The 125,319-nt window shown below is 37.9% G+C and overlaps 1 protein-coding gene and 2 pseudogenes across 1 annotated transcript; 2 read left to right on the top strand and 1 right to left on the bottom strand.

Moving 5' to 3' along the window:
- Positions 1 to 7,899: 7,899 nt before the first annotated feature.
- On the bottom strand, positions 7,900 to 90,412 carry LIN7A (lin-7 cell polarity scaffold A). The gene is made up of 5 exons (XM_077770182.1): positions 90,355 to 90,412; positions 47,163 to 47,234; positions 44,641 to 44,850; positions 16,680 to 16,898; positions 7,900 to 8,221 (listed from the first exon to the last, which is right to left on the bottom strand). Exons 2-4 carry the CDS (start codon positions 47,220 to 47,222, stop codon positions 16,680 to 16,682), a joined length of 489 nt encoding a protein of 162 aa, XP_077626308.1. The 5' UTR covers positions 47,223 to 47,234; positions 90,355 to 90,412; the 3' UTR covers positions 7,900 to 8,221.
- LOC144236561 (small ribosomal subunit protein eS6 pseudogene) lies at positions 10,335 to 11,081 on the top strand (annotated as a pseudogene).
- Positions 11,140 to 11,697, top strand: LOC144236592 (small ribosomal subunit protein eS6 pseudogene; annotated as a pseudogene).
- Positions 90,413 to 125,319: the final 34,907 nt, after the last annotated feature.

The raw sequence follows: 125,319 nt of genomic DNA, 5'->3' as shown, positions 1-125,319 counted from the left end.
ATCAGGTATGGACGCTCTATGGGTCTCCTTCCATGGTTGCCAGTCAGTCTCCATGATTGTAACCTGTTTAGGTACAGTGTGGTTATGGGAAAAAAGCCCATTGGAAATTTATTAGACAGGTAGCAACTGAACTCTTTGAAACTATCTTGTGTTAATGTAAAGTATTTCTTGGAGTTCTGTTTGTAATCATTCTAACTTAAAGAATAAAAAAAAAAATAGGGCAATGGGGCACCTGGGTGGCTTAGTCGGTTAAGCTTCCGACTTTCGCTTAGGTCATGATCTCGCGGTTCGTGGGTTCGAGCCCCGCGTCGGGCTCTGTGCTAACTGTCGGCTCAGAGCCTGGAGCCTGTTTCAATCTGTGACTCCCTCTCTCTCTGACTCTCCCCTGCTCACGCTGTCTCTCTCTCTCCTAGAAATAAATAAAACATTAAAAAAAAATATATATATTAAAAAAAAAGGGCAAATCTTAATCTATGTGTGGGAATTTTCCCTTAAGATACTGTGTTTCTGCTCTATGGGGAGAAATAAATTAGTATCATGTCCAAATTAGGTGTTAAATATGTTTGTTATATAAATGTCACACTCAGATAAAACTTTGTGTTGGCCATTACAAAAGAACACACTGGGTGACTAGGGCTGGAAAAATGCTTTGATTTCTATTAACTTGTATTTTCCTATATGAGCTAAAGCAGTGAAACAATATATTTAGTGTCCCAATCTCCCCTTGGTGGTGTAGTGGCCTGGGGACTTGGGGAGGGAGAGGATAAATAACGAGTAGATAGGCTTATATTCTAATGAATAGCAGAGATAGGCAGGACCATCACTATAGGACTGGAGTGTAGAAGTAGTATTATGGTGCCCATCTTGTTTGTTTGGTTCCTGACCAAAATGTAATTTTACCCATTACCATTTTTTCCCATGAATATGTAACCAAATATACATGTGGGAATAAATCAGTGGTAAAGCCATTGTATATATGCATGTGTGTAGGAGGGGTGGTGGTGATATCTAAAATATTTACCTCAACTTTCACATTCATCCCAAGAGCAAAAGTCAGATCAGAAAAACCTAGGAAATAAGTGATAAGAATTAACACTATTTTTTTACCTTTTCTTTTCTTCTTAATAAAAATGCTCAGTAATTAGCATATTTTTTTTCTTTTTTTAAAAGTGTCTGGGGTTGATTTCTCAATTCAGATGAATTTCATGGGTGAGCTACAGAATACTGAGACCCCAAAATAATGCAGAAGCCATTCTGTGAAGTTGACAAGTGAAAGGTAATTTCTTTTAAGAAATATTAACACCCACTCCATACATAATTACTAACTGTGGGGCAAATTAGGGTGATAAAGACACAAATAGGTATACTATAAGAGAAGCTAAGAAAAGAGCTAAAGAATGGTGCAAATCACAATGTAGTTTGATGATGGGGTAGGTAACATCTGGGTAGAAAAATAAGAAAAAGCTTCTTGGAAGAGGGGCCATTTAAATGAGCCTTAAAATTGAGCAATTGTTTTCAGGCACAGATGCAGGAAAGACAGAAACATTTCAGAAATAACCAAAAGCTCAGGAGAAAGTAAGTTTGGGACAGTTTCCAAGAATAGGTAGTGGTCAACTTGGACTACAAGATAGAGCAAGATGGCTAAAAATGCAGTGCCATCTAGTAGGGAAATACACTCATCCCATACAGTATGGAAATATATCTCAAACTATACCTCTCCCTTCCCTTTAACATGGTGGTCTATCCATCCACATACACACATACATACACCTCAAGCAAATACTTTGGAATTTGTGGGTCATCATTTGATGGAATCTTGATATCTTCACTATACAACACTGCTAGTCTTTCTTTGCATTTAATTTCACCTTGAAAAAGAACTTGCAATTTTTTCAGTGTCATGAAACCCCATGACTTCTATTTCCAAGTCCATACACCAGATTTCAATATCATCATGTGTCATATTCTACGTTTTGCACTTGTGGATGGGGGAGCACTATAATGTTATCCTTTCCCAACACCATACTAGTGTTCTGGCTCAGACTAAGAATCTGATTTTGTGTATATGTGTGATAGAGTACCCATCAGAGGATTTTGAACAGAGTAATAGAGAGGGTAATCTAGCATCGGTACATAGGGAAATTTGGGGAGACATATTAACTGTGACAACAGTTAAAAGCTCACAAAAGTCCTGGTTAAAAAAAAAAAAAACCCACTAAGGTTCTACAGTCAGAATGGGTAAGAGAAGAGAGTTTCAAGAAACTTTGCCAAGGTGAAACCTAAAGAGTCTAAGAATTGATGTAATTGGTAAGTGAGGAAGAGGACAATATTTGTACCATGAATGGAAATATCAGTGAAAATAAAGGTGACCAAAGGCAAGTAGAGAGTTGTTAACAAGTATGATTTTGGAAAGAAGGTATTTGAATTTCCCCACTGGCATATGATGTGCAAAGCTAAACTTTGTAAAATGTTAATTATTTTGAAGGGGCTAATTACTTGGTACTAGGGAAGAATAATGATATAACTTGTTTCCTCTTAAGAAGGCTCCTCGCTACCACCAATAGGAATCGGCACTAAAGATGTATAATGTTCCCATTTGACTGGGAGGGACAAGGAGAGAACAGATGTAAATCGTGTGTGGGATCCCTCTTTGTGAGTGAATCAGATGGTAGCAGGTATTCACTATCTCCACAGAAGGTGTCGGTTCCTGTTAGCCTCTGGAAATGTGGTCACATCCATCTGATTGTGGTTCTAACATTTGGCCAATCTCAATCTCTGCCTTTCATTTTGGCTTTAGAACCTACCCCCTCGATAGTATGACTCCCACTGCACGGTTTGGAATGAAGGACAAGGAATTTGGCATCCAAATATTCAGGCGCTGTCAGCATCTAAACATCTTTCAATATCCATGTTTTAAATGAACTTAAAAGTCATTTGATAATGAAGACAATACTTCCAGTCTGGTGTCTAATACTTTTACTTCCCAGCAGCATAATACCACTTTGGTCAGGTTGAACCACTGCACAATTTTGCAGCTCTTTTAGGAAAATGAAGAAAACAATTGGAAAGACGCGATCACATGCAATGGTGAGAAAACAGTACTACTGCCCGCTCTTTTCCCATTAATGTGAAACATCCGTGGTTCAGCTCCACACTGTGTATTTATTATAAGCCCTTATAGCAAGGGATTTTGTTTGTTTCTTGTAGCACCAAATAGACACAGTGGCTAACAAATAATTCTGAAAAGTCATTGACATATTTATCACATGTCAGAAATTTCCTGGCTCTGTACTTTATTCGTGTCCCTGGCTTGACGTGTTCTTCATGAGAGTAAGCTGTAACATAAGACTGAGTTCTTAGTCTGCTTCTGCCACTGATGTGGTCTGCTGACCTTAATAACTTCACTACTATGTTTTGTATACTACTTTACAACTTCAAAGCACTTTTATATACAGTGACTCACTTATATTAATGACTCATATATTTAATGCAATGGTGTCCCCCAAACCCCAGATACTGAATGGTTTGACACATGAACTCTTGTGTTATACTGCATGGGTTCAAATACCCATTTCATCTGCTAGCTGTGTGACCTTGGGCAAGTCACATAACTGTGCTTCGGTTTTCTTGTCTATACAATGAAACCTACTAGAGTTGTTGAAGGGATTCAATGATATAGTCTATGGAAAGTGTCAAGCACAGTAGAATCTAGTGAGAGCTCAGTAAGTGTTAGTTATGAATAAATAATGACTTACCTACCTTGCTGGGGTCTAACTATAGTGTATGGACAAACTGAGCAGTAGCTTTGAGTGATGTGTTTGAAAAGCAAGGTCACATAAGTGTGTGCAGGGCTTTCTTGCATGATTTCCATGGAGTTAGGGATTTTATTTCTTCTGTCGGCTGTGAAGAGGGACCGGAGGGAGAATAAACTCTGCCAGAGTAAGTGTTGAGGAGTTCCTCACAGTAAGCTCCAGGAGGGTACTAGATCCGTCTTGTTTGCCATTACATTTCTAGAACCTAGCATGTACTAGATGCATAATAAATATTTGTTAAATGAATAAACACGTGGAAAAGTCTTAATAGTTACACGCGATTGACCTTTAACTCAGGTACATTTAGAAATCAAATAGGAAAGAAGTGATCTTTTGAAAGCAGAAGATTTAGAGATGTGTCCCCAGTTACTAGGAACTCCTTAGAGAAGTGTTATTAGTAAATATTGAAAGAGATATTAATAATGTGCTTGTTGACATGACTTCTCTTCCTTTTTAAAAATTAAAACATAATATTTTATGAAATTCATAAGTGGGGTTTTATGTTTTAATCACCATTTCAAATAACTCAGGGAGCTTTCATAAAGAACCAGAAAGGTTGGGCTTTATTCATTGTTAAAATAGCTTACTCCCCAGACACTATCCCTTATCTAAATGCCCTCAAGTCCTTGAAGCTATTGAAGTAATTGATTCCAAATTCATATATCTGAAAAGCATTTATTTATGAAAAGAGTCAATCTGGTTCTGACTATGAAATTCAGAAATTACAGTGCCAATCACTGTAAATTGGTGAACATTTTCTGATTATTTGAAGGCAACATTCATTTGTCTATCAACCTATCCAACTTTTCATTCATTCAACAAACACCAGCTGAGCACCTATGGTGTGTCAAGCGTCATACCAGATGCCAGAGATAAGACAGTTCACAAAGCAGTCACAGACCTTTCTCTCCAGGAATTTATGATCCAGAGAGGGACGAGATGGGGAGGACTGTCCCATTTTTTGGGAGATATTGTCTAATGTTGGCTTCCCTGCATCTTCAGGACATTGATTTCTACTTCACAATGCTCTCTAAAGCTGGCCTTCATAACAGGCTGTCTGTATAATAAACACAAACTAGCTAAAAGATGAGAAACTCAGGCATTATTCACACATTCACAAATACCTATAGATGTTTAAGATAATGTAGACAAAATATCCCAACGTTTTGGACTCCTATAGGCACAGCTGAGTAAAATGAACTGAGATCACATCAGTTTGATTTGTCACGGTTGAGAACAGCATTTGTAAATTGATGTAATCCATCTCTAGCCAAGTTCTTCAGAGACAGCCTTGAATTCTTAAAAAGCCCCTGAAAGCTAGATTTTGCATTTAGATCTTAGCATTGTCTTAAAAGATAGTGGTAGTTCACATAATAAGAGAATTCCCTATTGATTACATGTTTGAGGAAGCACAAAAGTCGGTTATTCTTTCCAAAGTCAATTGTAATTTAAGCTCATTATCTCCATGCCGATGTTCTATTTCAAATGACAACAGAATCAAAATACAAATGCTCCAAATGAAAAGGTTTATGTACTTTTTTTTTAAACTAAAGTATGCCCTGCATACTGGCCTTCAAAATCACAGCAGCAAAGAGTTTAGAAAAATCTGGCCACCAATCTGACCAGGGGAAAGAACTAAAATTTACCAGAATCACGGAGGAATAGTTATACCAGATTTCCCCCCTACCTTTGAATATCTATTTTATTTATTATATTGAAGATTGAGCTTCATGTAACAGCAACCTGGTAGGTCTTTAATATGACTTTGATCATTAATAGTAAAGAACACTAGTACAAGTTGTGGTGATTTTCTTTCCCTTTCCCTCTGGCTTCAGTGAACCTTAAGAGAACCTCAAAAGGGCCTCTCTCAGTCTTAGGGAGACCACTTTTGATTAAAACTTTAAGGGAAGGTTTGTATTTTCAATAACCAGATCTTACTGGAAAAAAAAAATACCGGCCATTTTATCATTTGTGTGTAGGACCACTGTGACATGTAATCTGTCTTTAGATGCTTTAGTTGTGATGGATTTCCCCTTCACTTTGACAAAGGACTTGGCATATATTTATTAGCATTTAACATTATGCAAATGAAGCTAACATACAAAGACATCTAGAAAAGACAAAGATAAGGTATCTGCTCTTTTGATAGCTGCTTCTGTAACACCATGATGATATTTATATTGATGTGAAAACACATGGTAACTTAATATCAACCATACACTTATGGCTAAATGAAAACATATCTTAAGCTCCAAATTTATACAAGGCATTGAAATGTGTTGAAATGACCATTTTCTCATTACAAGGGTGCAAAGACTTCCCTTTATGAGAATCTGTGGCATTGCCTGAATAGCTTTAATATTTCTTTGTTAAATGATAACTAAAATATATGTTTTATTAAATTTTTCTTATAAAAATGAGAACTACCTCTTTCAAACTGAATACTCACATAGCCTCCATTCACTCCCTTTAGTCATGCTTATCTCTTTTGTAAACCTATTTTACATAACATTCAGGGTTCTCCNTTCCCCTTCCCCTACCCGCCCCCCGCCCCCCCATTTCTCTCTAGTAAAAAATGATATGTTTTCAGGATGGTTGTTGAAACTGGCGTACCTCCTAGCTTCCTTGCTCTTTGTTCTCTGTTGGGCGATGTACTGCGAAGAGTAGGCAGAACTTGGCCTTGATAATAATACCCTTTGACAGGGCAAAATAAAATGTTCTGGGTAGTTCTGATTGGTTTTGTTTTGTTTTCAGGAAATAGCTCGTGAAGTGAGATTCATAGATTTCTAATTTGGGGGACTATCTGAAATGTAAAATTTATTTATGTTGGGGATTCAAATTCTGTATTTGAGATAAAGAAACATTCAAACATTTGCCTCAGTTTTAATCATCTATCTAGAATGTTTCAACTGAACATTTATTCTTTCCTCAGGTACATTTTTGTGCCTAAGGTATTTAAGTGCCCACATAATTATTGCTTTCTATTCATTCCAATGAGTAGAATTGGAACTCATTCCAATGAGTAGAATAGAACACAAATCAGACTTATGTGCTAGAATTTACCATAAGTCAAAAGTGATGATCAATTAGGAGATCATTTTCCAGCACATACTTTCTGAGAGATGATGTCTCATTGTCTACTTTCCTATATGAATGTGTGTAATGAATTAGGTATCTTTTTCCTCTAGAAGGAGCGGCATCTTTCATTCACAAAATCAATATTCTCATTTACATATGCCTAATTTTAAAAGGAATACTACTTTTGATCTTAGATTGCCAAAAACATCCACTTTGTCTTTGGGGAAACTGATCTAAACTTTGTGTGACACATATATTTGTATATGTATGAACATATATCATAATTGAGTTTTGTAAAGCCTTATGCTTTAATATATTTAAAAAATTAAATAAATTTCTATGACAACATATCAGTGTAGATAGAAAGAGTTGAGATTTCCTCAGAGGTTATCAATCAAAAAATATAAACCTTAACCAAAGAAATATTGAGAGCAGGGTTATATGTAAATATCTTAGGAGGATCAGTTCATGAAGCTAGGTCTTTTGCTAGTATTCTCTTACCAGATTCACAACATTTGGTAAGAAAAGACCTCAGTTTGTAACAAATACATTCTGATAATATATATTTTGTGGAATAAATACATGTTATATTCTGTTAGAATTAATAATCATAGATACAAGTGGTACTTAAATTAAAAAAATATACAGTACTAGAGTTCTCTATCCTTGCCTCTAGCAAACCAAAAGTTGAGCTAAAATCGTCCCTCTCCATTAATGCATAATAAAATTCATGGAAACAGAAAATAAAAAGCCAATTGCTTCTAGAACCTGAATAGAGTATAAATATAGCATAAGGGGAATAAAGGTTGAAGTTGCAATTAACTGGAATTCTAATTCAGACAACTCAGCAATATGGATGTGGAAGAGGTCAGGGTACAGGGCAATGAGTAGGTTTCTTTTAAGTGATGACAACCTTGAACTGATGCAGTTTAAACTATAGCCTAATGAGGGATTTGTTAATCTCTGGAAAAGCTATAGAACAAAGATTCACTTAATCTTGGCCCGGTGATTTATCTGAAAGTCATGGACTTTATTCTTCTTGTACTATTTCAGTCTGCAGACTGGAAAACCGCTCCCTTTACACACTGAGAATTCCCACTGCAGTGCATGGAAGGTCTGTGTGTGTAAAGAGCACGTGAGCAGTGGGAATTCAGGCCCAAAGAAGGTGTCGAGTCGCCTTGGTAAAGAATTTATATACCACGTGGTCACAGCTTCTTGACAGGTGTAATTATCAGTGTTGTCTTTTCCTTTTACTATGTGCTGGGATTGTGAAGCACGGTTTCAAATTTGTGACTATCGGATGTTTGATCAAGTAGCTTCTCCTTAAGGACCTGAAAGGAGGGAAAAGAGTGAAGGGAAATCAGTGATTAGTATTCATTTGTCAACAACATATGCTAAAAATATCAAAAGAGCATGATGTGCTATGTGAGAACAGCAAAGATTATTTTAGGCCCTATCACTCATGCACAATCTTCCACATGTGAAAAAAAAAAAAAAGACTGTTTGATGTTTGCAAAGGAAGTAATTATCAAATGAGGATGGAAAAGACACAGTTATCCCCTAAAATGAAAGACAGAACACCAGTTTGGAAACACTTCAAATGTAAAACATTTCTTCTTCTTCAAGATTCCAGATGACTCTACTTTTCTTCGTGAAGGCCAAGGATAGATAACCTTCACAGTGTGGTTCTTGGGGTGATTAGTAGTGCTCTTGGTGCGCTGTTGAGATGCAGCCAGCAAAGCCTCACTCTGATAGGCTGGGGGTACCAGCATCCCTTCTCTGAAACGGGTATCAGACCATTTCTTATGCCGCAACGTCAGCCAGGCAGAAAACAGTAGGCAGCTGCCCATATGGTCAGACCTGGAGGGGAAGCCTCCCTGAGCACTCCCCCAAGACTTGTCCCTCTTTCCGCCATTATGGAATCATTCTTTCCAGAGAGAACAGTGGTTTCCAATCTTTGTTTTTCAAGGTTGCAGATATTTTTATTTCAATGAATGCGAAGCATCATATACAAAACAGAGTTTTACAAGTTGCGGCAGGCCTTGCAGTCTGCCTGCTTTGCATCAACACCCTCCAGCTGGCATGCCTTCTAGAGATGGGCCTAAAAGCCACTGAGGCCTACAGAGTGGCTTGAAAGCCATGCACAAGGCCGTTGTGCTTCTGCAGGGGTCACTAACAAGATATTACACACAAGCATTATCTGTTATTGGCATTTTACTGCTATAATTCTACTACTAACCTACGACTATTGGCCCACACATTGCCACATATTTTATTATGAGTTCTACATACCTTTTTATTACTTAACAGACCATTTTACTGAGTCCTATATTGAATAACTTTCTACAGCCCCCCTAATTACCAAGTGAAGTTTCATGAATTAATGTATTATATAGTTACACCTCCGAAGGGAATGGGACTCACAACAGGTGAATTTTAGTAAGAGACTTGGATCTTTTTATTTATCCAGGGGAGGGGGCAGGACTGAGGGTTGTGCCAGCAGTTGAGAGGTGATTGGGCTTCCAAAATGTGGGACACTGAAATACCCACTGGGAAGAACCATCTGCACCAAATGTTCTCGTTATTTCTCTTATTCCCTTGATTTGTAATTCAACAGATTAGTAATTCTTTTTATATTTGTAAATAAAAGCTTTTTTTCCCCAAATTAGTGTAAATTTTATTGACCAAATTGCTTTGCTAGTTTTATTTAATGTTTATTTATTTATTTAGAGCCAGAGTGAGAGAGAGAGAGAGAGAGAGAGAGAGAGAGAGACAGTGCATGTGAGTGACAGGGAGAGGGGCAGAGAGAGGGAGACAGAGAGTTCCAACCAGGCTCTGCAGGGCTCATTCCCACAAAATATGAGATCATGACCTGAGCCGAAATCAAGAGTCGAATGTTTAAGTGACTGTGCCACCCAGGTGCCCCTGCTTTATTAACTTTTAAATGAGTCATTGCTGTAGGCAGAATAATGGATCTCAAATATAGCCACATCCTAATACCTAGTAGATTCCATGCTAAAGGGAAATTAAGGGTGTAGACGGAATTAAGGTTGCTAAACAGCTGATGTTAAAATATGGATATTATCCTGGATTATCCAGGTAGGATCCATAATTAATATAGAGAAGATAGAGGAGGGGAAAGGATCCAGGGAAGTGGGTGTGATAAGGAAGCAGAAGTCAGAGCAATGCCGTGTGAGGACTTAACTACCTTTGCTGGTTTTGAAGAAGGAGAAGGGTCCATGAGTCAAGGAATGTGGAAAGCCTCTAGAAGCAGGTAGAGACAAGGAAATGAATTTTCCCCTGGAGCCTCCTAAAGCCCAGTTAGGCTGCGCTAGACTTTGGTCCAGTAGAATTATAAGACAATAAATTTATGTTCTTTTAAGCCACCAAACTTGTGGTAATTTTTTAGGGCAGCAGTAAGAAATTAATAAAATCGGAGGCAGCCTCAAGATGAAGCTGAACATCTCTTTCCCAGCTACTGGCTGCCAGAAACTCATTGAAGTGGATGGTGAACGCAAACTTCGTACCTTTTATGAGAAGTGAATGGCCACAGAAGTTGTGCTGATGCTTTAGGGGAAGAATGGAAGGGTTACGTGGTCCGAATCACTGATGGTGATGAGAGACAAGGCTTCCCCATGAAGCAGGGTGTCTTGACCCATGGCCGTATCCTCCTACTGCTGAGTAAGGGGCATTCCTGCTACCGACCACGGAGGACTGGAGAAAGAAAGTGCAGATCTGTCTGGCGTTGTGGATGCCAATCTCAGTATTCTCAGCTTGGTCATCATGAAAAAAGGGGAGAAGGATATTCCTGGACTCACTGATGCTACGGTGCCTTGTTGCCTGGCCCAAAAGAGGTGGCAGAATCTGCAAGCTTTTCAATCTCTCAAAGGAAGATGATGTCCGCCGGTATGTTTGGAGAAAGCCCCTAAACAAAGAAGGTAAGAAACCTCGAACCAAAGCCGCCCAAGATTCAGCATCTTGTCATTCCACGTGTCATTCCACAAATGTCCGCGCATTGCTTTGAAGAAGCAGCACACAAAGAAAAACAAGGAAGAGGCTGCAGAATATGCTAAGCTTTTGGCCAAGAGAATGAAGGAGGCCACAGAAAAACGCCAAGAACAGAGTGCCAAGAGACGGAGGCTGTCTTCTCTGAGAGCTTCTACCTCAGAGTCTGAGTCCAGTCAAAAATGAGATTGTTGTAAGAGGAACAAATAAATAAGATCAGACATAGAAAGAAAGAAAAGAAAGAAAGAANCAGGGTGTCTTGACCCATGGCCGTATCCTCCTACTGCTGAGTAAGGGGCATTCCTGCTACCGACCACGGAGGACTGGAGAAAGAAAGTGCAGATCTGTCTGGCGTTGTGGATGCCAATCTCAGTATTCTCAGCTTGGTCATCATGAAAAAAGGGGAGAAGGATATTCCTGGACTCACTGATGCTACAGTGCCTTGTTGCCTGGGGCCCAAAAGAGGTGGCAGAATCTGCAAGCTTTTCAATCTCTCAAAGGAAGATGATGTCCGCCGGTATGTTTGGAGAAAGCCCCTAAACAAAGAAGGTAAGAAACCTCGAACCAAAGCCGCCCAAGATTCAGCATCTTGTCATTCCACGTGTCATTCCACAAATGTCCGCGCATTGCTTTGAAGAAGCAGCACACAAAGAAAAACAAGGAAGAGGCTGCAGAATATGCTAAGCTTTTGGCCAAGAGAATGAAGGAGGCCACAGAAAAACGCCAAGAACAGAGTGCCAAGAGACGGAGGCTGTCTTCTCTGAGAGCTTCTACCTCAGAGTCTGAGTCCAGTCAAAAATGAGATTGTTGTAAGAGGAACAAATAAATAAGATCAGACATAGAAAGAAAAGAAAGAAAGAAAGAAAGAAAGAAAGAAAGAAAGAAAGAAAGAAAGAAAGAAAGAAAGAAATAGAAAAAAGAAAAGAAATTAATAAAACCAAAGTGAAGAAGTACTTTGAGGTATGGGATAAGTGGTAAAGGTGAATTGGATAACTCCAACTCTAAGTAGGGTGAAAATGAATCCCTGGAAAGCTTATGGGGACATGTCTGTGAGGAGGGATAGATGTTAGTGGAAGTGCCATTGAAGAAAGAGGCAGAGTTGCACAGTGGTTAAGAGAAAGAGGCTATGTTTCTGGGTTTGAATCATAGCCCTATCACTTACTTACTAGCTCTGAAATGTGGTATAAGTTTAAAAAAAATCCTACCTGGCCTCAGTTTCTTTCTTTCTTTTTTTTTTCTTTCTTTAAAATGAGCTTTAAAATACTACCTAATACCTACTGGGTTGTTGTGAAGATTAAGTAATTTCACATATGGGAAGCACTTGGAAGAGTTCTTGGCACACCCTAATTGCTTACTAAACGTTATCCAGCACTATGATTGTTATTTTTATTCTTCCAGTTTTCTACTTGGTCACTCTGGGTTCCTTGGATTCCGTTTTATCGAAGGTGTCCTTTGAGGCTGGTCTTCTCACTTCTGCAGTGGTTCCCTGGATCGGATCATCAAGATGGCAGTTGTGGCAGTGGTGGCGGAGGATATAGAGCAGTCGGTAGTGGACAAAGTAAGGGAAGCGGGGGCCTGACAGTTCGTGAGGCCACTGGCAAACTCCAACTACTTTGTAAATATGTTAAGATCCAGCCTGATTTCAGATGCCATGAATTCTCCACCCTCAATCAAGCACCAAGAGGACAGAGGAATTTGACGATCTTTTAAGTTTCTATTTCCTCAGAGTTTTTTCTGAGACAACTCAAGAAGGATTACTCTTCTCTCCCCCTTTTATTCTTTGAGAGTCTGGGTGAAAAATTGATGTATACAAATTCGTGTTTAAAAAATGAGATGCTTCAAGCTGAATACATGTAACACTCTTTGTCAAGAAAGTGGGTATAGCATAAAAATACCTATATGCCTATTCTCTGTTTCGGTTTCTATAATACAGTTGTAGAGAGATTATATCTATTACCTTTTAGAAAAGGTAATCTACTCTTCCTGATTATCAAATGTAAAAGTTAGGGGGAAAAAAACAACTGAGTTTTATTTCAGGTGAGTTTAAAATTAAAAATGGGCATAACAGACATTCTCCACATAGCACTTGCATTCAACCTATTTTCCATTTGTATGCACCACTTACCATGACTAGTTATTTTGTAACATACACCATTTTAGATTTAAACAATTCCTAATTTAGAGAATAGAAATTGTATTTCACGTGATAAACAATAAGACAACATCTGACAAGTATGTTGCTTTACCTGGTCTTTGCTTGACTTGTCAAACTTAAAAAAAAAGAAATCAGAGATCTGTTCAAAACCAATTGGTCAAATTAGCTTCAATTTTCTTCCCCAAAGCAGCCATAGTATGAGTTAGGAAGTGTAACAAATCCCATTTAATCCTTAAAATCTAATTAATTAAAAGTTGAACAAGAGCTAATATAGGTCTCTTTGACAGAATTCACCATAAAATCCGTGCATGACATGACTTGGTTGTACTTGGCTTGTACTTGAGATGGCCACTACATTTTCATTTCAAGGGGCCATGATTGTGCGTGTGGGATGCTGCTGTCTTGGCAGGCGTAAATATAAAGTTCATGTTCACCTAAGTAGCATGTCACCGTATCATGTACAAAAAAAAAAAGTCTGAAAATGTCTTTTTATTAAAAATCTTAGTCTTTGGGGCTCCTGGATGGGTCAGTCAGCTAAGCGTCCAACTTTGGCTCTGGTCATGATCTTATGGTCTGGGAGCTCGAACCTCACATCAAGCTCTGTGCTGACAGCTTATGAGCCTGGAGCCTGCTTCGGATTCTGTGTCTCCCTCTCTTTCTGCCCCTTCCCCACTCATGCTCACTCTCTCTTTCTTTCTCTCAAAAATAAACACATTAAAAAAAAATGTTAGTCGGGGGCGCCTGGGTGGCTTAGTCGGTTAAGCGTCCGACTTTCGCTTAGGTCATGATCTCGCGGTTCGTGGGTTCGAGCCCCGCGTCGGGCTCTGTGCTGACTGCCAGCTCAGAGCCTGGAGCCTGTTTCAGTCTGTGACTCCCTCTCTCTCTAACCCTTCCCTGCTCACGCTGTCTCTCTCTCTCTCTCTCTCCTAGAAATAAATAAAACATTAAAAAAAATTAAAAAAAAATGTTAGTCGTTGGTGATGAGACAATAGGAAACTCTGAAGGAATTTAATGAAGACTGATGTAACAGAGAGAAGGAATTGAGTGCCTGGCCTAGGAAATATACAGATATTCTAAAGATAAAAGACTGAATGGGCATAATGGTGGAAGCTTTTAGTAAGACCTCAGAAGTCTGAATGGCAACATATTTCTTTCAAAACACATTGGAGTAATTTTATTCTGGGCCAGGGTGGCAAATCAATTAGAAAAACGGTACAAGCCTGCATTTTTGAGGATAGAAGAAAAAAGTGGGTTAGTGGAAAGAGTGTCCATGTTTGACTAAAGACTTGTGGATTGTTATTATTAGAAAAAAGAGCTTTGAAGGGATTCTGAAAGCACCAAGGTAAAATACCTATACATTTGGAACAGATATGAGAGGAGAAAGATACAGATAAAATGACTTGTTCCAGATACATTCCTATTATTCCACCTCAACCCTAACATCGTGGTCAAGCCACCCTATCTCTTGCCTGGACTACTACATAATAGCCTTGTAATTAGTCTCTGTTTGCAATAATCTCTCACCTTGCAATAATCTATTTTCCTCAGAACAGCCAGAGTACTCTTTCTAAAAACATAAATCAGATCATGTCACTCCCTTGCTTAAAACCTTTAGTGGCTTCCACTGCATTAAAATCTAAATTTCCCTCAGTGGTTTAAAAAGCTTTCTGCGACCTGGCCCCCATCTTCCTTCTGTCCTCACTCATTATTTCCTAACGAACTACTCCGGCTTTTGTTCTATTCCTCAAACATCAAGTCGCTGACGAGTGTCTCTCAGAGCTATGCCCTGGCTATTTCCTCCTCTCTTATGCTCACTTCTGGCTTCCCTTCATCACTCAACCTCAGCTTAAATGTCCTTCCTTTGAGACATCTCCCCTGATCACCTAATTGAAAGTTGTCATCCAGCCAGTCTCTATCAAAGCACCCTTTTAACTCTGCGAAGTACTGGTTCCAATAGGATATTTTCATTTACCTGTATACTAACTATCTCCTCCAACCAGAACGTAAGCACCACGAAAGCAAAGACTTTGCTTTGTTCATGCTGTTTTTGCAGCCAGTTGAGCAGTGTCTGGTCCGTGGCACTACCAAATAACTATGTACTGCTGACAAAATGTAATTTTTAGAATGAATGGAGGTGATTTTAGATTAAGTCACCAAACTGTCGTATATACAACAGCACTTACAGGCTATACGAGAAAGACTGGCTTCTCAGCACTGTCTGAGGACAAATCCTATAGTCTTTATACTTCCCCAGGTAGCTTCTTTACATGAGCGTTGTAAACAACTGAAAGTCTCACGTCACATCCAATGTTTCTGGCTGTGCAAATAGTAATCTGATGTTGAATGACTGAAAACCACTATTACCCAATGTTCAAATGTCATTTTCCCAAGGACACTTGAACCTCACTTCAAAATCACATTTGCAGACATCACAGTGTAGAGGTCTGCAATGCTGCTAACTGTCTCTTCCAAAGGATAGCAAGGAGAATTTATAGAATTCCAGAATATCTGATGTTGGCAGATGAAATGCCTGCAAGAGCAAAAAGGAAAATAATTCTATGCTGTTTGAAAGTGTGGTTGTGAGGACACCACAAAGTCATTGCAATTTTATATCATTCATCTAAAAAATGGGCTTTAGTGATACTTACCTTGAAGGGTTTTTCCGAGGATAAGGAAGAACATGTGAAAAGAGCCTCGCACATAGAGGCACTTCAAAGATGGTGATTCCTATACCCTTAACATTTTTTCTTGAATTTTCTTAAAAACATATAGCAAAACCTGACTTAGCATTTTTGTCACAAAGTGGAATTTAGAAAAAAGGCAAAAGAGTCATAGTTTAAGTGAACACCCACAGAGAATTTCGAATCTCTTAGAGCAGACACTGGGAGGTCTCTACTTCATTCTTCAGAGTGGCGTAGTTTTCCAATAATTTGTATCAGTATTCTAAAGGGATCTACCCAAGACCAGCACTATATGGTTTGTTTAGTTTGTATACTGTGCAAAGACAACTGGCCAAGGAGGTGAGTGGGGCTGGAATTCCGCCCACACCCTTGTCCTGTGGCTATGTGCCCAGTGATCTGGGTTGCACAGAGGATGCATTTTCCTGATTTGTATAAAGCATCCCATAATCTGTACCTGGCCCTCCCAAGCATATTATTTCCCAAAATATCTTACCTTTGCATAAAATATGGCTGAATTACATAAAGTAAGCAACTGTCTTGCTTACATTTTCTGAGATCATCATTATTTTATTTGTTTGATTGATTTTCGGGAAGCATTGTTGAACTTAACGGCTTCAATTCAGCTAAGAAACTATATTAAAAACCGAAACAAGTGCGCCTGGGTGGCTCAGTCGGTTAAGCGTCTGACTTCGGCTCAGGTCATGATCTCGCGGTTCATGGGTTCGAGTCCCGCGTCTGGCTCTGTGCTGACGGGTAGCTCAGAGCCTGAAGCCTGTTTCAGATTCTGTGTCTCCCTCTCTCTTTCTGATCCTCCTCTGCTCACGTTCTCTCTCTCTTTCTTTCTCTCTCTCAGAAATAAATAAAACATTAAAAAAATTGTTTAAAAAAAAACGAAACAAACTTGTATGTGTAAGGGACTTCACTTGTGTGGAAGATGGCACTTCTTACCTATGACATGTGGTTTTGCTGTGTTTGTTGCTGCTGCTGCTGTTGCTGCTGCTGAATGAGCAACTGTTGCTGCTGCCGACGCCGGGCAGTCCGGAGCTTTTCAAAGCGAGCCTCCATTTCTTCCAGGACTTTGGGGGTATATCGTACCACCAGCTTGACGCTGTCTTTAGCAGCCTTGAGTAGTTCCACCGCTTTCTCATGGTGCTCCCCTTCCACACTCTGAAAAGACAGTGACGTCTCTTAAAGGGGAGAGCTTGTAAATTCTCTTCCCTGAAAGACCAATCTGAAATTAGCATCTTATTAACATCCCAACTTGAAGGTACGCCAAATGGGATTCACTGCCATCATCATTATTATTTGTTGAGTTTGTAGATGAAGTATAGGCAGGTTAGGATGCACTAGGGTGCCAGATGGATTGAATGGGGGCTCAAGTTCGGAGGGTAAGGAGCAATTAAGACCTCAAATATCATGCTAACATTTAGAGTGGGATTTCTAAATTTCCTCTGGAAGAATAAATGCACTAGTCAGGAAAATTCTGACAAAATTTTAAAAAAGAGTAATAAAGGAGAACTCTCCCTATCAGATATTATGTGTTATTAAGATGCTAGAATGATTAAAGCAGTGTCTTATTGTTGTAGTAAGAGACAGTAGAACAGAGTCCAGAAGCAGATCCATCGTATGTAAAACTCTGTTATAGGATAGGTGTGGGATTTAGACCAAAGGGGGAAAGGAGTGTTAAATAAGGATGCTGAAACAAATAATGGTTAAATGATAGAAAGTAATGTGGAGCCCGACCTCATGGTCTATGCTAAATATAACCAATCAAAAATTTAAGCATAAAAATAAAACCATAAAGCAACTAAAATGAAATAGAGGTGAATGTTCATCTTGCAATGGAAAAAGAATTCTGAAGTAAAAATGCCAATGGAAAAATCACAAGATCAGATTTACAAATTGTAAGTTTCTCTATCTCATATATCATAAAAGTCAAATAACAAACCAGAAAAAAAAATATTCTCAATTTCTTACAATTTTTTAATATTCTTAAATGGCAATAAAGACCTAAGCAAAATGGGCACAAGAACTTCATGGACACGTAGTAATAAAAAATACAAACTCATGAAAGGATGTTTAAGCTTTCCTGTAATGAAATAAGTACAGATGAACACAAAATATTTCATTTTTAATTTAAAAATGGAAATACATATTTTTTTAAATACGGTGTATTTTGCAAGGATGTAGGGAAATGGGTCTCTCATATACTGCTAATAACTTAACAAAAACTGGTATAATTTTTCCAGAGGGCATTACTGTTATGCATTGAATAAACCCTTTATAAAGAATAGTTTATTTTAGAGAAATTTACTAAGGATGTCATCAGATATGCACACATACCTAGAAGGTAAGCATGGTAAAGCAGAAAGCAAAAAGATAAATCAATTCTCGGCTTTGGAGTATGAAGTCTTTTTAGCATCATGGTACAGATGGTACATTTAGTTGGAGAGACTATGTTTTTACAAGTAAATACAAAGAGGTTTCTTTTCCCAAACCTTCTAAAGATTCTCCAGGTTAGGATTAGGGAGAAGCAAAACAGAAGAAAGCTGTAATCATATTCTAGAGCCCTGAGAAAAGGAGATAGTCTTCTCTCTCAGCTGATCTTCAGGGCAGATGACATAACTCCTATTTTAGAGGATAGAAGTACAAAGGCCTTTTTTTCCCTTGCTTCATGGATAGAGCTCCTAGGAGAAACATCTGTGTGAGGAGATAGGCTAAGAGGCTTCCAGAAAACCTAAGAGTGGACTAAAGTAGCCCGAGAAGGCCACCCCAAATTAGTTGAGATCACATTTTACAACCCAAGCCTAAAGGGGACTCAAAATGGATATTATACTGAGTTACACAAAGTATGCACTTTATGCACACTTCAGTTATATCTTGAGATTCACAATTACTAAATTATACAGATTTGTGGAGACAAAAGATTATGCTCCATTCTATCACTTGCTTCAGCAAGCTGGATGTAGATGGAGAAAAAAAAAGTGAAAAAAGAAGCTTTGAATTTAGCAATGAGGCAGTCACTCTGGTGTGTAAGAATGCTGCTTCTTTGTGTCTTGGAGCACCAGGCTGATACCAAAAGGTTTAAGAGACAGGGTGGTGAGTCCTGGAGGCAACTTGTGTAACTACAACTTCACTAAGTCTGTAGTCTACGGAGAGCAAGTGCTTATTTAAAAAAAAAAAAAAAAGCTGCTGGGCAGAGTGAATTTTTGCCTGTGGCTAAGGCTTAGGAAAATAGACTTGTTCATTGACTAATGTATTCTTTTAATTATTCATTCAATCACTGACATAATCACTCAACAGATGCTTATTTAGCACATATCCTATGAATGACATTCTAAGTTCTTTAGAAGAACATAAAGGACAGGTGAACACTTTGACAGCTTTGCAGTCTAATCCCTGTTTTCAGTGTGCACAAATTTCTTTCTAATTTGCCCCAGGATGAATTGTTACTGTGTGAAATTCTCTTTCTAAAGGAAAGTGATTTGGCTGCTCCGGCTCTTCTCTAGTTTCTTCTTTAGTATTAAAATTTATTTGTTTGTATGGTTCAATAACACTGGTTCACGTGTTTTCTGGGCCAGATGACTAGTCTCCAAACTCCTTTTTGCTTTTGTTCTATTTGCTTTCATCTAATAGGGTTGGAAATTCTAGGCCAGACCTTTGGAGGCCCATTATCCCAGTTTAGGCATTATGCCTGCAATTTTGAGTTACCACAGGAGAGCTGTGGGACTAATACATGGGGCCATCACGCTCTCAGCATAGGGATGAATTGCTGAGAGAACTATGGCCACTGTGCCATCCGGAGTCCCACTGAACCATCAGTTATGCTCTCCCACTCCCAGCTCTGCTCCTCCCCGCACAGTTAGCAATTTATAAAAGAGCAGATGCTGTGTGGTCTTTGAATCTAGAATTTTTGCCTTGATGCTCGATCTCTGGTTTAGATGATGACTCAGGTTTCTCTGGGCTCACCAGAGGTAACAGGGCTCCTGGCTGGACTCTGCCTTTCGCTTTGCTTTCTCCACCAGGGCCCAGAACCTTCTGAAGATATCTGTAGAGTGTCATACTTCTGCTTCCAAAAATGCTTTGTTAAAATGATACAAATTACATGATTGAACAGCATAATAGAAACTAAGAGGAATTCTGAGATTGGAAGAAGTAGAAGTATGTTTGTAGAATGTATTGTTTCAAACATTATAGAACTTTATTTTTTAATTGTTTTCAGAAAAATATCTTAACTCTTGTCTTAATGACCGACTAATATTGGGTACAATTATCTCCTCAACCCATAATTTACCTTTAAGTGCTTTTAGACCCTCAGTATAACTTTTTTTTTCTCCAATTGTTATTTAAATTTCAGTTAGGTAACACACAGTGTAATATTAGTTTCAGGTGTGGACTCTAGTGACTCAGCGTTTCCATACAACACCCAGTGATCATCGCAAGTGCCTTCCCTAACACCATCACCCATTTAACCCATCCCCCTCAGTACAGCATTTTAGAAAAATAAGGCTGTTTTCTCTCCTTCCTTTTTCTTTTAAGGTAAGAAGAAAAAAGCAGATCACCTACTCGTGCATAAAAAGAAGCTGAACTATCTGCTCAGTTAGGATATACATGTTGATATGCAAGGTACTCCTTGAGCCCTGAACATTTATCACCCATCCTTACTTTGGGCTTGTTCAGTTCCTTACTCTTAATGAAAGTATGCCTTTAATATAGAGCTAAATATTTAAAACACGTTTTGAAATGCAATCGTTTATTTGTAAACAATTAAACCGTTTCCGTCAAGGTTGCACATCTAAAAGCCCTACTGACTTGTCCTCGGTAACAACCAGCTCAGTTTGATTGGTCACTGAGAGCCCAGAGAGCCAGCTCTTCACCCAGCAGGAGAATGTGGCACTTCTGTGATGTGAAGAGACAGAGCAAGCCTTATGATTTTATAGCAAAATCCCCTCTTGCATTTAAAACCTGAAATTCTGTATGTTAAGATTTCATCCCCTTGCTTTTAAGAGCTTTGTTGCACTACTGCAATTTGAGGAACTCATTAGCAAGGATTTATTTAATAAAGACATCTGGTGAAAGTCAAATTTCAGTAAGAAAGGCAAGGGGTGGTGAAGAAGGCATGGATATAGTAGGTCCCTAGGAAATATTTACACCAAAGAGAAGGAGGACCTGAAAGAGAAAAGGCCCTAAAAAGAAATATGATCTACCTCACATTTAGGCATACTGTGGCCATGATCATTCACTGAAATGAATTAAAATGCTCTGGGAAGAGTGGACTTTTCCATTCTGAAAAGATTTTTGTCTCCTGCCAAATCTTTTAAAAATACACATAGAAATCAATAAGGGGAGAATTCAAATCATTCTATTGCCGTTTTCAAATGCATAAATACAAGCTAATGAAATATTAAATTGATACAAAACCATAAGAGCTGCATCTCCTGTAATGTGAATATATAAAAGAAGATATTTTCATTCAGGAAGCTGGGGAAAAATAGCTTAGTAAAATCCAGATGCATCCTTGTTTCATCAGCAAACTCATGCAGTAGTAAGTTGTAGGAAGCTTTAAAGCTAGTTAGTTTGATGGAAGATTAGCAAATCGCTGGTTGGCCAATGAACCAATTTAACAATATGGCTGCATTCTGATCTTTCAATAGTTTTCCTATTTCCACACTTTGTGAGATATCAGAATGGTTGATTAAGAATTCTAATAAAATAGACTTTGGATCACACTGCAGGCACTAATTTGCTCATGACTTGTGTTTTTTTACCACTGCAATTGAGAAACTAGTTGTTAAATTTTGACCCTGGTTAGCCCTCGGATGGAAGAGATGCCTGCCCTGGGAAGGAAGCTTGTTATCTGTGCATAATTAGCTGTCAAATGGTCCATGCCCAGGTCTTTATGCAGGTCTTTCTGTGTAGGGATTACATGAATATAATCTTCACAGAGTTTGCTGCTGATAGTTAAATTGCTTAAACACTTTCTCAGATAACCAAGAGTTGGCTATACTTCTCAGTTATTCTAGGCATATCTAGAGCCAGGTTTATTCCATGGGCTTCTATATGACATCAGTCATTCCTTTGGATTAAGGGAAAAATGATGTTATCAGGGAGTAAACGATATGAAGAGCACTGGATTATAATATCTAGGTAGCTCAGAAACTCAGAACATTGTAGCTGTAAAGACCCTTAGAAACAATCTTAATTATCTCCTTGCATTTTAGCCTTTGTCTGGTTAACATCCATCACCATTCATCTCTACAAAATGTTCTTGTGATGAGAAGTTCTAAAATCTATGTTGTTAACAATTTTCAAATATGCAATACAGAATTATTAACTACAGTCGCCATGCTGTGCCTTATACCCCCATGACTTACTCATTTTATAACTGGAAATTTGCACTTTTTGTACAAAACTTGTTTGTGCCATGTGAAAGGACAGGAACTAATGACAAGGGTGAGATCTGTAGGAGTTGCCTAGTGAAGGAACGGCAAGATTTTATGTGAAGGGCTTTATAATAGTGGATAATCTCAAGTTTGAAATGATCCAATATAGCCAAAGACAGACCAACTGTCCTTTTCCACAAAGTGAACAGCGAGCAATCATTCTGTTCTTACGGTAGTTTTCCTTTTAGTCCATTAAAGCATTTTATTAAGAATGCATACATCTATACAAATAAATGTGTGCTTGTGTGTGTGCGTATACTCTAATATTTATGGAGCACTTATTAAGTGCAGAACGTTGCTGGCTACTTTCTGTGCATTATGTCTAATCCTTGTAACTCTATAAGAAAGGTACTGGAGAGTTTAATTTATCCTAGGTTCCCAGGTAGTGAGCAGAACTGAGATCTGTTTCCAGAAATTAGGCTCTTATCTACAAAATCCACAGCCTTAAACAAGATAATCAAGAGAGAGTAAATACCAAATGGGTGGCTATTCCCTATTTGTGGTTTTTTAGACGGGTAGTTCTTAAACCTGTATGCACGTAGGAATCAATCGAGGCATTTTTAAAAAATATTAGAGGCCTAGACTGGATCTCAAACTTGCCATATCCACAGTGGTATGACCTACGAGTATGTCACTTTATAAAACTCTGATAACAGCCAGTCAGCCAGTCACTGACATGTAGATTAGTGTTTGGACACAACGCTCTACCCTATCATTAACGTAAGTAGTAAAGTGCAAGAGTTTCTTTACTATGTCATTCCAGGAAAGAGACTTGGGTAGGTTAGAAATTCATAATTTTGTTTAGAGGTGGCTATAAAATCATCATTTTTGGTCACTGAGAGAACCGTATACTTGTTGATTGGGTGTTTCATTAAGAACGGAGTATCTCCGCACAAGCTATGGGACATATTCAGAAAAAAAATCTTTATGACTTTTGATCCATTCTTTTCCCGAAATATGTTAATTTCCTGTTCTAAATGTATTCTCTTTTGCTGAAGGAAAGTGGCAAGTGTATAAAAAGTATCACATTTATCCCCTGAAAAAAATATGCTAATATTCTCCCATAGTACTTTGTTCCTGCCTAAATGCTAGTATCTATTTCAGTGTGCTGTAATTTATCAGTTTACAATCATTCTGCTGTCACCAGACTGTCCAAGGGTAGGATGAGTCTTATTTATCTCTGTGCCCAGCATCTATTGTGTGCTCAGTTATTAGTCAATGAATAAACCATCTTTCTCTTTCCTTCCCTTCCCTCCCGCCCTCTCTGTCTCTCTCTCATATATGTATGGAGAGCTGCTCTAGTATCTCCAAGCTTCAATTATTTTCATCTGTAAAACTGGTATCATATAAAGTATCTATGTATAAGGTTCATTACAGGCATTAGACTTAATATACACAAGGCACTTAGAAAAGTGTGTGACATTTAAAAAAGTCCAACAAATGCTAGCTCTTTGTGATAATCTTACTGCAGGGCTTCAGGGGCTTAAGGACAACAGCAACAACAAAATCTAATTTCGGAATAAGTAGAAGTTTCTTTTATATTATCCAGGGGCAAAGTTTACTAAATAAATTAACAGTTTGTTGGAAGAATGTTTCAAGCTACTTAGGTAAATCAAGTGCTTCTAATCACTGTTAAGTAATTTAGAGGCATCATTTCCATACACACAATTAATAGGTTAATTACAAACAATCATTCTTTATTCATAAAAAATTATGCCTCTCAGTCCATCCACTGTGTCATATTTTGTTAAGAAATGTGCAGAAGATTTGTCTGATGCATGATGTGAGCGAACGTGACACCATCAAATAACCAAACGCTACACAAAGGAGCAGAGAGGTTGACAGGGGGGAAAAAAACGTATGTAATTACACACATTTTCATTCTGTTAGAGTAGTTACAAATATAACAATTTCTGAACCACGAGCATGGAGAGTACAGAACGTTACCAGCAGGCCCAAGGGGCAGAAAACCTAAAGGGAGCAAAAGCTTTAGAGAAAATCGGCACCAGAAATCCCAAGTCTAGCATTTGGGTGATCTCAGCCCACCTTTCGGTTCTGGAGACTAAAACTGGAAACAAATGCAGCCGCTACATTTCAGTTGTAATGCTTTATAGTAACTGCTCAGCCTTTGATATTCTGGCACCAAGAGGAGGAAAACAAATTCCTGATGGTTTTGGGATGAAGATTAAACGCACACACACACACACACACACACATCTACACACAAATATACAATAAATACACACACAAGTTCAATAAACATATGTACACACACAATAGACATACACACCCATTCATATACACACATAAACACACACACGCACATACACAGCCATCTTCAGGAATACAAATGTAAGCACTAGGAATTCGGAAAGAACGCTGCATGGGAAAATTATTCCTAGAAAATGAGATCTTCCAATGAGTCTGTTAATTTTTGAGTGGTAGGTTTCACCAAGGTGTCAAGGTTACAGTGAACACGCTCCAATCATGATTCAACTGATTTGTGCTTCTAAAATGCATGCCATGTCCACTCACACTCTCCCAAGCGGTGACACTTTGTGACACTAAACCCCTGAGGAGCAGGGACTTGCTAATGATCAGAAACAGGTGTGTAGAAATTGCCAGTTCTTGGTATTTGCTCCTGGGTGTGGTTTGGCAAACGGGAGGAGGTGTGGAGGTGTGATGACCAGCACCCCACACCCAAAACCTGTCTGCTCCATACTCAGCACTATTACACACCACAGAAACATGCAAATATATCTCCGTCACTAAAACTTACTGTGACTCCATCAAATCGTCAAACTGACCTTTAGCCCAGGCGGCATGACAGCGCAGACAGCCCAGAGCTTGGAGTCAAGAAGACTGGGGTGTGTGAAGAGCAGACAAACCACTGATTAAGAGTGGGATCTTTAGAAAACGCCCTTCCTCTTTGTGTCTCAGTTCCCAGATACAGACGGTCTTGGGTTCTAGCACTAATGTCCCAGGAAATGCCTCAGTTCCGGGCAACCGGAGAAAGTTGGTCATCCATTAACAGGCAGGCAGATGTTGCAAAGTGTACTTAGTAGTGCCCGGTACATGCTATTTCTTTAGTATACTTTTGGTTCTGTTTTTTTTTGTTTTGTCTTTGGTTTTGTTTTGAAACCAGCAGCCCTGTGGAGTTTGAATTTTCAGGGACATGAGGGGAAGTGATTTTACCAAACAAGGACAGGTCCACTGACCACCAAAGGGCAGCATGAGGAAGGGGGAGGGAAGAATAGATCTGACATAAAAGAAACATTTGAAAGAGTAGGTTTTCTGGCACTCAGGTCACTAGTGCCCATTTTGCAATTCTTCCAAGGCCCTAGATGCAGACTTAGTACCATGGAGCGTGATCTCCTGCTACTGCAGAAATCCAAGAATGTGGAGCCTGGCTTCAAATCACGAGCTAGTTTAGAAGGAACACCCAGGTTCAGCTGACGCTCTTTAAATGCTGATGAAGTACCACTGCACACCCAGACACTGGGTGAGATCCCAATGACAAATATCAAAGTCCACCTTATGAATTTCAGGATAGGTGGGCTCTTCTTATGTTGCAGACAAGGCTAATGCTGGAAGGGTCTACGAAAGATTTTGCAACTCCGAAAAAAGGCTTAGTCTATAGGAGGCTGGGGGAATCTTATTTAACTCAGCATGGCACACACCATCCCATCTCCTCTCCCTGCAGTAACACTGGGGTTCTGTCAACCAGAGTAGGGTTCTTCTTTTGTTTTTGTTTTTCCCTTCAGTTATCTTACTCTAGTGATCTTGCAGAGATCACAGTCTTCTAAGGGGTGTCAGAGATAATAATGTGTTCTGGAAATTATTCACTCAAACCCTTCAAAGGATACACTTTATTATTTAACCTGTTTGAGAGTCCTAGATACCCAGGCAATTCATATAAAGCATAAGAGAGAAACACAACAAATCTAGGCAGGAGCTGTCTGAGTCCGGAGCTGTCTGAGTCCAGAGCTGTCAAATGTGTTTCTTCTAATGCGTAAAGCAGCAGGGACGTTTATGTTGCTGTGTCCCACGAATGATAAACATTAACAATAGCTGTAACACTTAATTTAATTGCAGAGACTAAACATTACAGATGCCTTCTTGCAGAAGCGAACATTTGAAGGATATTTCAGGTTTACTGTACAATCCTTCTCTGGCTCTGCATATAAATGTCTTTACCAATTAAAAGCACACCCACAGAACATGCTCGGATTTGTCACCGGTGACTTACACTAAGGTTTTTCATGTAGTTCATAAAATAAAACTTATTTCAATGCTCTAACTGGCTCTAACCTCCAAAGATTCTTTTCACCCCTCCTCTCTGGTTCTTGCTGTCACTAGCCACGCAGCCATCCAAACTAGACACTTTGGGGACCTCTTTCATGCTCCTTTCAACTCACATCTAATTAAGTACCATACTATACTGATGGATATTCATTCCCCATTCACCACCTCATCCGATCCTCTCCCCCCTCTTCTTATGGTTTCTTGCCTAGATTTAAAAATATCCTTTACCTTCTCTCTTATCAGAACTCTTCTCCAGATTCTTGTCTGAGTCACTCGGGCTCTCCATGCTGTTGCTTAAGTCTGGCGAAGAGCAGAAAATGCACAGCTCTGGTAGACACTGTCCTAGAGGCCAGGGACTGCCACACATCGATTGTTTTTCCCCAGTACCCAGCACAGTGCACAATACTTACCCGATATTTACTTAGCCAATCTGGGGAGACCTGGCTTTGAAGCTCAGACCCAGAGACTATCAGCTGTATGATTTAGAGCAAGTGACGTAATTTCCCTGAGCCTCATTTCCTACATATGCAAGTGTAACATTTCCTTCAAGGGTGTCATTTAAGATTGAATGAACTACCGTGTAAAGTACCAAGTACTAAACCTGGCCCGCAGAATGCACCCAATAAATGCAGGTTCCCTTACCCCATGAATATTTCCCCATTTTCTAGAAATAAAAATTTTGCCTAGCATGCAAACTACTTCCCTCGCACAGGTAGGTCCAACTCTGCTTCCCTATCTTCATTTTCAATATATGAGCAACACCATGCTTTTGGTTTTATCACGTTTTTTCATGTTTCCATAATTTCTCAGTTTTATTCCCCCAGCCTAGAATGTCTTTCCTTCATTCTTCTGTTGTAGTAAATCTCCACCCTCTTTAAGAGTCCATTCCAGATAGTATATATTCTCTATTATGTCACCATCTTTTTAAAAATTTTTAATGTTTATTTCTGAGAGAGAGAGACACACACACAGAGCACGAGTGGGGGACAAGCAGAGAAAGAGGGAGACACAGAATCTGCAGCAGGATCCCGGCTCTGAGCTGTCAGCACAGAGCCCAACACAGGGCTCAAACTTGTGAACTGTNTGCTTTTGGTTTTATCACGTTTTTTCATGTTTCCATAATTTCTCAGTTTTATTCCCCCAGCCTAGAATGTCTTTCCTTCATTCTTCTGTTGTAGTAAATCTCCACCCTCTTTAAGAGTCCATTCCAGATAGTATATATTCTCTATTATGTCACCATATTTTTAAAAATTTTTAATGTTTATTTCTGAGAGAGAGAGACACACACACAGAGCACGAGTGGGGGACAAGCAGAGAGAGAGGGAGACACAGAATCTGCAGCAGGATCCCGGCTCTGAGCTGTCAGCACAGAGCCCAACACCGGGCTCAAACTTGTGAACTGCGAGATCATGACCTGAGCTACAGTCAGATGCCAACTGACTAAGCCACCCAGGCACCCCTATTACATCACTGTCTTGCTCCAAACAAAGTGAAAACACCTTACAATGACCTACAAGGACCTTCCCTCTCCACTCTCAGCTGGTTTCTTCAACTTTACCTTCTAAGAGTCTCCCCCTCATTCATACCCCAAATCACCCTGGAGTTTTGTGGGGCTTTTTGTTTTCTTTGTATTATACATGCCCAATTCACTTCTGCCAGGATTTAGTATGAGTAGCTACCTCTCATAATACGCTCAAGTAAAAAATGCTTGACTTTACTATTAGTTAGGAAGATACCAGTTAAATCCAGAATAGGATAACAATTATGATTATACTTAAAAATTAATAATGTATTGCCAAGGATTTGCTGAAATTCATGTTCTCACACAATGTAGAAGTAAAAATTGGAAGTCAATTTGGCAGTGTCCATTAAGATAAATTATACCCAGGGGCGCCTGGGTGGCTCAGTTCATTAAACATCCAACTTTGGCTAAGGTCATGATCTTACAGTTCACGAGTTTGGGCCCTGCATCGGGCTCTGTGCTGACAGCTCAGAGCCTGGAGCCTGCTGCAGATTCTGTGTCTCCCTCTCTCTCTCTGCCCCTCCCCCACTCATGTTCTGTCTCTGTCTCAAAAATAAATTAAAAACATAAACATTTTTTAAAAAGATAAAGTATGCCCATATCCCCCTGATCTTTGTCCCATATCCGTACTCACCCTAGAGAAATTGTCACTGGTATACATGAAGATTTTCATTGAAGCAGTGTTCACAGTAACAAAACAAAACAAAGCAAAAAGTCAATTGTGTAGCAAGCTAAACGTCCATCACCGCGGGGATGGTTAGATTAACTGTGGTCTCACACACCACAGAATACTATACAGCAGAGTAAAAAACCTAAGTACATACTGACATGGCAAGATATCTAAGACATACTTCTAACTGAGAAAGCAAGTCATAGAATAATACGTCTAAGAAAATATCCATACATTCTTAAAACATAGTAATAATAATACCTGACATACACTACTTACTATTTACTGTTAGATATTGATCAAAGTGCTTTCAATTTATCAAAATAGTTACTCTCCTAAGAACCTGGTGAAGTATGTAATGTTATCATCCCAATTTTGTATGAGGAAACTAAATATCCAAGGGCATACTATTAATGGGTAATGACCCTGTCTCCACGCATGCCTTACAATCACTGCTCTGTCTTGTCTCATATGTTTATGTCTAAAAATAAATGCGTAATTAAGTGTGTGTGTGTGTGTGTGTGTACTTGAGCGTGTGTGTACTTGAATGCGGAGAAAAATGTTTGCATAAGTACTATCATAGCAGTTTTTCATGGGGGAGGGTGGAGAGAGAAAGGAATTAGAATGGAGGAAGAGGTGAGTGACTAAAGGGATTTTTAAAAAATGACAGCAGTCTTTCACACTGAATTATTTGGAAATTTTATAAGGATGTACTCACATGCTTTTTGTATCATTTGTTTTAATACAATAGCTCAGTGTCATAAGAAAAATGAGAACAAACCGAAGAGGTGGGACAAAGGCCAATTTTGTTTAAAAAGTGCTTTGAAGCACAGCTTTGAAGTAATTTGAGCAAAAATAAATTATAACTGTAATTGCCTGGGTAATTTAGTTGAATGAAGGGATTTTAGCTGCATTACCGCAGAAATTATGGATGTAGAAGTGTGGTCTGTGTGAGCCTCAAAACCCCAATTATAAGAGAATGTGACTGAGATTCCGTTTGCCCAGTCATGGCTGAATGTTTTTACTGCTGGTGCGTGAATTTGCTGAAGCCTGAGTTTTCCTTTCTTCCACGTCCTCTCTCTCAGTTGTTTATTGGTCTGTGCTAGCATTTCAGTTACATGGCCCAGTAGGTCATTCGTGTTGAAGTGGGAATGTTCTACATCCAGGTTTTTAGGGAATGATGTTTGACTGAGAAATGCTGAAAGAATTATGAAATATTGCAGGTTTAAATTTTTGCTTTTCACCTAACGGCTCCTGAGATGAAAAATGACAGTGATTTCCAGCGTGATATATGTGAGATCCCAGAGGGAGGTACAAATCAGTCTACCTAGGAATTTTGTTGAAAATGAAATGAGTTGGCTTTATATTCCTACTTTTTAATTTTTTTCTTTTTAAGAAAGAGGAGAGAGAAAGTGTGAGCAGGGGAGGGGCAGAGAGAGAGGGAGACACAGAATCCGAAGCAGACCCCAGGCTCTGAGCTGTCCGCACAGTGCCTGGTGCAGGGCTTGAACTCATGAACTATGAAATCATGACCTGAATTGAAGTCGAACACAACAAACTGAGCCACCCAGTCGCCCCTATATCCCAACTTTCATATGATTATTATTGATCCTCTGATAGCTGTCCCCCAAATAACAATGTGTTATAACAAACAGCTATTCTCTACATAATAGATTCATAATGAGATATTTCTCCTCTTACTAAACTTTAAGTTATATGCATGCCTGCCTGGTTGCCCTGCCTCTAATTGTGGCTCTTGTAAAGCACTTTGCACATTACAATCAGGGTAATCATTCTAAAATGCGCATTTAATCATGTCACTTTCTTGCTTAAAGTCTTTCTGGGTCGCCATATTGCTCAGACACAGCCTGATGGATTCAGGCCCGTGTGCTTCATCACAATATGGCCCCTGATTTTATTTTCAGGCTCCAGAAAGAAGAAATGACAATTTTGTTAGGGTCTGGACCCTGGTATTGTTCTCCCTGTGGTGGCTCTTTGATATTCCTTGCTGCCTCCATTCACCTACGGCATCTTCTCACCTGAGTGTCATCCACAGGAGGAGCCATCTCTAGCCCTTTCGTGCCCCAGTTTGATGCCCGTAATCCCCCACAGAACCCCATACTTAAGCCTATTTCTTCCATACCTATAAGGATAAAATCAAATTTTACAAATCCAATTTGTAACTTAGATGTGTTGTCAGTTCTCTGAGAAAACAATGATTTATTAAAGTAATGGCTCCTGCTGTAATTATAAACTAGTCATGATTATCAACTAACATTTATTCAGTTTCAGGAACCGTGTTACATTTTAACACCAAAACATAAACAAAATGAGGTAGCCACTGTTACCATCTCTTAGGAATGAGGAAACTGAAGTTCGGAGAAATTACCAAGTTACTTCTCAAATTCCATGCATTCCATTGAATTAGTTTGTGAGAATTAAACCACCCAGCACATTCAGAGCGCTTAGCAAATGGCTGGCCAGTAGGTAGGCTCTCAAAGGAAGCCAGTTCTGTTACTTTTGTTCCTGATTTTGTGACTATGCCTGTTTTACTTCCAAACTCGGTATGCAAGGAATTTTAAATTGCCATTTTAATGTAGTGGCATATATATTGAGGAGTAGCACAAATGTGAAAAATTTAAAAAAAAAAAGTTACTACTGCTGACCTCATCTGTGGCTTCCCTGTTGCGTCTCCAACATTCCAATATGCCAGGTGCTCTCACACTAGCTTTTTCCTGTGGATGGAATGTNGAAAAATTTAAAAAAAAAAAAAAGAGTTACTACTGCTGACCTCATCTGTGGCTTCCCTGTTGCGTCGCCAACATTCCAATATGCCAGGTGCTCTCACACTAGCTCTTTCCTGTGGATGGAATGTTCTTCCCTAGGTACTCATGTGGCTGACCCCCCTCATCACCTTTCATCCTCTCCAGGACCACCTCCTCACCGAGGTTCCTCTGACCCCCCAGCACCACACCCTCCCCTACCAACTCCTTATCCTCCTTACATTGTATTGATTTCTAGTTTTTCCCATCTAACATTGTATATGTTTATTTAGTTAGTTAGTTTATTGTTTATCTGCCTACTGGAATATAAACTCCCCAAAGGAAAGAATTTCTTTCTCTCTCTCTCTTTAATTTTCACCAGAGAATCCTGACTGTACTGAGTAGCGCCTGGGACACTACAGATGCTTTAAAAAGTACTTTTTGAATTAACAAGTGAATATCAAGACTATAACTGAGCAATGTTATATAAACTTTTTTGGCCACATATGTTTTCTAGCTACAGGGAATTTAACTATCTTTTGTCAACTGACTGCTCTATTTTTATCTCTCAAACTAAACTTTTGGTGGAATAAGTGAACAGCTAAACTGTTAGAAGAGGCAGAGGACTATGGGTGAATCAGGAGACACAACACCAGAGACAGAGACAGTTAAAGTTTAAAGTCCGACTCAGGTCTCCCATTTCTATAAATAATTGAAAGTGCATCAGAGGGAATGTTAATGAGTATATTTAATTTATTTTTTTCACAAAATAATCAAATATGTCTAATAAGTTGCACATAATTAACTTCTTGAGGATTTTCTTCAACAATGCATTTATTAGAGGTCAAGCAGGTTAAAGGTGGTTGGGTTTCTTGGTGGAACGCTCCCAATATGGGCAAAATATATTCAATACAACTGGAGGAAATCACATTTTTAACATCTACAAATATTGACACTACAAAGTGATGTGTGATCTAAGAGCCAGCATCATACAGCTTTCTTTCATCCCTCCTGCCAGTTCCATTTAATAAAATAAGACCCATGGGAAATGGCGTGGGCAGTGGGTTCCTGTGGTAGTAAGCTCTTTCTCAATTGCTACAGCACGGGCAGTGATAGTTAAAGTTGCTTCTCACATGGCTTAAGAATGAGTAACAGCAAAATAATCATTTAAATTTTCTAAAGGCAAGGACACAAAACTAAAGGGAATTTCAGGATTAGCAGCTGCCCTCCTTTTGCCTGGGGGCCAGCCTCATTCCAGAGAGCTCTCAGGGTCTCAGGCTCCCCACAGACTTCAGTTCCTGACTTATGGAATGTTCTAGTAGGTACTGCACCATCCAGATTGAGGCAGAAGAGAGAAGTTGCAGAGGCCTTAGCATATTTCTGTTTATGACACACTGGAACAATATTCCTAAAAATCACTCGAAGCTATATCTAAGACCAATTATGAGTAATATTATGAGCCATTTTATTTATGAAAAACTTAACTTGATGTCTCCAGGAGAATGAGATAAAAGTGAGTCCCTTTAGGAGTGCCTGGGTGGATCAGTTCGTGAAGTGTCCGACTTCGGCTCAGGTCATGATCTCGCAATTCGTGGGGTTGAGCCCCGCATTGGGCTCTGTGCAGACAGCCAACTCAGAGCCTGGAGCCTGCTTCAGATTCTGTGTCTCCCTCTCTCTCTGACCCTCCCCTGCTCACGCTGTCTCTTTTGCTCTCTCAGAAATAAATAAAACATTAAAAAAAAAAGTGAGCCCCTTTAGGGTATGATCTATGTTTTTGCTTAAAGTGATCCTTTCCTAGTGCCAGGCATGGGCACATGGTTAATAATTCTTTTTTGGCAGTCTGATCGAATCCTTTAAAGTGATTTTCTTAAAATACGGCTTGCCTGTAGAGACTGATTCAGTCATGGAGAGCTGTCAGTCTCTTAGCCTTTGTCACCCATGGTAACTAAGGTCAATGGCGGGGCTCCTTCTCACAGATCCTGTAATTCTGAGACAAACCTTGGATGAAGACTCCTTTCCAGAATGTTGTCATTTGTGAAATTCCCTACATGTTATGATTTGGTAGAAGTCCACTCTATATTTCTACATTTCAGAGTAGTCAACAGTGATAAAATTACCCACTAATGATTCTGTATCTATGAGAGCAGAGGAGAGAATAAAACAAGGAGGGAAGGCTTATGGTTCAATGACACACTTTGCAACTTCATTAAAAGTGGTCATGGCTGAACTTAGGTGTAGTTCCGGCATCACGACTGCCAAGACTTCCTCACCCCGTTTCCCATATTGGAGGCTCAGCAACTAACACTTAGGTTTGGGCATCTCACATGAACCTGTCAGTAATCACACATAGCTTATGATGTGTTACATGCCTGCCATCTGTATCAGTGTCTTCTTTTCTTTGAAAATATAATCAAGAACAAGTCAAGATCAAACCTCATTGTGGAAAATGGCTCAAACTCGGAGACTTAACTTGGTTTGCATTTCATTAGGTATCCCTGTGGAACTATGGTATATTAACAACATCCTAGCTGTGCTGGAGGCTGGTGCCAGCAATATATAGACCATAGTTTAATAACCTAAAAGAATGTTCTTTCCCAAGCAAGTTAGGCTTAAAGTGAATCATAAAGCATAGCTTTTAGGCCATAGAAATTGCCTTCTCTGCTAATGGTTAAAACAATAACTGGTAATTGGGTTTGGTGAATTCCTCAAAGCAAAAATAATGCCAGAACTTCATCTAGTACAGAATTTGAAGACAAGATGCTGTATTCCTTTGATATAAGCCACATATTTCTTAGCCAACAGAAGGATGATTATTCTACCTCCATTTTCTGCGTTTGCAAATTAAGACTTTGTACCAATAGGAAATACCGAGACCCATTTGAGAGCTTGGTGAAAAGGCTGTTGGATAATAACATACAGCAATAATCGTGTGTTTTTGTAGAAAAATAATTTTATATTGGCCAATACTATCTATATTTATTAATTCTCTCTTTTACCCTCATTATTATTAAGCAAGGTAGATAGGACAGGTGCCATTATATCAGTTTTGCAGGTATAAGAACATCAAAAAATCCAATGACTCATCAACACTCACCAATGAATAGGATCCAACTGCCTCTGTACTTAGATGGTCAGTGGTGAGGGTTGGGTGGAGTGGGCATTTACTGCCTCTTGAAGATAAGCAGAGACCAGAGGAAATGGCTTGGTCTTAGCTGAAAGTTTAAATTCATATGTAGGCAAAATTGTAGGAGAAAGAGTCATTACTTGTCTTAAAGAAAAGGAATTGGGCGCCTGGGTGGCTCAGTCAGTTAAGCATCCAACTTTGGCTCAGGTCATGATGTTATGGTCCAAGGGTTTGAGCCCCGAGTCAGGCTCTTTGCTGACAGTTCAGAGCCTGGAGCCTACTTCAGATTCTGTGTCTTCCTCTCTCTCTGCCCCTCCCCAACTCGTGCTCTGTCTCTCCCTGTCTCTCAAAAATAAATAAACACTAATTTTTCTTAATTATAAAAAAGAAATCCTTAGCCTATCACCAGATTTTAGAATTGATGGACATCAAGATTCCTACTGCACTTACAATGAAAGGAAATAAAACCTTTTCAGTAGCACTTAGAAGAATCTGCCCGGTCTGATTGCCAACTAACCCAACTCATCTTATCCAACTCTCCATGGCCCTGCTCTTCTCTCAGCCACTGCAAGCCATTGACTTCCCTACCTGGGTATCTTCACACAAGCTCTTTCCTCTAAGGATGATGAACTCTTCCTTACCCTTTGCTTCAGCCTATCTATGACTCCTCAAGGAGACTATTCCTACCAGTATAAAGTAGCTCCTTGTACTCTTTTACAGTGCGAGTTGTTTTCTTCTGCTCCTTTTCCCTTTCTAACACTTGTCATGGTGTTTAATTATGAGACAGTTTTATATCCTAAAGTATAAATTTCTGGTCTTTATGTATTCCCCCACCCAGCTTCCTTCAGTCCACACCTAGGTGGCAAGAAAAAAAAAAAGGACTCAAAAAGAGCTGAAAGCCTTTGGCTATAAGGCAGAAAGAGATGGCAGCATTTTTTCCCCCATCATCCAAAGACAGGATAGAATTGGGGCTGGTAGAAAGACAGAGAGAAGGCCGAAGGACTTCACTGATTGTACAGACCAAGAGTAGAAGGAGAAAAGTACCCGAAGTGGGAGGGAAAGAAGGAACTTGCATTGTGAGAACAGAAGTAGGGTGGAAAAGATTCAACACATGCTTGAGAGTGGAAGACCAATTTGCCCATGCCCTGTGGCCAACCGGTCCTGTTCCAGAGTCTTGGACACATGTCAGCCTTCTGGATTTAGGATGTTAACACACTGTAGGAGGTTGAATAAGGCCCTCACTGATCTTATTCCCTGGAACCTGTAGATGTTGCCTTACACGGAGAAAGGGTCTTTGTGGGTGTGATTAAATCAACACTCTTGCAGTGAGGAGATTATCCCGCATAATCTTGGTGGGCCCTAAATACAAGCACAAGTGTCCTTATAAGAGGGAACTAGAGGAAGACTTGGCACAGAAGAGACAAAGGTAAGGTTGCCATGGAGGCAGAGGTCTGAAGCAGGTAGCTGTAGGTCAAGGAATACAGCATGGAAGCCAGTAGAGCTAGAAGAAATGAGAAAGGGATTCTCCCCTAGAACCTCAGGAGGGAGCACAGTCCTGTTCACACCTTGGTTTTGGGTCATTCAGCTGATTTCAGACTTCTGGCCTCTAGCACTATGAGAGAACTCATTTCTATTGTTTAAGCCACCAAGTTGGCAGTAGTTTATTGGAACAGCCATAGCAAACTAATTCATGCCTGGAGTGAAAACTCTGACTAGTGTAGAATTGAACTGAAGCATTGGCGTGATTTCCTTTAGGTGGGGATAGTGATAGATAAATCACTAGTTACATATACATTTATTTATTATTATTATCATCATCACCATCATTTTCCTACTCTCTGCCAGGCAGAAAGTTCCATGAGAGTTGCAACCTTTTTTATTTTGTTCACCATCTATTCCCAGGGCTTAGCTCAGCAGCTGTCACATAATAATTGCTCTACAAATAATCATCGAACGAATGAAAAAAAATTGCTAAAATAGCAGCACAAAATGAGGAAAACACAAACAACACATGGTAAAAATAACTCTAAGAAAGACTGCACCAGCAACTACATTTATCAGTCAAACAGCCATTATCTGCAATCTAAATAAGAGATTTAGGTCAGTCTGACCCCATGCATAGGAATGCTTTCTAGCATCTAGAGAGCTGTACTTCATTACTCACTAAGTGTGACTGCGTCCGGGCACGGATACACTTTCAGTCGGCTTATCAGCACAATCGCAGTGTATGCTCAGAGCTCAATGCTTGGGAACCACTATAGGAGTGTGCTTATCCCTAAAGGCCGAAATCAGGGTGGGGATGTGGTGGTTCTATCTCTGAGTTGCTGTTACCACTTCTATTGGCATAGCACAGTTCTTTCCTGTTCTGCTTTTTAAGGGAAAAGGTCTCTGATCCTGAGCCAACTCAGAATGAAGGGGACCAGACCACCGCCTGCTCAGTGTTGCAGAATATACTGGATTTGCGGTGCCTTGCGTGTGTCATTCCAGAGGTGACTGGGATAAAACAACATAATTGCATTTCTCTTGGCTTCTTCACAATTGTGAGTGGAGTGTCGCAGGATGCCATCCAGGGAACAAAAATTTTCAGTACGTAACTGGAATTCCAGCTTGCACTCCTATTTCATTATAACCCAAACAATCTCCCACTCAGTTGCCAAGAAAGGTAAAGAATCTGGAAATGACTCCTAGGCAGAGAGACGTTGGGAGGAGCAGAGCTTTTCCTCGAGGCCTCGTAGCCTCGAACAGAGTTGGGGATCCTGGTGTCAGGCTGCTAGTGAAAGGGGAGACTGAGGCTCAGGCTCTTTCCCTCCCCCTCTTAGGCCCGTGCCTGCTCCCCTCCAACAGCCAAGAAGACCTCGGCAGCGTGTGTGGATCAACCCAGGCTGTAATTGGCTGTTTAGGCTACACACTAGACTCTGAAATTTCTATGTCTGGCACGGAGTCGACAGAGGGTTAGGCAGATAAAGAACAAGTCAAATACATTCAAACCAAACTCTTCAGGCCCCTTCAGTATTATGAGCCATTGGAATTCAAGTAAACGCCTCCTTTTTCGAAACAGTTCTATATTTAGGAATGGTTCTTCACTTTGGAAAGGTCAAAGCCCCTTGTGAGAATCTGAGAAAAAGAACAGATCCTCTCCCCACCAAGAATGCACTTATATAAACCCATAAAGGTTAAGACACTTTGATGTTTTCTACAGATACATAAAAATACTGATTTATTAATGGCTAAGATATATATTTACTTTTAAATTACAATGAATGAGGCCAGACTGCCTGAGTTAGACTTTCCATTTCCATCACGACTTGACTTCTCTCTTTCTCTCAGTTTCCCCGTTTGTAAAATGAGAGTACTAATAATAGCATCTACCACAAAAGATCATTATGGGGAAATAAATTCATGACATAAAGTGCTTACAATGGTGTCTGGAGTTCAATGATTGTATACGGTGCCTCTACTACTTACAGGGACTATTCTAAGGCTGAAGATAAGGCAATGAACAAAAGTGACTGCTGTCATGCATTTTGACGCGGAGCTTAAATTTCCAGAGAAATCTTAGTGCATTTCATAGTAATTTTAAAGATCATTTTATTTGTGTTTTCTCTTTGTTCGGTAACAGGTAAATAAGGTTTTCATGCAGATTTCCCTTCTGGGATGCTGCAGCCCCACTGAGCTCAAATCTAAGGAATTCTCATTACGTTGCATCCTCATCCCACACCTGACAGCCTTTCAGCATAAATAATTTAGACTGTGAGTACTCACCCTTAACTTGGCACAGGTATTCATAAAATGGGAGAAAAGCCAAATTCCAGGAAAACAATTTATTCTGTTCCATCCCTAAACTTTTACTCATTCATCTGTTATGCTTAAAAATCAATTAGTGCTGTGCATACACTGTAGCAACAGCTTCATTTAGGATTAACTACAGAGCTGGGCAAATTCAACTGCAATTTTCCCACCAATGATGCTCGAAAAACACGCTTGGCTTTCAGAGGCTAATGAAAGCCTCTTTACACTGTGCCATATTTTTCAAGTTCTCGTGCTTTTTATTTTATCTTTCTGTCTGCCTTCTGCTTCCCACCTGCACTCTCTCCCATCAGTACCAGTAGGATATCATGTTTCAGGTTGGTTCTTTTGGAATTTCTTTATTTAAAACAAGACTATTAAGAAATGTTATAGATTCATAGCAAGTTAAAAAGAAATGGACAGGGAAGTCTGATGTACCCTTTATTCAGCTGCTCTCAATATTAACATCTTATAACACTATTGCATACTATTAAAAATAGAACATTGATATTGACACAATCCACAGAACTTATTTATATTCCATTGGGGTTGACATTATTTATTTTTGAGAGACAGAGAGAGACAGATAGAGCATGAGTGAGGAGGGGCAGAGAGAGAGAGGAAGACACAAAATCCGAAGCAGGCTCCAGACTCTGAGCTGTCAGCACAGAGCCCAAGGTGGGGCTCAAACTCACGAACGGTGAGATCATGACCTGAGTCAAGTCAGACGCTTAACTGACTGAGCCACCCAGGCGCCCCAGGGTTGACTTTTTAAATAACTAATTATTACGTTTGGTAAGCATCAGTGACGATCACAATAAAGGCTGAAATTCAGTTCGTGTATGTGTATTCCAGTGTNTGGGGGGGGGGGGAGCGAGAGAGAGAGAGAGAGAGAGAGAGAGAGAACAAACTCTGACCCTATGCATTTCATGAGACTGTTCTAAGGAACAAATGGGAGAACTTCTTGTATATCCTGTTCATAAACTTTAAGTGTTAAATAAACAAAAAGTACTATATTGTAGTAGATTTCTAATCTTCCTGTTTAGGAAAAATCTCTCAGTAGTAGTGTACATGGAGAGTAGGCGGAGCCCACTTACCTGTGTAAGGAGGGGTGTGGGGGTGTGTTTAACAGTCTCAGGAAAATCCCATCGAAGGGCATAGAGTCATAGCTACAGAGTGAGAAGGGGCCCACTGTTCCAGCTGTTTATACAGGACACATATTCTAAAAGACTCCTTTGAGGTGGCCTTCTAGTCTCTGATTAAAACTTCAAATCATGGCCACATGCGGTTTTATGATTCAGTCTTTCCCTATTTATAGAGCTCTATGTGTTTAAAAGCTCTTTAATATAATAAATGGAAGTCTGCCTTCCTTGTGGCTTTTACCCAAGGGTCTTTGTTCTGCCGTCAGGCCCCTGACACAATGCAGGGCAACTGAAGACAGCCAGAATTCCCCTAAATATCCTCTTCTCCATCCTGAACAATCTCAGTTCCTTCTTTAACATGTTCATTGTATACAAGGCTTCTCATCTTTAGATGAGCTGAATTGTTCTCCACAAGGATGGGGCCAAGATTGGGGCACAATGCGGTGTGAGCTGAACAACACATTCCAAAGCTCAACCAATCTCCTTCAATGTCTGTACACTATGTAGTAATGCCCCTACGCTCACATTCATATGTTTTTGTGAGTCCCCTCCCCCCAACTTTCCTCATATTCCTCTTGAAATAAACCGAAATCCCCAGGCTTTTTTCGTTTGTTTGTTTTTTCAGGTTTTGATACTTAGCCCTTTTCCCCTGGTTTTGCACACATGTAGCCAGTTTTCTGATGCAGGAGCAGGATTTAATGTAGATTCTCGTTAAATTCGGCCTATTCTACTGTTCTATTGTGATTTTTTTAAATATCTAGGTACTATCACTAAATTTATGTACTGTCTCTGCTGGCCCCACATTGGCTGCAACTTTTATAAATGGTCCTTTAGTCCTTCTCAAAATTGCTTATGAAATACTTGGGCATAAAAGGGTGAAAGGAAGATCATTAGAAAGCTATAAATACAAACTGTAACATTTTGACCTTCTGTTAACGTTAAATTTTAATTGAGCATTCTGCTCTGTTTTTACTGAGGGTTGACATAAGTAGTAGCCCCATAGAAAGGCCTCTGTATTTTCTATAAAATTGCATTAGGCCATTCAATGTCTCATTTGTAATACTCCCATGGGAAATTTCTCTGGAGCTCAGGAATACAAAAAAAACAAAACCCAAAAAACTTTCCTCCCAATGATAGCTGAGCTTGTATTAAGTTCTTTCTGTTTTGACTTCTAAGACACTAATAGAGAAACTGAAAAACACTTGCTCAATTGCTGTATCTCTTCTTATTTCTACTTATTGATTTTTCCCTCTTTCCATCATTCCACTTTATTACCTAACATGTCATGTTAACAGTTCTGTACGCACATATTTTATTTTTTACCAAATATTGTGCCATCTCCTTTCTAAAAGGAGGCAGGGAAGAAAAACAAACATACATAATCAAGACATCCTTTCAAATGTCTTTTCAGATAAAATCCATGGAATAATTTCTTCATGTTTTAAGTGGGACTTAGGAAACTTTTCCCAGAGGTCATGTACTGAAGTAGTTCAGGTTTGCTTCAGCCCTTCAGATCACTTTCTCTAAAATTTGTTCTCACTTTATAATGATATGTTCTGAAAATCTTCCATACTGATTTCCCCAAGTGGTACTTTAAGTGTAAGGAGAACTAGTTTGATCATTTGTTAATCTTTTCTCTTTTTTAACTCTTCCATTACAGAGTCATTACTTTTTTATTTTAAATTAAGTATTTCTATCTGACTGAAATTTATACCGAAAACACTTCTGGATTGGGTTTAAGAAGCAAGGCTGGGTTCTCGTCTGGGATTAACTACTCTTTGCCTGACAACGAGAAACACACAAAATTTCTCATTTACAGAATGAAAACTGCCTCTTAGTGAACGTCTGATTGATACTAGGTACTGTTAAAATGTATATAACTTACTTTTAAAGACTAACATAGACAGTTTATAATATACAGTTTGATTATATGGATGTGCAATATTTTAAACCCCAACTTCAGGAGCATAAACCAGTCCAGGGTCATCCGCAAGCACTAAATCAGAGAAGCAATACCTCAGAGCTTGGCCACCAGAAAAGCGTTTGTTACACCTATTTCAATGAAACAAATGAAGCTTTGCTTATAAGCAAAAATAGGTCAGAAATGGATTCTCATTGGGGAAATCAGTGACTCATTAACTAGCATGATAAATGGAATGTAAATGGTAAAATTAAATGTTTTATAATATATGCGGAACATTTAAGACTTTTGGAGATGTTGCCCACCTTTGTAGGAACAGAATGCAAAAATCTTAAGAAGGCTCATAGCCCATACCATAGGATTAGTGGCCTAAGTTTGGTCACTAAACCCTCCTATTTCCAACCAGTTTTTAATAGGATTTCTGGTTGTCAAAGGCTGAAAAAAGGGTAATAAAATCCTGTCCCTGGAATGTTGTTTCATCCAAGTGAACCTTTTTTCCAACGTAATGACTGTAACATCTGAATGGACTGAGAACTAGAATTTCATCAGCTTATGAAAGAGGTTGCATGAATGCCTTTTTGCTAATATGTCATATGTCTACACGTGTAGCAGACTTTGCCTTAAGATTTTCTTTTAACAACAAGACTAACATTAACAATATCATAGGGCTATTGCTAACCCTCTTCAACCTTCTTCAGTAACCACACTTACTTATCAAAGGTGTGTGTGCCTGGAGTGCCTGAGTGGCTCATTTGGTTAAGCATCCAACTTTTGATTTCATCTCAGATCATGATCTCACAGCTGTGAGATCAAGCCCCTATTCGGGCTCCATGCTAGGCATGGAGGCTGCTTAAGATCTCTCTCTCTCTCTCTCTCTCTCTCGATGCCTGGGTGGCTCAGTCGGTTAACTTCCGAAAACTTCGGCTCAGGTCATGATCTCGCAGTTTGTGGGTTCGAGCCCCGCTTCGGGCTGTGTGCTGATGGCTCAGAGCCTGGAGCCTGCTTCAGTTTCTGTGTCTCCCTCTCTCTCTGCCCCTCCCCGCCTCGCGCTCTGTCTTTCTTTCAAAGATAAACATTAAAAAAAAATTAAAAAAAGATTCTCTCTCTCTCTCTGTCTCATTCTCTCTCTCCCCCCAAACCCCGCCTCTTCCTCTGCCCCTCCCTGGCTCACACTCGCTCTCTCTCTCTTTCTCTCTCACTTTCTCTTAAAAACAAAAAAAAAAAGTGTTTGGGACCATTTTACCACAGTACTCTTCTTAAAAGACATCCTGCCTCATTTTAATCTTCATCAGAGCCTTTCATTACTCCCCTTATTCAGACTAGGAAATTCAAGTATAAGGGATATTAATTTATAATCACAAGAACACTGAGTGATAAAGACTGATGAGTCTGATTCCATTCTCCAATACCCCCTGCGGATAAAGCCACATGTTCATTGCAAGTAATGGATGAGAGATTATGAAATGGCTGTAGTTGTGCTCCTTGTGAATACATGCGTTAAACATAGGCTCTTTAGCTCCTCTGACAGATAGTTAAAAGTCAACCACCTATTAAATTGAATTCACTGTATTTATTGTTGCTTTATATAATCACAGTTTCTCTTAATGTGTTTTTGGTTCTTTTTGTACCTTTAATTTTTAAAAAAATCTATACTTTTATATGATCTACACAATATATTTAGATAAATTGTAATAAATTCATACACTGAGGCACTGATTACTGTGTAACATAATTGCATGACCTAGCTCCAGAACCACCTGCTGGAAAGTTGGGACTCTGAAATTATCAGCTGAAACATGCTTTTAAGAGTCATAGTTAGCTAATCATCACTAGAAAAGCTATCTCAAAACATTGTTACATACAAAAACGTAAATGAAATGGTAGTTTTAGAATTGGAATGCTGAAGTGATATAGAATATTCATGGATTAATGATTTTGATGTATATCAGAGATTAGCAGAGTTAAATGAGTAGTTTTGGGTTCTACAAAACTACTAGTGAAGCTAAAAATTAAAAAAATAGAAATAAAATACAAGATAGAAATACACAAGAATTTACCCCATATCCAGTGTGTTACTAATATCACATTCTAAAAGTTTTTTATGTTGGGTATTGTGTTCTAAACAGAAATCAACAAGGTCACAAATAACCCAGATCTAGTTTATTCATTAAAACCTTAGGTCCTTAGGGAAAAGATCTTGGGTTAATACAAAGATAAACACTGATGTGTTATTTAAACTTCTGAAATTTATGCTTTTAGATTATTTTTAGTATATGTAGAAGTTATGGGGAGAAAATGATTCTTTTCAGATACAGTTATTTCTTTAGAAAGTCTTTATTACATGTGGAGGTAATGGCATCCAAAGAAGATGAGGTTATGAAAAAAAAAAGTATGTTCCTACTTCTATTTTAAAATGTTACATACATATTGGGGCCCCTAGGTGGCTCAGTCGGTTAAGCATCCGACTTCGGCTCATGTCATGATCTCGTGGTCCGTGGGTTCAAGCCCCGCATCGGGCTCTGTGCTGGCAGCTCAGAGCCTGCAGCCTGTTTCAGATTCTGTGTCTCCCTTTCTCTCTGCCCTTCCCCAGCTCGTGCTCTGTCTCTCTCTGTCTCAAAAATAAATAAACAATAAAAAAATTTTAATGTTACATATTTAATCTACCCTAACTTCATGTGAGAATCAAAATATATATGATGAATAGATAATATAATCAAACATTTTTGGGGAAGAGGCTGTTATATTTTTATCTTACTATAGCTGTACATTAAGGAATTATCTGTGCATTCTTTTTCCATGTGCCTTACTATTATGTATATTAAAAATATCCTTCCTATTTAAATAAAAAATACAGATAAGGGGTTTTATCTTTATTTTTAAAATGCTTGTAACTGTTTATAGTAATTTGAATAAAAAGAATGTTGGAGTTATTTTGTTCTTCTAAACATTAATTCAATTTGAGTATCATATGGGGGAAAATTCTACTAGTTGGGATAATTCCTTGGGATAGTTTTCCAACTAGTTCATACTTATCATACTAAGATGAGAATGATGAAATGAGACATAAAAACTATAAAATTATTGCTCTTGTAGGCTTAATGTCCATCAATGCTGAGGAAGCGGTTTGGACACAAAATTGTGATTTGTTCGAGGATTTCAACATTGACTGTAGTAACAGCAGGGGGCAAAAAATGTGCTTAGGGGAGAAAACCTCGGGTTATTTTATGAACATACCACTCCGTTCACTGATAGCAGCTGGTCTCCCCTTTTGAGGCCTCCGTGTCTCTCGGCCACCCCTCCAGGAATGATGCGGGAGATATAAATGGGGGAATTTTGCTCCTTTCCTCCCATCACGTTAAAACCAAGGCCTTCATCAGTCTTTGGCAGTTCGACTACCCGAGGGTGGGAGTGGCCTTCACTAGCTGCAAAAGCTGCAACTGTTGCCTGAAAGAAAAGATGGTCATTTGGTAATAAAACGAGGGAAATAAGGCTAATCGTATGCTTTGCAGTGCGTAGGATCAGGCAACTCCTCTTAGTTTTATAGCATTCTCCTGTGAAAGAAAGATCAAGATGGGGCAGTGGGGGCGGGGTGGTGGGAAGACCTGCTTCGTTTAAACGTCATCTATGGCTCCTTTGTTTGGGAGAGCCCTGCCTAGCTATTCCCGGCTTTCTAGAGCTTACCCGTTAGGCTACAAATTTCCCTTCTTCATAAAAATCTTTCCCAGTTACCTTAGTTAGATGCAATTCCTTCTTTTCTTGGACTCCAAAATAGGTTTGGTCCTTACATTACCTTTATACGGTACATATGCCATAATTATTATGTATATGTGTTGACTATGAGCACCCGAAGGGCAGAGGTGACATAATCCACTTCTTTGTACGACACACAGTCTACCCCGGTGCATGTACATAAATCTTTATTCAATGTGCTTAGAAGCACTTATATGTGTATATTCTGGGGAATACATATATAATCTTGCTATCGCCAAAACACTGGCTTAACACATTTTGTTTTCGTTTTTTGATTGAGGTTACCTAAAAGAAAATAAAAGCTAAAACAGAAAATAGAATCAAACAGATTATTATTATTTCACATCAATATTCTGCATTATTATGAGATGTCTTCTTATCTGGTACAGATGTTTCCCCCTACATTTTACATTAATACTTCAATTCCTACAGCAATGTGGGCAAAATGAGCAGCCCATGGTTCTATACCTAGATGTACAAAATATCATTTAATATGGACATTGTTTTATTTTAAAATTTATATATAAATTTTTGAAAATAAGCTGGAAACACAACTTACCAGTAGTTCCCACCCCTCATGGAAATAAAATAATAGCATTTAAGTAGTTTCTGTCAAGAAAAGATCTGCCTGCTTCTTATTTTCCACTTCCATTAACCTGACTTAACCACAGTTGATTAGATGCCTACTATAAAGTGATTTACTCAACACTGTGAAAATATTGATTGCCAACGACTGTACATTCTTTTCCACACACAGCATTATCACATCAATTTAGCATTATGCTACTGTCTGCATTTAGTGAAGTTTAGTGAATGATATGGAAATAATGGCTTTTTTTTTTAGCTACATGCATTTGCTCATGCAAACCTTGTCGTCATGCATAGATTTTAATGGCTGACATGGATGCAATGCAGACAGCCCAGAAACAACCAGAAAATATTGTGCTATTGCAACATTATGCTGCTATCCTGCTGTTCTACATGAATAAGAAATGAGAATGGTAAAACACTACATAATTCACTTTCCCCTTAATTAAACCATGTAGGGATCATTTTTCTGTGTGTGTCCCACTTCAGTACAAGCAAAGCATGATGTAATGATAATAATACCCTCCCTTTGCCTGGGTTAAAAAAAAAACTTACAAATCTACAGTGTTCAGTTACAGAATGAAAACTAAGAAATCAGAAGAGAAACCAAACAAGAGGTGATATAACACAAAAGAATTAAATGGAAAATTCTGATTATTTTCACCAGTTCTTGTTTCTTACACATTATTAGAAGGATAAGAGCTTTTAAAAAGCAAGCTGTAGTGCATCAATTACAGCACTTCTGTTTGTAAAATAAGAACTACATCAATAATTTTAGTTTAAAACTATTGTTTCCTAATGGTCTATTTTCCAGATAATTTCACCATCCTTTTGCTATAAGCTTACCATTAGTGTAAGATTTCCATTAGATTTCTCTACAATCTCTGAATTTGAGTTTTTAAAGAGCAAATGTGGTCACTCTCACAAAAGGTGACAGGCTTTCCCTTTAGGGCAATGTCACATTCTTTCAGCGAGCTACCCATTGCTCAGCTGGATACACAGAAGAATCCTATGTCAGTGGGCCTCGGGTGAGTTCTCTTCATGTCTAACTTAAGTCAAAGCTTCTGAAGGAAATCTTCATGCACTGAATGGGGAACAGGTTCTTTTGGATCAAAGGACCGTGTCAGAAAACCATGTATTATTTCATACAATGAAGCAGTAGATTTGCTTGTGCCAAATGGACAGTTACTGCGTTTAATGAAATCATTCTCCTTTCTTAAGCTACAGAAGCAGCAGAAACGTTCAGTTTTCCATTAGGATTTTTACCTGGGAAGTAGTACTGGTTCTAGACTCTGGGCTGCCACTGATGTCTAAATTCTCTTACAGTGTACACACGAGAATACCTGAAACACACACGCGCACAATCAATTACTAGATCACTGGGTTCAAATGTACTTTTAAAGTTACTCAAGTCTTACCTTTGCTGTGGCCCTGGCACGGAATTCAGGACAGCCATTAACAGTTATCGTTTCGTGCATATATTGATACACCTAAAATGTTCACACAAAGAAAAATGTATCAGACCATTAAGAATATCGATTCTTTCACTGCAGATAGGATGACAAGGCTTCATTGTAAAACAGAAGTTCTCTGTTACAAAGTGAAAGAGGTCTGAATCGATTATTGTGATGATTTGGACCAAAAAAAAAAATCCCTCCTATTTTTTTGGTGGGCGAGGGCTGCGGCAGAGAAGGCAAGCCCTTTTTAGTCAGCTATCCGTGTTCTTCAAATATAAAAACTCTGATACTTGATTTTATAAAAACTACTTTGTCATTAAAAATTTTTACCCTTATATAGAGCACCTTCTTCTCAAATATCTGCTAAAAATTCTATATATACTATATATAATATAATGTATATAACATATATAATATAACTTATATAATATATATATTTTATATATATATATAAAGTTGGGTAACAATATCTTTTTCCGTGCCTGTTGAAATGTATGTTACCATTTGTGACATATATTAGCTCTGGCTCATGTTAAAGTTTAAACGAAATAAAAAGAATACAGGTAAAATCTGGACCCACAATGATATTGTAGACAGCACATAGGTTTTGCTGACTCAAGGACCCAGGTTTGAGCTTTACAGTATAATTGAGGTGCTGGTTGAACCACCTCACCATGTTGACTCTCTTTTTGCCCATCTGAAAAATGGGTAAAGACTATTTATTTAGTATGATTTTTACTTGAAATAATACTTTCATGGCACCTGACACCTAATAAGTACTCCTTAAACAGCAGGGATTGTTATGAATTAGGATTTTAAGCACAACTACAAAATTGTTGGAACATCATAGAAAAAAATGTTTTCCTTCTAAATTGTCATGAATGGGATTATAAAATCTGTATATTAGTGGCACAATTATTGCTTCATTATAAAGAAACTTACGCATACAGAATGACTCTTAAAGGATAGTTTGAGAAGATACTTAGAAAAAAATAACAAGGTTAAGTATGTTAGACTATATGCTCATTTTAAAGATTTAAATAATAGTCATAAAAATCAACTGCATAATGTGCAGAGGTAAAAGTCCATTTGGAACTTCACTGGAATCACTTCTCGGCCTTTTGGCTAAGATCAAGTGGAACCTCACTGGGATATTTTTTTCAGATTGGCCCATTACTATGTCAGTAAACGATGAAATATGAAGTTGCAGTCAAAGATTTTTTTTCCTTTCTATTAATCATATTTTCCACACTTAAGTCAGAAGTTATTAAAGTGAATTCAGAATGTGATTAATGCATCCATTCAACAACTGTTCTTTGAGTATCTCAGACCAATCTCTTTCGAACATTTCTTGGCTGGCTCATCATTTCTCAAATACATTAGGGCGAATCTCCACCAATGCTGACTCATCTTTCCCACGTAGTGTGTTTAGAAGCAACAAAACAAAGTGGTCTAGACCAGAAACATAGGGGCACTATTTAGAATCTACCAGTTAGCCTGATCCTTCACTAAATAACTGGAGTATACAATTTTATTGAGAAATTGTAATGGGAAAGGAGAAGTTTTCCAGGAAAGCATTTGTGGAGCCTGAGACTTGTTAATGCAAATTCTCTAGGTTACCAGAATAGCTGCTTAACACGTTTCCATGTTATTTCCTTGAAAGTACATCACTTTGTTTTGCAGAAATATCCCTTCTACAAATAAATTCTACTTGATCTTACAGCCCATTTGGGAGGAAGATTTTTCCTTACTCTGCTTTTGTCAATAAACTCTCTCAAATCTGGCCCCTTCATTCTGTCTTAACTCAATATCTCTTGCTCAAATCTTCGTATAGTGTCTTAATTTGGGTCCCCCACCACCAAATACTATTGCCTTTAGCTATCATTGTCAAGTACCTACATGATCATGTCACTACTGTGCTTTTGGCTGTCTACTGCTCTTAGAGTAAAGGTTGCAAAGTCCAATGCCTACAGGAGTCAAACCAGCAACAGTAATGAAGAATGCAGCCTTTTCTCTAATTTTATTCCTTGACTTCCTTTCCTCTATCCTCACTATTCCCCGAACATATTAAGCCTTCCCAGTTGCCAAGGCCTGTGGATATGTTGTTTGCTCTGTTTGGAATGCGATGTTTCACCTGGCAGACTCTTATTTAGCCGAGCTTAACAAGATGATAAAAGACCCAATTCAAATTTCATTTTCTCTGTTCATTGTTCCCTGCCTCCTCCAAGCAAAGAAATTCCTCCCTCCTTGTTTTTGAACCATTTGAATTTGTTTAGGGTCATTTTGATTATGATCTTGGTCAGTTACTTGACCAAGTTCAATTTTCTAGTTTGAAAAATATGCCTTCGAGTTGTAACTAACTTCTAGGTCTGTTAGGAGGATTAAATAAGATTAGAACAGTTTGCACCATATAGTAAGCTTATAAAAATGAGCTATTATTATTATTATTATTATTATTCAGTGTTTCCTAACTTACTTGACACTGGGATCTTTGAGGAAGAATCTCCCAGGACTAGCAGTCCAGGAATGCATTTTAGAGAGAACTGATAGAAGACTGTAGTTTTGACTGGGGGCATTTTTGCACCCTAGGAGATGTTTATTTGGCACTGTTTGGAAACGTTTGTGGGTGGTCACAAGTAGGGAGGAGGAGGAGGAAGAGTATATTCGTACCTAGTACAAGAAGACCAAGATGCTGCTAAATATCCTATAATGCTCAGGGGAGCCCCCCGTAACAAAGAACTATGTCAACAAGCCAAAAGTCTGGAGATTGAGAAATGCTGAACTAAGAAATCATGCTATATCATTTCTTCTTATACATAATAATTAGTAGGTCATGAAAAGACACCAGCACCGCAGTGAATAAAGGATCTTATAAATAAATTAAAAGGTCTTGTTCAACAAATACTTCTTGAAGTAAATAATAATGATTCTGGTGTGCATTTAATGAGGACTTACTGTAGGCCATGTGTAACGCTAAGCATTCCGTATCTATGAGTTCAGTCAATGCTCACAACTTATGATTCAGGCCCTCTACACACAACCATAGGCAGTTACAGAGATGGTAACAAGCCTATGACCACACTGGTAGTGGCAGATCTGGTACAGAGATTCATATCTAGTTGCCTCCAATGTCTTTCCTCTTTCAATTACATCAGGTTTCTTATTAACACAGCATCAGACTACTACTATTTTGGCTGCACTGAAGAACAAAAACTTGGGAGATGTCACCAGTGTTCGTTCATATTTTGAATAAAGGTATCTAGGCTCAATATGATGCTTGTATAATGATACAAGTGGTGGCTTCAAATGTATAATAAAGTTCAGAAACCGACAAATTCACAACTCCCAATGAGAGTGAATAGCATTGTTAATAATCTTTTATGATTATAATATACAAAGATTCAAAGAGATAAATCAAATATTATTGTTAGTGTTTCCTTTTGTAAAGCACAACAGTGTTTTTTTAAACAATGGCTGACATGGTCTAGTTAGAGAGTCAAGCCAGAACTTGGAGACATTAATTCTATTTCCATTGGTTAGGTTGTCTTGTTAAAGTCTCTTAGCTCATCATTTTCTAGGGATAAAATGTGGCCTTACCTATCTTACTTTTCAAGGACAAGTATACAGGTATTTGTAAAATTTTGAAAGAAATTATTATTGAAAGCTAAAGTATTTTACCTGGTTCTCTCAGAGAATTCTTAAAGGGAAAAGAGAAAATGGTTGTGTGAGCTTCAACAAAGGACAGTGGGACTTATTCTTTCCAGAATCAGTTCGGTCTCCAAATTTCTGGACATTGTCAGCTACAGCATTTCTAAGCACATTCCTTTGGTAAGATAGATTAATTCCTAGTGAAAGTTGAGTAGTTTATAGAAACTCTTGTACACAGTTTTAGCTTACATTTTAATATCAGTTACTTACTGACTTTGAATAAATCTCACAGATTCAATAGCATTTTGAATATTTGGAACTTATTCTAACTATTGAAAATTTATGAATATAGATCAATTCAATTAAGGTAATGGGGTTGCAGTCACTTGATTCAGAAAGTTCATTTGCCCATTCATTCTGCCAACATTCATTTAGGAGTTACTCTAGTGAGTGTGTTGGGCACCTGGGCCCAATGTCTTCATTAAGAAATTAATGACTTCTTTTAAAACTTTGAATTAACATAAATCTTCGCTATAGAAGGGCTTTAAAATAACATAAATGTTACTTATGTTTTTGAGAGACAGTGCAATATGGGGAAGGGTGGAGCAAGAGGGAGAGAGAAAGAATCCCATGCAGGCTCCACACTGCCAGTGCAGAGCCTGATGCGGGGCTCGAACTCTAAGAACTAGGAGATCATGACCTGAGCCAAAACCAAATGATGAATGCTCAACCGACTGAGACCCCCAGGTGCTCGGAAATTTTTAAACTAAATAATATAAATTGTACTTATCTTTATATTAAGAAACCAAATAGACTACTTTTTCTGATGGAAATTTTATCACTGAGAGAATAACAAATACAAATAAAGTGAAAGTTTCCCTTTTACTTCAATTTATTTGCCAACTTTATAACAGAATTCTCAGATAAATTAAGCTGAACAACTAAGATTCTAATGCAACAGAATTTTTGCTTCTGAGCTTTCATTTATACATAGATTATGTAGATAGTATCAAAATATAAACTCTACATTGAATCATTCTTGATTTTGAAAACCCTGATTGGTACAGAGAGGTGGACACAGGATGATAAATCTGTATTATGAGTTTTTCATCCTAGATCCCTTTTGTATGTGACTTGAAGTGACCTACTATCTATGCATCTTAGTTTTCTATTATGTGAAGCCCTATCTTCAAGAAGCAGTCAAAGAAGATAAAGTGTGTAGCTTCATAAACCATAACCCATTATTCTTATTAAATTCTTCTGATAATAGCTACTATGTTTCTATTATTACTATTATAGGCATGCCTAGGATGCAATGGAAACTACCCCTTTAGAATTTAGCTGCTTGGTCAGCAAGTGTGGAAAACACCTGGAGTTCAAAATTAGATTTTGATTGCTCTTTCTTCTGCTCTTACAGTTTTACTGCCTTTTGTATTTTGGTGTGATTTTAAAATGGCTATGTGAGGCAGATACTAGGTAGGCTCACCTTCCCCAGCCCCCATTTTCAGCCTCCTCCTCCTAGCACTGCCTGGCCACGTCACCTAGTTGTGTCCAATGAGAATTTAACTGGAAGTAGGTGAGAGGCTTCTGGGAAAGTGTTGCCCTCTTGGTACAAGTGCTATCCTTTTTCCCTTCTCTGTTTTTTGTCCCGAGTGTAAAGATGATCAGCCGCAGTAGCAGCCTACAAGTGTAAGAAAAAGGCCCAAAGTGTCTATATCAGCTGATTACATGGAGCTCCTCAAACACTGTAAGCAGCTGCCTTTATCTCTCAACTTGTAATGAAGAAAAATATTTGTTTAAGCCACTGAAGTTGGATTTTTTGCTAGTTTCAGCCCAAAGAATTCCTGATTGCTGTATTATTTAAGTAAATGTTATACGGAACTGTGCTATCTTTAGAGTTTGTTTTCTTTGAGCCCCCAGTTCCAAGAGTTATATAATTTGTTCACTAGAAATTTAGTGAAAATTTGTTAATGTCAGGGTTTAGAAACCGAGAAAGGATAGACTTAAAACGTAGTAAAAAAAAGTAGAAACTAACTGTCAGGAAAACTTTGTAAAGAAAATGAAAAAATGACTTGACTGGGCAAAAATGTCTGTAAAACACATATCTGATAAAGGCCTCAAATCCAGAATATATAAAGAGCTTTCAAAAGCCAGTAGTAAGAAAAAACCCAATTAAAAATTGTACACACTCTTTGAATAGGCATGTCAGCAAGGAAGATCTACGGGTGGCAAATACGAAAAGATACTCATCATCAAAGATACTCAATATCACTAGTCCCTTAGAAAATTAAAAATAAAGCCATAATTAGATACATCTACACTTTTATTAACATGTCTAGATTTTTAAAAAAATGAACACCTAGTATGGGCAAGAATGTTGAACAACTAGAACTCTTATACATTAGCTGGTAGGAATGCAAAATGGCACAACCACTTGAGAAAACAGGGTAACAGTTTTCTATAAAGCTAAACCTACACTTAACTTAAGATTCCCTTATCTATTTTTAGTACTTATCCAAGATAAATAAAAATGTATATACAGATATGCAAATACTCATAGCCATTCTATTCACATTCACCACAAACTGGAAAGAATTCAAATAGCCTTCAACTGTGAATGGATAATGAAACAGGGGTACACCTAGACAATGGAATACTGCTTGGCAATCAAAAGGAACAAACTACTCATACATGTGACAAGGCGGATGAATCTCAAATGGGTGTTGCTGAAGTGAAAGAAGGCAGACACCATGATTATTTCATTTATATGACACTCTGGAAAAAGCAAACTAATAGGAACAGAAAATAGATCAAAAGTTGCCAGAAGCTCGGGGTGGGGATGAGTTGACTACCAGGCATGAGGAAATTTTGGGGGGGTGTTGGAACTCCTATACCTTGATAATGGTGATGATCACACGATTGCATGTCATAATTAATAGTCTCAGAATTGTACACTGAAAAGAGGAAATACTAACACTCTGTGTAAATTATACTTCCATAAACCCAACTTTACAAAAGGCATAAAATAGTTTGAGATGAAAACATTCTGAAACTTCATCATGATTTTGGAAATTAAAAATAAGGGCTTTGAAACACAAAGACCTACATATATTTAAGATGTGTTTAATATAGTGAAAAGGTGACATTAACTCCCATTCCTTAAAGTTTATAAATGTGGAAAGCATGATACACTTTAATGGATGGTAACATTTCTTTCAAGTACACGATACTCCAGAGATTTTGTAGTGCTTCATTATGAACAGGCTGGCTACTAAAATGTCAATAGAATTACAATTAGGATTAAATACACCCCTCTATATCGGTGACTGGAAAAAAGAAATAAACCTTTCAGTAACACTGTGAAAAATGAAAATTTCTAACATTAGACCAAGGTACCTCAAGTAGAAAGACAAATGATCAGAATTACAAGAGCAAATTAATGAGAAACAAAGTCCAAATGGGAAAATGATATGGTCCAAATCCTGCCACATTATACTGTTCATTAAGGCTTGTTAAATGTATAGTTTTTATTCAAAAAGCAAGTAAGAATGTACATTTTTAAAGTAAGAAAAAAACCAGAAGTATTAAGACTGATATTTGTAGGGGCTCCTGGGTGGCTCAGTCAGTTAAGCATCTGACTCGATTTTGGCTCAGGTCATGATCTCAGGATTCGTGGGTTCAAGCCCCGTGTCTGGCTCTGCAATGACAGTGCGGAGCCTATTTGGGATCCTCTCTCTTTCCCTCTCCCTGCTCCTGTACCACTTATACATGTATATGTGCTCTTTCTCTCTCAAGATAAATAAGTAATTTTTTTAAAAACACTTATATTTGTATCTATATTTATAACTTTTAATGGTTTTCTTAATTTTTCAGATTTGGAAACTCAGCAAAAAGTTGAGTAAAGGAAAGTTATTTGATATGATATCTGATTTTAAAATATTTAAATATTCTCAGGGCGCCTGGGTGGCTCAGTCGGTTGAGCATCCAACTTCGGCTCCGGTCATGATCTCATGGTTAGTGGGTTAGAGCCCCGTGTCGGGGTCTGTGCTGACAGCTAGCTCAGAGCCTGGAGTCTGTTTCTGCATCTCCCTCTCTCTCTGATCCTCCCTTGCTCATGCTATCTCTCTCTCTCTCTCTCTCAGAAATAAATAAAACATTAAAAAATAATAAAATATTTAAATATTCTCATAAATTAAAAGTAAAATCAATCCCTTTCCATACCTTTTTATTATTATAGGGCACCTGGCTGGGTGGACAACATTTACAATATTAAGCCACAATATATTTATCATGATATAATAAAAACATGGCAGGTTTTCTGAAGGCAAATTTTAGGCAGGGGAGGTATCTAAAATGAATCTGTGGCTCTAAATTTAACTGCACTTAGCAGAGTGGAGTTCATCCATGCAAAAACAAGTGCCCGGATGTGAATGTGTATACTATACTTTATATGACTGGAATAAAAAAGAAATAAAGCTTAAGTCACTGAAAACACAATCTGCTTATTTTAAGAGGTTTTGTAGAAATGATTCCAAATCAACTGAAAATTGGTTCATCTATTAAGGAAGAAATAATCCAAAAATATCTAATCTTTGCCTTAAATTTTTCTTCCATTTTGGAAAAATGGCAGCCATAAATAAATGCTATACATTTAGAACTATAGCTATCCATGTATCTATCATCTATAGTTTCCATATGCTTTTGTAGCTGTGGAAACATTTTGTTTTAAATTGTAGTGTTAGAATTCCTATAAACTAAGGAACTCAAGGTATGAAACAATGTCTAGAACCAACCTACTTTTTTTCCTCAAAAAAGAAAAGAAAATGATCCATACTGGTTACAAGTTATGTCTGCTACAATTAGACCACCAGGCTCAAATCAATCCTGTGAAAGTCCAAGAAGGATAAAATTTCCAGAGTAACGTCTTTTTCTACATCCCTCTATGGCCATCAACTTTAGTGAAAATATGCCACCCACTGGACAAGAAAAATATTGACAGGTATAAAGAAGCAAAGGACAATACATCTCTATTAGGCTGAAATGATTTGCAAAAAAGGGTTTAGTCATTAGGGCAGACATTTGATGGTATTACTGGTAAAATCAATATGGCAACTGATACTGCTTCCAGAAATGGGCCATCAACTTGACAAAGAATTCCTCCTTGGTTCAGTGACAAATGTGCCATGCAAAGTACTCTTTATGTTCTCAAACCAGGAAAAGGAAGTTAAATGGACTCTGCAGTTTTTAGTCACAAAGGACAGAAAAGACCTTTTTTAAGGCAGTATGCTTCATTATTTCATTACTATTTTTTTCAACTATGCTGATGCAGTATATAGTAAATACCTTTGACAAGGCAGCATTTCCTTTTAGTCAAGAAAAAACCTCAGTTAACACTTGCCAATGCAACTATATTGTTTTGAAGAATCAAATCAGCCTACTGTAGAGCCTCCTACTTCACTTGTATCCTGACAAGATACATCTGACAACTAAATCATCAACAGGATGGTGTTACTTATAATTAAAAACAGAAACAAACAAAGCACTGAATTTGAAGATCAAAACCAAATAGGACATTTTGGTACCAAAACCTTCTGGCCCTCTCTCCCACGATAGCCTCTGCATCCCTGTTTACTTATTGTTATCCATGCCCCCCTCCCCGTCCCCGCCGCCACCGAGACCTACTTGCTCATGTGATTTGTCAGCAACCAGGAACTGTATTGGGCCATGGTTTTACTAGAGGCACTGATAGTGTTTCTAAAAGGTTAGCAGTCATGAGACACACCTTCATCCCTTTCTGTATCCATGTCACAAGATCAGGCAGGAGTTGCTTGCTTAGGGTAGATGTAAATGGTCCTGTTGTTTCATATTCTACTTTCTTAGGCCTAACCAGACATTTCAGATTCAGACTGGAGGAAAGGAGGGGTATTATTTAGGTATCTGAGTCCAAGCTTCCTTATCCAATCTGTATTTTACCGACAGAACGGCACTAGAGAGGATTTGGGTACTTCTCATGCAATTAACAAAGTGGTAATTTGATTTTTGCCTGGTTGTGGTCCTTTTATCTAGCTTTCTTGGTTGGCAACTCCCTGAGAAGGAAGGCTGAAATGCAGAAGATTTGAACAGTCCTGGACCACTAGCCATGATACCATCTTAACAGCACTGAAACTTCAAGTCTACCTCTCACAATCCATGTGTGTATGCCCAAGTTCAACTACATGACTCAAACTTTCTGCTGCAATGTGATCCATGCCATTTATGACTTGTTTTAAAGGACACTACAGAGCCTACAGTAGTAGAAAAGCTGAATTGAAAGGGTCCATAATTTGTGACCAGTCCCATTTCTTAGGGAATTTATGTGAAAATAACATTACTATACCGAAGAAAAAATACAGCCTCAAATTGCAAGTGACCTCCAGTCAACAGTATTTTGGACAAAGTGATGCCTTTAAATATCTACCCACCTGCTTAGCCATGTTACGAAGGAACTAGGAGCTTTTCTGAAATTCTGTTTATAGGTTAATTCTAATGAGAAGAACACATTAAAGAAGTTCTCCAGCACTCTACCTCCTAATATATGTGGGAAGGATGCAAGGATCCTCAAGGAAGGTATTCTGGGATCACTTAACAGGGAGGATTAAACGCCCCCTCATGCCTGACAGTAAATGGCACATCTTTTTATTTGTTTCTGGTTTTGCAGGGACTCAGTAGGAAAGCATCAAAACTATTGGTGTGTTATATAACACCGTCCTCAAATCTCTAACAATTTTGAAATTTCCAGAGGTTATTTACATCACTTGTTTTAAATTAATTTAAATGGCTATACTTATATAGTCATTAAATAATACTTATTTCCAAAGGGGAAGAGAAAATACTTTGGTCGGTTTTACAGTTTTGCAACTAATTCTTCTGTTATATAAAAGCAGAACAATTAGTTGTGAAGCTATAAAACTGAAGAATGGCTATAATTTAAAAAAACTGTGTAATTAACTATTAATTTCTCTACTTATTTTTATAATTGGTTTATATTTCCTAGTGGGTTCTTTACACATATAATTTTCATAAGGTGAGACAAATTAAATGCCTTGTACAAATCATTTAATAACTGCAGGAAAAAGCGAGATCATAAATAACAGCATTTCCACAGGGTCCACATGGCAGGTGGCCAAGCCACCAGGGAGAAATCTCTTTCCTTATGGTTGTCTAAAAGAGAATTCCCTTAAGGCAGCTCTTCCCATCCTGTCCTTGTTACACAGCAAGAGTCCTCTGCGACAGGAAATGCCTGAACAAAATGTTGGGAAGATGTCATTTTCAATTAGTATAACACCATTCAAAGGGACTGGATTATCTCTATTTGCTTATTTGGGGTAAAATTCAAATGGGGCTTGGGGCTTAAAAACTGGACTCTTTTTACTGATTGGATTAAGATGATGTAAAATCTCATGAAGGATCCAAAAACGCTAGAATATTGCTCGGCGGGGTTAAAATTTACCAATGTACTTAACATTTTTCAAGAGTTGTAAAGTTAATTTTTACTTCTTAAAATAAGTCTTTATGTGGTAAATGACTTAATCATTTTGAATCAATTCAGTGTATACGGTCACTGTCACAGGAATCATATGAACTAATAAGTAAACACTAAAGAAAAACCTTAGCTTAATTATTAAAAGCCAAACTGATTATTCAGTTGACTGAGTTAAAATTACTATAGCTAATAACAGGTTTATAGAGGTAGCAGTAAAAATACAGGATGCCCGGGGCACCTGGGTGGCTCAGTCAGTTAGCCAGCTGACTTCAGCTAAGGTCATGATCTCAAGGTCTATGAGTTCGAGCCCTGTGTCGGGCTCTGTGCTGACAGCTCAGAAGCTGGAGCCTGCTTTGGATTGTGTCTTCCTCTGTCTCTGTCCCTATTCTGCTCACACTCTATCTCTCTCTGTCTCTCAAGAATAAGTAAAATGTTAAGAACACTTTTAAAAATACAGGATGCCCAGTTTAATTGGAATTTCAGACAAAGAGTAGATTTTTAGTTTAAGTATGTCCCACACAGTATTTGGGACATCATAAAAGGACTGTGATGGAAAAGGAGACTATTATAGTTTGGCAAGCAGGAAGCATTGGATGCTATTTAGAGCAAATTAGTGAGTACAATTAAGGAGTAGACGGAATGGAGCTTGGTGTTGGTGGCTCTGGGTGAGAAAAGATGGAAAGAGGTCCAGTTCGGAGGTGTGGGCAGGCATGCAGGATAATGGGTTTGACTTTGGATGACATTGTTTGAGTTGCCTTGTGATCTCTAAGAGATTTCACCAGACAACTAGATATGTAGATCTAAAGATCAGGGGAAGAATATAGACTGTAAGATATAATTTGTATATGATCTCAATGAAGGGAAACCTTCACTGACAAATGAAGCTCTTTGTGTATATGCTAACCTCTAGGAGAAATTTAGAGTGGGGAGATGAGGAGGTATTGAGGGGCTCTGACATCTACTTAGGTAATTTATAAGCCAAGCCTTAGTCTTATTTTAATTTTCTGAGAGAAAGACAGAGCGTGTGCACACTTGCACGTGAGTAGGTGAGGAGCAGAGGGAGAGAGAGAATCCATGCTTCACATGGAGCCTGATGTGGGGTTCAATCCCATGACCCTGGGATCATGATCTGAGCCAAAATCAAGAGTCAGATACTCAACTGACTGAACCACCCTAGCTTCCTGCCTTAGCCTTATATTTAACCAATGGAGTCAAGGCATCTGTTTTTAATTTAAATAACTCACATATATGCCTTTTCAAATGAAATATATTCAAGAGGAAAAGAATACAAAGAAATGCATTTTTAAAAAGTGAGTTGACAGTAAAGGTAATTCATATACCTTACAGAAAATTTACACAATATAGAACTGTATAAGTAAAAATATTAAAATAATTTATAATTCCATATCAGGATACAACTACTGTCAACATTTTGGGAGATTTATTTCTAGTTTGTCTTATTTGTTTAACTTAAAAAATCAACACCAATTCAGTCACTATATACTTTTTATAATCGATATTTTACTTAAAATATTGGGAATATTTTTCCCACTTATTAAACAGTTGTTCACATTATTTTAATGGTGCCATCATATTTGGTCTTATAAATGTGCCATGATATATTTATGAAAAGATGATAGAAAAATAAAAGTCACTCTATACTCTAGGTATAGATCTTATCATCTCTCCATGTGAGTTTATCAATTACCTTTTCCACTATAGTTTATATACTTGATGCTTACTCATTCCAATCTCTTCTCGCTTATGTTCAGATAGACTCAAGTAAATACGAGTCCATTTACTTGCAACTAGAAGTCTGTTAAACAACTTGTAACTAGAGGTCTGTTAAACAATGGATGAAATGGGATAGCATCGATAGAAAAGAGAAATAGACTATAATTATTTCTTGATCAATTACAGTATGTTTACTGTCAAATATACATAAGACTTGTCCTGATTTTCTTTAAGTCTTAAGCATAAAAATTTAGCATATAAAAATAAAGTTAAATTGAGCATTTTACCAGCTAGATCATAGCCAGCTCATTAAAACACAAAAGCAGACTGTATACATGATCATTACTCATCAGAATCCTAATGCACAATCATGTTAGGTAGCACCTAAAATTTCTGATTTTCATAAGAAAGGGTGAATTAGAAAAATCATATTGGTGATAGTCATATGATTTTTAAACCACAAAAGTTTGTTGCTAATGCAAGAAAACATTGGGATCAGATTGTGTGACTTACTGTTTTAATCTATTAATTCCTTTTGTATTGTTTTACTTTTTTTCTTTCTACTTGATTACTTGAAAGTTTAATGATGTTAAAACTGGATTACAGACAGTTCAATAAAAAGAGAAGATATTAACAAATAAATTCTGGTAACTCCCTATCTGAACCTCCTGCCAATTTAGTTGGTATACAGAAACAAAGTTTACTTATACTCACTCACTACAGGAAGTAATTCTTGCTATAGGTAAAATTGAAAAATAAGCAAAAAAGAATCCCGAGTTTTGGTCTGGGTTTTAATACCAAATTACTGACTGCATCATCACTCTGACTTTCTAAATGTTCCATGATTCCTCCTACTATTTAGAAAACGTTTTTAAAGGACGTGCTAACTCATCATTTAAAGACTTTTTAGGGAAACCTGCGTGAGTCAGTCAATTAAGCATCCGACTCTCGATTTCGGCTCAGGTCCTGTCTGATCTCTGTGGGGAGATCAAGCCCCACACTGTAAGCTAGCAGCCTGTTTGGGATTCTCTATCTCTCTGTCTCCACCCTTCCCTCACGCACACTCCTTCTCTCTCTCTCTCTTTCAAAATAAATAAATACACTAAAAAAATAAAGACTTTTTAAATAGTGGTTGTGCAGTTCTCAAAATAAATCTTCAAAACAGAGAAGTAGAAGATTTGGTTCTTTTCTAAAAAAGTTACTGGATGGCAGATGTTATAACTGTCTGAGCTCTGACCAGTCCTTCAGCTGCCACAACCCTACAGCGAGGCACATTTTGGTGATCTCTGTGAAACTCACAAAAATAGTCCCATCATAATTTCTAGATATCTTTGAAAATGATAAATTATGAAACTTTATATTATACAACTGTATTCCTGATCTCTCTTCTTGAATGATCATATTGAAAATGAGCACTACAACTGATTCTTGTTACTTGCCATAGTTATGGTCTATAACGTCTGCAAATGCTGAATTAGCAAATACTGAGCCATTGTTCCTGCAGGAATACAGGGCTAGGTTCCTACAAGCTTCTGGTCATAACACTTCCATCAATCTACCAATTTATTAACTTGTTTTATGTATGTTTTTGTTTAAAGACACTTAATTCAATAAATACTTTTGATTATTAACATTGAACTTGAGGCCAACAGCACTATAACTTATTCCTGGCCAAAGTTAATCTAGTAAGAGCTTTCTCCGGTGAGACATATCACAGTCTTCTTGTGCTCAGGAACACTGGACGGCACTTCAGCACTAGGTGTGGGAGCCAATTCAAACAGCAAAATCACCAAAATAAAAAAATGAGATAAACATGACACTAAACACACATGACACTAAACATGTAAACATCTTTGCAGTATAAAAGCTGAAACGAGAAAGTGGAGCACTGCCTTGTTTATTCTCAACCAGAAACGAGAAGGTAACTTACATGAAACATGACGGCGATTCACATTTCTCACATCTCTGCGCATATTAGAGAATGACCACAAAATAAATTTTAGCAAAGAGGTGAATTCACAAATACAGAATACATGAACAATGAAGATTGATTGTGCAAGGATAATTCATTTAAGGAGCTGCAAAATGAAGACTAACAGAACAGACTTGCCTTTCCTGACACTGTCCTGGCTCACGATTACCAAAACACATGAAGGAGTTTTCCATTTCATCTTCTCTCATGTGCTCTATTAAATTCAACTTATGTTCCAGGCACCAGGCTTGGCTCTGTTTAATTAATCTTGTAAAGCCCATAAAACAATCACTAAGTTCTAATTTGTAATCAAAGACGACCCCCTAGTTCTTAAACATGTGCAGGTTTGCTAAAAAGAAAGAGGGAGGAAATGTAGGGGATTTTAAAACTGCTGGCTGAAGGCAGGCTTCAGTTATAGTGCTATTTCAAGCTCATTCATTCAAAGGCTAGAGACACACAGAAATGATGATTCTGTTCTCCGTTTTCTAGTCAGATTAAAAAAGGATATTGAACTAGAGCAGGTAAATAAACATAACTAAACATACTTAACTAAACTAAACATGAAGGTAGAGCCTAAAAGTGTTCTAAGTTTGGTCATACAAAAGGGCAGTCAGTGTGTCCTCTTACAGAAAATAAAATCACTTACCCATGGGTGCATACAAACTTAAGTAAATTGCTACTAATGACAGATTTTATTTGGCTTTAATTACCCAGATTGGTCAGGTTCCTCTCCTTTCTATTCTGATGAGTTGTTTATCTATATGTCCTATGAGTATGATAGGTCATTCACCCAAGAGGGACAGAAAAGAGACTCAAAATAGCCTTTCTGGTGGTAAATAAGTTTTGAAAATGAGAATATTTTGATTTGGTCCATCCCATGTTGCATTTTGACATACTTCTCCTAACATAGACAAATAAATTTAAAATACTGTATTTTTTGATGACCATGCAATGGATGTAACAGATAACTCTGGCCTGTATGCCATTCTGTACCCCCATCTAGTGATGTGGGTCAGGCTTGCAGTAATGCTTGGGAATAAGGCTGTCATGACTTTCAGGGCATGCATACCTTTTCAAGATCTTCATTTCAACTCTTTTGCATAAACACTCAGAAGTGTGACTGCTACATCATATGGTAGTTCTATTTCTAACATTTTGAGGAACCTGCATACGGTTTTCCATAACAACTACACCCATTTTGCATTCCCACCAAGCATGTGTAAGGGTTCTAAATTTTTCCACATCCTAACCAACATGTATTGTCTTTGGTTTAAGTGAAATAAGCTAGTCACAGAAAGACAAGTACTTCATGATTCCACTTAAGCGAGGGATATAAAATAATCAAATTAATAGACTCAAAGAGTGGAATGAATAATGGTTGCTAGAGGCTGGAAGTATGGAGAGATGGGGAATTTGTAAACAACGGGAACAATGGGCTTTCAATTAAGCAAGGTAAGTTCTAGAGATATGCTGTACAACATTGTAGCTATAGTAAAAAATACTGCATTGTACATTTAACAATTTGTTAAGAAGATATATCTCATGTTGAGTGTGATTACTACAATATAATAACATTAAAAAAATGAATAGAGTAAGGGCATCTCTTGTGTGTACAAGTGGAAATTCTTTTTTAAAGCTAACTGATGAAAGGCTTGTGCTTTGGAACATATTAAAATGTCCCTTTGAGGAAAGAGCAGTAGCAAACGTTCACTTAAGTTCCAAAATATATCTGGCGTTTAGTTTTGTGAAACTCTCTGCTACATTTTTGCAAAATTTCACTTTTTTTCAATGTAGAAAGATTTGTTCAATTATATACCAATTACATCTGTAAAAGGATTTGTTAAAGATTATATACACACATTTACAAAGATCTTTCATTATTTTCCTCTATATAAATCTCAAAAGCCAAAGATACATTCCTAAGTTTAAGAGCATATTACCTCTAGCAACTGCATTTCTTTCTTGATAGGAAATCAGTTTACCTGGACCGAAGGTTCAAGATGACATGGCAAATAGGAGTCAGTTCACAAGGCTTGACCCTCTGCACTCACTACACCTGCACTACTTATCATATCCCTCCCCCGGCACTTGGAACCTGCATAAGATATTTTTTTAAAGTTGGTTCCATATCAGGGCCAGAAAAAAAAAGTACAAGAAAAAAAACCACTTTATTCCTGCAACAGAACACAGCAAAAATGATGGAGAGAAAATAATGGACTGTTTACATTTGCCATCTTAGGATGAAGGCATTTGAATTTCCTGGCTTTCAAAAATTATTGTTTTTATTTGCCAGGAAGTAGGCATGTGTTTTCATTAGGGATATTGTTGGAAGATCCTTACAAAGGAAAACATCTGCATCATTATCACTGCTGTCGGAAAAATTCCCTGGCACGCAAAGCAGCAAATGCCACTCGTCTCGAGCAGCAGAGATGCTAACTCATTACACAGGCCAGACCTGAAAATGAACTAAACTTCATTTAACTTTTGGAAGTGATATGCCAGGTTTAATTATAGAATGTAAGAAGAAAGACACCAAAATGCAACGTTTTTTATGTGAAAATATTTCATAAGACATTTCCTCTCTTGAAGAAAAAGTAGGTCAGTTTTATCAACATGGAAGATGATGTGAATCTGAATGCATTATTAACCTGTCCTTAGGCGTGACGAAAATCTGCCTTCGTATTTCCATATCCTTCAAATTAAATCCTGTAAAAATCTAAGTTTTGAAAGGGGGAAGAAAAGCTCAGAAAGTTCAATCAGGTTGAAGTGCTTCATTATTCCTACCTTCAATCAGGTAAACACTATCAATTCAGGTTGATGCAAACAATCCCTCTCTCAGCCACTAATTATTCTTGTCACATTGCACGTTCATTTTTATCAGACATCATTGTCAGCATTAAATCAGCATTAAAAGAAAAAAGCTTTTTCCATGCTTATTTCTAAATCTATAGTGCCCCCTATATTATGTTCTTATCTGACTACATATTTTTTTTTAAAGTCTTTTATTTAAAGCAAATGATTGGGTAGTCACTATTCTCATCTATTGAAGAAATTATTTCTCTGTATAGTAAAAATTAAAAAAAAAAACACATTCTATACCAGTGTCAGCAATGAAATTCAAAGCCCATTTATCTTTTAATTTATAAGGCTTTTTTTAAAAAAATGAGTGGATCTACACAGTCAATGCAATCCCAATCAAAATTGCACCAGCATTCTTCTCAAAGCTAGAACAAACAATCCTAAAATTTGTACGGAACCACAAAAGACCACGAGTAGCCAAAGTAATGTTGAAAAAGAAAACCAAAGCTAGAAACATCACAGTCTCAGACTTTAGCCTCTACAACAAAGCTGTAATCATCAAGACAGTATGGCATTGGCACAAAAACAGACACATAGACCAATGGAATAGAATAGAAATCCCAGAATTGGACCCACAAATGTATGGCCAACGAATCTTTGACAAAGCAGGAAAGAATACCCAATAGAAAAAAGACAGTCTCTTTGCAAATGGTGCTGACCTAAATGTGATATAAAAAACCATTAGAACCCTAAAGGAGAAAACAGGCAACAACCTCTTTCACCTCAGCTGCAACAACTTCTTGCTCAACACGTCCCTCTCTGAAGGCAAGGGAAATAAAAGTAAAAATGAACTACTGAGACCTCATCAAGATAAAAAGCTTCTGCACAACAAATGAGACAATCACAAAACTAAAAGGCAACCAACAAAATGGGAAAAGATATTTGCAAGTGACATATTGGATAAAGGGTTAGTATCCAAAATCTATAAAGAACTTACCAAACTCCACACCCAAAAACCAAATAATCCAGTGAAGAAATGGGCAGAAGACATGAATAGACACTTTTCCAAAGAAGACATCCAGATGGCCAACAGACACATGAAAAGATGCTCAACATCGCTCATCATCAGAGAAATACAAATCAAAAACACACTGAGATACCACCTCACACCAGTCAGGATGGCTAAAATCAACAACTCAGGAAACAACAGATGTTGACTAGGATGTGGAGCAATGGGAACCCTCTTGCACTGTTGGGAATGCAAAATAGTGCAGCCACTCTGGAAAAAAGTATGGAGGTTCCTCAAAAAATTAAAAATAGAATTACCTTATGACCCAGCAAGCGCACTACTAGGAATTTCTCCAGAGGATGCAGGAATGCTGATTCGTAGGGGCATATGTACCCCAATGTTTATAGCCGTGCTTTCAACAATCGCCAAATTATGGAAAGAACCCAAATGTCCATCAACTGATGAATGGATAAGGAAGATATAGTTTATATATACACTGGAATACTACTTGCTGATGGGAAAGAATGAAATCTTGCCATTTGCAGCAACATGGATGCAACTGGAGGGTATTATGCTAAGTGAAATAAGTCCGAAAAAGAGAGATATCATATATTTCACTCATTTGTGGAATTTGAGAAACTTAATAGATGACCATGGTGGGATGGAAGGGGAAAAATAGTTTCAAACAGAGAGGGAGGCATACCATGAGACTCTTAAATACAGAAAACAACCTGAGGGTTGATGGGGGGGCAGGCAGAGCAGGGAGGGAAAAATGGGTCATGGGCATTTAGGAGGGCACTTGTTGGGATGAGCACTGGATGTTGTATGTTAGTAGATAATACCAATAACATTTTTGCAAAAACTGGAATTTTTTTTTCTGGAAGCCATCATGTTAGATTATGAGGTAGTTGTGATCACAAAGAAGGTCAAAGTGTAGGGTACCAAAACTTTCCACTTTTGGACTGGAGGTGACACAGATTCTCAGCAAGATCCTAAGTCCACTGCAGTGTTTTAAAAGTGTGAGAAGAGACACAGGCTGCTGCCCTCTGGCTCTTAAATAAGGAGACAACTGAAGGGTTATTGCTCTGAAATCTCTACTATGATGAGGTAGAAGACAGGAAGATCACTCCCTGAAAATGAGAGAAAGTATAGCCTTCTGGAGAGTAGAAAATGTTTCTTCTTGGTTGAGTCATAGAATTTTTGCCATGATTCACAGTGAGCTGTTAGGTTTGTTGCCTGTGTCTCTCCATGGTGGAATGTAAGTCACTATGGACTATTTCTTAGATGATTTCCTAAATTTAATATTATAATAATTATGGACTATGCAATGACATAAGATATCAGAGGGAATTAATCTAGGATTCACCAGAGGTTAAAAAAAAGTGTGTGTGTGTGTGTGTGTTTGTGTGTGTGCGCTCGCGCGCGTGCGCACTTAGGGGAGTTTTGTGACAGCTGACAAGGATAACAAATCTTCCTTTCTTGAAAGTATACATAGTAGAAGCCAATATTTGTTTCTATTTTCTGGACATTCTTCAAGGACTAAATTTAATAAAGATGGAAGGGTTCTCTCACCTGTAATTATTTTACATAAATTAAACTTCAGGTTATTAAATAGATATGAAGCTGTATAAAAGGAAATATTCAGTAGGACTACTCTATCAAGAGTAGTAGGTACTTGATTACATTTGAATATGGTTCAATTAGGGGCGCCTGGGTGGCTTAGTCGGTTAAGCGTCCAACTTTCGCTTAGGTCATGATCTCGCGGTTCGTGGGTTCGAGCCCCGCGTCGGGCTCTGTGCTGACTGCCAGCTCAGAGCCTGGAGCCTGTTTCAGTCTGTGACTCCCTCTCTCTGACCCTCCCTTGCTCACGCTGTCTCTCTCTCTCTCTCCTAGAAATAAATAAATTTAAAAAAAAAACATTGAATATGGTTCAATTAAATTGCTAAGTAACTGACTTAGAGTTCCTCTTGTAAACTGTGAAAGCATTTCTGACTATTATACTCCTCTTAATATTGTTTCTGTTTTCTTATTTAGTGTAGCTACTCATATCATACAAATAATTTTGTTGTGGTTGTTGCTATTTGTTTGAATTCTGTCATTTCAGTTGGAAAGCACTCCAATGGAAATAACAAAAGACATACTTCAAAATGGCTCAAACCAGATGGTCTCCAAATGTTGCTCCATTATGGAATCACCTGGGAATCCTTCAAATATACTGATATCCAGCTCCCACCCAACATTCTGATCCAACTGCAATGGCGTGAGGACTAGGCATTGGGAGTTTTCAAAGCTTTCCCAGTGATTCTCACATGCAGCAAAGTTTGGGAAATACTGACTCAAACAGTGAGGAAAGTTCAAGATGAGAAGAATCTAGAGAATTAGTTCAGGGACTTACACTTTTCATCAGAGACCCTGGTGTTTACTCTTCTGGATTGCTCTGAATGTCAGCCTTGTCTTTGGAGGCGTGTTCTCCTTGCAGCCCTCCAAAGGCTGCCATCGTTCCAAAAATCACAACCAGACAGGACAATATCCAGTGGAAAAGAGGTAATTGTCTGTTCCCATGTCTCTTTTTCACCGGACTTCCACTCATGCCACAGTGGCTAGATCAGGGTCACTTCCCCACCTTGCTAAACCATCATTCACAAGAGGAATGACACTGTGGTGCCTGCCTTAGATTAAGCCAATTAGATTTACTCTCCTAGCTGAGGGAGGAAATTTGCCCTTCCCTGATTTATGCTGGGAGGTGTAGGCATCTCAATAAAATCATATTTCTGGCAGTTGAAGAGAAGTGAGGGAAGGTGTTTAGTAGAAAACATGGAGTGCGTGATCTATCTCTTTCTTCCATAGTCTTCTCCATCGCCTGGATAGGTTTCCTCTTATGTAAGGCTTCTGTTTTTTCTTACATTTTTCTATGCTTCATAAAAATGAGAAATTATGAATGTGGCAGGGCTCAGAGGAATATCAACTGGAGACAATCTCATTCCTTTTTCTTTTAATGTTTATTTACTTATTTTTGAGAGACAGGGATAGAGCATGAGCAGGGGAGAGAGAGAATCTCAAGAGCCTGGCACTGGGCTTTATCCCATGAACTGTGAGATCATGATCTGAGCTGCAATCAAGAGTTTGACGCTAAGCGAACTGAGCCACCCAGGCACCCCCAAACAATCCCCTGCTTAAAGCGTGTCCTTAGGGGTACTGTCTTATTATAGGACATTCTAGTTTTTTTCGATTTTCATTTTGTTAGTATTTGCAATCCATTCCCCTCAGACCCAGAAATGTGTAAAAAAAAGTCTGGAGCATGTGTTTTATACTGCCAATTTAACATATTAGTAGAACTTTAATTTGCATTTAAGTATACTTCGGATATACAGTTCACACAAACATACTTATCCCTGAAGTGTTACTATATTGACAGCAGAGCAAAGGAAAAGCTGGAAGCAGCTATTCTGGGTCTCCCGTAGTGAAATAATGGATGGTTAGCAACTTGACTGCACCTTGGTGGCATTCCTTCTCTTGTTAACGCTGAAGTTGCCTCCCACAAGCGTGTAATAGTAATTATGGGGGCCCATCTGTAGTAGCAAGGCACTCACTCACAGAGTTCTTCCAACATGTCAGTGTTTGCCTACTCAAGGATACAGAGACATCAGCCCTGCCGGTAAGAGAGGAAAGAACCTGGCGGGAAGTAAGCCTTTCTCCCCAGCTGTGTGTTATTTGTCTTTTAGGTCAAGCTTGCCAGAAACTAATTAATTCGGAAGCCAGGAAGTGGCTAGTATCTTAAACTTAACTGTCTCCTGACAAGATAGATCAGAAATTCTACCTTCCAAACGTATTAATCAACTTTAATTAATGAAGTGAGCATATACAATCTATTGGATAAGATCACTAGAGGCCAGAACTTGCCTCTTGGCTGATTTCACAAGCGGTTCCTTTCAGTTATTAACCACTTCAGGTAGCAGGATGGGCTCACTGTTGAGGAAACCCTAGAGCAGAGGCTGTTCTCCAGTATCAAAACCCAGACCCGCCGCATCGCAACTGCTCTGCACTTGACACTTAAGTGAGGTCGATAAGTATGTGATACCTAATCTATACAGTGATATGATTGCCACCAAAAAGCTGCAAGGAGAAGCACAAGGTGAAGAAGGTAAGGTGGACTGAGTTTTGAATTAGATGCAGAAAAGGCATCGGCATTGAACAATTTAAGCCCAAGTATCTTAAACTTTATTTTAAAATGTCATGTTGTGTATGAGACACATGCGCAAAAGCCTGTGAAGTTCAACTGAAGGCTTCATGGGAACTCACTTTGGTATTTAAGATGCATATGTTTTTTGGTCACACATAAAGGAAGCATTTGAATATGAATTAGAGGATTCCTCCGTGAGGGGAATTCTGTGGGCAAGTCTGTCCCTTCGAGTCAATTCAAACTGCTTGGGGACATTGTCGACTTGGCCAGGTGTGGAATCATTCAGGCACAGGGCGTTACACTCCATCAGGGCACAGAGGGATGATGAGCTTGGCAAAGATTCCCCAGAGGTTTGAGCTGAAAACCATGTCTTTTGGAACCTTCTATTTTTTAAAATCACATCTCAGGTGTCCTTAGGATAGACATACTCTTAAAAACTTTTGGAAATCATTTCACTGAATAACATGTATTTTGGAAGATTCTAAGTGGGTGGCCATACAATAGTACATGTATTGTTAGAAATTCGGATGACTATATAACTATTAAAAGCATAACTCAACTGAACTATGCCTAAGCCCATATATATGTACATATATATGATATATATTATAGTTTTATACATTCAAATTAGTCATTGAGGAAAATCTCCTTTTACTCTTTTTTAAGTTGCCAAAATGTACATCAATACCAAATATATATATAATATATATTATATTATACTGCATATTGTCTTCTTTTCAGTCTGAGAGAAGGCCACACTTGAAAGCTCTCAAATTTACCCCGTGGGGCACTGAGTGGGGATGAATTACAGAACAGTGTTGCATGTAAACCAATCATGCAGAACTTAAAATTACAGAATCAGATATTTTCAGTAGGCATTTCTCATGAACTTTGGAGTTTATAGAGAGGTGAGGAAAGTTAAAGGATATAAGAATACTTAAATTAGGGAGAGGCAGCTTGCTGGTTTGCGAGGCTCTGAGAACTTCTGTTAACTGCTAATAGGTTTAGGATCTCTCTTAGAATCTCAGTGGACGAAGTATCACCATTCTATTATAAATGGACAGTGACAAGGAATATGTTATGGGAAATCCAGCCTTGTACTTAGCACAATTGGTGCCTCTGTGCATGTTAGAAAAAGCTGGCGCTTCTTCAAGACACAGCCATCTGCCAGGAAATTGCAATAATAAATATTCAAATCCGGATGACCACAGAAATAAGTGTTGTCCTGAAGGCATGCAGTGCACAGTCTTACTTGGTACCCTTGAGAAGTTCCAGAGGAGTAACTAGAGTAAGTAGACTCTCTTCTTCATTAGGAAGAAAGGGGAATCCTGCCAGGCCAAGTGTTCAGACTGATGCTACATGCAAGTAATGGACAAGTCCTGGGCACGGGATGGAGGAACAGCAGCAGATGTGAAGTATAGGGAGCGAGGGCCATGGCAAGCAGAGAGGACCGAAGAAACGTTCCAGGCATACATTAAATTACAACCGGCATCACAAACACCTACTAGGTGTTTGGTGCCCCTGTCTGTGGCTTACCTGGAGAGACCACAAAGGAAGACAAAGTCTCCCACGTCTAGAGATTATAAACAGGAGAAAACCGGCTGAGCCAGGCCAGACTATATAGAGGAGAGTCATACCTTTCACTAGGAGCTCCTCTACCTGCTAGCTACAAATGGAAAATGAGTATTTCTTTGCAAAGGGGAAAACATTTTTGTTGCACTATCATGAGTACCTTCAGATTCACTGATCTGGGGGCTAATTTACCACCGTACATGAACACTGTAAATGTGATGTGTTTGTATTATTTTTAGCCACAAACGAAGATTCAAAGGAATTGTTTGTACACCTTAGGAAAGGTCAATGGAATGTTCTGCTGTAAATGGAAAAAGCATTCACATAGAAATGATCTAAGCCCCGAGGTCACAAAACAAGTGACTGCTACAGTTTTAAAAGAACTGGTATCACAGTGAAAATTAAGAAATCTTCAGCTGAAAACTGTGGTGGGGGTGGGCAGGGAGGAATGTATCCATCTCATTCAGCTTCTTTCCCTCTTCCAGACACATTAGAGGATAAAAGCAGTGGGATGAGAGGAGGTAAAGAGAATGTATCAGTGGTTACTTGGTTTTTAGAGGCTCAGTGAAAGAGAAACTAATGGAAAAGAGCAGGGAAACAGGAAATGTCCCTCACAGCACACAACACATAATGAATTTATTTTCTAAATAACCTGCTACATTAAAATAAAATTATGTATATTGAATTGCAGTGTCTGGAACAAGATCTCTAAAAAGTCATTTCTGTATTAGCAAAGCAAGTCAACAAGCTTAATTACAATTCATCTGCTTTTAAATGCAACTAAATAGTTTTCTATATTCAAATTAGTCATTGAGAAAAACTCTCCTTTTACTCTCTTTTTTAGCTGCCAGTATGTACGTCAATACTAAATGCATTGAAATATATAGTTCAATAAGCATATGTTTTTCTAACAATTATAAATATTGCTTTCCTCAAAGAAAATCATGTTTGTAAACATCTAAACATTTGATAATGAATACACAAAATAGCCTGATAGATGATTAAGTTGTGAATATTTTGCTTGTAAACACATGTTTAATTAAGCATCCACTGTAAAACATTTTTCAAAATTAAATGTAAGTATCTGATGGTCCTAAACTTTCTGAAGTCTTATAATAAATTAACAAACATAAATATTTTCATCGCTGGGAATTCAATGAAAAAGTGTCATTGTATCTTCTACAGAATGGAAATATTTTACGGAAATGGAAATATTTTATGAAATATAATCACATTAGGCTTTATTTCTTTTTCTCACTAGGACATCATTATAACTAACTAAACTACAAATAGAAAAAATGCTCTGAGATTTTCTTTTACTAAGCTATAGCTTTACTCGGTCCAATTTTCATTGCATAGAAGTTCAAGTTAAGGAAAATTCGTTTACATATTCACATGTTTAAATGTGTGGCTACTTCAGTCTGTCTTCCTGCTGGACAATGCAAATATTATAAAACCATAAATTATACTAATAAGCAGTTTCATTAAAAACAATTTTAATCCCACAATGATTAAATCAACATGGACTCTATTACCCAAGTTTTTCCTTTCTAAGATGAAAATATGAGTATCAAGTATAATTCAGTGGCTATATTACTTTCCATCAGTAAGTCATGGAGATCTTAAAAATTCCTTTCTTGGCTGTAGTAATGTACCAAAATTAATTAAAGCAAATGAACATTCTAAATGAATCTCTTCCTTCTAACTATTGTTTGAGTAATTGCCTATGCTTGACAAGGTATTTTGCATGAAATATCAACAATGTGATTTGAATCATATAATTACAAACTCTTCAACCATAGTAACTAATAAATTATTGTCCTCTCATGGGACTGTCTTCAGACACTGAAAATATTTATTATTGAGAAGTTCGACTGAACTATTATGGTATCTTTATAATTGTTTAAGGCCTCAAATGTCTGCAGTGTTATGATTTGGCTATTTTAATTTTTTTGAAATATAATTGACATGTAGTTTTTCATCATATCTGGAGAAAGGACAGATTTTTTTTTTACCTTGTTTGGGAAAGTCTAATTTACTTAGCTAATGTCTAGCAATCCCAGTTCTCTCAACGTATAGTGGTAGTTGGCTTGTCTCTATCTTTGACACAGAAGTAATTACTATTCCATCTGTGAGGAAACGGAATGATTTTCAAAGAAATTTTAATAGAATCCAGTTATAATTCACTTTCTGAAACAAGGAGTAAAATATATCTGGTAGTTAAGCAGGTGGTAATAAAAGAAATTTAACAGAATATCCTTTCAGTTAGAAACTCGGGAGGTAGGATTCTTTAATTTTGGTGCACGGCCAGTCACCTTTCCCACATTGGCTCCATATGGGTTTATAGTCCTCCGAATGGTGAGGCATGAGTATTCTTGTTATGTATCCATCCTTGTTATGGCTAATGCCTGTTATGGCGAGTGCCTGTATTGATATCCCCAAGTGGATAGGAGCTGAGGATTGTTTAGGAAGGTGTGTGCAAAAAACGATGTCAATAAAATCAGTGAGAGGGAAATTATCGATTCTACTGTGTGTTTTAGAAGGAATAATTTCCTTCTCCTTTCTTGACCTTAAATAGAAAGGGACTTTATTGCATTTAACATGGAAAATACACATCTGTTCACTGTCATCAAGGTAATGCTTCTGTTGTTTATTCAGACCTCTGAATGCCCTGTCACATGTCTCTGGTCACTGGCCCCATCCTTCCAGAAGCAAGACTGAGGAGAAGAGGATGTATCTCTTTTGGTCCCTTGTTGTTGCTTGGTTTGTTCCTTGTTTATTTTTTACATTTGCTTATTTCTTTGTGCAGTCCCTGAAAAACTTGGAAAGATGCTTTTCAGAGTGCTTACTGTCTCTTACCTATGAACTGTGACTGTATCTCTAGGTGCTAAATGGGAAATGAACTGCAAAGTAATTCTGGGCAGGACTTTAGGCAGTGGGACAAATCTGGGATGCACTATTGCTCACCTATCAGAAACAGCATGGAGAAAATGCAGTTCAGAAAGTTTCCAAGTATCAGGTTTAATAAATATTTGGCATCTTTTATATAATCAAGAGGTAGACAAGAGGAAAACCAATTTTGTCTGGAAGACAAAATTACCTGTAATAGACTTTTTTTTTTTTCTGGGAGAGCAGGCATTCTCCCTAAAATATCTATTGGTTGAAAATGGCTTCACTGCCTCTAGTGCTAACATAGTAAGAAAAGGACTAAACACATATTTGAAAGGACATGCTTATTTGTGATAGATTCTGAAACACATCTGCAAAAGTCTGATCTTAAAAATACCAAATTGCGGGGCGCCTGGGTGGCTTAGTCGGTTGAGCATCCGACTTTCGCTTAGGTCATGATCTCGCGGTTCATGGGTTCGAGCCCCGCGTCGGGCTCTGTGCTGACTGCCAGCTCAGAGCCTGGAGCCTATTTCAGAGTTTGTGTCTCCCTCTCTCTCTGACCCTCCCCTGCTCACGCTGTCTCTCTCTCTCTCTCCTAGAAATAAATAAAAAAAAAATATTTAGAAAAAAAATACCAAATTATTTCAGTGGGGGCTGAAATTTTCTGGAACTATCATAAGCCTTTTGGTGATACAATGCCAATTATACAATGATTAGTAACTAAAACTTTTACATTGCCTCCTGGAAATTTGGATTACAAACATATGAGAGGATATATTACTGAACCCTGTGCACTGCCTTGTGTTAAATGAGCCAAAGAAAGAACCAGAAGGCAAACATTTTAAAGAATGCTGTTGGTACACATGGAACACTGATGTGAATAGAAATTACAGAAACGGGAACCATGATGAGATCTTCCAATTATTTTGGCTCATTACTGATAAGTAGTGAAATAATGTTTCATTGTTTCCACATTTCAGAATGTTCCGTTTTTGCCACTGTCCACAGCAAGTAGAATTAGAACTGGACTAGCATTCAATGGAAACTTTGCTCTGTTACTAACTCAGGCACCAACTAGCTTGAAAGACAACTTAAACTTTCCAGATCTATTTTCTCAGCTGTAATATTAAAGAGTTATAATAGTTTAAGACTCCAAATCGATCCACTTTAGACAGTTTACCTATCACTTGCATTTAAAAAAAATTGCACGTACATATTCCTTGAAAAATGACCCATAATTTCACAAGATTCGTAATCACGAGATTCACGAAGTGTATGACTACCCTGAGTCTAAGAACTACAGGGTGACGGGCTTTCTAAGGTTCCGTCTTCACCTTTGACACATTACTAAATTTTATGTCAAATACAACAGTTATGCATTCACAACAGGAAAACAGATCATACTTGCACATCTATACCAATGTATATATTTATGCAAATACATAAAAAACCTTGAAATTGTTATGTGAATTACAGGTCAGTTTTCATAGCTGGAAACAATTTTTAAATGTAAATAAAATTCAGTTATAATCACTGACCACCTTTCAAGGTTGGAAGCCATTTTAATGTGAGATCTTATTCTAAACTAGCAGTGTTACCAGGTTTGTCTAGGATCTGTATGAGTTCAGAATCCCATCTGAAAATCAAGGCCTATGAAAATCAAATATACGTTTGTCTACTAATGAAAAGGTCATCTTAATGAATTTGTTCATGCATTCAACAAATATTTATTAAATGCTCATTATTTGGCAGACACTGTGATAGGAGCTAATTTTGCTGCGATAACTGAAACATTCTCTGCCGTCAGCTGAATAAGATAAATGACTGTACTTAAAACCTTAATTAACCTTGATGAAGGAAACTGAGAGAGACCCACAAATCATGAATGTGAAACTATTCAGTTTGAAAACATTACACTATGTTATTTTCTTTCTTCCCCCATCGCACCTCCAGTGCAAAAAACAGAAATTGGATTATCATAATAATCTTTAGTTTATGACACATACTTATTATTTACTGATGCATGAAAGGTTTGCTTTTATTAATTTACCTTCACATACCCATACACGTGTGCAATAAGCACTCATAAGTCTTCTAATAAAAGTGAGGATTAAAACTATGCCCCTCCCCATACTCATTGCCTTGAGTCTCCCAAATGAAATAAGCAGGCCATTAATGAAGGACAGAGAAATTGATGAGTTAATCAGAAGCCCAGAAACAGATCCATGTGTATAGTCCGGTATATATTAGTTTGGCAAGTGACTGAGAAAATTATGGATTATTCAACAAATTGAGCAAGAAATAGTTACCCTTATAGATAAAAGACAAAATCAGATCCCTCCCCCAAACTATACACAAAATATCAACTCTAGATGGATTAAAAACGTAAATCTCAAAATAAAAATTTTACTTTTAGTAGAAAATATAGATGAATATCTTTTAGACATTGTGGTAGGAAATAATTCTTAAGTAAAACATCTACCGAAAGCATTGATTATTTAAAAGATAATCAATGAAGGGCACCTGGGTGGCTCAGTCGGTTAAGAATCTGACGTTGGGTTTTGGCCCAGGTCATGATCTCAAGGTTTGTGAGTTTGAGCCCCACATCGAACTCGATGCTTGGTGATTCTCGCTCTCACTCTTTCTGCTGCTACCTTACTTTTGCTCTCTCTCTCTTTCATAAATAAACTTAAAACAATAAATAGATAAATAAATTAAATAATAGATAATGTGAATATTTAAAATTAAGAACTGTATGTATAAAGACACCTTTAGAGGTGTCTTGGTGGCTCAGTTGATTGAACATCCAACTTCAGCTCAGGTCATGGTCTCACAGTCTGTGGGTTTGAGTCCTGCGTTGAGCCCTGTGCTGATAGCTCAGAGCCTGGAGCCTGCTTTGGGTTTTGTGTCTCTCTCTCTCTCTGCACCTCCCCTGCTTGTGCTCTGTCTGTCTGTCTGNCTGTGCTGATAGCTCAGAGCCTGGAGCCTGCTTTGGGTTTTGTGTCTCTCTCTCTCTCTGCACCTCCTCTGCTTGTGCTCTGTCTGTCTGTCTGTCTCTCNGAGGAACCTCCACACTGTTTTCCAGAGGGGCTGTACCAGTTTACATTCCCAAAAAATAAAGACATCTTGAACACAAATTATAACCTAAGAGATACAATGTAGGAGAACTACATATACCATTAGTAAAAAATTAATAACAAGAATATATAAAAATATTTAAAAATATATAAGCACATATCAGTAAAAAAAAATACATGAACAGATTTTTCACAGAAAAAGAAACATCCATGGCCAGTAATTACAAGAAGGGATATGCAACAATTTAGTGATCAATTAAATGCAAATGATGACTGCAATGAAATATTATTTTAGCATATTCAATTGACATAAGTGATTTTTTTGAGAGAAAGAGAGAATGTGAGTAAGGGAGGGGCAGAGAGAGAGGGAGACAAAGGATCCCAAGCGAGCTCTGTACTGACAGTGGAGAGCCCAACAGGGCTCTACCTCACAAACCCTGAGATGAAGACCTGAGCCGAAGTCAGATGGTTAAGTGACTGAGCCACCCCAGAGCAACACAATTGATATATAAGTTTAAATATCCCCTATGACAATGTTGGAGATAATGTGGATAACACAACTTCTGTATTGCTTGCTGAGGCATAAACTGGAGCAACTAAGTCTAAAAGTTGTTTGGCATTATCTCTTAAAGTTTAATATTTTTTATTAAATTTTTTTAATGTTTTATTTTTATTTTGGAGAGGGAGAGAGAGAGAGGGTGAGAAGGGGAGGGTTAGAGAGAGAGGGAGACACAAAATCTGAAGCAGGCTCTAGGCTCTGTGCTACCAGCACAGAGCCCGACGCGGGGCTCGAACCCACGAACAGTGAGATCATGACTTTAGTGGAAGCTGGACACTCAACCGACTGAGCCACCCAGGCGCCCCAGAGCCACCCAGGTGCCCCTTAACGTTGAATATTTTTATACCTTATAATCCAGAAATTCCAGATCTAGATATGTACCTCAAAGAAGTCTTGATCATGTGACAAGAAATGCATGTATGTTCATAGCAGCACTTGGAGACAACGTAAATGCTCATCGATGAGAGTGAATTAATAAATAGTGGTATATTTACACTATGAGATATCACACAGCAGTCAAAACAAATGAACTACAGCAACAAAACAAAGTATGACTGAATCTTAGGAGTATGATATTAAGTGAAAAAGGACATCCCCAAAGATTTCAGCAGCATGATCTCTTTTTATAACATTGTAAACAAATACAATTAAGACATATATATTTGAGGAAATACACAAGCACTCAGACTATATAAAAGTGAAGGAATGATGAATACAAAATATACTGGTCAGTGTTCAGCCTTAATTCTTGTATGAAAGAACAAGGGAAGGAAGGAGGGATAGAAGGGAGGGAGGGAGGAAGGTAATAATTACTTTACAGATATTTGAATTATAAGTGATACTAATTCCATTTCCTTTTCAATGTGCAAATCGCACTCAGGATTAACAGCAATCTGGTTATAAATGACAATTTGTGGGGGTCCTGGGTGGCTCAGTCCTACTTCAGCTCAGGTCATGATCTCGTGGTCCACAGGTTCAAGCCATGCGTTGGGCTGTGCTGGCAGCTTGGAACCTGGAGCCTGCTTCAGATTCTGTGTCTCCCTCTCTCTCTGTTCTCCCTCTCCACTCTCAAAAATAAGGACTAAAGGGGCGCCTGCGNGTTGGGCTGTGCTGGCAGCTTGGAACCTGGAGCCTGCTTCAGATTCTGTGTCTCCCTCTCTCTGTTCTCCCTCTCCACTCTCAAAAATAAGGATTAAAGGGGCGCCTGCATGGCTTAGTCAGTTAAGCGTCTGACTTCGGCTCGGGTCATGATCTCACGGTTTGTGGGTTCAAGCCCCGCGTTGGGTTCTGTGCTGACAGCTAGCTCAGAGCCTGGAGCCTGCTTCTGATTCTGCCTTCCTCTTTCTGACCCTCCCCTGCTCACACTGTCTCTCTCTCTCAAAAACAAAACAAAACAAAACATTTTTTAAAAATGAGGATTTAAAAAAATTTTAATGACAATTTGTAACTTAACATTCACTTTAGATGGCTTGTACAATTGGACTTGTCTACACATATGTTGCTAATACTGAGACAATAAAAGGTTAAATGGCTTGTTCACTGAAATAAAAATTGTCATCCATAGTGCAAAAATAGAAGTTCTGATTTCCAGTCTTATGATCTCAGCAGTAGACAGGATGTTCACTTTATCTGACTGATATAAAATACAACTTCTTGGAGGACTCTATTATTTTGAACTACTATGTAAGCACATGTAATTACAAGCTTCTGGAAATATGTACTGTTTATTTTACCATTTGTTACAGCAAACAGAAAGCCCCAGCTGAGTATTTACCCAACAGGGATGCTAACAGCCTTCAGAATTATTACAGACTTTTTGTGAGGGTCTGTTTAGATGTCTTTAAGATCAATGACCCATTAGTGCAATTATAGTTTAAGATGGTTCCTGACACACAGACCCATTCCTGCTACCAGAAAGTGACAAGTTGATGTTATAAACACTCCTCACATTGTTATAAATGTTTCTCTTCTGAGAAAGCTGCAAAGCTATAACTTAGTTTAAAAATTCTGTTTCCAGTGAATTTATCATTCGAAAACAGTTCCCAATTTCCTGTGATAAAATTATAGATTATATTCTTTGAAAACCTCAATAAAATGAATGCATTTACTGCTCTCATTATTTTTATCACTTTAAAACTCATTATAGTGTCTGTCTTCCCTACCCATTCATACAGAGTCTCACATACTCACATAGTCCTACGATGCATACATGCTCAGCCTTATATAATTCCACGTCATTTATGTGAAGAAAAACATGGGTTACTTGCTATGTAACTAGAGTCATAGGATTGAGAGGGTCTTAGAGATGGAGACCAACTAGTCAAGTAGTATATCTCAACTGATACCAGAATCCTTTATTAAGGAGTAGTCTTCATTTTCTGGCAGGTGAGATGGGAGGGTATAGCATGGATCTTTTTGAGAATCTGCTGAAGTTATGGTGGTATCCCAAGAAAAATACACTCGTGTGTAAATGCTCATGTCATTTTTTGCCTTTGACATTGAGTTATTTTATTCATTACAGAAGACTATGTGACTTTTTTTGGTAAAAATTAATGGTGGCTTCTGAAAAAAATTCCAAATTAGGCAAATCATATTAAGAAAAAGAAAACTTTTGTCTGCATGAAGTAAATTTCAACGAGAAGGCTGTTTGATGTGGAAGAAGTCAAAATTTGGAGCAATCTTTTACAAGGAAATGTCTATATCATTTTTAGTGTGCAATCAATTTTGAGTCTGTTTTAATACCAGCAAGGGCTCAAAGTTGCCACTCACACCACTTTCAAAAGCAAATAGAATTAAATTCTCTTACAGCAGAACAGACTTGTGTCAAGACAACTGTGCTTTCTTCAAGACACTTCAAGTTGGATTTAGGTCCTACCAAATCCTTTGTCCTCAAGGTACATGAAGTTATTTTTGTGAAGGTTGGCATCAACAATGCAGCCTCTGTCAGCAAAGAGAGACATTTGAAGCCTTTCTTCAATTTTAAATCATTTAAGCAGAAATAACCTTTAAAAGAGTTTTGCAGTCTTTCCAGTTGTAGTTCTTCTCGATGGTTAAACTGACAAGACTTTCTCATTTTTAACTCCCTTTGCCCTCACAGGTATCCTTCCTCTAGCTCTGGAAAGGTCACAAGTTTTTGGCTCTGGTTTCTCCTTCCAAAACGGCAGGCATTCCTAGCAGCTGTCAGTCATACAAGATCAGTGAATCAGGAATCTGACGACTAGTCTCCATTTTATGGCCAGCTTAGAGTCTACTACAAGAAAGTCTAGCCACAAATGAACCTCTCTTGTCACACTGTTCTAAGATGCAGTAAAAAAATACATCAGACACTTAAAAAAGTAAATAAATAAATAAATAAAGTGAAATTTCCCAAGTTCAACCAAATGCATTAACACATATCTTCTGGGAAGCCAAAAATGAACCCATAAAGAAAAAAAAAACACCAAACCAACTTTTGACAATGAAAAGAACACAGTTTGCTCTATTTGAAAATAAAAACTTAAATATAGGTTCCAGGCTGTGGTTGTGAAATTACTGGACCACTTTTCACAGAGCAGGCAAGGCATCTTTCAGAATAATTGTCAGAATCTTTGACACTAATGCATGCTGATGTTAAAAAGTAATAAATCTCCATAAAAGTAAAAGCTCTGTCTTCTTCATCAAAATAATCAAGCTGGATGTTGGACCGAGAAACTCCATATGTACTCCACATGTACAAAGAATATGAAGAGTTTTCCTACATTAGGAGTTTTGCAAAACAAAGAAACTCTTTACTGTTGGAACAACTTGGTCTTTAAAGTATCTATGAGGTAACATACACACACCCACGCGCACGTGCACAACGCACTCACACACACACTCAAAGCATGCACACACGCACACACATAGACTTCAATAGGACCATCAGCATTCACATGATGGATAAAAATGAGAGCTTTACTGCAACAATCATAGTTTTCACTAATTGCCTGCCAAGTGGGAATGGCACACAGCTGTTATTTTCACCATAACTGGTTCAAAATATTAGCAGAATGTCAGAGTTCAGAAGTAGGTTATTTCATGTGAACAGAGCCACTATTTTTGTTGTTCTTGTGTTTCTGAGCAGCCCACCAGTTCAAACGTTTCTAAAGTGCATGATTTGATCAAGCTTTCTCCAATTATTCATGGTTCCTTTTGCTTGGAAACGTGTCAAGACACGCTGGGACAAATATAAGTTTTGGTAAAGAAAATAAAAATTCTATGTTGTGCGATGTATTTTCAGGATGCTCAGAAATAAGCTTTATTGACTTCATGCTCTTCTTGGCAGGAAACTTATCACATAAGAAACAATCTGGCTTTTGTGTCCTATCACATTTGGCAGTGCAAATAAAATCAAAGGAAATGAAAAAGCCATCAAGCTTTCTTTCTTTGTCATCTGCCAACTTAAGCTAAGTTCAATAGGAACAGAAAGAGATACGTGCAAACATATGTCAGATATATTTTTGTTAATTCCCACGAATACGATCCTATTTTAGATGCCATTATATAACAGGATGCTAATTTTACATAATGAAATCCATGTTTAAAGTAAAACATTAAAATCATATTTTGCCATAAAAACTTTTGCACGTAAATGGAAGGGAACAGAAATAGGGCACATAAATCACATGTATTTATATAGAAGTATTTATATAGTTACACTTTATAAAAGCATACATGTATATTTGTTTTTACTTCACCTACAACATGAAGCTTATATGTGACCTTAAGTTAAAAGCTCTTGTGCAAAAGTGATCTGAAATATGACGATTTAACCTCTGCTGTTTTATAGGAAGCATTTTACATTATGAATGAACCCATTGCTGGTTATTGCTAGCTATCTGCATTCTTCCTTTTCACCCAGTGGTCTAGCCTGGTTACCTCCCTTTCGCTTCATCCTACCAAACAGTAAATGACAAGCATATTGAGCACTACTTTTTTTCTTTTGTGGCTAACTATCACCAAGTCCTTAACTTCTTATCAAATGACAAGATTTCCAGATTCCTTACTATATTGGTTTATTCTAAAACCACTCCAGACTGCCAACATCTTTCTTAAAATGTGAGCCTCCTCTGTGCTGACAGCTCAGAGCCTGGGGCCTGCTTTGGATTCTGTGTCTCCCTCTCTCTCTCTCTCTCTCTGTGGCTCCCCTGATCGTGTGCTCGCTCTCTCAAAAACAAATAAACATTAAATTTTTTTTTAAATGTGAGCCTCCTATGGAGAAAAAATTCTACATTTGTCTGGATGATTGGTAACTACAGTGCTATTATTCTCTGCATTTGTAACTAATATTTCTATCAGAATACAATAAAATTCTATTGTACTGTCACAAAAGCCACTGAATTTTTCACCAGAATAATTACCCTTTCTTAACTACTTACTCTTTTAGCTAAGTAGTGTATTAGTCAAGGTATTTTATATTTTTTAATCTCATTTGATTTAATCTTCCCAACATTATTATTGGGAATTATTATGGTCTTATTTCATCTTTTAACAAAAAGGATAAACAAAACCAGGACATAGAAGTTAAGTAACGAGGACAAGGTCATATAATAAGATGGCTAACGGACTTGTGTCCATGTTGTCTGAAACCATTGTCAATGCTCTGACTCCAAGTTCTTGCCATTTTTTAAACAGACACTAAGTCATGATTTACCATCAGCCTGCCTTCCATCCCTTCTTCCTTCTTGTCTGTCTTTCTTCCTTTCCTGTTTTCTGCCTTCCCTCTATCTCTTCCTTTCTACCTTCTTTCCCTTCCACTCTCCCTACCACCAACTTTTTTCTCTTTCTATACATTCTTATTTCATCTCATCTTGTCAGTATTGACCCAAGTATATGTTTTCTTAAGGTAATTATAAATCTGTTTTCTATCATACAACCCATCATTAGTTTTCTCATAAAGCTGATTACACTTGCTGACCATGTTTCATCCACACAGTAGATACACAGAACAGCACCAAAAACAAACATGTGTGTCATAATGGTATGCCCCATATGATTGTGGAATTAGAATACATGGCTCCATTTATTTTGTTTTCATGATTAATGGTGGGGCAGTGAATATGTTCATTAGTCTTATGGATTTTCTTAGATGTAGCCTATAGAAACTAACACTTCTCTTCCCATCTGCTATCCATTTCCTGACTTACCGAAACACTACACCTAGTGATAATTTGGGACTCTACCCTTTAATTACAATAGCATCCATTGATTGTGTAATTATTGGATGCCAGACTCTGTACTATGTGACTTTACATATATGGTCTGTAACTATCAGAATCACTTCAAGGCTGATGGTATCATTCTGTTATTAAAAGTTCACAAATAAAATATTAGAGAGTTCTGAAATAAGCAGCCAAGTTGGGATTTGACCACTGGTCAACTTGACTACAACACTGCTCTAATGCTGCTGCTGCTCCCCCTGATCTGACCCAATGCCTGGCAGTGAAATTTCACATGAAACTGGTGGGGGTCACTGTGATGATAATTCCCAATATATAGATCTCTCTGGGGAAAGAATCTTACTGGAGACTAAGAGCAAATGAATAGCAGATTGATATGTTCTAAGTATTCCTTCTGATAAACAAAGAAATTATTTATAAAGCAACAGTGTAAGACTTGGATGGGGTGGGAGGTGGTGCTGGATGGTTAATGGGCTCCATCCTCAGGGAGAAAAAAATGAGAATAGGAGTGAATGGAAAATACTCTAGAAGCAAGATCTATGACCCAAGTGTCTCAGATTTTAAAATTTATGAACTATCCAATGGGCATGGTACTTATACTGGTTATCAACTTCATATAGTTTTAAGAAGATGTACCATAGCTTATTGAAAATAACAACAGGGACACCTGGGTGGCTTAGTCGGTTAAGCGTCCGACTTTCGCTTGGGTCATGATCTCGCGATTTGTGGGTTCGAGCCTCGCGTCAGGCTCTGTGCTGACTGCCAGCTCAGAGCCTGGAGCCCGTTTTGGAGTCTGTGACTCCCTCTCTCTCTGACCCTCCTCTGCTCACGCTGTCTCTCTCTCTCTCCTAGAAATAAATAAAACATTTAAAAATAAAAGAAAATATCAACATAGACTTTAAAAATTAATTTTGTTTTACAGCAGTGAAAAGGATGCTTGCTATTGCTTATAACCTATATCCAAACTAAATTTGGCTTGATGATTGTGTATTATCAGTCCGGATGGCTTGCATTATGTTCCAACACAATGTTCTAGAGGCTTAGAGTAACAAAGGTGTATTTCTTGCTCAGGCTACCTGTTTGTAAAAGGTTGGCAGAGCCTGTATTTCTCATTTCCTCACTCTGCAACCCAGGCTGATTAATCATTTACCAGCTAAAACATCACTAGTCACATGGCAAAGTAAAAGGAACACAATATACCACGCACTGCCTCAAAGGCTTCACCAAGGAAGTGGCACACACCACTTCCACTCACACTTCCTTAGCCAAGGCGGTTGTCATAACCACATCTTGCTTTAAAAGGGATGGGGAAATCCAGTTGTAACATGTGTTAGAAGAAGAGAAGAACGAGTATGTTTTCCAACAATCCTACTGACTATCACAGAATGATTCCACATGGAATTGGTTTATTTTCTTAATCTACAGTTCTACTGTATAAGAAAATACTAACACATAGCATCTGACAGTTGGCCAGAGAAGGCAGTTTTTGGCAACTATGTCATTTGGTTCTGCATTTTTGGTTCAAGTGTGCCATAAATGCGGGAGCAGATCCTCACCACAGACCACTCACTCTCAGCAGCACATCAAACACCACATCAGTGAGCACACTCCCTTGGAAAGCAGGAAGCCTAAATGCTGTAAAACTTGGAAGATGATGATGGTAAATAGATTAATTCTGTTTGTTTGTTTTTTTTAATTTTAGTTTCAGAAAGAATTTCTTTGAACTCTGTTGCAGAAATGGGATGACCTCTTAAAATATAACCACTCATATACTATTGATTTCTTTCTCTGAGGCATGAAGAATATGAAGTGTCAGGAAAAAGTTCATCTCTTGGCAATAAAACTATTTGAATTCAATTCAAATTCACCATTCAAGTCTCATGGGAATTTCTCTTACCAAAGCCAACATTTTACCATCCTTATTATTTCAACCCATATTTCCTTATGTTTCAATTTATAAATTTAGGTCATTCAACCTAAATGACACAGTGATGAACAAAAACTTGAAATCCCAGAAATGGCCCTTATTGGGAACGTCACAACCATAAAATTTTTTTATTTCATCTCTCATTCAAAAAGTTCTGGGAACTTTCTCTTGTCAGCTGGTACCTCTCACTATGGGAAAGGAACATGAAATGTCAGTCCATTTATCGCCATGTATCCCAAAATTACCTGCACAGAATGGTGCAATTTAATTATTAATTGGGTCCTTTGGCGATCCTTCAGCCAGAAAACAAAATATCAACGTAAGTATTGCCATCTACTACCTGTATTCTGTGGCTAAAGCTGTGTGTGGACTGGCATTCAAGTGACACTCCTTTATTGATGGGTCAATGCCCCTTTTAGTTGTGTACATCAATGGTCTTGCTTCAGTACTGATCTCAGCATGATTTTTTCTATCTCTATTGCAGATTACAGAAGAATAGTTAAGTCGAGAACTCATCTAATCTCTTTTAATCATTCATTTTCAGTGAAAAACTAATATTTCTTTAAACCATTCTTCCCATAGAAGTGCTACCCGTAGGTCAAGAGCTGATTCAGTGGTTTCATCCAAATGTAAAATAAAATATGGGATTGCCTCAACCTGTACCTATACCTACTATTACACTCGCGTAAGGATTAAGGCAATTTAAAAAACTGGTAAGTGTTTGTCCTGCTTTTTTTCTTTTTTAGCATAATTTGGATTTCACTCTCTTGTTGACCGTGACCTTTACCTGTTTTTGCTCTGGTGAATGCAACTAAGAATGACACCCATGCAATTCTTTGTCTTTCCTCTACCTGTCATGACAAAATTAATAACTTTCACACTGGAAAGTATTAACTAACAAATATTCCTGAAAAAGTCAAATAATTTAACCATAGAGATTCTAGTATAACTTGGAGAAGAACCCAGAACTTCAAAGGTTTCGCGCCAGTACAACAGTCAGTACCTAAGAGACCAGGAGGGAAAGGATTCTTGACTTAAGAAAATTAAATTTTCAGATATTTATTGTTGTATATCGTTATACTTCCCAGCTGCATTTTTCTTTGCTGGTGTGTGGATTCACCTGTCTGGCAACATGGGTTCGTATTTTATGTTTTTATTAAGAACTTTTCACTAGATGGATATATAATACTGTCTTATCACTCACTATTGTTGAATACATATTGCTATTTTTACCATTACTTCCCATAGTTAATGTAAAGTGATATAATGAGAATAATGGGGAACATTCCAAACTTAAATATGAATAATACCATAAAACTAGTGTGAAATGTGGGTCAAGATGAATTGATCAAAATAATATCTGTATAATGTGCATTGCCCTTAAGGACAAAATTATTATAGGGACATTACCATGAATCTAAAATTAATCTTATTAGTCTAAATTTATAAAATGTAAGGCAGATAAATTATATCATCTTCTTCCCTCTGAAATTACTGGACTGCCCATAATTTAGTTATACATTTCCATGGACTACTAATGATGCACATAGGACACTTTGCCACAGACAGCATTTATATTTATATAAATATATTTATAATGTCTATATAATGTCTTCATTTTACTCTTATTTTCTTTGTCCTTAGTAAACTCTATAAAGAAAAAGGTCTGTAGATTTATTTAAACAGATATCTATGCTACATTTACATCTCCAGACCCAACATTTCCCTCAGGCTTCAGACTCAGGTGCCTGTTAGACTCTACTTGGATGTCGGAAAAGCATCGTCAGCTTACTCTGTCCGTAACAGGACTCTTGGACAGTCTTATCCAAACTTGGTCCAACTGCAAAGATACCTATTTCCTTATGTAACCATTCATCCAATTGTTGAAGTCCAAACCTAAAAGGAGATTGAGACCTGCTCTCATCCATACATCCAATGCATCAACAATTTCTGTTGACTTTACTCTCAAAAAACACCTGACGATTTCCCACAACTTAAACCATTACCACACAAGCTGCCATCACCACATTTCTCACTTGATCTACTCATTATTTTGTTACTGGACTCTCGTTTCTTGTCTTGCCCACACACTTGTATTCTCACAGCAGTCAGAAAGACCTTTTAAAATCTAATCAGGTCAAGGCAAAATTCTCCAAGGGCTTTCTATCATGCTTAGAAGGAAATCCAGTCTCCGAACAATGGCATGAAAGGCCTCATGTGGTCTGCTCTCTCGCTGCCTCGGGGAAGCCTATCTTGCTCATTTCACTGCAGACATTCTGGCTTTTGGGATCTTCCTTTCATGGACTAAGATCATTCTTGACTCTGGAGTTTTGTACTTGTGGTTTCTTCCACCTGGAACACTGTATCCCACTGATATTTGTGACTTGTTCTGTTACTTCAGTTAGGTTACTTTCCTATCACCCTAACTTAATAGAGCTTTATTCCTACTTGTCCTAATCCTGCTTCTTTTGTTTCCATAGTTTTGTCACCCTCTGACATTCTATTGAATATTTATTTATCATAATTTTCTCACTGGAATGTAGATTCCATGAAGGTAGAGACTTTGCATTGCTCACATGCCAAATTCCCAGTTAGCAGAGATATGTTTGATGTGTCCTATCCTTTAGTTAGTTCTATGGAAAGTAAGAGAGATGTTAGAATATCTAAAAATGAAAACTTGGCCATCAAATCTCAGGGGAGTAACAAGCACTCTGTGAAGGAAGAAAAGAGTGTGTAGGGGATTTAACTTTGATCTACAGAGTGACTATAGGAATTGAACTTAGAGAGGCCATGGGGTTTCCACCTATCTATACCTTGCCCACTGAGCAGATGGTGGCTGAGAACTCATACACTTTCAGAAATATCCTTTCAGCCTTTGGTTAAATTCATAGATTAGAATTCGGAGACACAATTCTGGTTATTAAGATGTGTTCATTATAAACAAAAATATAATAGTGAACAACTTTACCTGATAAAGATTTAGCACAAGCACAGTCTAAATCAAATCTCAGCAAAATCCAAACTGTACCCCACTGGATAGGCTACTGTTTAAATCTATAGTGAGAGAAGATTTGTATGTCTCTGTGTTAGCCACCTACGTCTTTCCTGTGTAGTGACTACTCATGTATTAGCATTGTTGAAGTAAAAATATGTGCTTTGGCCACAGATAGAGTTGCACAGAGGAAGGGAAGTTGGTAACAAGTATTCCTTGACAAGTGTATGTCCTTTGCTACAACAAACTCTCCAGGTAGTCACTGCGTTCAACTGGTTTTGGAGACGATGACAGTAGATAATTCATTAGTGGCAACTTCTAGCAGAGCAAATATGGTGGAGTTATGGACTTCAGGTTCTAACTAAGGAATTATTACTTAGTACCTGGTGGGGAAGAAATGATGAGCTTACTAAACATTATTTTACTCGATAAAGAATATAGTGTATACATCTCAAATGAATTCTATGTTAACAATTAATTAGTGGACTAGTCAGTTCCTCCACAGGTCAATACAAAATTCAAACATTCATTTCTACACACTTGTTTTACATTAAGCTTCTTAAAATCTCTAGTGAGGAAAGCATCACAAAGATTTGCTGGAAGGGCATATCAGTCTGTTCAGAGATTTTCCATTATTACACTAGACAATAATGTTTGGATAACTATAATCTTAATCAGAAGTGGTTACTCTTTCTGATATCCAAGATTCATTGGAATGTTCTTTTAAGAAAAGCACAACCTCCATTAATTATGACTATTCTGAACTGAATATCCATATGACTTCATGTGACCACTAAAAATTTTAGACTACAAGTAAATAACAGTTACCTGCTGAGGCAGTGACTTCATTGGTACCATAATGTCAACAGTTGGTTTTATATGAATGTATAAATCTTGACTGGATCTAATTTATGAATTTAGCAGGCTAAATTATATTTTATCATCTTCCAAGCAGCTAAAAACAGAAAGCTAAGACGTATTTCCAATCTTAACTATTTCAACTGTTTTTGTGGAAAAGGCATTTTTCTATTCAGAAGACCTATGGCTAAGTATAGTTATTAAAATTTTAGTCATACCTCTCGAATAGCAGTACAAAACTCACTCTGAAGCACTTTTTTGAGGGATTGTAGCTTGTGCACTGGTACTTCTCCAGATTCCTGTAGCTTTTCCAGTAATTCAATTGCTCTGGCAACATCTGAAAAAAAAAATCAAAACAGAGGGATCTAGAGTCAACTGTATCTTATCAGTAAAGTACCATCATTCCAATGGAATGGTACAATGAAAACTAAGTGCAATAAATTGCAAAATCAGAACTTGTAATTCATAGCTTATTGACCTCATCTTTTGATAAAAAGTCATTTTAATTTGTTCTACACAATTAGTCACTGAGCACACCTCCTCTGATGGCATTTCATTTGTGTTCTCTGTCACACAAATCAGTTTGAATATTATATCAGGAAAGAAAAAGAAGTGTGCCTTTCATCGATACCCCAATAACCAAAGAAATCCTATCAATTTTACCTCTGAGATGTTTTCAGTGTGACTTTTCCTTTCCCATACCACATTTATCACATCTGCAATTTTACATTTATTAGTATAATATATGTTTATCTATAAACTCTTACAGTTTAAACTTTTATCCAAACTCTACATTGAGTAACCTTCGCATCCCCATCATATAATACAATGAATAAATATTTAATGAATGAATTAATTAATTAATGGGCTCTCTCCATGTAACTATTATCATTCTAAGCCCTTATCATCATCTCCCCTCTGTCCAAATAGAGTCACTTCTTCTCCTCCAGACTCTTCCTATGGTCCCTAAATTTATCTTCCTAAAATAATAATCTGATTATGTACCCACCTACAAGAGCTTCGAAGAACAGTACCAAGCAAAAAAAATTTTTCAATAATAAGTTAAATGATCCTCTTTTGATGGACAATATCAAAGGTTAATGTATCAAGAAACATTGTCTTTTATACCTATAGCTTTAAAATTCCCAGGATGGTTTTGTAGTGCCTAGAGAAAAATGATATGATAAAAGGCCATTTTAAAAATAAAGTATGAAAGGGGCGCCTGGGTGGCTTAGTCGGTTAAGCGTCCGACTTTCGCTGAGGTCATGATCTCGCGGTTCATGGGTTCGAGCCCTGCGTCAGGCTCTGTGCTGACTGCCAGCTCAGAGCCTGGAGCCTGTTTCAGTCTGTGACTCCCTCTCTCTCTCTGACCCTCCCCTGCTCGCGCTGTCTCTCTCTCTCTCTCTCCTAGAAATAAAAAAAAAAAAAATTTTTAAAATAAAAATAAAGTATGATGATCTCTTCTATCTGTTGTAGTCAATAACTAAGTGCAAGGTCACTTAGGCATTTATGTTTAAGATGGAAGGTTTTCAGTTTCTAAGTGATTACCTCCAGGAAGCTCCCCATATCCCTGCCAGATTATAAATTCATCCATCCCTCCATCCATACGTCCATCCATCCATCCATCCATCCATCCATCCATCCATCCATCCATCTTCTAATTTCTGTTCCCATTAGACCTGGCACTAAGATTATGTGGAAGGGTTAAGACACACTTCCTTTCTGAACTCACAATCAAATGAAAAAGAAATATAACAGCATTGCTATTTATAATAAAATCATTTTTAGAATGATTTAGAATTTGGGTGGGGTTGGCATATATATATGTATCTAATCAAAGAAAATAACCAGTGAGTGACTTTAATGGAGACTTTCCTTTGAAGTATTGCCAACTGATTGCCAATTGTGGCCCAATGAAGCAAAAATCATGAAATCAACACAACTTTGCCAATTTGAAAAGTTTGTCTTTTTGTACATAAACCAGAAGTCAACATAGTCAATTGGACAATACCAGCCGTATCCACAATCAATAAGTTACCAAGCTAAGAACGTATGCATTTCTAACTTCACAAAAGACTATCTAGCTGTCTATAGGTATATGGAACTCTCAACTGTCACAAACTGAGCTCTTTATTTTTTTTCGTGAAACTAGTTCTTCTCTTCCCATATTCCATAACTCCATTAATAGCATCTCCGCCCAGCCTGTCCTCCAAGCTAGACATCATCTTTCACATTCACCCCCACATTTAGTTAGTCAGTAAGAGCTGTAGTTCTATCTCAAATATCCCTTTTGAATGGAGCCCTTTTGCTTGATTAGTTCAGAAAAGCCTCTATTATTTTTCACCTTATTACTGGCACATCTCCCAACTGTTTTCTAAGTTTGCCTTTTTTGTTCATTCCACCCTCCACCTTGTTACCAGAGTGACCATCCTGAATAATAAACTTCATTACTATACTTCCCCACATAATACCTTCTCTGACTTCCCACTGCCTGCAGGGTGAAGTTCAGACCATGCAGGGTTACATACAAGGCCCTTAACAACCATCCTCTCCAGAATCATCTCTAGAAACCTCCTCTTGCCCATTCTATACTTTGGCCATCCAAAATATTCGTTGTTCTAGGACATGCCACAGATTTCCATACCTGTATGGCTTTGCACATATCATCCTTTGTTCCTGGGTTAATTCATTCATCCAATAATGCCAGACACTGTGGTCTGAATGGGACATAGTGGTAAAGGAGACAGCTGGTTGCTGTCACTTTCATGAACTTTATAGGTTGCAGGGGTCACAGAAATGCAATAAAGTGGGCATGTCTTATAAAAGAACCATTTAAGGATAGTGCATGAATGTATAACAAAGACATTTATCATAACTCAGGAGGTCAGGAAGGACTTCTTCATGGAAGTAATAGCTAAACAGAATCCTAGGTAGGAGGTGCAGGTGCGGAAAATGGGAAGAGTTTTAGGCAAATCGATGCAGATTGAAGTCTTGTCAAGAGAGTGTAGGGCATTCAGAGAACTGAAAAGAGTTAGGTAGGCTAAAATCGAAACCAGGGCAAGAGTAGCAAGAGAGGAAGTGGAAAGAACTTGTATCATGGAAGGTGTTTTAAATTATGTATGGAAGACTTGGCTTAAATAGCATCTCCTTAGACATGTCTTTCCTGATTCTCCAAAGCAGGTAAGTTGCCATCATGTCTGTGTTCCACATTTCTCTTTTCATTCATTCACTGTAATAAAAACTACTCTCTGCTATACCTCTGTTTGCATATATATCCCCCTCCTTTACCCTTCCAAATCCATAAGCTTATTGAGGTGTCAGGAAGAATATCTTATTTGTCATTGTATCCATTGTTCAATGCAGAGTACCTGACAAATATTAGGTGCTTAATACACTTAAAGAATGAGTGATGGATTAATTAATGAAACTAACTCAGAAAGTCAGGGGTTGGAGGTTTATGTCTAGGTGGATACACAGCTTCTTGTGGGACTAAACCTCCAGATCACTATGCACCTTGGTCAAGACTGGCATGGATCTGGTGTGGGGGAAGGAGGCAAGCCTCTATCTCTAGGCCAAAGGGCGCTGAGTAACCACACTGAGGGAAGTTCAGAACAGCTGAAAATGACACCAAGCGGAGTATTTAGGAGTTCTCAACTTTGGCTGCACATTACAATCATCTGAGGTACATTTAAATGTTATTAACACCTGCAACTCAACCCCCCCCAAATTAAACCAGAATATTCAGAACATTGGTTCTCAACCTTGGCTGTAGATTGGTATCACTTAGGGAGTTGGAAAAACCATAGATACTCAGGTCCCATCCCAGAGATTCTGATGTGATTGGCAGAGTGAGGCCTGGGCATGAGACTCTTGAAAACCCTCCAGGTGATACTAAAGTACAGCCAAGGTTGAGAACCATTGGTCTATTTGGACATGGGTATCTTTATGGCCCCTATGTGATTCTAATGTGCAGTCCGGGTTGAAGAGTTCTGGTACAGATTAATGGCTCTAAACCATGAATATGCTTAACAGTCACCTGGGGGAAATTACTAAAATGTATGTTCCTGACCCCTTCCCCCCCACCTCTACTTTAGAGAGGTTAATTCAGAAGGTGGTGAAAGTAAGGCCTAGGAATTTGTCTTTTAAACAAACGCTTCAAGTGATTCCAAAGTTGTCGGTTCACAGACCCCATTTGTTGAGAAAGTAAATAAAATGATTTTTCATTATTCTTTAATACCCTGTGTAACACTAAATGGGTTTTTTCCAAAGGTCTCAGAATGACCGATAAAAGCTCACGGATCAAAGTAATTAGTGTTAAGTACCACCCTATTCTACAACAGTGTTCCTTAGCAAAGGCTATCACTAGAATCACCTGAGTTTTTAAACAAGGCTGCTACCCCACACTAATTAAATCAAAATCTATAGGACTGAGATACAGTCATCATGATTTGTGTTTGTTTGTTTGTTTAAGCTTCAGATTCCTATGACCATTCAAGGGTAAGATATATGATTCAAAAAAAGCGATCAAGGAAACCAGGCACATCCTATTTAAAGGCTGGGTCAACTCCGTCACATTACACAGAAGGCCTTTTCCAGTCCTAATTAAGAAGTAATTGTGAGATGAAAGAAAATTCATGGAGAAGTGTTACATCATTAATTTGGGTCAGAGTACTAAGTCTTTGCTTCCCTTCTGACCACTGAGAAGTGTTCACAATAGAACCAATGGTAGCCACCGGGGGTGCTTGAATGAAGGGAGACTAGAATCTTTCCCAGTTGGACAGGCAATGCAATGGACTTGGCGGTCTGCCTGTCACCTATGCCTATCTGATCAGAGGGAGAGAACTGGACAGCAGAGGCCACTGGAGCCTGAACCATCTTGTTGGTACCCACCCAAGAGAATCGAGAAGTATGAGTTCACAGGATATACAGCAGTTGGCAAACGCCAAAAGAAGCCTAAGAACCCAAAGTGGGAGAAATAAGATCCCTCCAGCCCAGACTTGGCTGGTGCTGCAAAGAGGTGGTGAGTGATAAACTGGACACGAGACTGGGGTTTTCAAAGTAATTCTGATTTCCTTTAGCTCTGTAAAAGTACCAGAAACCTACAAGGCCAGGATCTGAAAGGGAGCAAAAGAAGTTTTTGAGTCAGCAAAATGCTTGTTCTTAAAACTAATGCAATAAACTGTTCATAGTTTTGTTATGAGTCCCCACAATGTTCTTATCCGGAACCTCCTTGAACATATTTTATGAAACTGTCCTACCAAATTTGGTTACTAATATAGAAATTTGGGTTCACTAGTTTAGCTCAGGCTAGGAGGAATATTAGAGTTGGACGGGGAGGCTGCAAGACAAACTATGAAAGCAAGATCGCAGAATGTTTTCCAGAAACCCACCCCTCGTCTGGCCCATCAATTCTCAGGTTCATCCCCCTATTATTTATCTCATTACCTCAAAAGTGCTGGGGTATTACCCTTGCCTCCTCACTGTTTCTTATACTCTGGATTTCATTAAACTTCACTTTTTTCTTTTAACTAATGTAATTTTTACTGAAATATAATTAACTTGCAGTGTGATATTAGTTTGGGGCATAAAACATATTGATTCTTGAATTACACATGCTACTCAGTGCTCATCACAGTAAGTGCAGTTAACATGTGTCACCAAGCAATGTTATTACCGTCTTTTTTCTTCAAATGTACAACTTGGTGATTCATCATTTACATACAAAACCCAGGGCTCATCGTAAGTGCCCTCCTTAATCCCCATCCCTCATTTAGCCCATCTCCCTACCCTTTCCCCTCCAGTAACTGTCACTTTGTTCTCTGTAGTTAAGAATCTCTTCCTTGGTTCCTCCCCCACCCCACCATGTTCATTTGTTTTATTTCTTAAATTCCACATATGAGTGAAATCATGGTATTTCTCTTTCCCTAACTGACTTATTTCACTTAGCCTCATACTCTCTTGCTCCACCCAAGTCATTGCAAATTCCAGGCCTTCATTCTTCTTAGTGGCTGAGTAGTACACACACACACACACACACACACACACACACACACATCTTCTCTGTCCATTCATCAGTCAATGGACATTTGGGCTCTTTCTGTAATGTGGCTACTGTAGATAATGCTGTCATAAACATCGGGGTGCATATATCCCTTCAAATTAGTATTTTTGTATCCTTTGGGGAAATATCTAGTGGTGCAAGTACTGGGTCATAGGGAAGTTCTGTTTTTAACTTTTTGGAGAACTTCCATACGATTTTCCAGAGTGGCTGCACTAGTTTGCATTCCCAACAGTGTAAAAGGATTCCTGTTTGTCCACATCTCCCAAAATCTGTTGTTTCCGGTGTTGTTAACTTTAGGCGTTCAATAATCTTCATTTCCTCTTTTTTAATTTTTTAATGTTGGGATGCCTGGGTGGCATGAGTCTGTTAAGCATCCGATTTCTGCTCAAGTCATGATCTTGCGGTTTGTGAATTTGAGCCCCATGACGGACTTTGTACTGACAGCTCAGAGCCTGGAGGCTACTTCGGATTCTGTGTCTCCTGTTTTCTCTGCCCCTCACATGCTCATGCTCTGTCTCTCTGTCTCTCGATAATAAAAAATGTTTTAAAAATTTTATAAAAAAATTTAACATTTATTTATTACCAAGAGACAGAGTGAGAGAGCAAGAGCGGGGGAAAGGCAGACAGAAAGGGAGACACAGAATCCGAAGCAGGGTCCAGGCTCTGAGCTGTCAGCACAGAGCCTGACATGGGTCTAAACTCGAGAACTGCAAGATCATGACTTGAGCTGAAGTTGGATGCTTAACCGACTGAGTCACCCAGGTGTACCGATAGTCCTTACTTTTAAAAGCAACAATAACAGTAAACTTTTATTTAATGTCTACAAAGTAGGGGGCATTGTATACTAAGAGCTTTACATTTTTAACCCATTTTCTCCTTACAACAACCTTTATGTGGTAGTAAATATCCACATTTTGCAATGAGAAAATTGAGGCTTCTAGAGAGCTTTACGAATCTCATTAACAAACAAGAGATCTGGGCCAGGAGTCCGGATCTAAGTGATTCTAAACCTGGTGCCTTTTATTTTTATTCCATTCACAGCTTTTCTTTTAGCAGCTTTTCCTTCAACATTCAGTACTTTTATAATAGCTCTGTGCTCTGCAGGCTTTCCTGGTCAGAGGCTGATCTCTTAATCTTTCCTCCCTCAATAAAGATTAACCCCTAGTCCATTTACCAGTAGACCTCTTTCAGAGAGTATTCACTGATCATCAGAATCACCTGGAGAGCTTTTAAATGACAAGGAGGAGTGGTTCCCAGTCTTGGCTGCCCACTGCAGTCAGCTGGGAGCACTGGGGGGGAAAAAAAAGCACATACTTAGATCATACCTACATATATTTCTGCTTTCATTGTTCTGGGGTATGGCCTAGACTTAAGGATCTGCAGAGCTCCTCGATGATTACAATGTATAGTCATACTGAGAATCACTGATATGGAATCTCAAGATACACCCTGGGGATTTTAAACAGCAATGTTACTTATAATATTAATATCTATTATACATAGTATTTAGTATGGCATTTATTTAAACATGTTATTCCCCTTTTTTAAAAAAATATTTATTTGAATTCAAGCTAGGTAACATACAGCATAGTATTAGTTTCAGGAGTAGAACCCGGTAATTCATCGCTTAAATACAACACCGAGTGCTCATCCCAATAGGTGCCCTCCTTAATGCCCATCACTCATTAAGCCTGTCCACACAGCATTTTACTCTTCCTAACAGCACTTCCTCATTTTACAGAAAAGGAAACTGTGACCAATATAGTTAAAATGCCTTCCCCAGGGAAACAGTAAGTTGTAGAGTTAAGATGTGAATCTCAGTGACACGGCTCTAGAATCTGGGCTACACTGAGATGTGACTCAGGAATCCATATTCTTAAAATCACTCCCCGCACTTCTCCAAGGTTGTTAACAGAGATTAAGGTAATCTGATCAACAAATCCTTGGGGGCTGAAAGCAGTGGTTCTCAAGTTTCAGTCAACAAAAAAATTTAACCCTGGACCATTTATTATTAAAAATTGACATAAAAAGGACATTGAAGGTTGAGCCTTGAAATTTGCTCTTTCACTGGTTCTTTCAGATGGGGCTGATGCAGGAAGCCTATTACAGAGGCATTCTTCAGGTTACTACTGACAGTTTTATATGTGATCCAGAACACAGTGAGGTAATGGTCATCATTTATTCAGGGCTTATTTACCCTGCTTGTATCCTTTTGTAATATCCTCATAAATATATAAAAGAATTACTATTGTTTTCACTGTGTACTTAAAGATAAAGAACAAACAACTAAGGCTTGGAAAGATGAATTATCTGGCTCAAGGCAATACAACTAGTAAATGACAGGGCTGGGATCCAAAACCATATGTGTTTGACCGCAGTGCCTGTGCTCTCTTATTTATTTCTCTATTCTGGCACAGAAAAGGGATTAGAAATAAAATAAAGGTAGGGGCGCCTAGGTGGCCCAGTCGGTTAAGCATCTGACTTCTGCTCAAGTCATGATCTTGCGGTTTGTGGGTTTGAGCCCTGCATTGGGCTCTGTGCTGACAGCTCAGTTTCTGGAGCCTGCTTCAGATTTTGTGTGTGTGTGTGTGTCTCTATGCCCCTTCCCTACTTGTGCTCTCGTTCTTTCAAAAATAAATAAACATTAAAAAAATTTTTTTACATAGCATCATGGGCCATTTGCTGGGGGCAAATAGCACTACACAAAGTCTCAGAAGGTGACCCTTCAATATATTATGTTGTAATCAGTATGTTCATACTGATAACATATTTTGATAATTGAAAAGTGATCAAATCATCAGTTGCCTCATGATAGCAAGGTAACATATTTTGGAAAAATTTCCTTTAAGATAGGTTGGACATTACAACCAAAACAAAGAAAATATTGAAACTTAAATGGCATGAGCTTCCAGTAATCTGTAATAATCAAATTATCATTTTCTTTTTCCTTTATGATGAATTTTTATTAACTTGACTGACATTTAGATTGCGGGATCTGACCTATGACTCATCTGAATCTGGAACTTGGATGAAGATAGAGCTGGGTCATTTAAACAATATTGTCCACTAATTCCATAAACATTTTTGGGTACTGTGGCAAACAATATGAATTATCTACTCTAAAGCCATATAAAATCCTCATGTCCCTTGCCTTCTACTATAAAAGCTGGAAAGCAAAAATACTTTTCTTTCCAGACTCTTGTCATCTGGCCAATTGTTTTAAGTGTAAAGGCACTGGGTATGGCTTCCAGGAAGTCTTTTTATAAATGGACAAACTGCTGGCATATGCCTTCAGCAATTTGGTCTTTGCACCTTTCCTCTTTTCCCATTTTGGGATCATGCAGAAAACCTTCACATGCTAAGGAAGGTGGAGCAGAAAAAAGAAAGGGGCCTCGTCCTTGATGCCACCACTGAGCTGTTGTATTAGCCTTTCAACCGTGTAAGCCTATGATTCTTGCCTAAGAGAAATACACGCTTTACTATTTAGTTTTCTGAGACTTGCAATCAGATACAAACTAACTGATATAAAAGCATATAACTTTTTTAAAGCTTATTTATTTATTTTTAGAGAGAGAGCACAAGCAGGGGAGACAAAGAGAGAGGGGGGCGGAGAGGGAGAGTCCTACGCAAGCTCCACAAGTGTCAGCACAGAGCCGGATGCGGGGCTTGAACTCATGAACCATAAGACCATGGCCTGAGCTGAAACCAAGAGCCAGACGTTTAACCAACTGAGCCACTCAGGGGCCCCGTGGAGCACACTTTGAAGATGCTATTCTAGGTTACAGACCCAAGGTTGATGATATTGAGTTACATATGGTGGTCCTTGGATTAAGACAATCTTGGAAAGCCTCTCTGGAAAGGTGACGTTTAGAATGAAACCTGAATGTTAAGAAAGAGAAAACCTTATGAAAAGCCAGAGGAAAGAGGATCCAAAGAGAACAGCAAGGGCAAAGACCTTAAACTGAGGGGAACAAGTCTCCATGTTGGAAAAATAGGCAAAACCAGTGTCAGCAGAACATGGTGAGTGAGGCACAGAACAGTATAGCAAGAGTGGTGTCCTGGTAAATAATTAGTAACCAGCTCTCCAAAACAAACAGACAAAACAGAACAAAACAGAAGCCCTGACTGGTAGCATTTGCTGATTTCTGTTGTGTAAATACTCTTATTATGGCCAGTTTCAAATGACCAATGTTATATATCTGGCTTGCAAAATTCTTCACTACTTAATAATCAACTCCCACTAGGCAGATAAATGGTCAGTTTAAAAATCTAGTGCTGTACAGCAGAGCACATCTACCAAGAAAATAAAATAAATGGTCAATAATGCTTTGCACTTCCAGTGCTGTGTTATGGAAGAAAACACTCTCACTTTACAGGTTACTAATAAGACATGATAATCAGTGTGTTCTTCTCATCTGCCAATCATCTCTGCTTTGATCCACCAACAACTTGCCATGTTTCTTAAATGCAGACTAATTGGCAAACCCAAAGAGAATTAGTCCAATTTATGTGTGCTCAAATTAAAAACTTCACTCACTATGGTGTTAAGGATAGTCTACTTTGTGTTATTTATCAAAAACTGAATGACTTCATGGAATTTGGGATGGCACTGAAGTATATAACAAAAAATGTTTGGCAATACTAGAATTTTTAAATCATGAATTTATATAATGACAAAATTTTGGCCCAGACTCTGCTTAAAGTATTTGCCAAACCTACCACAACGAAAGGAACAATTTAGCCTCCAAAATGAAAAGCTGTAGTTGCTAAGAGATTCCCTGAAATGGAAGGTACCCATTACATTTGAAAGTGATTACTTACCCAATAAACAAATCTTTAGGTATACAAAGCTTAAGATACAGTTTTCTTTGTTAAACAATCTATTATGTGGTCAGAATGAGTAATGCTTCCCAGTTTTTCTAGGAACTATATTCAGTGTTTCGTCCTTTTTTTCCCCTTCTTCCTTCTCCCCTGCCACCTTTTAAAATTCATTCTAATTTTCCCAAGCAAGTAAAATTAAATCTTGATTTGCCTGCCATTACCTGAGACCTCAGGAAATCAAAATTCATTTCCTTTTGTTGGAGCTTTCTTTTTTTAATGTTTTTATTTCTGAGAGAGACAGCATGAGCAAGGGAGGGTCAGAGAGAGAGGGAGACACAGAATCTGAAGCAAGCTCCAGGCTCTGAGCTGTCATCACAGAGCCCAACACGGGGCTCGAACCCACGAACCATGAGATCATGACCTTAGTCGAAGTCGGACGCTTTACTGACTAAGCCTTCCAGGTGCCCCTGTTTGAGCTTTCTTTTCTATTGTATTATATGTCTTCCCTTTTCGTCTACAGTTTCACCTTACTTTTCTATTTAATCTTGCATCCATGTCTGTACATCATGACAACCAACTATTCCCTTGCTCCTAATGACACTGAAATTAGCTAATTTCTTTTTTGTTTGTTTGTTTCAACCTTCATGGCATCCATGCAAACCAACACCTGATTTGACTATACTTTGGGATCCATGAGGGATTAGACCTGAACAAAATGTAATCTGTCTTTGCACGTCTGAAAGAAGTTGAAAAACTTACTGTCCTCTTCTATATTAAATATTAGGACATCTGTGTCCTACTAATTTTTGTATATGCCATTGTATCCAATACAGAATCATGACAATTGTAGGCACTTAAAAATTGTTTGTTGAGTGGAACTGATTGTATGGAATCGGGTTTTCTTGCGACATAAATGCAAGTATTTGTATTTACTAGTTAGTGATACTTGTGTCAAGCCCTATAGAGAAGATTTAGACTTCTTACAAAATGCGAACTCTGAGAAAATGAGGATTTAAGGGACTGGACTCCATCTTTCTACAATGATCAAATTTAATCTTCCTTCCACAAGTGGGAGGAGGAAGAACCAGTGGGTATGACTTAAAAATACATCAAAGTTCATTTTAGCACTTGTGAAAAATTTTAGAGAAGTCTTATTTTAAGCTCTCTGGGAGGTATTTTAAAATGCACTGTCCGAACTACAACATTTTGTATGTAGACAAGTTGTTCCTGAAGTTTCTTAGAAAATGAATATAATGAACACTTATCCATTGGCCAGTTAAGTATATGACTGTAGGAATACAATAAAACTACCACATACAGATTAGCAATATGATACCTCAATAGTGTACCCCCAGCCACCCAGCCTGTCCATCCACACTATGATTTATTTATGCTTCATTTATGACCTCAATTGACCTTAGATGCAGATGGATGAAAGAACACAGTATCTTTCACAGAGCTTTAAGTTTACGTTAAAATTGAAATCTGTGTATTTTACCTTTCTTTCCATAACTCCTAATCTAATGATTTCTCAAGAAAAGTTAAATAGTTATTATTTAACATCTTAAAATACTAGACACAAAATGATGTAGACCCTTAGGCTTTATAATATTTCCCTAGCTTGGTACATAAGAAAGCAACCAAGCTTTTATACTGATAGTGATTCTACCCATGCATATTATAAAATTTTTTCATAATTATCATTAGTAAATACCGATTCCCTTTTTCATAGTGTTCAGGAAACTGGAAGGGAAAGACTTTTATCAAGAAATTTCTGGAGAGACACCCAGTCAAGCAGGGTGTTTTCAGAGAGCTGGTTATACAGAAACCTTACAAATATAACTTTTCATGTCCTCAAGTATCTACTAGAAAATGGATGAATGCTTTTATCCAAACTGACACACTTTGATATATTATTCTGCTATCAAGCTACTTAATAATATGTTTCCCCTTTTACCTTATCGCTACTATATCACACTGTCATCCAATTTCTTAGTTACCTTGGGAATTGTGTGGTGAGGTTAGTGTGATACTATCTACATCTGTATCTTTAAAAGATGTTCATAGGACAAAGTGAAGCTTAGAGTTTGCAGAAACGGTTATGGTGAATAGCTTATGCATTTTGTTGAGAACATAATTACTATTAAGATGATTTAAACTTCCAAGTAAAAAACATAAAATAATGAGTTTCTCCTCATTATGTTAGATTCCCTGGGGCTGCTTTCTGACTTTCTATTGACGTTTCTTTTATAAACTAAAGCTTGGGAATAGAGGAGGAAAAATAATTGTTTAGTAACTTAACTGCATTTTCATATCAAACTACCAGTAACTAATGAAGTGTTATTTGGTTATAAGTATAGTTATATAAAGTATTGGATAAAATTAAGGACTATCAAAGAGTCAGTGATATTTTTTTGCTCTATTTAATATGTATACTTAACAACTTAGATTAAACTATTTGCTTCCATAATCAAATATGCATTTCCATCCATCTGTCAGTAGACATAGTTTCTGATAATAAAAGCTTATTTCCAGGATTTAGGTATGCAAGTGACTGAAGAATGCCCACTTCAGCAAGGGGTACTACAGAGATGGTCTGTCACTGGATAGGATGATTCAGTCACCCCTGGCCTTTGGAAAGTATCTGGGGATATTGCTGTGCCTCTTTTCTCATCTCAGCTCCTTCTCCAAAATTCAAATGTCCTACTCTAGAAGGAGTTTTAACCTAGAAACAACTGCTACTGTCTCGAAGTCTAAAGAAGTAAGAAAAGAGAGTGGAGTCCACTCTATCACCTCAGCTCTTTAATCAATTACCAAATGTTTGTACTAGGAATCCCTTCTGCCTTTTGTATTTGAGTTTATGGTTTTTTTGCAGCCTTCACTGGGAGAACCTGCCCATACCCATGCACTGCTTTCTCAAGTTGATGTTCTGAGTTTTATTTGGTCTTCTCTGTTCTGGCAGAATATCCCAGTTATTCGAAAGAAGACAGGAACCAGAGAGGAAAGGAAGCTGAGGGGTTTGAACATAGGGGTTAGATGACGGTATTAACCCACCTGAGTTTCCTTTCCAGTAAAACAAAGATCATAATCGAACCCATCCCGGTGTCTGTGTGTGTGTGTGTGTGTGTGTGTGTGTGTGTGCATGCACGTGTGCATATGCGTGTGTGTGTGTTGAGGATTAAATAACATAATAAATGAAAATGCTCAGCACTGGGCCTGGTACATAGTAAATGCTTAATAAATGTTACTACTGATTATTATCATCATTTTCATTCATCGGTCTGATCCTATGTGCTTGCTACTGCAAGGAATTCTTCAAAATTTTGTCTTTTAATAACACTCTTTATCCCTCATCATCTTTTAAAATTTATTGTTTGTTTTACATCTTTTTAACATCTGTGATGTTTGAGGTAGGAGGAAATAAAGGAAATAAAAACCTACCACCTTAATACAAATCTTCCTTATGTCATGATCCACTTGCTTTAGAAATGTGTTACAATATTACGGAAAACACAAAGGCCTAGGAAGTCAAGAGCCCTGGTTTCTAGTATTGAGACTGTTACTATAATTTAATTTTTGGAAATGTGCTTATTTTTTGTCAACTTCAGCATCTTTACCTATAAAATGCATGTTTTGGACCAGTTGGTCCTTTTTGGCCTTAAAACAGTAAATGTTCTGCCTAAAAGAATGGTTCTGATGACAAGAGTGTTATCAATTAATGAGTGGGACACAAAAAATGAGTGGTGGGAGAGGGCAGTTTGAGTCCCTGAAAGAACGGACCAACACAGAAAGATGCTAAGATGGCTTCAGAGACATGAGCTCAAAAGGAAGAATCTCGAGCAAGAGGTAATAGAAAACCCTGTCACCAGGTATGCGAACAGTAAATACAAGACAGTAAATGAGCTATTTAAATATTTAAATATATTAGTAAATATAAGACAGTAAATGAATTATTTAGTGTTCTCAACAGACAGTGAGCCTAATTTAAATTTTCATATGTGCCTGAAAGTAATAAATCTGAATAGAAGCAATCAACTATCCAAATGGAAGGTACCCTATTAGTAATCAAATCAGGCTCCAAAAATTTAAAGATGAGGAAACCAAAATCTTACTTGTCTATGATCTAAAGAGTAAGTACTTCTAAATAGTCTGAAAATAGTGATAAACCCAGAACCAAAACTAAGGTACTCTGAATCCCAGGGCAGATCTTTTTCCACTATCCTTTTCAATACTTAATTGAAATTGTTCAGACTTGCTTTGGTCTTTGAGTCCTAATTAAAAATAGCTTGCTATATACACAAGTGTGTACCAATTACAAGAATGAGTCCAGGGGCGCCTGGCTGGCTCGGTTGGTTAAGCATTCAACTTCAGCTCAGGTCATGATCTCGTTGTCTGTGAGTTCCAGCCCTGCATCAGGCTCTGTGCCGACAGCTCAGAGCCTGGAGCCTGTTTGGAACTCTGTCTCCCTCTCTCTGCTCCTCCCCTGGTCACACCTCTCTCTCTCTCTCTCTCTTTCTCTCAAAAAGTAAATAAACATTAAAAAATTTTAAAAAGTCCAACATTTCCTAAATCAATACTTGCATGTCTACTCTATCACTATTCATTTCTTCTTTTTAGGGATATTCAGATAGATCAGTAATGAGAGTTACAGTAAAATTTTGACTCAGGGGAAAGGGTTATAAAAAATAATCAAAATAAATGGTATGGTTTTAATATGCACAATTGTATAAGGAATATGTCTTACCAGAATTAGATATCTATCTGCATCTATTATACCATAGATAGATAGATAGATAGATAAGTTTCAGTGAAGGAGGCTATTTTTGTTTGATTTTTATCAAAAAGTTTTCTCAATTTTAGGAGAGTACTAGTATCACAGGATTGGAAGAGACTTAATGTTCCAAACTCTGCATTTTACATATGAGCAAACTAGGGTCAAAGGATACCATATGATTTGGCTGAGGTTTTGAACAGGGATAATTTTGGGAAGATGAGTGTTTATTATCAAATGAAAGACAACTACTAGAGAAAGAAGATGGAAGGCATTGAGCCTAGATAAGAGATCTTTATGAGAGAACTATTTCTACCTCATCTGTAATTGGATCAATAATCGTGCAGGCTACAGTTTACCTTTTTAAAAAATCATACACAGAAATGAGGACTATTTTTAAAAACCTAATACGAGTACCTTTAGTGTAGTTTTAATTTGTTTTTCCCTAAATGCTAATGGTATTGAATATATTTTCAGATGCTTATTTGGGGCCACTTATATTTCTTCTTTGGTGAAATATCTATTCAAATCTTATGTTTCGTTGAATTTTAAGAGTTCTTTATATATTCTAGATAAACAATCATTTATCAGAAATATTTTACAAATATTTTCTCTTATACATAGGCTGTTATATACTTTTCTTAATATCTTTTGAAAACCAATAATTTTAAATTTGGCACTATTTTGTGTTATGGCTCTGCATTTTACAGTCAATCTAAGAAATCTTGGCTTAACCCAAAGTCTTAAAGATTTTCTTCCATACTTTCTTTTAAAATAATATAGTTTCAGGTCTTACATTTATATTTTTATCCCATTTTCAGTTGATTTTTGAGTATGGCATGAAGGATAGAGTTCAATTTTTGCATATAGATATCCAATTTGTATAGTACCATTTATTGAAAGGACTAGCCATTCCTCATTGAGTTTCTGAGCATAAGTATTGAATATCAATTGACTATGTATTTGTGAGCCTCTTTTTTTTTAATGTTTATTTTAAAAAAATGCTGTCATGAGACAGCATGAGTGGGGGAGGGGCAGAGAGAGGGAGACACAGAATCTGAAGCAGGCTACAGGCTCTGAGCTGTCAGTACAGAGTCCGACTCAGGGCTGGAACCCATGAACCATGAACGAAATCTTGACCTGAGCCGAAGTCAGATGCTTGACCAACTGAGCCAGCCAGGCGCCCCAATGTGAGCCTATTTCTAAGCTCTATTCTATTTCATTGATCTATATATCAATACTTAAATATCACCCTTTCTTGATTATTATATCTTTAGAATAAGTTTTGAAATGAAGGAGTACTATAAATCTTCCAACTTTATTTATGCTTTTCAGTTTTGCTGTTCTATACCCTCTGCAGTTTCATATAAATTTTATAATTAGTTTTGATTTTTAAAAAAGACTGTTGACGTTTTCACTAGGATTGTGTTGAATCTTTGTAACAGTTTAGGAAAAACTAACATCTCTACAATATTGAGTCTTCCAATACCATAAACATAGTATGCCATTCCATTTATTATCTTTGATTTCTCTCAGCAGTGTTTTGTAATTTTTTTATCATTATTGAAACTTCACATTTATCTCCACAATTATTTGGCTACTCTCTCCTGTAGACTGTAAGCTTCATGGGAACAAGAGCCACGATTGCTTTTTTTTCGCTTTGATGTCCATGCCTAGCTTAAGGTCTGTAACATGGCAGGCACTCATTATTTACAGAATAAATAATAAAACAAAATACCTGTCCAGAAGTGGAGAAAGTGTCTGGAGGTCGGGTTGAATTGCTCAATGCTACTCAACACACTGTTGTTCAAAAACCTATTTCACTGAGTCTATAATGATAATTCAATCTCTGTATACATGCAAATGTATCAGAAATTTTTTAAAAATGTGATTTGAAGAAAGTTCTGAGATGAATTGGGAGGTTGAGTTGTAGACTCTAAGTATGAAGAGTTAATTTTTAAACTTTTAAATTCACAAGTAACATAATTATGTAAAAAAAGATGCTATAAGCTCATATTAAATAGTAATTTAATATTTTGTCCGATGAAAAAATTTAATCCCATAGACCACTAGATGCCCTTAAAATTATACTCGTACCTTTTCTAATTCATGAGTCATTAGGATCTAATTAACTAAAATTAACAGACAAATGCAATAAACCTAAAATGACTACTTCAACAAGGTCTTGAATTTATAGTAAATGGTTTTGTTCCATTTGAGAGAATATTAAATAAAATAAACTTAGTTTTATCTTTTGAACAAGATAAGAATTTCAATCTTTAAATCTGACCATGGATTCTCTCTCTCTCTCTCTCTCTCTTTTAAGGCAAGACAAATTACTTATAAATAAACAAGTTTAATTTGAAAGACATTTGTTTTTCAAGTCATATTAACCCATTCCTGCCATAATTTACTGAGTAGTTTTTTCTTATCTTTATTTGTACACACACTGAACACCTTAACTCAGGTGTAAATACTTCATCACATTTTATTAATGCTTTAAGCAAATTTATTTTCCTGTTTCATTGATCAAAGGTATCTGTAACACAAAGAGAAAAAAATATTATGTATCTCTTAGGAATCGCTTTTCTTTTACCTGCATCTCAATGTTAACACTTATTAATGCAAAAGAAATTATTGTGTTAGCTTCTTAAGCCCTGGTAGAGGTAGCCTTCTGATCTTTACCTGACATTTCAATAATAGAATGCCAGTTCAAATGCCATAAAAGTTTGAAAGCAGTGACTGAGAAAAGTACATTGTTCGCCTGAAAATCATTGTTTATTTAAAGGTATTATGTTCTTCTCATGCATAGGGGTAGATGATGTACTGAACATGTGACTATCACATTCAAGAACATTTTAAATTGAATTAGGTATGAAATCTAAATGGCTGTCTTTATCATGAGTCATAGATCTATAGAAAAGATTTAATATACATTTTGAAATTGAACAGATCCTAAAAGTTGCTCAAGCTAGTCTCCTAAAAAATGCAAAAGGAAACCTTTATGTGTGTCAAACAACTATACCTGCATTTCTATTATCAGAACACATCATATAATTTGAATTGTAAAATTTAAATAAGCGTTTTAGGAATCCCCAAATATGAATATGTTATTTATTCAAAGGGAAAATAAGAGTTAAAAAGTATAAGGTGTTTTTGGGGGGGTGAAAAATATCACCCCCCAAATTTATTGTTTTTATTTGCAGTTAAAATGTCAAATGCAAGAAATCACATGGCAGAGAGTGAGATGAAGAAAACACAGGTGCCTAATTCATAAGCTACAAAAACAGTATAAAGGTGACCATCTGGGGAGAACTGGCTGACTTAATTTTCCTATGAGCTTACCGTCTGCTCCATTATTTTTCTTCCAAACTCCACATCCCGACCTTGAAAATGCATGCTACATCCACTTCATTCTAAACATAAATGCAGGTAGACCCAAATACGTAAAGCATATTAATACAACAAAGGACAGGGTGCGCTGTATTTTATTTAATCTCAGATCTGCTTTTTTTTTTTTAAAGGTTTTGTTTCAGGTAGTGGTGCTTTGTCAGCTTTTCAGCCATTCAATAAATTCCTACACTTTCACTGATACACCTGCAAGTACTGACAGGCACTGTTCTAAGAACAAACGCTTCTTTGAGAACGATAGTTCTCCAGAAAGCCCAGAAGGTAGACTTCTGAGCATGTCAAGGAGAGAACATGGGAACCTCGCGCTGCAATCCTGAAGTGGACACCATAGATCGCCATCAATATTACAAGAAGGATGACAGAGCTAAAAGAATGAGGAATTCCTGACTTGTCACAAAACACTGAGTACCCAACTATCTTGAGTATGTCAGGATTTCTGAAGAAGGCATCACACTTTCCTGCCATGGTTAATTAATATGCTGAGCAGAAAAACATTTTTTACATTGGTTTTTTAATATCTCAGTCTGAACACTGAAAATGACACTAGTCATATACTAAAAAAAGTACTTATTTTAAAGTACTTGTTGCCATATCTTTTCTAAAACTAGTCTTTTGCTCTACCGTGCATTTTTCCTGAAGAAAAAAAAATCAGCAGCTATTATTTCTTCAATATCCTTAACTCATGCTCTAATCATTCCCATTATTCTCCAGGTGTCTGTGCTTCTGAAACTTTTCAGTCTTGAGCACTTTCCCAGGTCAAAGCTCTAGTTTATAGTTGGTTGTTTCCCAAGCATCTCAAAGCTCATTAAGTGCTAAGTTAAACTCCTCAGCTTTGTGGACCAACATGTTTCCCTTCTGGCTTTTTCCTTTCCCTATTTTCACCACCTGTTAGTCAAATAAGGCATGCTCATTATAATCTCTTCCTTCCTTCCCATTCCTAGAATTCCTCCTCAAGTTCAGGTTTGGTCATCCAGATCACCGGTTTATAAGATAGCCCCAAATTGTCATAATGTTCCAAAGAATAATGGAGTTCTTGAACAAAGACTTCCATGATGTGCATAGTCCCAAGCCTGACTTGGGAGATTCACAAAGCCTGTGAGAGTCTACATTAAAGAAACATCTTTAAATCTCTTTAATCCAATGTTTGGAAACCCAATATTTCCTCATTTGTTTTATCATGGAACTTTTTTCAAAGGGAATCCAATAAAATCTCTCAGAGTCGTGTTAATGAAACACTGCTCTTCTCCACACATTTCAATCCTGCAACCAATTTTCATATTAGTTAATAAATACACAGCTCAGATCATTTCCTTTCCCTGCTTAAAACTTTCAAACACTCTCAATTATCCATCAAACAAAGCTAAACATCCCTATGTGTCTGCAACCTAGAGATTTCATCTTATCATTTTGTGACTTCACTCATTTTTAGACGTCAGGCTTTCCTAGATGTCAGATCTATAGTACAACAATTGACCATCCTCCTATAAAATAAATGTGTTTCATCAAATAAATGTGTACCATCACTTAGCAACAAATCAACCTTTCACATACAACTATTATACTCCTTAAAGACTTCACAGTTTCCTGATGCTCTCCAAACTTAAATCAAAGTCTACTCTGTTGGAGAAAAATAGATTTACTTTTTTTTCTCCATGATTTGAAAACCTCTGCTACAGATATTTAAAGCTACCTGTGCTGAATATTTTAAGCAAATTAATTTGTCACATTGCATGGTTCTTCTGAAATAAAAGTGGTACGCAGTGCTTAGCATAATTAAGTCCGCTGGAGAATTGGGGAGTAAATGTGGAATAATCATATTATCTGCGATCACTTCATTTTTTTACCACTGTCAAAATACATATTCTTGTCCAATTTGAAAGAAAAAGCAACATCAATTGAACATATTTCTGGGGCACCTGGGTGGCTCAGTCGGTTAAGTGTCCAACTTCGGTTCAGGTCATGATCTCACGGTTCGTGGGTTCCAGCCCCATGTCGGGCTCTGTGCTGACAGCTGGCTCAGAACCTGGAGCCTGCTTTGGATTCTGTGTCTCCCTCTCTCTCTGACCCTCCCCTGCTCTCTCTCTCTCTCAGAAATAAATAAAACGCTTAAAAAAAAGAAAATATCTCTAAACAAGAACAAATTTGAGGTTATAATTTTAGCTAACTTGTACCTGTTTGCTCGTACTTGTGCATCTGACTTGGGTCAAGTATTATAGTATGCAAAAAGGAGTCAATAAGATGGACATAACTGTTACCACAACGTACAATTCTTACCATTCTTACAGACACAGGCATTGTAAGAATGTGCGTATTACCTCTTCCTGCAACTACTCTATGATTTCTCTGCTACCTTTGAAAGCAAAAGTCCTCCAAAAAACCACCCATTCTGTCTCTATCCCCTGTTGTAGTTATTCCACTGAAGCTTTCACCTGTATTTCAACAATATGTCAGGACCACTAATGACATCCACACGAGTCCACAATGGTCAATTCCCAAATGGCATCTCACCTCACGTAGTAGCATGTCACACAGATAATCCTTGCCATCTTCCTAAACACATTTACTTGGTCTCTGATCACCATCTTCTTTTGGTTTTCCTCTACAGCTGGTGTTCCTCATCTTCTCAACCTTTAAACGTTGGAATTGCCCAGAGCCAAGTCAACAACCTTCATCTTTTCATCCTCCAGATGGCTTTAAATACTATCTATATGTTAATAATTCCCCTATTTATATCTCCAACCTGAACTTTTCCCTTGAGTTCTAGAATTTTGTATACAGCTGCCAACTCAAACTCTTCATTTGTGTGTACAAATTTATATTCCTCCTGGAATAACCCTTTCTGCTCTGCTCTTCTGTTGTCTTTCCGAACTCAGTAAATTGAAGCCTCACCCTTTCCAGATACTTAGGCCAGATGCCTGATTCATCCTCTCCTACTTGGTTTCTCTCACACTCTACATTCAATCTTTCATCAAACCCTGCTGGTTCAACATTCCAAATCTATCCAGAATTTGACCACCTATCACTGTTTTCCCAGTTACTACCCAGATCCCAAACACCATCATCTCTGTTCTAGATTCTTTCCATTACTTTCTAACTAATCTCCCTGTCTACTCTTTACCCTCTAGGGTCAACATAGCAGAGAGCCTGTTCAAACTAAAATCTCTCCCGTGGCTTTAACATCTTAGGGATAAAAACCAAAGCCCTTAAAATAGCAAGCCTCAGCCTCAGCCAGTCCGTGGGTGAGGGGCCTCCCTCCAGTGCTTGGCTCATCTCCTCGAAAACTAACATGCCCTCTTCTAGGAGGAGGCCAACATGGCCCTCAGCAGCCGCAGTCATAGGGACTGGGCTGTGTGGGGCCCGCCCTGCCGCGACAGTCCAAGCAGCACGGAAAGGAGCTGGATGATGCTAACCTTCTGCTGCATTGGCTGAGCTGGACCCAGTCCCAGACTGACCACCAAACTGCACCTCAAACGGATCCCAGAAGTGGGGACCGGGATCCCTTTAGTGGAGCGAACCCCTCTCAGGCTTGAAGAAAGGAGTTTAGGCCCACCTCCAGCCTTATGGAAGGGGTCCTGGAGTCCCCTAGAATCACTGGAGGACTCCCATCTCCCAGTCAGTAATCCCACATCCTCAAGTAGCATGTGCATCCTGGCGCCATCTTGCAGTCCTGGGGCTGCACCTTCAGTGCGTGGCGCTCCTTTGACCATCAGCAAGGCAGAAGTCACACCCATCCCCTACCCTCTCCACCATGCCCATACCAATTGTAACAGTAGCAAAACATCACTAAAAAAAAAAAAAAGAAAAGAAAAGTCTCTCTCTGACTTCATCTCCTTTTACCCTTTCCCTTGTTCACCCTACTCCAACCACACTGGACTCATTACTGTGCTCTTCCCTCTAACTGGAGCACTTTTCCCCAGGTGTCCTTATAGAGTCTCTTTAAAAACACCTAATGCACAAGGGCCTCCCTGGTCTCCTGTGTAAACGAGCCACCCCCACTTCCTCGGCTCTCTCATTCCCCTTAAGCTTGTTTCATGTTTCCTCAGGTTACCTACAATTAAATGCAGTACTGTGTATTTATTTGTTTACTATTTCTTGTCTGCTCCTTCCCACCCCAACCTCACTAGAATATAAACTTCACAAGAGTTGGGATGGTCTGTTGCGTTTGGTACTGCATTCGCAGAGCTTGAGTAGGTATTGGGACATAGCAAGCACACAAAAGCTATTTGTTGAGGGAATGATTGAGTGATATATGGACATTATAAGGTGCTGTGGAAGCACAAAACAGGGATCGAAACAAGGCTGAGAGAACTAGAAAAGATTTCTTCCAAAATCTGAAACTTGAACGGTGACAAATTGGAGTTTGCCAGGAAAAGGGTCGAGGTGGACAGGAAGAACTTTCCCACAAAGAACAACACTGCTAAGTCCTTGAGTTTATCTGTTCATTCAACAACTATTCATTAAACACCTACAATGTACCAGACTGTGTTCCAGGCACTGAGGACATAAAGAGCAAAAGGGAAAGGTCATGCACAAATAAATATTTGGCATATGCTCAATTAATAAAAATTAAGAACATATAAAACATAGTAAGAATGTCAGACAAAAGGAAGTCACCAAAGAGTTTAATACAAGAGATGGAATGACCAGATTAATACTCAGAAAACCAAAACCGAACACAAGGCTCATATTTTTCAATGTTTCTCAAACATACTTATTACTTTTTCAGGGTCACATTCCTTCCTTATAGTTTCCATTCTTTTAAACTACACTTTTAAAAAAACTACAAATTGCGTATTTTATAGTCTCTTTCTGATTTTTTTTTATACATCAAGTTGTTTTCATTCTTCAGACATACCTTCTTCTCTGCGAATGTTAGTTCCCTCTGCAGAAAGGCAGGGTTCATTCCCTCACTGATTTGTCATGAATACTCAGTCCAAGGTTCTGGCTTCCTCTCTTCTTTCTTTCCTTTTATTTATTTATTTATTTGTTCATTCGTTTGTTTGTTTGTTTTGAGAGAGAGAAAGGGGGGGAGCAGAAAAGCAGAGGGAGCGATCCAGAGAATCTCAAGCAGCTCCATGCTAAGCGAGGAGCCTGAGGCAGGGCTTGATACCATGACTCTGGGATCCTGAGCTGAGCTGAAATCAAGAGTCAAATGCTTAACCAACGGAGTCACACAGGGGCCCCTTTTCTCATATGTTTTTAATGTTTAATTGTGAGCACACCTTTGGCAGGGATTATTTGCACTACGAGAAACCAGTGTAGCTATGTTTCTCAAAAGTACTGTCTTTAATTTTCTTCCTCTAGTTTGTTCTAGCTTAGGAATCATTTTATGTAAATTTGAGAGAACATTTCCTAAACCAACTCTGTGGCACATATTTAGAATCCAAGCTAAGTAACACAGGTAGAGGTATGGGTGTACACATACCTCATGCCCAGTTCCTGCTTTGCCCCCAGCCATGGGGCAAATTTCTAAGTCTGTAACCACTTGACACATTTTTCATCTCCCTCCCTTCTCTTCTACCAAAATGTCAGTTCAAAACCATTTCCATTCTAGCCTTCACACCTTTTCATTTTTGGCACCTGGAGGTTATGCTTTCTCCCTCACAATCTAAGCTATGATAGTTTTATAATTGTTAGGTTTCATCTGGCACATCTTGATGCTTGTAATGGGACAGGTTCTGTGTTAGCTCAGTCTGCCATAGTACAGATTCAGTCAGATTAGTCTCTAAATTGGTTTTTAATGTGAAATATGAGTAACAACATAAAGACAGTCTGCCTAACCAAAGAGTTACTCAGATGTGCAAATCAGTACCAAAAATTAACTAGGCTGTAAAAATGCTTGCAAAGCCTGTCTTCCCTACTGGGAACACAATTCCTTACTCAACTAGGTGAGTATGAATTATAGCTCACACAGGATGAGTTAACTTTTCAAAACAGTACTTGCAAGAGCATAGAAACTCTTCCATGCTGAGAAGGAGAATGAGCATGGGCAAATATCATAGGCTTTTTTCCACAGATGTTTACTGGAAGCTCATGAGAAAGAATGGACCAGAAGTGAAGACCCGTTACAACCAGGAGAAAGTAGAAGAAAAAACCTCTACACCTAGCGGAAGGGAAAAGAAGACAAAAACAGCCCTAGCTCCAGGATCTAAAGCCAATGCTATTAGAAATCCCCTACCACTGGGAAGGGGCAGGGAACTATCCCACATAAGACCCTCCAATGATGAAAGGGCAGTTTTTAGTCTATAGACCAAAGAAAGGCAGGATCACTGAGAAAGCCCCTTTCTTGAGACTGAGGCACAGGGCCTTCCTGAGACTGAGGCTGGGCCAGGAAACCAGAGAAACCCCTCCCCTTCCCCCACATCCTAGACTAATAAGTATCAAGTAACAAGCAAGAGCAGTCTGCCTTTGGGGAAAAGGCAGAGAGCAAGGAGAAAGAACCATCTGGAACACAGGTGACTGAGACTACTAGGAAGACTAAAAGCTGAGGGCGAGGACCCTCAAATGTTTAAATTGAAGGTAAATATAAAAGTCCTGTTCTCTTCTGTATTTTTTTAATGCTCTAAAAGCAGAGGTTAGCAAGCAATTTCTGTAAAGGGTCGGACAGTAAACAGTGTGGTCTTTATAGACCAAATGGTCTGTCGCAGTTCCTCAACTCTCAGCATTGCCTTTGTAGCTGGAAAACAGCCATGGACAATACATAAATGAAAATCATGGCCATGTTCCAATGAAAGTTTACTTATAGGTACTGAAATTTGAATTTAATAGACTCTTCCTCTGTCAAAATATTCTTCTTTTGAGTTTTCTAACCATTTAAAAATGTAAAAAACCAATCTTAGCTTATAGGCTGGATTTGGTTTGGGGGCTGTAGCCTGTGACCCCTGGTTCAAAGCAAAATTAGTAACAATGAACCATTGGTTTCCAACATGGGCACAACAATAGCACAAAAGATGGGAGTGAGAAGTTTGAGGTATATTATTTGAAGGACAACTGTGCTAAATTAAAGATATATACTGTCAACCCTAGGGTTACCACCACAAACAGAAAAAGGAAGAGAATAGCAAGATAAGCAAAGGCCTGCATCAATAATAGATCAGTAAAGTATTATTTGAATATAAGACAATATTAATGAACTCCTTTACATTTGGAACACATATCATTTAGAAATAGAAAATCTCCTCTTGAAAAACATTCCAGAGAAACTTTTAAGAAAAGATAAATTAAATGCATTTTCTTTTCAAGCTCTGAAAATAATGGAGAGCAATCCAAGACAGGAAGCTTTGAAAACTTGTTAGTACATGTAAGACAGAGATTTCTAAGCCCCTGAGAGGGATGAAAATGGAATTAAGTGGGAAACTAGGCATACTTTAGTGCGTATCTATGTACAACAAATCTTGCCTATAGCTGGTTCATTCAACTAGTAGGACAGAGGATTGTTAAGACCAAGATCATGCAATGACTGCTACACTTAGTTTAAACTGACTGTGGATATAGTCAATATAGTCAATACACTGACTTAGATATAACAAAATATCATAGACTAGGCGGGTTAAAAAACCAGGTAGCATTTATTTCTCATAGTTCTAGAGGCTGGGAAGGTCAAGATCAAGGGGCCAGCAGATTCCATCTCTTCCATAATTAATGCTAAACAAATAAGGCATTACTTGGACCACTGGAATTCATATTAAAACCTCAGTGCATTTTTTTAAATAATAATGAGTAGGTAGAGAGTGTTTATAATCTTCAAGACATTTAAAACTAATTTTGAAGGAGATTAAAAAAAAAGTCACAATTTTCTTTGAGCTGGAAATTTAGGTCCTGCTATATTCCCAAATCTCTCTCACTAATCCCACTTGGAAGCAAGGACTGTAAGGAAAAGGGATTTGGGGCGCTATTAGCACTCACTTATGAGAGCCTGTCCAAAATTCTACATCTATAAAGTTTTGGCTGTGCAGTATAGTTCACTGAAAGGTAATCTGAATGCCACAGTCATTTTCTTTTGGTGCACTGGCACAATATGGGAAGGAACAGAATATTGCTAATACTTTCTTGTGATTCTAGTCTCTATGGATATTTTGCTCTTCAATATTAAGAAATTAACAAGCACAACCATTTATTAAACACCTGCTATTTTACAATAATTGTGCAAACTTTTAAAATATACCACTTAAATTAATCCTAACCAGTATTAGTATACATTCCTTTAGTAACCATTGGAGAAAGTCATTTATCTTTTGTCCAGGGTCACATGCTCTCTTGGTGTGCTTTCCGTCAGTCAGGGTCACATGCTCTCTTGGTGTGCTTTCCGTCAGTCTGTCTCTTGAAGACTTTGCAAGCACCTCTGCATCTTCTGTTCCTTACAAGTTCAAGTTCCCCAAAGCTTGATACAGACCTTATTACAGACCTATGTCCTTGCTCTCCAGTGTAGCAGTGATTAAGCTGAAGGCCTCAAGAATCAACCAGCCCGAGCCTCATTCACTTCATTTAGCCTCTTACAGCCTCAATTCCCACATCTGCAAACAACTAATAGCATCTGCTGCAAAGGCTCATTTTGAGGACTAATTGGAATGAAACTAGAAGAGATCTATGTGCAACGCCTGGCTATGTAGTAGTCTATGTAATGTGATGCAGTGTAATGTAGTAAATGCTCAATGTGTGAGCTATTATTATAATCCTTAGACTACGTTATCATAAATTATCTGCTTAATGTCCATCTTCCCTAGACTGCAAGCCCTACCTCTATCCCTTGACTTGCTACCAGGCACAAAAGTAGACTCTCATTCAGTCCTCTCTGAATGACTAAGTGAAGGAAGAACCAAAGGACTGTGTCCCCATACAAAGCGAAAGTCATCCCTGTATTAAGAATAAGAGAACTAAGATGTGGAGAGAATAAACAATATTTTAAGCATCCACAAATAGCAAGTGGCAGAATTGCCATTCAAATCCCTATCTGTCTAAATCTGAAGCCTGTGCACTTCCATTTATTGCACTGGGGAAAATGCACGCCCTGGGGAGAAGAGGTGGGGAATAATCAATCAGTATTGAGCACTTGTATGGACCTGGCAGTTCTAAACACTTGCATATGTTTTATAGCAACCTCAGGAGGTAGAGAAATATTATTTTCAATTTTACAGGTGAAAACTAAAATACAGAGAAGGTAGCAACAAGCCAAGTTTACGTAACAAGGAAGAGGCAGGGATAAGTGGGATTTGAACACAGGCATCTGGATCCAGAGCTCACACCCCGAACTGATACATGTATGCCTCTCCGTGTTATCTGATGCTTAACAATTAAATAGCCCTAAAAAGGGGCCAGAAAGTCATTCTTGGTTATATTTTCCCCAGTCAACTATTTAATACATATTTGTTTGATATCTGCATATAAATAAAATCAAACGTAAACAATGAGCATCTACATAAACTCAAAACCCTGTCTTAAGCTATTACTGACTCAAAGTCACTCTGTAATTTTTCCAGTTTGCTATTCAACTTTTGCCTGCACATTTCCAACAATCCAGTAGTAGGACGTTCACTAATTCTTGGAAGGTACCCTTGAATTTTGAGCAGAATAAATGTAGGGAATTTTTACTTGAATAAAAAACTGTTACCTTGTGTCATTGGCTCATTTACCTAGTTTTACCCCTCACAAAACTATGCAACATGTGAAGACAAACCAGTGATTTACTTGGCACACATCTGAGCATCTATCTTTCACACACTGTGATAGGCAAAGGGTACACAAAGATAAATGTAAGCAACTTATGTTGTTAGGGTGACAACAGTGTAAAAGAAAAAAAAAGTCAATCTTCTGTGTTAAGTATTCCAATAAAATTATGAAGAAAAGTGTCATTCAAGTGTCAAGAAAGAAGTGATTTGGGAAGAGGAGGATGGCAAATGAGGAAATGTTTGGTTTCAACCTCCAGACACTCCAAATGCATCTTGCTTCTAGAGAGTACCAAAATAAATAGTCCCTACCTTTCAGTATAGACTGAAAGCAAGAAATATCTTCTGTCTATGCCCCTAATTATCATTGTTGAGTGGTTACTAGGAATGGCCTGTTCTAAGTACTTCATACATATTAACTCATTTAAAGTCAACATTTCAGGAAGTTAGTGCTATTTTAGTCATTTGCCAGTTTGTGGGTAAGAAAATGGATATTCAAAACAGGATTCAAATGGAAAAGCAGTGATTCAAAATCAGGCAGGCTGGCTGTGGAATGCAACTTTGCCATTTGAAACCACCCCTACTCCAGCCCAGGACTGAATCATGGTGACATGGCCTGTCTGTGGTTTTCAAAGTAACTGAGTGGAGTCTAGTCAGGCAATATTCACTGGACAGTACAACCAAGAGCAAAAAACAGCCAAGGCGGGCTCCTTTTTCCCAGTGAATATATGAATGAATGAATGAAGACCATATTCTTTGCCCTACCTTTTTCTCTTATATTGCAACTTGCTATTCAAGCTGGGTATAATTTCAGATGATTGATAGGGTTTCTCAAATAATTTGCTATTCCTCCTGGTTCTATGTCATCTACATAAATCTTCCAGGACTCTCATTCAAAATATCAGTAACAATAATGAATAGGACAGAGAGCCAAACTGCCCTGGAGTAGTGTTTCAACCACTAGAAATCCAAAAGTACAGTCATCCACTTCACATATTTCTACATTTTTCCACAAGGCTTCTAGAAAAGTTGTGATGTCCTGAGTGTCGTGAGCATAGTATGGCCATAGCATACACATGGAAATTGACAGGATTTATTCTTAGTGATCCCATGCAGGCTCTGTGTGATCACCACATTCTTTTATAAGTGCCAATATCCCATTCTTCTATTAATATCATTAGATTTTTTTTCTGACAGAAAGCAAATAAAACAAGAGGATTGAAATATACTCTCCTAAGACACTTTTCTCACCCTTTTGGAATCAGGCTACTTGTCCGTCAACAATTACTGCTCTTCCCCAATTTTCCTCAAAGATCATTTTCAGGAGTCTCTCAGCCATATTCCCCAATTCTCTTATTATTATTAAATAGACTCAGCTGTAATTTAATGGTTTTCTCCCCTGTCTAAATTGGGGTCTTCACTTGTACTGCCATTTTGTGATTCTCATTATTCTAGCATTTTTTTAGTTAAAGATAATTCCTTGGTAGAAAAATACATGGATTTTATACTGAAATATCAGAACTATCACCACACTGAGCAAGTAAACAAAAAATAGCAGAACTTGTTGGACTTGAAACAGCCACATTATTTCTGTAAGAAACCACCATCAGTTTAAAGAAGCTATAGTTTTCTGTCCAAGACAGATAACTATCTGAGTATAACTTCAAAATAAGTTTCAATTCGACAAACTTTTTTTTTCAAGTCGTCTTTGGGCATATTTATATTTTATTAGACCAGTCTTCAATTAAGCTAGCATATAACATTAGTAAGACTCAATCATAAAACAACTTGTCTATCACTTAGACCAGAAGTAAATCACTGATGTAATCAATATGACTTTTAAAATGTGTGCCCACTTGCCAACACAGAGTGATGTCAAATGAAATCCATTTTAACTTGTTTATCAGGACACAGCTTTATCATTCATCCATTTGAGGTTTTCAAAAAGGATGAGGCAGTATAGCTTATGTGTGTGTGCGTGTGTGTGTGCGTGCATGCAGAGGAAATTCTGCTAGACCTCTCCCCTCAAACACACAACACTGGTGGGGGGGGGGGCTTTTCAGTTGTATTTTGGCATTAGTTTACATGGTTCAAATAACAAGTTAATTTAAATCGCAGCTGGAGGTGAACAATATAAGTAGGCTGTGATATCAATACCAGCACTTCACATCCTTTCTTGGCCCTGGACAGCTTGAAACTCTTAGGAGTTTGCTACACATACACAGAGAAACAAAGTGAAAAAGAAAGATAGCCACCCCTTTCATATTATTATTGATTGGAAGGTCTTTTTTTTTTTTTAAGCACGAAAAATGTGTCCACAGCAGCTAGTACAGCTAAGTCAATTTCATTCATTCAATCAATCAACAAATATTAAGGGTGTGCCAGCTATGTGCCAGACAATATGCTGGGCTCTACATAAACAAATACAGCATAGTCTCTGGTCTGATGAAGACTGTATCCTAATAGCCAGATGTCAAGGCTAAGAAAAAAACTCTCTATTGGCTTTGCACTTAAAACAGCATCCCCAAGACCCAGTATACATTTGACACTGCTTTCTCAATGTTTCCTTTTCCTTATTAAATAGTTAAGCCCTAGTTTTGATCCCTGAAAAAACATTCCAAAATCAAACACATTAGTTTCATAAATGACCAGAGCACACCAAATACATCTCTGGGCTTGAATAGCTAGCACACCAAACTAGAAGGTAGACACCAGACTTTTCTTTCTCTTGAAGTTTTACCATTCATTTCTTGATTTCTTTTCAAATTTGAAATTGTATATAGGGGCTCCTGGGTGGCTCAGTTGGTTGAACATTGGACTCGGACTCTCGGTTTTCGCTCAGGTCATGATCTCATGTTTCATAAGTTTGAGCCCTATATCGGGCCCTAAGCTGACAGCATGGAGACTGCTTGGGTTCCTGCCTCTCTCTCTCTCTCTCTCCCTGCCCCTCCTCGGCTTGTGCTGTCCCTGTCTCTCTCAAAACAAGTAAATAAACTTTAAAAATTTATAAAAATAAAACTGTATATAAAACTCTCATTAAATGCAAAATTCCTTTTTTTTAATTATCAAAAGTTTTCTGAAATGTGGGTCCTCTTTGCAACTTTTCATTATTAAAGAGAAAGATAAGGTGGATGTGGCAAAATTCTGATTCCTGGAACGTGTTCCGTAACTATATAATGTGGAATGAAAGACTCAAATATTGATTTGCCAAAAAAAATTCAGTGAAAGTATATTTTTTAATGTGTAGTGAAGCTCACAGAAAACACGAGAAATCAAGCAAGCACTTAATGTCTGTGGACCAAAACATTCTGGCTGCTGATGTGAGAAGGTTTTAGGACAAGAGCCATATGACATAGTCAACCCTTCTTTTTTCTCCACCATCATGATCACCAGGGCACACATCTTTAAAACAACAGAAGAGATAATTTAAAAAGTTTTTGTTTACTTATTTTGAGACAGAGATAGAGCAAATGGGGGAGGCGCAGAGAGAAAGGAGAGAGAGAATCCCAAACAAGTTCCACACTGTCAGCACAGAGCCTGAGACAGGGCTCAAACTCAGGAACTGTGGAACCATGAGATCACACCCTGAGCTGAAATCTAGAGTCAGATGCTTAACCTACTGAGCCACTCAGGCAACCTGAGCTAACTTAATTTTTATTTTCTTTCTTTCCTAATCTCTCCTCATGTTAAAAAAAAAAAAAAAAGGTAAGGAGAGAGGAAACGGGCAAGTCCCTTTGGACTGTGAGCAAAAGCAATTTTCAGGCAAATATAGATTTTATAAAATCTGGTGAATACAGTTGATTAGAAAGCTATAAGTTGCCCAAGGCTTGCACTGGGAGATACACAAAGTAATATGCTCTGCATGCATTGAAAAGTGAAAAGAAAAGAAAGAAAAATTTTAATGTATCACAAATTCCATGAAAAATGTGGCCCCCATGGGATTTTCATCGCATTCAATTTTGCGCTCACATAATTTTTTTCCCATAAGGTTGAAACCCACAAAATATAAAGTTCTTGGTTTCAGGTTTTACATTTGAATTTTCAAAGACTAAAAGTTTTATTTTTTAAAAGGGAAAACACATCAAGATTTGTTTAATCAATACCATAGATTAAAATTCTTTTTAGAAGCCAGGAATCAAGATTTCCATTTATACTTTTGCCACTTATCGAAGTTGCATTTAACTCATAGAAAAGTTAGATGACATTTTATTTTATATAGGCACCTAATACAAATTGTAAAGTATCTATCGTGTCATTAAACAAAGCCTCAAATATTTAAAATGAGATAATTTTAATTACTCCTAGCAATTGTTTTCTTTTTCCATATTTCTCTAAGACCTGGTTTTGTATTGTTTATGAACGATGATTAAAAAAGAAAGGCATTCTGATTAAAGTTAGAGGGAGAAGTTACACAGATGTGAAATTTTGCAGAATTCTGTTGTATTATCTTTTCTGACCTTGAGATGAAGAGTGAAGGAGAGTTTGAGCTACTATATTTAAGAAAGTGCCTAAATATATAGTCTTGAATGTAGTGAAGTATTCCTGTTCTTTGTTATGAAAGTGTTAAGTATCATAGACTGCATCCTGTTTGTTCTGTGGAGTTTAGCTGAAGGTCATTCCTGGTTTTAGAGATTATAATCGGGGCAAACTAACCCCTGGTGTAGAGAAGAGGTGCTATAAACATTTTAAGATCTGGCAGGGAAGACTCCACGCTAATCTTCTTATCAGCCTCTCCTCTTTGCCACAAGGGTAAGTTACAGGGACTACTTCCTATATCACTGTCTATTATAAAATATTAGACTAAAAATGACTATCTCATATTACGACCACTTGGTTCGACATGTAGATTTCTGCATAGTGACATGTAAATTACAATGCTCAGTACGCCTTTGAAAGTTTAATTATATGATATTTTAGCCTAGCAATAAGCAGCAAAAAATCTATAGATTTTTCTTAGGATACCTGAAACCATATTTCTATCCTAGGATGAATACTTAAAGTGCTATTACTTCTTGGTAATTTTTCTTTACGATCATATGTTTGGTTATAGATGTATTAATAGGATGGTAATCAAGGTATACACATACTAGTTGCTTTTAGTGTCTTCTTCCCTTTATCCAGAATTATTAAGAATGCCATTCCTAAGAATCTTATTAATACATGAGAACTCAGTTTAAATTTTCCTCTCTCATGAAGCTTTCCTTAACCAGTACAGTCTAAATAAACAGGTCCTCCCCCATTATTCTCCATCCTCATGTCCTTTTCATCGTCTTCATAGTACTTCATACTTTCAACCCCAATCTAAAATTCTAATCATAAAATACATCATCTGACCCCTGGCCACCAACTTCACACATTCATTTTCCACCAGTCTTCCCTTTTTTCCTTTCCTTCCCCGTCTTCCCTTTCCACCAGTCTCCCATTTTCACGTTGACTTCCTTGATGTTCTCAGGATGCACACATGAGAGTCTGCTCCAGAGTGCATTCCCCCAGACATCTGCAAAGTTTGCTTCCTCATTTCCTTTGGGCCTTTTCTCAAACGTCATCCATTCAGGAAGGAGGGCCTTTCTTGACTATGATATCCACAACAGAAACCCCTGCCACTGTCCTTGATCCAGTCTTATTTCTTCTCCCTGGCACTTACAGTTGTATGTGTATATGTTCTGTGCGTGACTCACTCATTAGTGTATAAACTCCCTTAGACTTGATCTATTAGGTTCTTAGCCACAAACCTGAAAACAGTGCTTTCCATAAGGCTGGCACTCAATACTTATTTGTTGAGTTAATTAATTAATCCCTTACTTATTATCTGTCACCGCTACTATGCTCTTTAAGCACCAAGTTAGTAAAAACTTTGTTTCTGACATTTCTATAGTATATTATATGTATATCATCTTATACATGCACACATATATGATACATACATTCAGTGAAATGTATCGAATGAGTAAATTGTATATATGTGTGTGCATGTGTATGTGTGTGGATTAATCTCTCTCTCCCCATGGGCTTTAATTGCCACAGAGACTAGAATTATGTCTGTTTAGCTCACCTCTGTATTAACCAATTCCATAGTAGGGTCTGGCTTATACCAGGCACTCAATGAGTGAGTGAAGAATCCAAAGTACTGGGACCAGAGTGAATAGGAGCCTCCTCTGGCCATAGCCATCCAGAGGCCTGCACAGGGTTAATCTGAGGTCTTAGTGGCAGGTGGAAAAAAGTTTGGAATATGCACAGAGTGGTGAAAACCTTAAGTCACTCTGTTCATCCTTTCAGGGCCCAGTCTGATCTTGGCAAAGGCTTGCTTCCCAAATAAGATCCAAGAAGCTAGTGCAGACTTGTGAGTGTCTCACTTTCAGATAATATCTTTTAAACTCTGGGAGGAGTAAATCTTAATTTCAATCATAGGTTTGATTTTTTACTTAAAACCTTTGCCCTAAAGATTCCAGTTAAACCA

This window comes from Crocuta crocuta, unplaced genomic scaffold (assembly GCF_008692635.1).
Source record: "Crocuta crocuta isolate KB4526 unplaced genomic scaffold, BGI_CrCroc_1.0 scaffold317, whole genome shotgun sequence".
Lineage (NCBI taxonomy): Eukaryota > Metazoa > Chordata > Mammalia > Carnivora > Hyaenidae > Crocuta > Crocuta crocuta.
The sequence above is the reverse complement of the archived record's forward strand: the minus strand, read 5'-3'. Positions and strand labels throughout refer to the sequence as shown.

Excerpts from the sequence above, each read along its gene's own strand:
- LIN7A (XM_077770182.1), bottom strand. The coding sequence starts at position 47,222 with ATGCACGAAACGATAACTGTTAATGGCTGTCCTGAATTCCGTGCCAGG. Across the intron at positions 44,851-47,162 it reads GTGCCAGGGCCACAGCAAAG|GCAACAGTTGCAGCTTTTGC; the intron begins GTAAGACTTGAG and ends CTTTTCTTTCAG. Across the intron at positions 16,899-44,640 it reads TGCTATCAGTGAACGGAGTG|AGTGTGGAAGGGGAGCACCA; the intron begins GTATGTTCATAA and ends CTGTCTTTTCAG.